We start from the raw sequence: 144179 nt of genomic DNA, 5'->3' as shown, positions 1-144179 counted from the left end.
GGGAGACCCATGCTTCCGGAACCAAAATCTTTTGGCTTGGGTGGTAAGTCTACCTGATCTTTGCCCTGGAAGGAAGTATTATCTTTATTCTAAAGGCAGCAAACAAACCTGCCCTCTGCTCCAGAAGCAGACACCTCTTTATCTTCCAAAGCTCTTCACTGTAGAAACATCCTTGAAAAGAGTAGTCCAGAGTGAAAATTGCTAGTACCTCTGCTCTCAAGACATACAGAAAGGCAAGAGCCCCAGCAAACGCTGTCTCCCAGAGGGACTCCCCGCCAAACAAGGGCTCAAGGATCCAGCCTCCTTCCAAACCCTCCTCCAGATCCTTAGAGCTTTCTCTATGTAACTGGAGGATAGTGAAAGAGAATAAAGGATCAGGAGGAGAGAGAATTTAATGGTGCAGACCTGAAGTGGTGTGGCCATATTACACTGGCCAGAACTCAGTCACTGAGCCATGACTGTCCACAGAAGGCTGGGAAGCGTGGTGTAGCTTGTGGGCAGAAGGAAGAGAAAAAAGGAATGATTTCATGAACCACTAGCCAGACGCTGCCATTCTCTTTTTTTTTCTTGAAGTATACTTGATTCGGAGAAGGCAATGGCAACCCACTCCAGTACTCTTGCCTGGAAAACCCCATGGATGGAGGAGCCTGGTAGGCTTCAGTCCATGGGGTTGCGAACACTCAGACACGACTGAGCGACTTCACTTTTACTTTTCACTTTCATGCATTGGAGAAGGAAATGGCAACCCACTCCAGTGTTCTTGCCTGGAGAATCCCAGGGATGGCAGAGCCTGGTGGGCTGCCATCTATGGGGTCACACAGAGTCGGACACGACTGAAGTGACTTAGCATACTTGATTCACAATGTTGTGTTAGTTTCAGATATATAGCAAAGTGATTCAGCTAGATAGATAGACAGACTTTTTCAGATTCTTTTTCCTTATGCTGCTGCTGCTGCTAAGTCACTTCAGTCGCAAAGAGTCGCACACGACTGAGCGACTGATCTGATCTGATATATATATATATACTACATCTTCCTCATCTATCCCTCTGTTAGTAGACATTTAGGTTGCTTTCATGTCTTGTCTGCCATTGTGCTTTAATCCTAAGCTAAACTTTACAAAGATGTTTCAAGATTTCCAGGAATCTCCTAGGAAGCAGAGGTAAAGATAATGGGGAATGGGATCAAGAAACAGAAATAAAGGGAGGACCACTTCTTTGAACATATAGTGAGGTATCTGTTTAACAAGAGTACAGAGACTTCCCTGGTAGTCCAGTGGTTAAGGCTTCCACCTTCCTATGCAGGGGGTTCAGGTTCAATCCCTGGTCAAGGAGCTAAGTAAGATCCCACATGCTTTGCAATCAAACATCCAAAATATAAGACAGAAACATCCAAAATATATACGGTAACAAATGCAATAAAGACTTTTAAAATGGTCCACATCAAAAAACCCTTAAAAAAAAACAAAACCACAAGATTTGAAAAATGAGAGGCACAATTTTAGAGACTATACTTAGTATATTTAAGAGACTATTTGAGACTATATTTCCCTGGGATGACTCCTCACCCCAGTGTGAGGAGTTCTTTGGATATGGGACTTTGGGTATTTGAAGCCAACTGAAGCAGCCAATCCAACCAGTCCATCCTAAAGGAGATCAGTCTGGTGTGTTCATTGGAAGGACTGATGCTGAAGCTGAGACTCCAATACTTTGGCCACCTCATGTGAAGAGTTGACTCATTGGAAAAGACCCTGATGCTGGGAGGGATTGGGGGCAGGAGGAGAAGGGGACGATAGAGGATGAGATGGCTGGATGGCATCACCGACTCGATGGACGTGGGTTTGAGTGAATTCCGGGAGTTGGTGATGGACAGGGAGGCCTGGCGTGCTGTGATTCATGGGGTCGCAAAGAGTCGGACACGACTGAACGACTGAACTGACTGACTGACTGCCTGAAGCAGCCAACATCTTGGCTCTGTAGCCTCCAGAAGTGATTTTGCCTTTCTGAGCCCCACACTCTTCACGTAGGAAGTGAGACATAACCTTGTCAGCTACCTTACAGACACTGTGCTGAGGGGCCCAGGGAGATGATGGGTGGGGAAGTCTTCTATAAAGGATCTCATGCATGTGAGCCAATTTTGAAATATTGTTTTTCTAGTTTTCAGAAGTTCTAGTTTTCAGAAACTAGAAGGTTGGGGTGGAGCAAAGGGAATTGGATCTAAGCAGGGGGAAAGCTCGGAGACCTCATCATTGAACTGGTTTAACCTATAAAAGAGGAATCATGAGACTCAAGGACAGTAGACCTGAGAAGACTCATCCAAGGCCCCCCAGGAAGTCTGTGGCAGATTCGGAACCCAGGCAGTGAACACGTGCCTTTCCGCTGCCTCTCGTGGAGTCTCTGCCTTCCAATACCTGTATCTAGCAGGACCCTTGTGAAGTCTACTACATCCCACACAGATGAGTGTTCCTGAAAGCCATTTTTGCTGTAGATGGGGAGAGCCATCATAGATGCTCAAATCCTTATTCCCCTGCTCCTCTGCCCTTCTGGTTGCCTGCTGCTGCTGCTGCTGCTAAGTCGCTTCAGTCGTGTCTGACTCTGTGTGATCCCATAGATGGCAGCCCACCAGGCTCCTCTGTCCTTGGGATTCTCCAGACAAGAACACTGGAGTGGGTTGGCATTTTTTTCTCCAATGCATACAAGTGAAAATTGAAAGTGAAGTCACTCAGTCGTGTCCAACTCTTGGCGACCCCGTGGACTTCAGCCTACCAGGCTCCTCCATCCATGGGATTTTCTGGTTGCCTACTGCTACATAAATGGAGTGATCACAAAAGGAAATTTTTTTCACTGCCATGAGTATTTATTTCCTTCAGTAAACTCTGGCATTGTATTATGAGAGCCCTAAAATATTGATATTCCCCATGATTTGGAGTCAATAGGGAATAAAGTACTTTGCACAAATCCTGGCTTATAACTCTGAGATTTAAAAATGAACTTCAGCATTTCTGTTCAAATTTCAAATAAAAACATTGAATTCAGTCTGAGTCTGCCCAATTTTCTAACCTTCATTGGAATATAAATATGATTTGCTTTCTTCTTAAGTCCAGAAATGTGTTTGACTAAGTCTCCTAACTGTTTTTGTTTGCAAGAAGCTAATTTAGCATGACAGCTTGTGTAGGATTAGGCAGGGAATCTGCTCAGATGGACTGCCCCCGTCTTTATCTGCAATGAAATGTTCACACGCTTCATCGTGAATGCACCATCATGTATTAACAACCAAAATAGAATTCTTTTTTTTTCCACCCCAAACCTGGTTCTCTTCCCAGGTTCCCTGTCATAGTAATGCCAGTACCATCACTTAGATGCCCAGAAACACAAGAATATTCTAAACTCTTCCCTATTCCTCTCTGCCATAGTTAATCTGGTACACGCCTCATCATTTCTGCCTCGTTGTGTATGTCTCCTAAATCAGTTGACATGCCTCAAGCCCTTTTATGTGCTTAGTTCAAGTCTTACCCTCTTTCCCCCAGACTATTACACCAGAGCCCTGACTGGGTCCTCTGACCCCCTCCCTCCTCTGATTTCTATACCACCTAAGCTAGCAGTCAAACGTCCTTCTGATGGTCTGCATTTTTCTTTGTTTTACTCTTCTCTCCTTCCTCCCTGATTCTTTCTGAGCATTATCCACCTCAGCACTCAGCTTAATCTATCTCGTGTGTGTGTGTGTGTGTGTGTGTGTGTGTGTGTCTGTGTTAATCACTCAGTTGTGTATGATTGCGACCCCATGGACTGTTGCCCACCAGGCTCCTCTGTCCATGGAATTCTTCACGCAAGAACACTGGAGTGAGTTACCATTCCCTTCTCCAGGGGATCGTCCCAACCTAAGGATCGAACCTGGGTCTCCTGCATTGCAGGCAGATTCTTTACCATCTGAACCATCAGGAAAGCCCAAGGTATCTCATATGTGACATTGATTCCTATCAGTTAAGAAAGGTTGCTTTGTATAAAATGCATTTTAATTTAAATAAATAGTATCATGTTATTAAGTTCATTTGGTTTCCCTTCTCTCTCTGTTGTGTTGCATGGAGACCTTTCCAAGCAGCTATAAATATACCCAGTTTGAGGTTTCAGGCTTCTGCAGACTATCCCAGCGGGCATCTGTTATATTTCACTTGTTCTTGCCCCAGTGCATCTGTTATATTTCACTTGTTCTTGCCCCAGTGGTGTTCACTCAAGTTGCCTTCCATCCTCTCTTCCTCTTCCATTCAGAGCCTAGCAATGACTGTCCTAGGACATGCTCCTTTGCAGACCTCAGAAGGGATTTATCTGTGCTGTAAACCTAAGAATGTGCTAAAGGGAATGTACGGAATATGCAGGCTTCATTTTGCTAAGTGCTTCAGAGCACTTTCCAGAAGGACTCTGCCAATCGATGTTCCTGTTTCTAAGCCAGGGAGTTCTGGTCTCCCCACATGCCCATCAGCATGTAGAATTATTTGCTTATTAATGTTTGCAAAGTCATACATGTAAACTGGTGATCACAGTTGTTCTCACTTTCACTTTCCCCCTTTTCTAGTGACTTTGAGCCCTTCTTCATGTACTAATTAGCCATATGAATTTCCTCTTCTGTCCCTCTCTTTTGCCCAATGTCCTATTGAATCCTGCCTTAAAAAAATTGATTTATAAGAGTTCTTACATACCATTGGCTTCCTTGGTGGCTCAGCTGGTAAAGAATCTGCCTGCAATGAGGGAGATCTGGGTTCGATCCCTGGGTTGGGAAGATCCCCTGGAGAAGGGAAAGGCTACCCACTCCAATACTCTGGCCTGGAGAATTCCATGGACTATCCATGGGGTTGCAAAGAGTTGGACACGACTAAGCAACTTTCACTCACTTTTATATACCATTAACTTGTTGATATGACATACTACAAAGACCACCACTGAGTCTGTCATTTGTCTGCTAACTTTTCTGGTGCAATTCCTCACTGAGGGAGAATCCTCCACTTTAATGTCAGATTCATCCAGGTTTGCTCTATGGCTTGTCAGGAATGCCCCCTTTCCTCCCAGTTTACTCCTGGTCCCAAGCAGGTGATGACTGCTGAGACAATCTCATGCCTTCAGGGTTATCTTCCCTTCATGGATACACGTGACTGAGTCACAGGAGGGCACCTGGCTTTGCTGAGCCAGTGATCTCATTATTAAGGAAAGTGAAATGGGGACTCAGAGCAAATCAATCAATCTCTTCCCAAGTGTGGCTATCAAATGTGAGAACTGTTGATGACTATTTTCTGCTGTGATAAAGCTTCAGGATGACCCCAAAATACAACAGATGTGTGGAGAGAAGCAGAAGCAGGACTCAACGGGAGGATGTTGCAACACAGATGTCCTCCCCACTCTCTTGCTCCTGAGGTCCAGCCGCCTAAGATGACCTAGGGATCTTCCTTCTTATATTTCCCAATCACCTTACAAAAACCAGTGTTTGGGCATTCAAACACCATTTTTTTTTATATTGATCACATTCTTTCGCCACATCTGCTACTACTTGCTAATACTTTTCTCTCAATTGACTAGATACTTTTTTCTTAACACTTTTGATTTGAAGAGGAAATTTCATGCGAAGGCTATAAATAAAAAGTTTACAGAATTTGTCTACCCAGAAGTAATAATGGAAGTGAATATAATAGAAATTAAAGGATGTAAATGCTAACTTGGTACCATCACACGCTGAAGAAATGCATTCAGACAGAGTGGACCCAACCTGAGACTTTCTTCTCAATGTAATCAGGATCCACAGAGGTTTAGAGAAAACGTAACCCTTTCTTGGAGTCATTCAGTGTGACTGCATACCTTCTCTCCAGTTTCCTAAAAGCGTCTTCCTGCCTTAGTGGTTCTGAAACGTGGACACCAAAGGGGAAGGGGAGTGGGATAAACTGGGAGGTTGAGATTGACATATATATATATATACGCTACACTGTGTATGAAATGGATGACTAATGAGAACCTACTGCGTAGCACAGGGAACTCTACTCAAAGTTCTGTGGTGGCATAAATGGGAAGGAAATCCAAAAAAGAGGGGAATATGTATAAGTATAGCTGATTCACTTTGCTGTACACCACATCATAAAGAAACTATACTTTAATAAAAAATTTTTTAATCTAAAAAAAAAAAAAAAAGCTAGTTTTCAAATAAATCCCTTCTCTCTCCCTCTGATAGATTTGTTCTCCTTTATCTACATCTATTAACAGCAAGGAGATCCAACCAGTCCATTCTAAAGGAGATCAGCCCTGGGTGTTCTTTGGAAGGAATGATGCTAAAGCTGAAACTCCAGTACTTTGGCCACCTCATGTGAAGAGTTGACTCATTGGAAAAGACCCTGATGCTGGGAGGGATTGGGGGCAGGAGGAGAAGGGGATGACAGAGGATGAGATGGTTGGATGGCATCACCGACTCGATGGATGTTGAGTTTGAGTGAACTCCAGGAGTTGGTGATGGACAGGGAGGCCTGGCGTGCTGCGATTTATGGGGTCACAAAGAGTCGGATACGACTGAGCGACTGAACTGAACTGAACAGACTGATTAATAGTTTTCTGATCATGGCAACCAAACACATAACAACAAAATGACGTACTTGCAATTAAGGGGCCCAGCGGTTCTAATTAACCATTAAGAACCAGGCTTGCGAGAAGATGGTGTGCGTCACCTCCATGAACAAGTAGTCCAGGACTTGGTTACAGGAACCCCTCCTAGAAGCAAGAGTCTGGGAAATGTAGTCCAAAGCTCAACAGCTAATTCCTTGCAACAACTCTATACCACAGAAGGAATGCATAGGTCTTTTGTGGACGGTATCTGCCACACACTGTCACAGCTAGCACAGGGCCGAACAAGTTATGGGAACTCAGTTGAGGGAGGGAAGAATGGTAGAAAAAAGGGACAGAAGAAGACAATTTGCCCTAGTTCTTTTCCTTTAGGTGGAAAAAAATTCTACTCATCCGTAAGTCTCATCATTTTAAATGAGCATGAACTACTTTTTCTACAGATGTATGAATAGTTAGGATAAAGCAGTGAAAACCTTATTGTTTTATTAAGCAGATTTATTTTCACTCCCAGAATCTTTTGGGGAGTATATCATGCATAGATTTATTCCTGAAAGGTCACTTGTAAAATACTTTTCTATAAATTAAATCTTATCTTCCCTTGACCTTCACAGCGCTATCAGAGTTGTTCTCCGGGAACATATTTCTAAGCCATATCCTCTTTACGAATCCAGTGAAACATGTAATGTCACAATCTTGAGCGTGTGTGTGTAAGATGGTCCTCGAAGCAAGTCACAAAGGGAAATGACCCGGGACTAAGAATTGCTTAGATACGGTATTCGTTTCCTAAGGATGCAGTGACTAAGCACCACAAGCTGGGGTCTTAAACAACAGAAACCGATTATCTCATGGCGTCTTCTGAGATGGGGAAGGTGCTGTTGGTCCCACATGTCGACTATGAGGAGGAACCTACCCTGTGCTTCCCTCCTGGTGCCCAGTGATTTGCTGGGCACCTTTGCATTCTTTGACTTGTGGGTGTGCCACCCTGCTCTCTGCTTCCAGGTTCCCAGGGTATTCTCACTGGGGCATGTCTGTCTCTGTGTCCAGATTTCCCCTTCTCGTCAGGACACCAACCATATTGGATTATATGACCTTAACTTGATCATCTGGAAAGAACCTATTTTCTTTTTTTTACCCTACAAATTATTTTTATAACTATATTTTGTTATTGATAACACTATTGATATTGCTCTTTCAGAATACCATCTATGTGGTATGGCTTCCTTTTTAGAAGAGTTTTAGGTTCACAGGAAAATTGACCGGCAGGCACAGAGATTTCTCACGTAGCCCTGGCGCCCACATATGCATCTCCTCTCTCACTGTCGACATCCCCCACCAGAGTGGCCCATTCCTTACAACTGGTGAACCTGCTGACGTGTGTCATTTCACCCAAAGTCTATAGCTGACTGAGGGTCCACTTTGGTTGCTGTACTTTCTATGGGATTGGGCAGATGTAAAATTACATATATCAACCAGTACAGTGTCATACAAAGTAGCTTCACTTTCCTAAAGCTCCTCTATCTTCTACCTATTCGTTGCCTCTCCTCCCTAAGCCCTGGCTGATATTTTGACCGTCTCCTTAGTTTTACCTTTTTCAGAATCATATCGTTAAAATCACATAGTTGCAACACCTTGGAAAAACTCTTTTTTCCAAAGAAGATCGTATTCTGAGGTCCTGGGGTGTCAGACTTGAACACATGAATTTGTCAAAGACATAATTCAACCCATAACAGTCATTGTCTCAAAATCAAAATGTCCAAAGGAGAAATAGCAGGCACCGTGTTGGAACAAGGCGCACTGCCCGGAAGCCAGTCCGCCTCTGTGATGCCTCCTGATCCGCAGCGAGAGGACAGAACACACCTCTGATTTCTCCAGGGTTCTTTACCAGGACTGAAAACAGGAACTGACCTCTAAATAATGGATTGTGGGCTCGTCAAGAGAATTAGACGGTGGGCGCTAGAGGCGGACGGCCTGGGCCCTGATCCAGGTTTACACTTAACCAACTAAACAAATTTATCACGAGCCTTTGTTTTCTCCTCTATAATCTAGGCTGATGCAGAGCTCATAAGATCATCGTAATGACTCAGTGAGCAAAACACCTGATAAGTAGCATCGAGCTAAGGCGTACAGAGCGATGCTTAGGACAAGCTTACCCTAAAAGAGTTTTATGGTGAACAGCCATGTGCCCACCACCTAGATGAGATTAGTGCTTTGCTACATCCCCCTAACAAACCTCTCCATCTCTCCACCTCCTCTAGCCCTCCATTACTGCATCTCATATTTGATATATTTCAAAGTAAGTTGCCAACATCAATACTCTGCCTCCTTAACATTTCAGCACTCATTCAGCATTCAATATATTTTCTGAGATAAAATTTAGCATAGTGAAATGCACAAATCTTAAAAGTGCCTTGTGTTTTGACAAGTGATACCCCTATGAAATGCAAGCAATTATCAAGACACAGAACATCCATCGACTCCAGAACTTTCCTTCTTGCCCCTTCTGAATCAATCTCTACACCCACCTACTCTGCAGAAGCAGCCGTTGTCTTGATTTCTATCATTAGAGACTAGTTTTGATTGTTTCAAAACTTTATATCCAGAATCAGACAGTAGGTTCTCTTTGCGGCAAGCTTCTTTCACTCACAACATGTTTTCGAGCTACCCCTGTGTTATCATGTCTCAGTGGGCTGTTCCTTTTGTCTCTTGAGTCATCTTCCATTACACAGATAGATCACAGCTTGTTTAGCTATCCTCCTACAAAGGGACACCTGAGCTGTTTTCTGTGTTTTGGTTGTTCTAAAAAACAGTGTTATGGATATTATTACATAAGTCTTTGTATCCGATGTGCTTTCATATTTCTTGGGAATTTAACTGTGGGTCAGAGAGTAGGGATATGCCTAATTTTATTTAAAAAAAAAAAACCTCCAGAGTGTTTTACAGTGTAGCTAAATCATGCTATGCTCCCAAAAACTTCCTAAGATTTTGAAAAAGGAAGATCACCCAGGTGGCCTCTCAGGAAGGTGAACTGGAGGAAGGAGGGCCCAGACCAGGCAGATGATGGACAGAGAGGCCTTTGCAACCTTCTGGAGCAGGGGACAGGAGCTGCGTAAGGGCCTCTTGAGTCCCCAAGACCTCTCTCTTCTGTTTAAAAGGTTCGTAATGCAGCAGAATTTTGATCCTGTGTGTGTGCTCAGAATAATCCCACACTACTACCCGGACACCAGATGGGGCTGAGAGAAAGAAGTCTCCATTCTGAATTTAGACAGTAATTCTTGGGAGAAAAGAGACTTATACATGTGGACTACTTTTGTTAGAGCATATTTTTTTTTATTAACTCTAAAGAGGTTTGACCTATTTCATACCAAAAGGGGACAGTCTGGGCCTGAAATGAGGATATTTCTGTGCTGTTTCTCATTTGTTCTCCAACTGGAAGCCGGTGCAGTGAATGGTCTCCCTGGCAGCGTCCCCCGACAGGGTTGTGGGTGCTGCCCAGGGAGCTAGGCTTAGCTTGTGTTGGAGTCTCCAGCTCTCTTAACCAAGCTATGAACCTCTTAGAATTTTTTTTTTTTTTCTTTTGGCCACACCTGTGTGGCATGCGGGATCTTAGTTCTCTGACCAGGGATCAAACTCATGTCTCCTTCAGTGTAAGGCTGGAGTCTTAACCACTGGATCACTAGGGAAGTCCCACTTAGCAAACTTTTTTTATATTTATTACTTTATTTATTTGTTTCTTAGGCTGTGCTGGGTCTTAGTTGTGGCATGGTTTTGGTGGTTTTGTTGCTAAGTTATGTCCGATTCTTGTTACACCATGGACTGTAGCCCACCAGGCTCCTTAGTCTGTGGAATTTCCCAGGCAAGAATTCCTGGAGTGGGTTGCCACGCCCTCCTCCAGGGGATCTTCCCGACCTGGAGATTGACAGCCTCCTGCATTGCAGGCAGATTCTTTACCTCTGAGCCACCAGGGATAGATTGTCGCAGCATGTGGGATCTCTAGTTGCCACATGTAGGATCTAATTCCCTGGCAGGGATCAAAACCAGGCCCTGTATTGGTAGCATGGAGTCCTAAACTCTGGACCAGCTGGGAAGTCTCCTGTAGCAAATTTTAATCAACCCCTTTTCCTCCTATACTATGTGGCAATCTTCAAACCAAGGTGGGGAGCAGATCCCAGAGAGAATGCAAAGACTCAGGTACGTTTTGGGGACTCAGTTTCCAGATCTTCAGCCTTCAAGAGCCCTGTTTGTAAAATGCACCCTCAGGTCACTTCCAGGATCTGCCTGTTCTTTCCCTCCTTCTCTTTCACAATCATGCCTCTTGCAGTTCACAAAAGAAAGCTTGCTTTTCCTCCAGGGTATTATTGCTACAAAAGTCAAACACCCCAGGACCAAAGAAAGGGTAAGAGTCCAGATGACCAGCTCCCAGCTGAGGGAGTCCCTGAGCAGTGAGGAGTCCCTCCCTGCAGTGAGGAGCTCCAAAGCAGACACCTTGCAGGAGCCCTCTAACTTGATTCAAATATCTGTCTGTCTAACTTATAGTTTTTGTTTTTCAATTGTTTTTGAAATATAGTTGATTTACAATGTTGTGTTAGCTTCAGATATACAGGAAGTGATTCAAGTTTATATCTTTAAAAGAATATATATATGATGTGTGTATGTATATATGTATGTATATACTTCTTAAGATTCTTTTCCATTATAGGTTATTACAAGATATTGAGTCTAGTTCTCTGTGCTATACAGTAGGTCCTTGTTGGTTATCTATTTTATATACTAATTTAGAATTCAGAACTACAGTAGTTACCTCATGGTCAAGTTTATTTGAAGTAAGTAATGAAGCTAGATGTTTTCTTTCGAACACTTTGAGTTGGGTGATGGTTTTAGTAAACGACTTTGCAATTTAGGTTGCCATTTTTCAAAGTTGAAAGCTCTAAATGTGTAGCTTCAAGATTTCAAAGAAAATTGATTTTAATAAAATACTTATACAATGAATAGTAAGCTATATATTTTACAACCATTTAAACTTGTCACTTAAAAGAATTTACATTATCAACCTAAAAAAAAAAAAAAACGTGCAAAGAGAAATAAAGTTTTAAAATTATTATTGTTTTAGGGGGATTTGAAGTAAAATTTTTTCAAGACCCCTGCCTTGGGACGTCACCCTTCATCCAAACTGGCTTCTCAAGGTGCTTCTTCCAAATAAATGCTATTTGTGTTCTTTTCAGGAGGAAGTCTGGAGAATTGAATTCTCCCCATCTCATGGCATTAGAGGAAGGAAATGATAAAGCTGTCCCTTTACTGAGGGGAAAGGAAATCCATTTGCAAAGGATTTGATTAGCCACAATAAAGTTGCCTGATGGGCCTGATGAAAGACTGCACATGTCAGAGACTAACAGAATCACACGGTGCTCTTTTCAGCCCATTCATATTCCACAGGCCTCCACTGAAAGAGGCTCTCTTTCCAGAATTGCAGGAAGGGGCTGCAGGCTAAAGTCCAACCAAATGTACTGCTTGTTGCTTCCCACCAATGCTGAGTCTAAATCCCACTTGCCACCTCCACTTGGAGGACAGTGCTCCCTCCAGTGAAGAGCTTTTCCCACCAACAGTGGCCCCTTGCTTGTTTAGGAAACGTGGAAAGAGGATGGATCTGGCTGCAGGGCGGGCTCGAGCCCAGCTCCATGTTCCATGTGTGCTGTTGAGAAAAAGGTCAAAGAACAACTAATTAAAAGCACCACTTCTCACGCTGGAGAAAATACAATAATGCCTTTAAAGGATTTTCCTGTTTTCTTTCTGAACACGATTACATGCCAAGCACCTTGGCTGATCTCAAGTCCAAATGGCTGATGCTATTTTATCTAACTCATGATTACAAAAGTGTTGGAGAGCTAACAGCAAATATGCGAGGGAGAGAGTTTGTTTTCCAGCTCATCTAGTCTAAATGAAGTTTCTCTTATTTTTTTTTCCCTCTGTAGGCAAGCTCATGGTTGGGCTGCAGTGGGGGGATGTGTAACAGTTGTTGTTGTTGTTTTTAAACTCTCTTTTTAAAGAACACGACCTGTTGTTGTTTTTTTAATATATATTTATTATTTGCATATTTATTTGGCTGCACGAGGTCTTCATTATGGCACTTGAGATCTTTAGTTGTTGCATGCAAAATCCTAGTTGCAGCATGTGGGATCTAGTTCCTTGACCAGGAATCAAACCCAGGCCCTTGCACTGGGAGTGCAGAGTTTAAGCCCTGGACCACCAGAGAAGTCCCGTGACAATTGTTATTATCTGTGGAGTGTGCTTCCCTCAGCACACTGTGGAACCCCCAGCATCAGAGTCTGTGGCAAACTCCCTTCCCAAAGCCCCCTTTAAACTGTTTGTAACCCTGCCTCCTGTCTTACAAGGGTCAATCTGGGAGCTCTATAAGGGCAGAGACAGGTCCTCCCATCTGAAAGTCCCAAGCAGCTGATCCAGGCCATGTGGGCACTGCCTGCATGACTCCAGGATACTTGAAGGGATGAAAGAGCATGGCTTTGGAGCTGTATGTGTTTGGTATCTGTTACTGTTTCTGTAAAGGGGCTCCCCAGGTGGTGCTAGTGGTAAAAAACCGGTCTGCCAATGCAGGAGATGTAAGAGACTTGGGAAGATCCCTGGAGGAGGGCATGACAACTCACTCCAGTATCCTTGTCTGGAGAATCCTATGGACAGTGGAGCCTGGTGGGCTACAGTCCACAGGTCACAAAGAGTTGGACACGGCTGAAATAACTTAGCATGCACACACACACACACACACTGTCTCCTTGAAGGTGAAGTCTGCATTTTAGATGTCACTGGTTACTCAGTTCCTAGCAGAGACTCAGCACACAGGAGGTGATCAGTGAACACTGAATGGGATGGATCACTCAACTTTTTATTCATTTCTTGTAATGATGCTTATTCTGGCCTCTGTATCCTGACACCAAATTAAATCTCAGAGAAAGAGTTTTGGGTGAAGTAGAAAGAATAGCTTTATTGCTTTGTCAGCAAAGGGGGCCACAGTGGGCTAAAATTCTCAAAATTTACAACCTGGAGAAGGTAGTAAAGAGTTTTAGAGTAATAGTTCAAAGAGGCTCTGATCAGCTCATGGACATTCCTCTGACTGGTTGGTGGTGGGATAAGTTGGAATTAGCATCATCAATCTTCTGGTTCCAACCAGTCTGAGGTTTGCATGCTTGTGGACAGCATACAGCTAATTTCTTTCACCTAGTGGGGACTTCATTATCTGCAAAACAGCTCAAAGATGTTGTTATGATCGTCCCTCGATCACCCCTCGATGGGGGAACTAGGACCCTACCCGAAGGCTGCATTGTTGCTTCTAGATTGTCCTTTATTGTCTCTGCATCCCCTCCCTTCTTTGATTAGCAGCTGTTTGAACATGCCCTTTGGAACTCAGGGAAGGTCATGGAGGCTGAATGAAGCCTATTTCCTGTAATCAAAAAATGGGGGTAGAGATTGGTTCAAGATGGCAGAGTAAAAGGATGTGTACTCATCTCCTTCTTAAAAGCACCAAAATTGCAACTAGCTGTTGAACAATCATTGACAGGAGGACACTGAAACTCACCAAAAAAAAGATACCCCATGTCCAAAGCAAAGGAGAAGCCACAATGAGATGGTCGGAGGAACATCAGTTCAGTTGCTCAGTCATATCCAACTCTTTGTGACCCCATGGACTGCAGCACGTGAGGCCTCCCTGTCCATCAACAACTCGCGAAGTTTACTCAAACTCATGTCCATTGAGTTGGGGGTGTCATTCAACCATCTCATCCTCTATTGTCCCTTTCTCCTCCCACCTTCAGTCTTTCCCAGCATCAGGGTCTTTTCAAATGAGTCAGGAGGAACATAATCGTGATAAAAGCAAATCCCATACTTGCCAGGTGGGTGACTCACAAACTGGAGAACAATAATACTGAAGAAATTCTCTCACTATTGTTAAGTTTCTGAGCCCCACATCAGGCTTCCCAGACTGAGGATCAGCAAATGGACTAAGAACCCCAGGGAATGTGAATTTGAAGGACAGCAGGATTGGACTGTAGGACTTCCACAGGACTGGGGGAAACAGAGACTCTACTCTTGGAGAACACAAACAAAATCTTGCATGTACCAGGACCCAGGGGATAGGAGCAGTGGCCCCACAGGAGACTGAACCAGACCCACCTGCTAGTGTTGGAAGGTCTCCTGTGAAGGTGTGGGTCACCAGTGGCTCACCATGGGATGGGGGCGCCAGCATCTTGCAAGTCACCATTAATCCTACCATAACACCTGTAGACTCCAGGGCTGGGTTGCCTCAGGCCAAACAACTAACAGGGAGGGAGTACAGCTCTACCTATCAGCAATAATCAGATTAAAGTCTTACTGAGCATGGCCCTGCCCACAGAGCAAGACTCAGTTTTTCCCACTGCCAGTCTATCCTACCAGAAAGCTTATACAAGCCTCTTAGACCCATCTACCATAGGGCACACAGAAGCAGCAAAAGAACCACACTTCTGCAGCTGACCACATCACAGAAAGTTCATCAAAATGAAAAGGCAGAGGATTATGTCCCAGATGAAGGGACAAGATAAAACCCCAGAAAAACAACTAGATGAAATGGAGATAGGCAATCTTCTAAAAAAATAATTCATAATAATGATAAAAAAGCTGATTCAGAATCTTGGAAAAAGAAGAGAGAAGATGCAAGAAAAGTTTTCCAAAGACCCTGAAGAACTAAAGAACAAACAGAGATGAGCAATACACTAGAAGAAACAGATAGCAGAATAACTGTGGCCAAAGAATGGAGAAGTGACCTGGAGGACAGAATGATGGAAATCACTGCTGCAGAACAGAATACAGAAAAAAATAAAGTGAAGACAGTCTAAGAAACCTCTGGGACATCATTAAATGCACCAACATTCACATTATAGGGATCCCAGAAGGGAAAGGGAGAGAGAAATATTTGAAGAGATAATATCTTAAAACTTCCATAACATGTGAAAGGAAGTAGTCAATCAACTCCAAGAAGCACAGAGAGTCCCAGGCAGGATAAACCCAAGGAGGAACACACCAAGATACATAGTAATCAAATTGATAAAAATTAAAGACAAAGATAAAATATTAAGAGCAACAAGGGAAAAATGACAACATACAAGGGAATTCACATAAAGTTATCAGATGACTTCTCAACAGAAACTCTACAAGCCGGTAGGGAATGGCATTATATATTTAAAGTGATGAAAGGGAAGAACCTACAACCAAGAACAGACTATCTAGCAAGACTTTCATTCAGATTTGATGTAGAAATCAAAAGTTTTACAGACAAGCAAAAGTAAAGATAATTTAGCATCACTAAGCCAGCTTTACAACAAATGCTAAAGGAACTTCTCTAGGCAGGAAACACAAGGAAAAGACCTACAAAAAATTAACCCCAAACAATTAAGAAAATGGTAATAGGATCATCAGTTCAGTTCAGTCGCTCAGTTGTGTCCGACTCTTTGTGACCCCATGAATTGCAGCACGCCAGGCCTCCCTGTCCATCACCAACTCCTGGAGTTCACTCAGACTCACGTGCATCGAGTCAGTGATGCCATCCAGACTTCTCATCCTCTGTCGTCCCCTTCTCCTCCTGCCCCCAATCCCTCCCAGCATCAGAGTCTTTTCCAATGAGTCAACTCTTTGCATGAGGTGGCCAAAGTACTGGAGTTTCAGCCTCAGCATCATTCCTTCCAAATAACACCCAGGGCTGATCTCCTTTAGGATGGACTGGTTGGATCTCCTAGCAATCCAAGGGACTTTCAAGAGTCTTCTCCAACACCACAGTTCAAAAGCATCAATTCTTCAGCACTCAGCTTTCTTCACAGTCCAACTCTTACATCCATACATGACTACTGGTAAAACCATAGCCTTGACTAGATGGACCTTTGTTGGCAAAGTAATGTCTCTGCTTTTCAATATGCTATCTAGGTTGGTCATAATTTTCCTTCCAAGGAGTAAGTGTCTTTTAATTTCATGGCTGCAGTCACCATCTGCAGTGATTTTGGAGCCCCCCAAATTAAAGTCTGACATTGTTTCCACTGTTTCCCCATCTATTTGCCATGAAGTGATGGGACCAGATGCCATGATCTTCGTTTTCTGAATGTTGAGCTTTAAGCCAACTTTTTCACTCTCCTCTTGCACTTTCATCAAGAGGCTCTTTAGTTCCTCTTCACTTTCTGCCATAAGGGTGGTGTCATCTGCATATCTGAGGTTATTGATATTTCTCCCAGCAATCTTGATTCCAGATTGTGTTTCTTCCAGCCCAGCGTTTCTCATGATGTACTCTGCATAGAAGTTAAATAAGCAGGGTGACAATATACAGCCTTGACGTACTCCTTTTCCTATTTGGAACCAGTCTGTTGTTCCATGTCCAATTCTAATTGTTGCTTCCTGACCTGCATACAGGTTTCTCAAGAGGCAGGTCAGGTGGTCTGCTATTCCCATCTCTTTCAGAATTTTCCACAGTTTATTGTGAATAGGATCATATATATCAATAATTACCTTAAATGTTAATGGATTAAATGCACCAACAGAAAGACATAGACTGGCTGGATGAATGAAAGCACGTCTATGCATGCATTTCCACTCACCACATCACTCTACCTGACCCCTCAAATGTATGTAATTATTTTGTATTGTTAGGTTCATCATGTTTCCATTATGGCTTACAATTGTAATTATCTTTTATTTTTTTGGTCTGACTATTGATTGTGAAAACTGATAAACATCTTTTACTATTGTGATTATGTAACTTTTATTCATTTTAATACCATTGTATCATGATTGGTCAAAAGAAAATAATAGAATTCATTTAATAGAAAAAAAATGTAATCACTCTTTAAAATCTAGATGCAATTAGAATTAGCTTGGCATTTTTTGAAAAATAAAAATGCCCAGGTATTGTTTTTTCCCCTCCAAAGCTCCAGATATGATTCTAATGAAGAGTCATGTTTCAAAATAAATGGACTACCTGATTAGCTTTTACTTTTATCTAGTTTGTTTCACTTTTTCTATTTCATATTCAGTGCTCCCATTTCATTTAGTTTATGGTTTCCAATTTCTCCATTGGTTTTTTGTTGTTGTTGTTATTGTTATTAATCAAGTATAGTAGAAAATCTTTATACACAAAGTGTGTATAATATATATTTTAGAAAACATGAATTTTTGCTTGGCTAAAAAATTTATGACATTTTGGTTCCACTTGTTTTACTTCATATGAAAAGAATGCTAGATTTCTAATTTATATTCACTCAAAACCTTAATATAGTTTTATTTATTCTGGCATCTAGTATTACTGCTAAAAGTCTAAAAAGCTTATAATTTTAGTAATTAAAAAAAATTTGAATGAGGCTTGAAACTTCTAATCCAACTCTGAGACTATAAAGAAATACTATGTTGTAAAAAAAAAAACAAAACAGGTAATTAACATGCAATACAGTATTATTAACTCAAGTAAAAATTTTACTGAAATTTCACAAAATTTTATACTAGTGTCAATTATCTGTTTTCGTAACTTATTCAAGATTCCATATTGTATTAAGCTGCACTGAGCAGCTTCAACTACCTACAACAAATTCTGGTGAATTCTCTTTTCATATTTATTCTATTACAAGCATTTTCTATTTCCTTGTTATGGCTTCTTAGATACATCCATCATTTAAAAGTAGACATTTAATTTCCAAATATATGGGTTTTTTTAAGTATCTTTGATATTAATTTCTCATTTAAATGATTTATTCTCTGCAACTTCTCTCTGTGTTTTTTCAGTCCTTTAACTTTATTGAGGCTTTCAATGCTTAAGTCAAAGATCTTTCTTGGTAAATGTCACACTGCACTTGAAAATTTGTGGGCTATTTTCAAATATCTTTTGATATGGATTTATGACATAATTCCACAGTGATAAGAGAACAGACTCGGTATCATTTCAATACTTTTAGACTGAGATTTTTGCACCTTGTTTTATGCCCCTGGATATGTTCAAGTGTCTCCTGGTCTATAGTCTATGGGAACCTGAGTAGAATTTGTATCCTATACTGGAAATTGTATAAATCTTAATTATGTTGAACTGGTTCCTAGTGCTTTTCAGGTCTATTATATCCTTCTACTTTTCTGTCTATTCATTCTACTAATTTTTGAGAGTTTGACATTCAAATTAAAACTAAAAATCTTAATTTATCTACTTAAAAATTGTAATATATAGTTGAACTGTATGTAATTTTGTTCTGTATTTTCCAAGTTCTGTATTTCCACATGTAAATGTGTTATCATATTTTTATAATTTAAAAAATAAAAAAGAAAGAAGAAAAAATAGAATATGACACAAATAAAAAACAGAAATGGGGATCACCCAGAAAGACTTTTGTTCCCCAGAGCCCCCGAGTTCTGCTTATTTTCAGTAACAACTACACAGTGACTCTTGTTACATGCAGTTCAGGGAAAGAGCACAGCTCTGAGGTCTGTATTAGTCGGCCAGGACAACAGACTGAGTGGCTTAAAACAACAGAAATATGCAGTCCTCGTGGTTCTGAAGGTTGGAAGTCCGAGATCAAGGATGGGTTGACGGGGTCTGGGCCGCGGGGGAGAACCTGCCGCTTCCCCGCTCTGCATCCTGGACATGTGCAGGCAGTCTCTGTGTCTCAGTTTCTAGCTGCATGGCTCCCATCCTCTGCCTTCACAAGGTGCTCACCTCGTGCGTGTGTTTCTGTGTCTGAACTCCTCCTTTTTGGACACTATTCACATGGGATTAGGGGCCACCTTGCTTGAACTTGGTTATCTTGCTAATGACCGTTTTCCCAAATAAGATCACAATCTGAGATGCTAAGGGGCTCTAGCATATAATACATCATTTTTTTTGGTGGGGACACATTTCAATCCACAGCAGAGTCAACCAGACACGGGTAAGTTTTCTGCAGTGGGATCCTGTGCTCTAGGGTCTTAAGAGGATACACGTGTGTGTTTTACTGCAATTTAATGTAAAGCACTGTTCTTTTCCTACTGCCAGAGTACCTTAGAATTCCCCAAACACCTGGATTCTTTCTCAAATGAACTTTCTAGCCATGCTGTGCAGTAGCGATCAGCAGCACAACTTCAAAATTGAAGAAAGTGAGGCTCAGAGAGGTGAAGTGACCTGCCCAGAGCTGGTGGGCAGAGAGCAATGAGACTGGGATTCAAATCCAGGTCTGTTTGACTCCCAGCCCAGGACTCTGGATGCCACAATGAAAGCTCCTTCATTTTCCCTTTCAAGAGCTCACTGGTCTGACTTGTGTTGTTTTTTCTTTGTTAATTAGTGGGAAAATTTGCATGGAGGGGAATAAATTGCTGGCATAGAGAAATACATCCTCCTAATCAAGTGTGTTTGTTTAAAGCTGCGGGAAAAAGAGCTGGCCTGTGGAGATGCGGTGGATGCTGAAATCATGCAGGAGGGCAGGACCAGAGGCCTCCAAACCAGATGGCGGATGGCTGCAAGGAGGATGGAGGGTGGCAAGGGCGGGCACAAACAGAGTCCCGGCCAGGGTGCTGAGGCTGGGCACCCGCACAGCAGGGAGCGTGCAAACCCAGCACTGACCCTTCTGAGCCTGTTTCTTCACCTATGAAATGAAAGAAGACGAAGAATACCGACCACATATTCTACTGAATGTATAAAAAGATTACAAAGTAAGGAATGCAATAGAGGAATAGTCAAGGAGCTCTGAACGCCCAGAGGAGGGGCTCATCCAGCCACAGCAAGTCTGTACCACGAGGCTGATGAGACTGACCTGAAAACAGGAAGAGATGAAGATGATGAGAAGGGCAGAGAGGGTATGTACCTCCCTCCATAAGTGCAGGGGGCAAGGTCTTTCTTTTCTCCCAAAACTCAGTGAACGCCTACCTTGAGCCCTCATCCTGTTGGGCCAGCAGGAGCTGGTGCCTCAGCCCTGTGAGAAGTCTGGTCCTGTGACCTGAGGCGTCTCTTGGAGATGCAATGTGCCTGTTTCGGCCACCTGTTCAGTCTACTCCGGAGCCGCAGATGGACCCCGACAGTCTCCTGGGTGACTGACCACTCTCCCAGACATGCAGTTCCCCTTCCTCTCCTGGGCCTTGGCGCCCTTGCGGGAGGGGCCCCCTGGTGAGCAGTGTGCAGGCCCCTCCTCCGTCTGAAATCCCCAACCTCTCTGCTTCATCCCCTGCTGCCTTCAGGAAGAGAATCTTTCCTGGAATGAGATAGATTTTCTGTATATTTCTTCAAGACACTTGATGTGTACCTAGGAACGGTCTCCCCTCCGTGGTATGGATTTTGGAAACAAGTGCAAGAAGGTCAGGAAAGCGCTTTCTGTTTTCCTTGCTGCCTCATCTTTCTTCCACGAAAGGAGCACAAAGACAATTATCAATCTCAGTCGGGCGTGGTGAGGAGGATGGAGGAAGGCGAAAAAGTGAAACAGTCTCCATCATAGTGCCCCAGCTCACAGGGCATATGAGACAGTGTGTGTGCTGTGAAGCACCAGTTCAGTGAGACGGAGAGTGCATGGTGGGGGCGGGGGCATGGTCCATGGAAGACATGAGGGGGTGGGAGCAGCCGGGGGTCAGACTGTGATGGGCTTTTGATGTCAAGGTCAGGGACCTACACTCAGATTCTGGCAAAGGAAGGGGCCGACTCGAGCCACTTTGAAAATGGAATGGTCAGAACTTAGCAGCCAATCCAATGTTCATTGATGTAAAGGGGAACATCAAAAGCGGCACCTGGGTCTAGAAAGCAGAGCAGCAGGTGGAGTCATCACCCCACTTAAAGGACATGGGACATAAAGCATCTTTGGGGGAAATATGATGAAGGCTCTAAAGGACATTTTGACCTTGAAGTGTCTACAAGGATATTCAGTTATCAAGGACCAGAAAGAAAGAATATACATGGAGTGAGTCTCAATAGAGAGATCTAGACTAGAAACAGACATTTAAAAGTTATTGGCATAGAGCTGATTTTTTTCACCCATCCATTCAGCCATCCATCCAGGATACCACCGACAAGTAATTTGATGACAAAAATAGATTGTAGTCATTCTGTGACACAGGGATGCGCAGAACTAGTGTGTGTGGGAAGGTAGGGACTGCTGTGGAGAATCCTATCCAGTTTGGAGAGATCACAGAACAATCGGCACCTGAACTGAGCCCTGAGGTGTGGACTGGAAAGAGCTTGATGGATGAGAGGGCTTGGGGCCTGGGGGGCTTCTTTGAGAGAGTTCACCTGAGGACAGAGCTGGAGTCACAAGCCTGACCCCAAAGGAGTGCCTGGCCTTTGTCACAACCAATCCTAAATACGGCGTGGTACCCAAATGGAAAATAGATTTCCTGTGTGTACTGGTCATGGTAATTCTTTTTACTGTAACAAATAGACCCCCAAATCTTGGAAGTTCTCTTTCATTCATATAAGAGCCCAGTGTAGGCAGACGGCTGTCCACCTGGGGACTCAGGGATCCGGGCTCCTCCCACCTTGCATCTCCATCATCCCCCCAGGAGTCCTCAGCTTCACCACATCACAGAGCAGGGAGGAGAGGGAAGGAAGAGAGATTAGAGAAGCTGCGTCACCTGCCTGCAAGTACCATCCTAGAAGGAACACACATCACTTCCACCTTCCACTCACGTTCGAATGCTGAAAATTAGTCTAATCAGGCTTGGAAATGAGGGGCTGGGAAAGAGAGTCCCTTACCAATCGAGGCCATCCTGGTGACAACTCCAGGCTATGGAAGGAAGTCACGGGGTTTTCAGTAGAACCAGTGATCCCTGTCACTCTCAGCTTCAAAATGAGAGAGAGGGGGACGTGGGGAACTGTTGTAAGGAAAGATAATATGGCTGCGGCAGGGCTCAGTAAGAAAGTTGATGTGACAGAGTCATTGTCTGCTGCGGGTGCAGATAAGAACAGTTATGGTGTGTGGCCAGTTACTTCCAACCCCAGCGTCATAGCTCTTCCTCAAATTTGCCCTTTAGTGCAGTTGCATGGATTCATGTTGGGGTCCCAGGTAGAGTGTGAAGGAGGTAAAGGCGCTGTCAGTAGAAGAACGAGTCCTTTGGTTAAACTCTGGAGGGCACAGGAAGCGCAAGCCATCCTAGGTGGGCCCCGAGAGCAGAGTGAAATGCGAAGGGAAGAGGACGACTTTCCTCACACCACCAGAGCCTGGGGAACCGTCAACTGCACGGCCCTAGCACATCAGTGGCCTCGTCCCTCAGTTTTAAAAGCTGGGGACATCCATGGAGCTCAGTGGAGAACAGAGTCAGTAGGTTCACACCTGTTCTCCAGCACATGTGGGAGTCCCCCTGGGCTGGGGAGAGTGGTCTTCACAAGGGGGCAGAAGGTCCCATAAGCAGTTGGGAGCAAGTGTCTATGACATTTAAGGTGCTATTGTTTTTTTGGTTTTTTTTTTAATTTAATTTTATTTTTTAACTTTACAATATTGTATTGGTTTTGCCATGTATCGAAATGAATCCATCACAGGTAAGGGTGCTATTGTTATTAAAACCTTGTCACTACTCTGAATGTAGGTGGTGAGACCTGAGAAACTCAGCTTAAATATAACACAATACACTGTGCTAAGTCGCTTCATTCATGTCCGACTCTGTGCAACCCCATGGACTGTAGCCCGCCAGGCTCCTCTGTCCATGGAGTTCTCCAGGCAAGAATGCTGGAGTGGGTTGCCATTTCCTGCTCCAACACAATACACTGATTCCATCCAAAATGTTAGCCTAACAAAGTAAGTGGCTTTATATACGTCTTTTGGAGAAGGAAATGGCAACCCACTCCAGTATTCTTGCCTGGAGAACTCCATGGACAGAGGAGCCTGGCGGTATACTGTCCATGGGGTCACACAGAGTCAGACACAACTGAGCAGCTAACACATATACATCTTTACAATGAAACACAAAGCAAGATGATATATCCTAAAATACCAAGTTAATTACTCAAAACATCTCTCTAGTGATGTCAGAAATTCTAAATGTCAAAAAAAGTCACATATCTGAAACGACTTTGTATGTATATAAGAGATGAAAGAGTGAGTAAATATGTTGTAAATAATAGAGTCATCTTTCTCACTATCAGAGAAAGAAGCTACAATCAAGCAAAGAGAGGATGGTACAATACACCCTTTGGTTTTGCATTGAAATCAGAGGTATCAAAATAAATGTATATTTGATTTTGATAGAGATAGAGAGATAGATAGATGATAGATAATAGAAGGTAGATAGATAGAGATATGGGGGAGAGAGAGAGAGGTGTCTGTGCATACATGGACTGCTATACATCCATCATATCCCAACTGTCCATGAAGAGGACAGTGAGAAGCAAGGAGACTTCTCTAGCAAATGAGGGTGGGTGGGAGGTAACTGACTTTTGCTATGGACACTTCACAGCCACTGCCTTGTTTTAAGCCACAGCAACCCTATGAGGGGGAGGGGTTGTTGATAAGTAATTCCAATTTACAAGTGAGGAACCTGAGTCTGAGAGAGACTTACTCAAGATACAGCAGCCACAATTTGTTGAGTGCCTGCTATAGGTAGAACTTTACATATTTCATTGCATTTTTTGCAAAATGAGGCAGATAAAAATTATTATCCCCGTTTTAGAGATGGGAAGCTGCAGCTTAGAGCGAGAAGAAGGGAACCAACAAATGCCACGGAGCCAAGAGGAGCAGAATTTGAATGCCATGCTCCTTCTGAGCTCCTCTGAGCTGTCTTGCCCTCTGCCGCACACCCCACCCCACACCGGACCCAAACCCAGCACAGCACTCACGAGGGCCCTCAAACTGAAGCATAAATTACAGCACCAGTCCACACCTCCAGACACCACTCCCTTGAAGGAGACAGAGAGGCAGAGAAAAGACAAGGACAGATCCAGATGAGAAGGGGCAGGTGTCCGAGAGGGGTGTGGCCATCTCTCCAGGCAACTTGGACTCGTGATCTCTGGGGCTGGGTTCTCTGAAACACATCATTTCTGACAAAAGAGCAGAGTCAGATGAACACCCCGCCGTGCCAGACTGCTTCTCATGGCCTTGATGTTGCCATGGAAACCAACCCTTTTCCCTCAGTGGTTCAGGCGTGTTGTTTTTCTAAAGAGACTGTGTTGTGTGCTTGTTGAGTTAGGGACTGAGGATTTCTTTCTCTTCCTCCACAAGAGACCCCCTGGGATTAGAGCACATTGTAGGGGTGGAGATGGGGGAATAAAGTGATTGACAGCAGTTCCAACAAGTGGTCTTTCAATTTGCCAGAAAAATGTACCTTTCCCTCATATCTTCAGACCTGATTGATGGCTGGGATTACCCCAGGCGCCATCCCTGCCTCTCCCCGAAGTGCAGCAACTGTACCATCATTTCTCTCCCTCCCGTCCCCCATCCTGAACCACGAGCCCCAGGGCAGTGGCAGCAGCTTCCTGTGCCTGTTTAACCTTGGGGTCTGGCACTGGCAGCGGGGAGAACTCCCAGCCCTGGGCTGTCTCCCCTTAGCACATTGGCAACGCAGTTCCCAGAGCCTGGGGGGATGACTCTGGGGTGTCTTCTCTGCACCTTCTGATTTCTCCCTGTCAAAATGCAATGGATCAAGGCTGAGGTCGAAGTCGAGCTCCTCCAAGAGCCCCACTGCCACGCTCTCCCTCCTGAGAATGTCCGCCCCAGTTCCCCTTCCTGTGCCCATGTGGAATGTGTGTCTGCCCTTCCCACAGACTGTGAGTGTCTTGAGAGGGGTCCCCACTGCTAGTGAGCAGATTCAAAAGTGCAGAAGCCACAAACAGAGCTTGTTCTATGAACCAAAGAGCTATCTTTACCATTTTCTGGCTTAACCCTTTGTCAGCCAGCAGAGCCCTGCAAGATCCCATTCTCCAAAACCCAGAGGAGCTTCCCCCAACCAAACCCCACTTGATTAAACTCTCCTAGAACTAATCTCCCACTCTTTGGGTATTTGTGGGAGGAGTTAAGCATCCTCCTTTTTTTTTCTGATGAGGAAATTCTGACTCTGCCAGGAATTGCACATAGCCCCAGGGCCTCTCTTCAAACCAGAAATTTCTGCCATGTCTCCAGTCCCTGACATGTGCCCTTCCTTCAGTCACACACTCACAGAGCCTGCTCGTTCCAGAGAAAAGATAGCTTTGGTTTATTTTTTTGAGGCAATGGAGTGGCAAATCCATTTATGACAGAATGTTTGAACATGTGTTCATTTAGTCTTTAGCTGACTCTGTGTAATTGAGAAAAATAGTGGGTGTTTACACACTGGCCGTATGGATGAGGCTGCCTCTGCAAGAGGGAGGCCAGCAAAACAGCCCTGCCTGCCCAGATCCCTGGGCCCTGAAACCGCAGTCTAAAGGCTTTGTGGGTGCAGGCGGGGTTGTCTAAGGCCTGCTCGTGCTCAGCAGCCTGTGCAGCCCCGAAGGGCAGGGCTCAGGTGGCCCCTCCTCCTTCCCGCCAGCCACGCGTGCACGGCCACCACCCCGGTGCAGCACTGAGCCTGGAGCCTCAGCCTCCAGCTCTGTCCCCAGTTAATCCTGCCCTCTCCCCCAGTGGCCTGCATCCGAGTCTGAGAGGAGTTCTGAACACACACTAGAAACTCCCAAAGTGCAGAGAGGAGCTGGTAGAATGGCACCATTGTTGGGACACTGGTATTCAACGTGTGGGTTGGAATTGGCTGCCTCCTAACGGCAGGCCTCCTTTGTAGATGAGGCACTGCTCTGAGCTTCTATTCCTTCATCTCAAAGTGGGGGTGATGATCATATGAAGACAGTGATGTTGAGGATGGGGGTACCCAACTCATGAGACTGGAGGAAGAGTTACAGGAACCAGGACGCCCAGAGCACTTAACACTTGGCCTGGAGCAGTAGTTTAGTGTCAGTCGCTCAGTCGTGTCCCACTCTTTGTGACCCACCGGACTGTAGCCCACCAGGCTCCTCTGTCCATGGATTCTCCAGGCAAGAATGGAGTGGGTTGCCACGTCCTTCTCCAAGGGATCTTCCCGACCCAGGGACTGAACCCAGGTATCGAACCCATTTCTCCTGCATCGCAGGCAGATTCTTTACCATTTGAACTGCGGGGAAGCTCTAATGGTATGTGGCATGTAGCAAGGGGCTGTTAAATGTTTACTATCCTTAACACTCACTGCTGATGCTGATTCGGGTAAAGGATAAGCTAGTTCACTTTTATAAATGTGACTTGACTTTCTGAGGCATGAACCTTGACAGTGTTGCTCTGGGTCTTATAAAAGCAGTCGAAGGGGATAAAGTAGTCACACACACACCTGAGTTTGAATCTCAGCTCATCTGCTAGAGTCCCAGGCATCTCTCCATCCTCCTGAGCCTCAGTGTCTTAATCTGTCAAATGGGTACCAATAATTTCTACCTGCCTAGGTTATAATAAGCTTTAAGTGGGCTCATTATGAAAAGGGTCCACTCATCATCCATCAGCTTCCTCCTCAAACTGTTGGCAAATGGCCAGATGGCACTCTCAGACTCTTCTCATGCCAATGTCTATTTCCACATCTGACTCTGCCTTCAGACTTCAGGGGGTGAATACGTGTCATGTGGGGCTGGGTGCCCCATACCCAGCACAGCCTGGCCCTCTGCAGGTGCTCATCAGATGCTCACAGGATGAAGGATGTTGTGCTGCAAGACAACAGCCAGCTGCATCTGTTGGTCCTTGCCTCTGACCTCAGCATCATCACTGGCAGAGGATAGAGGTCCCTCAGTTCCACCCCCAGCCTAACAGGACACCGTGCCCGCTGCATCTTTCCCACCAGGTTCACTGAGCAGAAGATGAAGAAAAATGCAAAGGAAGGTCAAGACTCTCAGACACATCTATCTTTATTTGTTTCCTGTCAGAAAAGTTCAAGAATTACACCAAAAAATACTTCAGCCTCTGCTACCTACTGACAAAAATACACCACAAAATTATAAAGCGCTCAGCAGTTTCGCTAGGGACAATTTGTTATTCCACTTTAGATGACAAATGAATTTACAGGTGACTCGAGGTGACTGGAGGGTGGGGGCGGGGAGAGGAAAAGTCAAATGATAGCTTTTAGCAGAATAGTTTGAGCTATGCTAGTCTCGTTACCCAGCTGTTGTGCAGGATGATTTCAGCATCATAGCAAGCCACTAAAAAAATGCCCTTTAAACGGCCTGTTCAAGCTTCATGGGAAAACAGAATCACATCTCAAATAGCCAACTCTCCCAGCCAGTTCTGGCTCTGCTGGGCCCAGAGCCAACACCACACAGAGGGGTCTCCCCAAAACATTAGTGGGAGAGCTGTGTGGGACTGCCTGATGTGGGTGCAAGGCAATAGGTAGCCTGGGCAATGCCAGCTGTCGCCTCCTGATCAGAAGCTTCTAGAAGCAGATGGGAAAGTTTGGACTATGCCCCTGTCAACACAGTGAAGTGTGCACAAGACGGCCATGGTTCTCAGTTTCCCTTAGACAAAACGACTTAGCATTGCTGAGACCCAGTCGAAAGCCTCCCTGGCTGTCACCTGGTCACGACCCTTCCTGTTCTTCCTGGTCATTACCACTTTGGGAAACAACAAACCAACAAAAATGTTAAACTTGGGTGCTGTGCTTACAGCTCGGTCAAATGCCACCTGCCTGTCCATCCTCTGCTTTCTTCATCCTGCAGTCCCTCCTTCCTCCTCTTTCTACCCCTGCCATGCAGTCCCTCCTTCCTCCTCTTTCTACCCCTGCCATCTCCTAGACGTGGGCAGCACCCAGGTGTAGGGCTAGAAACTCAAGAGAAAGGCAAAGAAAGCCTGCCTGCTGTTGAGTGTTCACTTCTATCCTCTGCATCTCCAAACCATGCAGCCCAAGCCCCGCTCTGATGCCCATACAGACAAGTTTATCCTCACTCTGCAAAACACACATGGTTGAGGCTTCTCTCTTTGGGTTGTGCATGTCCCAGCCTTACAAATGCCAAACTCAGTCTTCTTTCTAACTTGACAGTTCCTAACTTTCAGTGTTCCTCCTCTGCAGACCAGAGGCCAAGCGAGCAGACTGCCTGCCTCACTCGCATTCTGCACCTTCCAAAGCCTACCCTGAAGCAACCATCTCCCCCAGTCTGAGCAGCCCGGAACGTCTGTGCTCTTCAACACCCTTCACCACACGCCAGATGCAGCCAGTCTACGACTTCCATGTTTGTTTTCTTTCTCTCCTTTCCTGTTTTTAAATTTTCCTAACAAATAATAAGCAGTGGCTTTGAAAATATCTTACATGGGAACAGTCAACACGAAACATGCCTTTGTACATGGGCCTGACTCAGGGACGAATCAACGATACCAAAGGACGAAAAGAAATACTGATTCAGACAACTCCAGCGCACGAGATTTTCGGTGAGCTCCCCCCACCCACCCCGGCCCCACCCCCGCCCCCTTTTCCCAGGAGTACAGTGTTGTCTTGTAACTGGAGCTCGGCTTAGCCAGCGGGGTTCTCCTCCCCACTCCCCATGCTGGCTGGCAGGGGCGGCCTCTAGTGGCCCTGGGTCTTGGGCGGCTTGGGCTCGTGGATGACGGCAGCCGCCGACAGCCACGGCCCGATGGCCCGGGCGGTGCTCTGCTTGGCCACGCTGTAGTGGCTGATGACTGTGTAGAAGCGGCTTCTGGAGCTGGGGTCCTGGGATGAGTAGTAAGCATCCAGGGAGGCCGGGATACAGCGCTTGTGCTGGGGAAGAGAGAGACAGTCAGGAAGAGCTCAGCAAACGCTTCCCACCTGCCCTGCAACGAGGCCATCCCATCTGGGGGCCCCGGCCATCCCCGGCTCACAGCCAGCCGGCAGGGGATGGCATCTGGCCCGGGCCTGGTACTCGTCAGACCTTCCTTCATGTCATCACCATCACCATCATCAAAGCTGCCACCTACAAGAAGACAGAAGAAACTAACCTGATGTTAGAATCGTTTCCAGAGGCGGAGAAGGGGTGAGAGAAATGGGTCAAGGAAATCAAAAGGTACGAGCTTCCAGTTATAAAATGAGTATGTCCTGGGGGTGTAACATACAGCATAGGGACACAGTTAATAATACTGTAGTGGATATTTTAAAGTTGCTAGGAGAGTCGGTCTTAAAAAGTCTTTATTGCAAGAAAAAAATTTGTGACTATGCAGAGTGATGGATGTTGACTTACAGTGGTGATTATTCTGCAGTATTTACAAATATTTAATCACTATGTTGAACTCTTGAAACTAATACAATGTTATATGTCAATTAAACCTCAATAAAAGGAGAAGAAATAAAGGAAGGGAAGGAGGGAGAGAGAAAGAAAGGAAGGAAGAAGAAGGAGGGAAGGAGGGAGGAAATTGATGCCAATACTAATTCAAGGTCAACACCCTCTGCTTACTAACTGCAGGGTCGCAGTGGACACTGTTGATAGGTCTTTGCCTGGCTGATTCACCCATCCCCTAACTGCTTCACTGGACCACTGCCTGTAGCCAGTTGCTGCCCATTTCTTTTCTTTGATTGGCTATTTATTACTGTGTCTTCTTATATCAAAGCCTTGGTTCCTAACAACATATAATTATATATTTGCATTATCCTACAATATCAATCAAATGGTCCCAAAATAACAGCAATATGATGAGTAACAGACTACTGAACGGACTATATCATTTCTCTGCAGCTCTCTGTGTCCTTAGAATATATTCCACTGAGGGCATAGAGTCAATATAGTGTATTAAACAGTCATTTGGAGCAATTACTTTCTTGGCAAGTTTAGTCCTCAACTTGATATACAGCTGGATTTTAACTTGGTTTTAATTTTAGGAAAAATTTTTTTTTAATTTAGTTTTTCCAAACATGTCAAACATTGACAGGCACCCAGGACAAATGCTTATCAAGACAAAGGCAGAGAAGCCTCGCTTCTCATCGTTCCTTCTGTTCCCTCCCTGCCCACCTGACTCAATGTATTTCTGTTATTGTTGTTGTTTTAATTTATCCTTCCAGAATTTCTCTCTGAAAATATAAGCAAACATCATTCACACTCCCTTTTCTCACTCAAAACCAGCACCTTCTGTTCTTCACTCTTATCCCAGAGGGTGTTCTCTCTCCATGTCTGGAGACCCCCTCACTCACTGTCACAGGTTGTTCGGGGTTTCATATGCAGACACACCCTAGTTTATTCCACTGTCTCCTACTGACATCCCAACACTGATAGTGGTTGCTAGTCTTTCCGAACCCCAGGTTCTAACGTCCAAGGAGGTCATCTTAGGAAGTCATGTGGCAGAACCAAAAGACATGTGTTTTTAAGGCAGAACAGTCCCTGTTTGATTCCCTCACTTTGGAACGTAACAGCAGTGATGTCTTAGAAAACTCTAAAGACAGAATGCTCTTAATCTCCGTTTCCTCAGATGCAAAATGGGGGCAATGAAACCTCCTTTTCAGAATGGGTGGACAGCTCAACTGAGATACTACTTATGAAAATAGCCTAGGAAGGAAGGTGACATCTAATTGGTACTCAGTAAGTGGTAACTTATCAACATTCATTTCAACTCTGAACTAGATTCTAGCTTTATTACCTCTAATAGTTATTGCCAGCCCATTCTCTAGCAGGCCCTTTGCTGTCTTGATTTTACTTAAATTCTTTCCAAGATCCCGTGGGCAGACATCATTGGTGCCCACTGCAGGCGAGACACCCGAGGCTCAGAGGGGTGGGGGAGGGCTGGAGGTCATGCAGCTAGTTCAGTCTTTCAAGGGAAGGCATGCAATCAGAGTGGGGAGGAGGCGGCCCAGCTGCAAGATGGGGAGGCCACCTCAGAAGTTCTGTTCCCTGTCTTCACATCTCTGCAGGGACAAGGAATCAGCCATTAAACCAGGATCACCCCAAGGTGCAGTGTTCTGGAGATGGAACGAGGAGCTCTCCCCAACTTCTGACTCGTAGTCCGAAGCCAGCCTGCCTCCCTTCCCCACACTCTGGAGGGCACCCTCCATTGCCTACTGGCGCCCAAGTGCTTCCTGGAAGCCTGAAAACTCCCTGCCACACGTAGGACTTTTTTATTGTTATTTTATAATTTCACATCAAAATGTATTGTAAATATACAGTATTTTAGAGAGTGAAAATAATTTTAGATTGCCACCATGGATTGTGCTTTGGTGTTACTTCTATATTTCTTTGTACTTTTTTTTTTAAACATATTTCAATTCCTTTATTGAATGCATAAAGTTTTCTTTTTTCTTGAGGTATACTTGATTTATAATACTTTGTAAGTTTCAGGTGTATAACAACAGGAGTCACAATTTCTAAAGCTTATACTCCATTCATAGTAGTTATAAAATATTGTCTCTACTCCCTGTGCTGTACAATGTATCATTATAGCTTATTATTTCATATACAGTAGTTCAAACGTCTTAATCCTCTACCTCTATCTTGCCTTTCTCCACTTCCCTCTCCACACTGGTAACTGAAGTTTGTTCTCTATGTCTGTGAGTCTGTTTCTTTTATGTCGTATTTACTAGGCTGTGGTATTTCTTAGATTCCACATATAAGTGATATCATACAGTATCTGTATTTCTCTGTCTGACTTATTTCACTTAGTATAATGCCCTTCAAGTTCATCCATGCTGCTGTAAGTGGCACATTTTCATTCTTCTTTATGGTTGAGTAGTATTCCATTGTGTGTATAACAGGTATAAAACATGTGTGTATACACATCACACGCATGTGACATCTTTATTCATTCAGCATTGATGGACACTTAGGTTGCTTTTATGTCTTGATATAAATAGTGCACTGTTATCAACATTGGAGTGCATATATCTTCAAATTAGTGTTTCCATTTTCTTCAGACACATATTACATTTTAAACAATTTGCAGAGAGGTGACCATACCCAGAATTTCGATGCCAATGAAAAGAGGTTGACCCTCTAACTGAAGTTGATGGTCACCGGGAGCCATTCCCCTGCCAGAAGCCCCTTACCTTGTAGACAAATCCCTCTGGGCAGCTATGGTCGTAAGTGAAGGCTTTGTAAACCACCAGGAACACGATGCAGGCGAGGAAAGCTAGGGCCAGGCTGACGAGGATGGTGACCTGGAGAAACACAGGACAGAAGGCTCCAGCCTCAGCTTGCCTGCTTTCTGTCCACACATGGAGCCTTCAAAACCTGGAGCTGGTAGGAGGCCTGGTATGTTAGAAAAGGTAGGGGGTGACCAGGGACCCCAAGAACCAGCTCAGTCTCAGCTCCGTCACCAACCTGCAGTCTTTGAGCCTTGGTGTCCGTCTTCCAATATTCTTGGAGGCTCCGTCCTGGCCCCATGTGTGAGGTCCACGCCCCTCCCCATGTACTCTCCCTGTTGATTTTGTATAGGGGTTGATCATCAAGCGATCACTTCTAGCAGTTCTGCCTTTGATCACCACCTCCCTGCCACTACTGAGTTCCAGTCTCAGATATCAAAGCTTGTTCTACCTCCACTTGGATGCCCAATACTCACCTGAATTGCATTCTCAAACCCCTGCTCCCCTCCCATCCAGCTCCACCCAACTTTCCCCATCTCAGAAAATGTCAACGCTACCTTTGCAGTCACTCTGGCCAAAGAATTTGAAGTTCTCTCTGACTCTCTCTTCCTCACGCTCTACATCCCAGCCACCAGCAGAAGCTATCGTTTCTGCCTCCCAACACATGCCTCATGGAATCGCTTCTTACGCTCTCAGGCAGCTCCACCGGGGCCAGAGCCATCATCACCCCTCACCCGCGGGACTGCAACTGCCTTCTAACTAGTGGCCTCCTCGGCCCCCACGTGCATTCACACAGTAACCTGAGAACCCCACTCAAAATCCAAGTCAAGGCACATCCCCTTTCTGCTCAGAAGCATCTAATGGTCTCCAAAATTGCTCACAATGAAAGCCCAGCTCTTGATCATTATCAACAAGCTTTAAAAAAATACACCACCAAACAAACTGAAGGCACCGTCAGGCTTTACTAGAAAGGATGGAGTGGCTGATTCCAGAGGCACCTTCAGGTCTGCACTGGCCCCATGTCGCCACCTGTGTACAAAGTGGGGGGGCCACCGCCCCGATGCTGCGCTCTGGGTGCTATACACAGAGCCGGCACCTGTGGACAAAGTCGGGGGGCAACCGCCCTGAAGCTGGGCTCTGGGCATTATACACAGAATTTTTTTCTACATTACTTTCAAAGCTGGTAGCCTTTTGAGTCAGTTGACCTAGAAATATGGCAGAATTCCTGTCATAGAGAGAAGGCTTATTTTGATTTGGAAGAAAAATAAAATCATCTTGGGGTGGCAGGTGTGGGGAGGTCCCTATCCCTTCTCCTTCCCACCTCAGGCCATGGTTTATAAGGACAAGAGGAGATGGGATTCTGCATTGCTCCCAAAGGAGTTGTATGTTAGCAGCCATAAATCCTGAAAGGAAGGAATCTGAAGTGGAAAAGAGGAAGATGGATGTGGGATGCAGTCATCTGAATCCTATGGGCAGACACTGTCCATGAAATTCCTCTGCATGTGGGTATGAAGTTTCAGATTAGTGGACTATTGTGATATAAGAAACATATCTATTTGGTCTTGTTCCCAGTTCCTGGCACGGAGTTAAAACCCATATAATTTCCTAGGTGATAAGAGTAGGGTAGCAGCATCTTTTGTTCTAATATTTAGTTTTTGTGCCCAGTTCCTGAAATAATTCCAATTCATAAAAGTGAAAGGAGCAACTTTTATTATTCATAACAACCCCTTTCAACTATACCTGAGTTAACGCTATGTTATGTTATGAGGTGACTTTTGGAAGGCCCCTAAGGCTGGGGAAGGAACCACTGACAGGAGGCTTGTAACTTAACTGCCTCCCTCACCTCAGAGGCAAGAAAGAGGGGCTGGAGATCAAAGTAACCACCTTAATAAATCATGAAGGCTCCAGAACCCTAACTGAAGGGCTCAAAAACCTTCCAGTCTGGTGAACAAGAACACATCATGCCTCTGAGGGGGGTGCACCCCAAACTCCACTGGGACAGGAACTCCTTGCTCAGGAGCCTTCCAGCCCTTGCTCCATGTGTCTCCTGGGCTGGCTGTTCATGTGTATCATTTAATATCCCTCACAATAAATCAGTAACAGTAAGTAAAGTGCTCTCCTGGGGTCTGTGAACCATTCTAGCAAATCATTGAGCCTGAGGAGGAAGTGGTGGAGAGGCCCTGTTTATAGCCTGAGATTTGCGAGTGGCATCTGAGTGGATGCAGGCTTGTGGGACTGAGCCGTTGACCTGTGGGGTATGTGCTAATGTAGGGCAGTTAATGTCAGAGTTGAGTGAAGTTGTAGGGAATTCAGTCAGCCTCCACCAAGAATTGGAGAATCGCATGGTGTGGGAAAAACCACACATTTGGTGTCAGAATCAAGGGTACAGAGAAAAAGTATTTTTCCCTTTTATATGGTGACAGGTGAAATTCATTTCTAATGACTGTCCACACGATGTGCTGTCCGCCCTCTCCACTGACATCCCAAGCTCTCTGCTGCAGCCTGTTGCTCACTCATCAGCCTCCTGGCCAGGACCGGGGTACAGTGGGCAGACTGGAGTCCCCCAGCAAGTTGTGGAAAGAGAGAGAGATCAGAGGCCAGAACATGGAGCAAGAGGTGCCTCAAAGACGCATATCCCCCTTGCTATGCTAAGCTGCTTCAGTCGTGTCTGACTCTGTGCAACCCATAGACGGCAGCCCACCAGGGTCCTCCGTCCACAGGATTCTCCAGGCAAGAATACTGGAGTGGGTTGCCATTTCCTTCTGCAGATTCCCAATAACCAGTGCATAAAAGGTAATTAAATGGATACCATAATTCACCATCGGCCAGACCAAAAAATTAAAGGAAAAAGTTTTAATCTTATATCTGATTAAAGATCAGTTCAGTTCAGTTCAATCGCTCAGTCGTGTCCGACTCTTTGCGACCCCATGAATTGTAGCACGCCAGGCCTCCCTGTCCATCACCAACTCCCGGAGTCCACCGAAACCAATGTGCATCGAGTTAGTGATGCCATCCAGCAATCTCATCCTCTGTCGTCCCCTTCTCCTCCTGCCCCCATCCCTCCCAGCATCAGGGTCTTTTCCAATGAGTCAACTCTTCTCATGAGGTGGCCAAAGTGTTGGAGTTTCAGCTTCAGCATCGGTCCTTCCAATGAAAACCCAGGACTGGTCTCCTTTAGGACGGACTGGTTGGATCTCCTTGCAGTCCAAGGGACTCTCAAGAGTCTTCTCCAACACCACAGTTCAAAAGCATCAATTCTTCAGCGCTCAGCTTTTTTCACAGTCCAACTCTCTCATCCACACATGACTACTGGAAAAACCAAAGCTTTGACTAGACGGACCTTTGTTGGCAAAGTAATGTCTGTGCTCTTGAATATGCTATCTAGGTTGGTCATAACTTTCTTCCAAGGACTAAGCCTCTTTTAATTTCGTGGCTGCAATCACCATCTGCAGTGATTCTGGAGCCCCAAAAAATAAAGTCAGCCACTCTTTCCACTGTTTCCCCATCTATTTCCCATGAGTGATGGGACCGGATGCCATGATCTTCGTTTTCTGAATGTTGAGCTTTAAGCCAACTTTTTCACTCTCCTCTTGCACTTTCATCAGGAGGCTCTTTAGCTCCACTTCACTTTGTGCCATAAGGGTGGTGTCATCTGCATAGCTGAGGTTATGGATATTTCTCCCGACAATCTTGATTCCAGCTTGTGCTTCTTCCAGCCCACTGTTTCTCATGATGTACTCTGCATAGAAGTTAAATAAGCAGGCTGACAGTATAGAGCCTTGACGTACTCCTTTTCCTATTTGGAACCAGTCTGTTGTTCCATGTCCAGTTCTAACTGTTGCTTCCTGACCTGCATATAGGTTTCTCAAGAGGCAGGTCAGGTGGTCTGGTATTCCCATCTCTTTCAGAATTTTCCACAGTTTATTGTGATCCACACAGTCAAAGGCTTTGCATAGTCAGTGAAGCAGAAATAGATGTTTTTCTGGAACTCTTGATTTTTCTATGATCGAGCTGATGTTGGCAATTTGATGTCTGATTCCTCTGCCTTTTCTAAAACCAGCTTGAACATCTGGAAGTTCATGGTTCACGTATTGCTGAAGCCTGGCTTGGAGAATTTTGAGCATTACTTTACTAGCATGTGAGATGAGTGCAACTGTGTGGTAGTTTGAGCATTTTTTGGCATTGCCTTTCTTTGGGATTGGAATGAAAACTGACATTTTCCAATCCTGTGGCTGCTGCTGAGTTTTCCACATTTGCTGGCATATCGAGTGCAGCACTTTCACAGCATCATCTTTCAGGATTTGAAAGAGCTCAACTGGAATTCCATCACCTCCACCAGCTTTGTTCCTAGTGATGCTTTCTAAGGCCCATCTGACTTCACATTCCAGGATGTCTGGCTCTAGGTGAGTGATAACACCATCGTGATTATCTGGGTTGTGAAGCTCTTTTTTGTACAGGTCTTCTGTGTATTCTTGCCACCTCTTCTTAATATCTTCGCTTCTGTTAGGTCCATACCACTTCTGTCCTTTATCAAGCCCATCTTTGCATGAAATGTTCCCTTGGTATCTCTAATTTTCTTGAAGAGATCTCTAGTCTTTACCATTCTGGTGTTTTCTTCTATTTCTTTGCAGTGATCGCTGAGGAAGACTTTCTTATCTCTTCTTGCTATTCTTTGGAACTCTGCATTCAGATGCTTATCTTTCCTTTTCTCCTTTGCTTTTCACTTCTCTTCTTTTCACAGCTATTTGTAAGGCCTCCCCTGACAGCCATTTTGCATTTCTTTTCCAAGGGGATGGTCTTGATCCCTGTCTCCTGTACAATGTCACGAACCTCCGTCCATAGTTCATCAGGTACTCTGTCTATCATATCTAGTTCCTTAAATCTATTTCTCACTTTCACTGGATAATCATAAGGGATTTGATTTAGGTCATACCTGAATGGTCTAGTGGTTTTCCCTACTTTCTTCAATTTAAGTCTGAATTTGGCAATAAGGAGTTCATGATCTGAGCCACAGTCAGCTCCTGGTCTTGTTTTTGTTGACTGTATAGAGCTTCTCTATCTTTGGCTGCAAAGAATATAATCAATCTGATTTCGGTGTTGACCATCTGGTGATGTCCATGTGTAGAGTCTTCTCTTGTATTGTTGGAAGAGGGTGTTTGCTATGACCAGTGTGTTCTCTTGGCAAAACTCTATTAGCCTTTGCCCTGCTTCATTCCATATTCCAAGGACAAATTTGCCTGTTACTCCAAGTGTTTCTTGACTTCCTACTTTTGTATTCCAGTCCCCTATAATGAAAAGGACATCTTTTTTGGGTGTTAGTTCTAAAAAGTCTTGTGGGTCTTCATAGAACCGTTCAACTTCAGCTTCTTCAGCATTACTAGTTGGGGCATAGGGTTGGATCACCTTGATATTGAATGGTTTGCATTGGAAACGAACAGAGATCACTCTGTCATTTTTGAGATTGAGATATCCCCCTTAGGTCCCTCAAAGATAGTATTTGACTCGCACAGAGTCAGACACGACTGAAGCGACTTAGCAGCAGCAGTAGCAGTACAGGGACAGGAGCACCCAAGACCACTGCCCAACGCTGAGGACCTAGGAATACTCAGTGAGCAGACGTTTGGAATAAAGAATTTTAAGTGCTCAGTCTTCCCAGTAACCAACAGGTAGAAATAGCCTGAATGTCTATCAACCGATAAATGGATAAACAAACTGTGGTCCATCTGTACAACAAAATATTATTCAGCTATAAAAAGGAACGAAGTTCTCATACAAGTGTGGGTGGGCTTTGAAAACATGCTAAATGAAAGGCCACATACTTTATGGTTCCAATTATATAAAATATCCAGATAAATAACTCCATAGAGACAGAGTGCAGACTGCTGGTTGCCAGGGGGCATGGGAGATGACTGCTAACGGGGACAGCGTCTCCTTTTGGGGTACTAAAGCATTTCAGAACTAGATGGAGGTGATGTTGCCCAACGCTGTGAATGTACTCAGTGCCACTGGAGTTTTTACTCTAATGCTCTTAACTTTACGTCATGTGAATTTTACCTCAGCTTTTTGCTTTCTTTGGCTGCTCCGGGTCTTACTTGCAGCACATGGGATCTTCAGTCTTTGTCGTGGCATGTGGGGTCTTGTTTCCTGACCAGGAATCAAACTCAGGCACCCTGTACTGGGAGTGTGGAATCTTAGCCACTGAGCCACCAGGGAATTTGTCCTACCTCAACTTTAAAATACATGCCCCGAGCTCTGGCTGATTCTGTCAAAGGGACCTTAAGCTCCTGCAAGCACCCCATCACCTGAACTCCCCCAAGACTGGGACAGACATGCTCAGAGGCAACTCCACGGACGTGCAGACCTTGAACTTGCAAAGAAAAAGTTTAGAGCTTTTGCCCACCCTGCCACCACCACCAGCCTGATGCAGGGTCTGGGAGAACACGCGGACAGCCCCCCATCCTAATGGCCACATGCAGCTCCAGCCTCTGCCTGAGCAGAGAGCTGGGCCTCTCTGTGACTCAGGAGCAGGGCAAGACTCCAGCTCAGGCGTCTCTGGCGGGTCTGGTCCCCGGCAGCCCGGTGAAGCTGCTGGGACCTGGAGCAGGGCCCTGTAGGCTGGCTGTGGGACAGGTTCCCTTACAGTGGGTTTCTTTTTGTGTTTGGGTTGGTGGGGGGGTGCTCTTTCATTCCTAACAGCCCTGAGCTAGCAGCCCCCCCCTAGCAGGGGCAGTGTCTGATTCACCACAGCACTCAGGCTTGACTGGCAGAGCACAGCACATGTTTCTGGAAAAGGAAAAGAGAGGGAGGGAAAAATGGAGAGAGGGAGGATCCTAAAGAATTCAGGGCTGATGCCTGGACGGCCACCAACCGGTGCATTCTGATTTATCAGGTCAGGGACAGTGGGCCCAAGACGCTCTCCAGGTGACTTTAGTGTACAACCAGACACGAGAACCACTACTCCAGGATGACTAGGTCTGAGGCTTCTGGAGCTTAGAATCACCTGGGTAGTGCTTTAAACAATCCTGATCTTCCGGCTCCATCCAGCCCAACTACATCAGAGTCCCATGGTGTTTGCCATGTGCAGGCAAGTGTCGAGAAGAGTCAGCACAGAGAGAGACGGAGGCGTGTATGTGCGACCACAGGAGTCAAGGGTCTGATGCTGACTGGGACGCCAGGAGCACAGCCCACCCCGGGGATTCTACCAAGCAAGGCTAACTTCTGCCATGCATTCCACAGCCCATAATGAGGGGGATGGGAGGCCATTTTAGGCAAAGATAAGTCTGCCTCCCCACACTGAACCTTGGTAACTTCTGAAACAACTCGAGGTCAGTCATCCCTTAGGGGCCTGTGGAGGTCAGAGAGGTCAGGGCTGTGAGCTGGGCACCAGTCTTCGCTCAAGGCCTCACAGGCCACAGGGCGAGGGAGAGGTGGGTCCGAGGACACAGGCACTTGGAACACAAGGGTGGCACCATGGTGGGGTGCAGCCCGGGGGGCGGCTGGACCTAACCAACCTGGGGGTGGGGGATCAAGGAAAGCCTCCTGGGGGAGGCGACTCCGGAAATGACTTCAGGGAAGAAGCCAGGACAGGGGAGGAAGAAGGGTCTGAGCAGAAGAAGCCACATCTGCCATAGAGCAGACTGGAGCTGTTCTAGAAACATCATATGGCTTGTCATGGCTGGTCCAGAGGATGCAGTGAGGGAGAGATGGGCCTGGGGCAGTGGGCGGGTAGGAGAGAATAGGTAAAGAAGGACCAGGCTAAAACTTAGGCTTTAGCTCCAGGCTGACAGAGAGCCCCGTAAGGTTTTAAGCAGGAAAGTGACAGGATCAGAAGGATGGTAAAGGAGGGAAGTGAACACAGAGGCATATATAATTTGGGAGGGGCAAGGCTGGAGGCAGGGAGGCTGGTGGGAAGGCTGATGTACCAGGGCATGACCTAAATGCTGAGACCAGACCTGGGGTTGTGAGGGTGGAAGGGGTCGCCAGCTTGAAGAGGCCTGGGAGGTGAGGAGAGTGATGTGAAGAGGAAGGAGGAGGGGGCTGACTCTGCGGAGGACGTTTGAGCTGCGTCTGGATTCTTATCCTTAATGACCGAGTCAGTGTTGGCTACTGTGTGGGGGGATGGGAACACCACTGAGGTTTCTGACTGTTGTCGGGCTGAGATTTTTCCTGAAGGCGGGTCTCCATAGAGCACCCTGCAGGCAGCTACAACTTTCCCTTTCAGAGGGATTAACCTCACGGAAGGGGGAGGTCCCAGTGCCTCCTCCCGGCAGCAAAGCTCCCGATGCGGGGGTGGGGGGACTGTGGGAGCGAGAGGACCTGGGAGAGAACCACCTCCCCACCCCCACCCCACGGCTTCCCCACAGAGAGCCTCTGAACATGAAAGCCGGCCATACTTCAGCGTCTATTGGCTCAGTTTATATAACTTCGTTGCTTGCAGATGGTGGAAAGCCCTTGGCTTTACCTCCCGAATGCAACAGCCCAGGATTAGAAATAAACAAGTTCCTGGCGCTGGATTTGAGAGTTTCCTTGAGATGTGATCCTCCCTGCTCCCCATCTCCCTGCTCATCCATTCATTCCCTCAGCACATGGGGAGTGCAGAGAAGAGGGTCAGATGCTGAATAAGCAATCACCTGATAAAAAATGACAAAACCAGACCTGAGCAGGATCTGGACAGCGAACAGGAGAGGAGCCTGGATACGGTGGGCAGGGGCGGGAGGGGGAGCCCCACACAAGAAGACCCTGGGCCAGAGCCGCCTCAACCGAAGCTCCGCCTCAAAGCCTAAACAGAAGAGGAGCTCAGAGCTTGGGAGGAACAGCTGCCTGAGGTGGGGAGAGAGCATTGAGGGGAGTCCAGGGCTATGGAGACCACGGTCACCTCCTCCGACCCAGCAGAGGAGCTTCCTTCTGCTTCCATCCGGTGCTTTCCTGGACAGGCCCCGCTCAGCCTGGCCCCCCCTGCCAGCCTCTAGCCTCCTTCTGCTGGAAGTGCCTCGGGCAGCCCCCAATCTCATCCTTTTCCCCTGTGCCCAGCACCATGACTCCATGAGGAGACCGGCATTTGCTGAAGAGAAATGCTGAACTGAATTAAGACCTGGAGTGCACACACACACACACACACACTCACACATACACACATGCACACCCCTCTCCCAAGACACACACCCAAAGATATGCAACCTGCCACAAAGCACACTGTATTCCCGTGGGATGCGATGGAGCCTGAAACATCTGTTCTTCTCCGGTCACTAGTCTCAACTCCTTCCACCACACACACACAGGCTCAAACTAAAGAACCTTAACCTTGGAAAGAATCAAGGTGTGGGGTAGCTTCAACTAAGACCTGCCCAAGATTCTTCTCCAACTTTTAAGCATAGGTTAAGGAGAGAACCACTTCAGTATTCTTGCCTTGAGAACCCCATGAACAGTATGAAAAAGCAAAAAGAGAGAACAGTGAGGGTTGAACTCCCCAGGTCAGTAGGTGCCCAATATGCTACTGCAGATCAGTGGAGAAATAACTCCAGAAAGAACGAAGAGAAGGAGCCAAAGCAAAAACAACACCCAGTTGTGGATGTGACTGGTGATGGAAGCAAGGTCCAATGCTATAAAGAGCAATATTGCATAGGAATCTGGAATGTTACATCCATGAATCAAGGCAAATTGGAAGTGGTCAAAAGGAGATGGCAAGAGTGAACATTGACATTCCAGGAATCAGCAAACTAAGATGGACTAGAATGGGTAAATTTAACTGAATTTAACTCATCTGAATTTAACTCAGATGACCATTATATCTACTATTGTGGGCAGGAATCCATTAGAAGAAATGGAATAACCATCATAGTCAACAAAAGAGTCTGAAATGCAGTACTTGGATACAATCTCAAAAACGAAAGAATGATCTCTGTTCGTTTCCAAGGCACACCATTCAATATCATGGTAATCCAAGTCTATGCCCTGACCAGTAATGCTGAAGAAGCTGAAGTTGAATGGTGCTATGAAGACCTACAAGACCTTCTAGAACTAACACCCAAAAAAGATGTCCTATTCAGGTCCCTAGGGGACTGGAATGCAAAAGTAGGAAGTCAAGAAACACCTGGGGTTGTGGCAAATTTGGCCTTGGAGTACAGAATGAAGCAGGGCAAAGGCTAATAGAGTTTTGCCAAGAGAACGCACTGGTCATAGCAAACACCCTCTTCCAACAACACAAGAGAAAACTTTACACATGGACATCACCAGATGGTCAACCCTGAAATCAGATTGATTATATTCTTTGCAGCCAAAGATGGAGAAGGTCTACACAGTCAACAAAAACAAGAAGCTGACTGTGGCTCAGATCATGAACTCCTTAGAAAAAAATTAGACTTAAATTGAAGAAAGTAGGGAAAACCACTACACCATTCAGTTATGACCTAAATTAAATCCCTTACAATTATACAGTGGGAGTGAGAAATAGATTTAAGTGACTAGATATAATAGACAGAGTGCCTAAAGAACTATGGACGGAGATTCATGACATTGTACAGGAGACAGGGATCAAGACCATCCCCAGGAAAATGAAATGCTAAAAAGCAAAATGGCTGTCTAAGGAGGCCTTATAAATAGCTGTGAAAGGAAGAGAAGTGAAAAGCAAAGGAGAAAAGGAAAGATATAAGCATCTGAATGCAGAGTTCCAAAGAATAGCAAGGAGAGAGAAGAAAGCCTTCCTCAGTGATCAGTGCAAAGAAAAAGAGGAAAACAATAAAATGCGAAAGACTAGAGATCTATTCAAGAAAATTAGAGATACCAAAGTAACATTTCATGCAAAGATGGGTTCAATAAAGGACAGAAATGGTATGGACCTAACAGAAGCAGAAGATATTAAGAAGAGGTAGCAAGAATACACAGAAGTATATAAAAAAGATCTTCATGACCCAGATAATCACAATGGTAGGATCACTGACCTAGAGCCAGACATCCTGGAATGTGAAGTCAAGTGGGCCTTAGGAAGCATCACTATGAACAAAGCTAGTGGAGGTGATGGAATTCCAGTTGAGCTGTTTCAAATCCTGACAGATGATGCTGTGAAAGTGCTGCACTCAGTCTGCCAGCAAATTTGGAAAACTCAGTAGTGGCCACAGGACTGGAAAAGGTCAGTTTTCATTCCAATCCCAGGAAAAGGCAATGCCAGGGAATGCTCAAACTACTGCACTATTGCACTCATCTCACACACTAGTAAAGGATGCTCAAAATTCTTCAACCCAGGCTTCAACAATACTTGAACCATGAATATCCAGATGTTCAAACTGGTTTTAGAAAAGGCAGAGGAACAAGAAATCAAATTGCCAATATCTGTTGGATCATTGAATAAGCAAGAGAGTTCCAGAAAAACATCTGTTTCTGTTTTATTGACTATGCCAAAGCCTTTGACTGTGTGGATCACAATAAACTGTGGAAAATTCTGAAAGAGATGGGAATACCAGACCACCTGACCTGCCTCTTGAGAAATTTGTATGCAAGTCAGGAAGCAACAGTTAGAACTGGACATGAAACAACAGACTGGTTCCAAATAGGAAAAGGAATACGTCAAGGCTGTATATTGTCACCCTGCTTATTTAATTTATATGCAGAGTTTATCATGAGAAACACTGGGCTGAATGAAGCACAAGCTGGACTCAAGGCTGCTTGGAGAAATATCCATAACCTCAGATATGCAGATGACACCACACTTATGGCAGGAAGTGAAGAAGAACTTTTATCAAGAAGCCTCTTGATGAAAGTGCAAGAGGAGAGTGAAAAAGGTGGCTTAAAGCTCAACATTCAGAAAACGAAGATCATGGCATCTGGTCCCATCACTTCATGGGAAATAGATGGGGAAACAATGGAAACACTGTCAGACTTTATGTTTTTGGGCTCCAAAATCACTGCAGATGGTGACTGCAGCCATGAAATTAAAAGATGCTTACTCCTTGGAAGGAAAGTTGTGACTAACCTAGAAAGCACATTAAAAAGCAGAGACATTACTTTGCCAACAAAAGTCCATCTCGTCGAGGCTATGGTTTTTTCCAGTAGTCATGTATGGATGTGAGAGATGGACTATAAAGAAAGCTGAGTGCCAAAGAATTGATGCTTTTGAACTGTGGTGTTGAAGAAGACTCTTGAGAGTCCCTTGGACTGCAGGAGATCCAACCAGTCCATCTTAAAGGAAATCAGTCCTGAATATTCATTGGAAGAACTGATGCTAAAGCTGAAACTCTAATACTTAAGCCACCTGATGCGAAGAACTGACTCATTTGATAAGACTCTGATGCTGGGAAAGACTGAAGGCAGGAGGAAAAGGGGACAACAGAAGATGAGATAGTTGGATGGCATCACCGTCTCAATGGACATGAGTTTGAGTGAACTCCAGGAGTTGGTGATGGACAGGGAGGCCTGTTGTGCTGCATTCCATGGGGTCACAAAGAGTCAGACACAACTGAGCAACTGTTAAGTGAACCAACTGAACTAAGGAGAGAAGAGAAGAAGGGAATGGCAACCCACTCTACTAGTCTTGCCTGGAGAATTTCATGGACAGAGAAGCCTGGTGTGCCGTCCATAGGGTCGCAAAAAGTCGGACACAACTGAGCTACTTTCACTTAAGGAGAGAAGAGTGGAAGAACTTAAACAGAGCATGCATCCAGGTGCTCTGGCAAAGGTGTGCTGACACCTCAGTCATCATGCCCATTCTCAGTGCGTCACACTCCAAAGAATGATAACAGTAGCAGTAGTGGTATTCATAGTAACAATAGGTGCTAAGAGTTACTGGGAAATTCAGTCAGTTAAGTTCAGTTGCTCAGTCGTGTCTTACTCTTTGCGACCTCGTGGACTGCAGCACACCAGGCTTCCCTGTCCGTCACCAACTCCTAGAGCTTATCAAACTCATGTCCACTGAATCAGTGATGTCATCCAACCATCTCATCCTCTGTCATCCTCTTCTCCTCCAGCCTTCAATCTTCCCCAGCCTTAGGGTCTTTTCCAATGAGTCAGTTCTTCGCATCAGGTGTCCTAAGTATTAGAAAAATACTGGGAACTTACTGTATATTAATATCACCACCATCATATGAAGCAAATAGAATTTTTAACCCCATTTTGCTGATGGAGAAACTGAGGCTCTAAGAGGCAAGGTGATTTGCTCAAGGTTCCACATTTAGTAAAAGATAAGTCTGGCCAATGTCCTCAAGGACACCTTGAGCTCACCATGCCAAAACCAGCCTGGTATCTTTGCCTCACCCATGATGGGAAGTCACTCTGCCCACCTGCCTCTGGAACCTGCCTTCCTGCAGCCAATCCCGCCATCACTCACTTGTTTCCTTGAACCCCACCTCAGTCGGCCACCAGTTCCCAGAGCTTCTGCCTCCAGCATGGTGCGTTTTTCTCTCTCCACCATCTTCATCATAACTTCCCTGGGTGGGACCACCATCCATGCAGTGGCTTCCTCAATGCTTCCCTGACCTCCAGCCTCCTGGCTTCCAGACCACCCTAGACTTTCTAATGAACCAACCTCGGCATGCAGCTTTCCTAGTGAATGAGCTGTCACAACTACAGGGTCAAGTCTGAACTCCTTACGCAGCAGACAAGACACTTCCTGGTGGAACCTCAGTGTGCCCCTCTGCCCTAACCCCTCTACTGCCTGATGGCACCCGCGTTTCCCCACCTCCAAACTCTTGAGCCTACTGGTCCCTCTGCCCTGAATGTCAGCCTCCCCTCCCGAGTGCATCAAGCCCCTGTTCATTCTAGACCTAGGTCAAGTTCCTCCTCTTCCCCAAAGTCTTTAGGTGATATTTAGCCACTTCCCCGTCTGCTCACAGCTCCTGAGACACTTCTCCCAGAGCACTCTAATTAACCACCACGTGTATGCCTCCCCTCCCTAGAGACAAAGTACAGTAATACTTCACATTTCCATTTACTAAGCACTGATGATGTCCAGGCACTCTTCTCATCACTGTATATGAATTTGTTCTTACAACAGCCCCATAAGATAGTACCATTTCATTTCTTTTGACTAAAGCACAGAGAGGTTATGTCGTTTTCACAAGGTAACACAGATAATTAAGTAATACAGTTAGGACTCTATGAAGTGTTTTTAGCCTATGATATATTCCTCATAAAGCATTTATTCACTAAACATTAACTGAGCACCTACAATGTGCCAGAGAATCCCACACACTGAGAGTAGAGTGCTGAGGAAGGGAGGTCCCTGCTCTCCTGAAGTTTATCTTTAATCTATTTCAACAAGTGTCCACTTCTGTAAAGCAGAATAGTAATGGAATCTGCCCCTCAGAGTTCTGAGGATTAAATCAGATGGTGCATGGGAAGCCCTGTAGTGTGTTGAATGATGACCTCTTAAAAGATAGGTCCACATATTAATCACCAGAATCTACAAATATCATCTTACTTAGAAAAGAGGTCTGTATGCTGCTGCTGCTGCTGCACTTGGAAAAGAGGTCTGTATAGATGTAGTTAAACTAAGGATCATGAGATGAAATCATCCAGGGCTGTCCAGGTGGGTCCTAAATCCAAGGACAGGTGCCCTTATGTGAGACACACAGGGAGATAAACACAAGGAGGAGAGAAGGGCATGGAACTAGAGAGGCTGAGATTGAAACGATGCAGCCACAAGCCAAGGGACACCTGGAGCCACCAGAAGCCAGAAAAGGCAAGGACAGATCCTTCTCTAGAGGCTTCAGAGAGAGCGTGGCCCTGCCAACACCTTGATTTTGAACTTCTGATCTCCAGAAATGCAAAAGAATAAATTTCTGTTGCATTCATCCAGTGTGTGGCAATTGGTTGTGGCAGCTCCAGGAAACTAACCCACTGCCTTCCCACACTGCCTGGCATATGGGCTACAGATGTGTGTGCTCCCCTTTCTTGCCATGTCATCTGCCATGCTCTTCAGCATGCACTTCAAGGGCTCCAATCACTCAGGAAGACTGCCATTTCTCAACACGGATTTCTCTTGTATACATGTCCAGCCCTTTTTTCCTTGGAGAACTCCTATTCATGCTTCAAAACCCAACTCACAACATCTCACCTCCTCTAGGAAGCCTTCCCTTGCTAACTTGTTTTCTCACCACACTTTGCTTTCCCTTCACCACATAGCACTCAGCCACTGCATCACGACTATCCGGACCGTACCTTGTTGGCCTCTGTGGTCCAGCTCACGACTTGGCACAGATCAGATTTCCCATCCCACATTCTGATGCCACACGTCTTTCTTCATTTTTGGCACAAAGCGCTTCCTTGAGTGAATTTTAGGGCCCCATTTAACTGTTCCACACCTGACAGAGTAACCGGATAAAATCACTGCATTGAGCCATCTGAGGCAGTCTGTCTGATGCTGGGAAATGATTAGCCTTTCCCATGAAGCAACCTCCTTGTCTGCCTGCTATGCCCTGAGAAGATGAGAAACTTCTCTCTGATGGCTGGGAGAACTAGAGTTTTCGTTCTAGGCAATGTCCATGCAGTTTTCTGCAGTAGCTGTGGCCCCATCCCAAGAAGGTTCCCATTCTGCTTCAGATTCTGATGAGCTGTGTGACCTTCCACAAGGTGCTTCTTCTCTCTGAACTCCTACTTCCTCTTCTGTTGAATGGAAACGAAAATTCCACCCCACAAGATTGGTGTGATGATTGTATGAGATGATGCCTGTAAATTACCTGGTCTTGTCCTGGTCCCTGGCCTTAACCGATAATAGCAGTCGCTTATTGACTGTTCAGTGAGGTGCCGGGTACTGTGCCAAGAGCTTCTTATATAATATCTCCTTTAATCCTCATGATAGCCCCATATGCCTCATTATTACATCCATTTTACAGCTCTGCACACTGAGGCACAAAGGCATAAAGTAACTTGTCTGAGCTCAGGTGGTTATTGCAGTAACAGAGCCTGATTGGAATTCTGGAATATCAGCTTCTGAAGCCCTCAACCCTAAATGCTACCTTAACAGCCCTTTGGATAAATATTTCTCCGCCCTGCAGTTGCATTTGCTTGGAACAGTGCAATGAAGCAAGATGATGTGTACAGTAAACTTATTCCAGGAAGATAACGTCACAGCAGACATGAAACCCCAGGAGTGAGGAAGAGAAAAGAGAAAAACACTGTCTGTTAAGCCAGGGCGCTGATCTAGGACACTCATTATGCAGTGAAACATAAACTTCATTAGCATTCATGTACTGCACCATCTCGGCACCATGATACCCAATAAACCATCCTTCTTTATGAAGAATGCAAACCCTGGAAACCTCAAAACAATAGAATCACTCACATCGGAGAAATAAGACTTTGTAGGGAGATAAAAACAGAGCTGCCCGACAGATATTTGTCTTCCGTATGTGACAGCTGGAACCTCTAGAGACAGAATTAGGCCTCCCGACGCCATGCTCCTGGCTCGGCCCCAAAGCTCCTGACAAAAGGGCTTGAGTAGAAAGTGCAAGAGGATCGCCGAATCCATAAATTCTGCCCAAATGACACCCTCTCCTACCCCTCTCCCTAGTACCAAGCAGCAAATGGAGTAGAGTCTCCAGGGGGGGTCTAGTCTTCAAGTCCAGCTCCGACTCTTATTTGCTGTGGCCCTGGGCAAGGTGATTGCTTTTTCAAATCTTCAAAAGTCCTTTCCACCAGCTGTTGTGAGATAGAATTTGATCGTGTCTGAAGCCCTAAAGCATAGGCCTAGCCCAAGGTAATGACCTCAGTTAGCATCCAGAGGGAACGCACACACATCACTTTGTGTTCTGCAAATCTGTGGGAAAGGTATGAATAATGTACCCATTTTACAGATTATCTATCAGAGGTAGATGGAATGACTTTACCTACATGATGGGAGACAGGATTTGAACTCAGGTCTGTCTAACTCAGAAGTCAGCTACCTAACCATATGTATTCTGCCAATAAATCACAATAACTGTGTTAGAGTTTATTTTTACTAAAAATGTATTGTGTTATAAGAACAAAATGGGAAATCAAGAGGAGAAACACCTGTTATGACGTTGCCACCATCTCAAGTCCGTTTTTACATGCTTGCTATATGTTTCTATCCATATAGAAAGTCCTGATCCCCCTGCTCCTTCTCATTTTACCCATTTGTGGTCGATCCAACTTTTTCTGATCACGTAGAACTTCATCACAAGCCCAGTCCAGGCCATCCCAGAACAAGACAGGTCTCAACTTCATCATCTACAAAATTACTCCAAATCATTACACTAATCTGCACAAAACTGTCATGAGGTGCAACAAAGATGAGTGATGCAAACGGCGAGTCACTCATGTAAAGGCAAAAAAGATAAACTCATGCTTCTTATTGCCACCAATGCTGTTGTTACAGTTGCGCGTTACTAGAGTTAAGTTTAATTCAGTTACTTCCTCAGCACAAGGACCGCTGGGTGTTACGCTGCATTACCATCACCTGTGGCCTGTCCTCCCAGACTGACCAGCAGCCCCTCAAGAGCGGAGCAGTGCTCTGTCTTTCAGCGTCTGGGGCCCTGAAAGTAGAGCGTGTTAGTCCTGGGCCATGCACTCACAGATCTGGGTTCCTCTGGTCTGTGCAACACTCACGAATCAGCATTCCAACCTAAGTCAGGAGGTTTGGATGCGAGTGACCTGGAGCCTACAGTTAGATCCAGACATGGGCCAACATGCTTCGCCTGGCTTCTGAAGAGAAGGTGACAAGGACCGTACGTCCTTGAGAGTCAGATATTCAGCACAAAGAGGGTCTCAGTCGGTCCCTCCCAGTGTCCCATTAAGTGGGTACTGCCCACATTCTTGCTTCTCAGATGAGGAAACTGAGGACCGCAAAGGCTGTATAGTTGTCAGGATTTTCCAGGCCATCAGTCATAGAGCAAGACCCAGAAGCCAGGTCTGTGTGGATCTAAAACACGTTTTCATCCCTTGGCACTGCATTTAATCCTCTGGTCCTGCTTACCTATCCTACACCACCAACCGCTGTGACCCTAGGAGCCCTCTCTCACGCACACAGAAATGCACAGATACACAGATACACACACAGGCAAATACAGACACACAGAGACACATGTAGACACAGAGACCCATAGACACACAGACATAAATATACACACACACACAGACTCATGCATACAAATATACAGATATACACAGTAACACAGACACTACAAATACACCCAGATTCACACAGGCAGAGGCACACACAAACACATGCACACACACACACACACACACACGAACACCCAGAGACAGAGAAACACAGCCGCACAGACACATGCAGACGCACACAGTATAGGCCTGGTCCCTTAAATCCCAGACTCTCTGCTGCTGGACGCCTTTCCACTGTCTTCCCCTGGAGGGTGTCTCCCCGACACCCCAGGAAGCTGCCCCAGACCTCTCCCTCAGGAGGGTGGTCTCTCTGGGTTCCCCCAAACTCCACCCTGGCCACTGTCACGTGCTACTCTGTGTCATCAAGACTTCTAAACCCATCAGCCTGCTCCACCACACCATGAGCCTCTGGGGGGCAAGGACTGTACCTCACCAACCTCCAGCCCAGCTCTCAGCCGGGGCTCAGCACCACGAGTACACAAATGAGCTTCAGAGATCTCATATCCCTTTGCTTCAGCCAGCCCAGAGCTAGGCCCAGCACGGGGCAGGTGGTCCCTCCTCCAGGGTACCAGCCACACACGTCTTGGCCACAATCAGAGGTGCGCCACTGCCTCACTGCCTCCAGCCGAGCCTTGTCCAGACGCAGCCTGCATCTTCATCTCCATGGAGATGCCAGCCCTGCAGCCCAAATAGCCTGTTCTGTTAAGCTACTTTCTTTCCTCAATCCTCTTTCTTGGCAGAAGAACTGATAAAAAAAAAAAATCAGGTCAGCAAAATTGGTTTGGAAAATTAGAAATCATCTTCTCCAAGTTCCCATGTGTGGCGCCGCTTGGATGCCAGCGGGGGGTTCTGAGCCAGATAAGCTGTTCCACGTCTTCCTGTAATTCCTGCAAGGCTGAGCGCCGATGCCTGCCAGTAACACAACAGCACACGCAGAGGGATCGCCTCTGTACAGAAGGTGGCCACGTTTGGGGGAGGCAGCATTTCTGCCTCTATTCAATTCGCTATTTTTGTCCACGAGAAGGAAGGAATCTCTACCCAATCTTCCACCTCCTCACTCCTCCCACCCTACATATATACATGCATACACACACACACACACACACAGGCACACACTCCCTACCTAGGAGGAGTCTTGGAGGAGTTTTCACAGAACACAGTTAACATATCAGGCCTGAGACTACTTCCCTTGGCAAGGTCCACTTACTAGCTGGCATCCAGGAATTTGGTAACAGGAGGGTTCCCATGATGCTTGCCTGGTGGCTCAGATGGTAAAGAAACTGCCTGTCATGCAGGACACCCAATTTTGATCCCTGGGTCAGGAGGATCCCCTGGAGAAGAGAATGGCAACCCACTCCAGTATTCTTGCCTGGAGAATCCCAGGGACAGAGGAGCCTGGCGGGCTACAGTCCGTGGGGTCGCAAAGAGGCGGACAGACTGAGCAACTAACATTTCCCATGAGTCCCAGAGCTAGTAAGAAGGACTCGCTGTGCCTATACTATTCAAACAACATGGTTTACGCTGAACACCTGCATTCTTTTTGGAGTCCAGAATTAGGTACATGCAAGTCTGCTGATGTGACCCAGCTCCCAGCAGAAGCCCTGGGCACTGATATCTAGCTAGTTCCCTGGTCTACCACTCTCCATGAGTATGCTCACAACCCCTTGCTGGGGCGCGTGAGCATGTCCCGTGTGACTCCCGGAGGAGAGGCCTCTGCCAGCTCCCGCCTGCTTTCCTCTGGCGCGATCCCTGCACCTTTTCCCTTTGCTGCCTGTGGTTTGTATCCTTTCACTGCAATAAATCATAGCTGTACTACAGCTACACCCCGAGTCCTGTGAGTTCTTCCAGTGAACCATCCTCCTCAGTTACCTCTGATACAGCTCCCTTGCTGTCCCCTTTTTGGTTTCCACTGGATCTTATTTTTCAGAGCCTGGCAGCAAAGGTTACACTTTACTACAGACACTCTGCCTTAAAAGCAGCGCCAGGTTCCAGCTGTAAACCTTTCCCTTCCTGCCCCCAGCACCCAGACCCCGTGCCTCCTTGCCACATGGGTCCGGATGGAGGGAAAGTTCCCACTCTTCCTATGTGGAAGGAGCCTGTGCCATCTCTTTTCCATCCATCCTTCCCCATACTTGCAGCATCTTGACCAAGGTTATCACTGGGTGAGACCGATTCACTAAGAATTAGGAACAAACACTCTCCTCCTGCCTTCTGCCTCAGTTTTCCCTCCAGGGATGGTGAGTATCCATCAGCATGAGATCCCTCCCTGGGGTGAGGGTGGGAAAAACAGGCTGAGAAGCTAGAAAACCGCCTGGGCTTCCCATCCAGAGCCTCAGGTCCAGCCATGCTCATGGGAGAAGCTGCCTCCTGGATTACCGGATGCCTGGCAGGTGAATAGGGTAGTTCTTCATCTGCCGTTTGGGGTCCATCCTTATGTTCAGATCTCCTTGGCAGTAGCCTCAGAAGGAAATAGTGGAAGGATACTGGCACTGAAAACTCTTTCCAGCCCTCGTCAGTCTACAGCTGTGGGTGTGTAGGCTGACCCCTTCAGCCAGCTGACTTGGTCAAGGGTTCACCATTCTCACATTTTAGTCTCTCCTAGAAGCTGAATCTACCCTCCAAGTACAAACGTTCCCAGGTCAGCGAAGTATGTTTCAGTGTGGCCTTAGATGGAAAATTTTCCATCATCCTGTTCTGTCTCAATAAAGAGAGAAAAATGGGGTGGTGGCCAGAGCCCTGAATTGGAAGCCAGAAGCGCCCAGGTTTGTATTCTAATCCCACCACCTCCTGGTTCCCTTTTTATATTTCCTGGGTTTCAGCTTTCTCATCTGGAAACTGGGATCCTAATAACTACCTTGGAGTATCAGTGTAAAGATGATATGAGATCACTCAGTGAAGACACTGCAGACAACACCTGTCAGAGAGTCAGTGCCCAGAGATGTGTCCTGAGGATCCAGAAAGAAGGGACACATCTCAGGATATAAAACCATGTGCCTTCTGACTGTCCCATTGGTCCACGATTTCAGTGATTTTTTTTTTTTTTTTCATACCAAACAGACACATCCACTCAATCAGTGCTAAGGAATTCATTCTCCTGTTTTGGACTCATCAGACTGATGCACATAGCAATGAATGGGAAATAACCAGAAGGACCAAAGCAAAGACCTACAGCGTTTTTTGTTGGATGTTTGAACTAATCAGAAGAAAAGAAACTGTTTCCTTTGGTGGGAGGGGGGGAGGTTGTGAAATATTGGGACAAGACTGAAGACAGCCATCAGTGCTAGCCAGAGCCAGGCCAGAGCCAGTGCAGACTCTGAGAACACACACGTTCTCCACTGGCAGCTCTTCCTGCTACTACCCAGGTGACTTCAGACAAGTTCTGTGACGTCTCTAAGGCTCAGTTTCTTCATCTATGAAATGGAAGTTACAACGATCCCTAGTTCCCAGAGGCGAGGGTTCAGGATGGGGAACACATGTATACCTGTGGCGGATTCATTTTGATATTTGGCAAAACTAATACAATTATGTAAAGTTTAAAAAAAAAAAAAAAAAAAAGACAACATGAGGTCATACAGATCACCTGCATGGCTTTGGTCTGAAGCAGTGTTCAGTAAGTGGCTTCTAAGTGAATGTATCAGAATGCTTTCTATTGAAATGTTCTCTCTCAGGTAGGAATGCCAGCCCTAAGATGGCAAGATCGGCCCGGAGGGTGAACATCTGTTCTGTTTACTGCTCGTATTCTGTTTAAGTCCTCAGTCGGGGTCAGTTCCTAGAGAAGGAGTTGGTTTTGCTTATGAACTGTGCTCCCATGAGCAAGATGGTTTCATTGGAAAGGCATAAGATAAACATTAAGGATTAATGAACATGGTATATATGTGTATATATATATGTATAATTTATTTCTTATTAATAATTTTTAAAACCTAGAAGATAGGTCTTTTAATTTTTTCCTGTTTTATAAATGAAGAACCAAAGACCCAAGGAAGTGAAGTCACTTGCCTAAGTAAATTCAAATAGTGAATGAAGTAGATTTTGAACTCAGGTATCAGCCCCAAGGCTGTGTGTGCTACTCACTCCCTCCACTTCCCCTGGAATGGATGCTACCAGATTAGCTGTTTGGAATACAAGTTTCTCTCTATCCCAAACCAAAAAGATTATGTATCATACTGGTTAGTCAGTTCCCCATGAAAGCCCTCCAATATCCATTAAAGAAGCCTATTATCTAGGGCCCCAGTGAATCCCGTTGAGTAAATTGCCTTCTGAAAGGAAAGGGAAAATGAAACATCTGTGGCCTCAAACTTTATACGAGCAATAATTCAAGGGTCTCTTTCAGAACCCAGAGAGGACAACTCCCCATGGAGGCAGGGGCAGTACAGAAGCGTGAACCTGGCCAAAGCCAGAAATTCATTAATATCAGCAGAACCCTTGAAAGAGAGAAAGCACAATTTAAATTGGAACACTCCAAAGCAATAACTCATTTTCCAATTTAATTTGCTATTGGCACAATCATTAGAAAGAAGAAATGGGGGCCTGGGGCCCAGTTTACGTAGGAGATAAATCTCTGACCTCCTGAAGCATTTTTTCATTTTGAAAGTGCAGACCCTTGTTCAACTTGGATCAGAGGATATCTGTGAGAGTAAACTTCTTACAGGTTGGAGAAACTGAGGGCTTACTTCACAAGGTTGTGTCTTTATCAGTTGATTAACAAAGGCAAATGTAGAATATAGATCTTAACCAGTATGCACGTGTGCATGCTCAGTCACTTCAGTTGTGTCCAACTCTTTGTGACCGTGTGGACTGTAGCCCGCCAGGCTCCTCTGTCCAAGGGATTCTCCAGGCAAGAATAGTGGAGTAGGTTGCCATGCCCGCCTCCAGGGAATCTTCCCAATCCAGAGATCGAACCCATGTCTCTTTTGTCTTCTGCATCTTCTTTACCACTAGCACCACCTCGGAAGCCCCTTAACCAGTGTACCTAGATTGAAACAACCTAACAAAGGGAGGAGTCGATGTTTCCTGGTCACCTACTCTGTGCAAGCCAGGTAACTGAGGGAAGAGGGCCAGGTGTGGGGAGTGGAGGGAAGAGGAGGGAACGTGCCACATCCACATGGGGCAGCTGCCCAGTCCCTGACAATTGTCAAGGATGGGAATGAGGCCCTCATATGATTGGTGTTCTGCGCTTTCCAGGAAATACGAAGATTTTGTCCATAAGCAAAATGTCCCGATCTTCAAACTAGGGGCAGCTGATACACTATGCTTTCTTTCATTATTTATTCTAAACCTTTCAATGACTCTGTAAAGTCAGTCTTTTAAAACCTATTTTACAGGAAATATGGTTCCAAAAAGTGGTTGGTCCAGGGTCAAACAGCCAGCAATGGTTGAAACCAGCACATGCTCCCAATTTGTTCTGAAAGGGAGGTGCCCAGGTCTAAGGGGATGAGCTGGGGAGTGTGACTGGTCTGGGGCTGAGTGGAAAGTCAGTGCAAAGTGGAAAGTCAGTGCACCAAGAATATCTGTGACACTGTGTCAGGCCAGGTGGGGATTAGAGGGGTCTGGAGTGCATTCTAGAAAACAGCTGAAAGTACTATCTACCATGGCGGAAGGATTGGGGGTCATGGAGAAGGAGGACCTGATGTTTACCGAGCAGCTACTAGACGCCAGACCCCAGGCTCTACATGCATCGCTTTACTGAATCTCCACACAAGGCTGTATACTGTCACCCTGCTTATTTCACTTCTATGCAGAGTCCATCATAAGAAATGCTGGACTGGATGAAGCACAAGCTGGAATCAAGATTGCCAGGAGAAATATCAATAACCTCAGATATGCAGATGACACCACCCTTATGGCAGAAAGCGAAGAAGAACTAAGGAGCCTCTTGATAAAAGTGAAAGGGGAGAGTGAAAAAGTTGGCTTAAAACTCAACTTTCAAAAAATGAAGATCAAGGCATCTGGTCCCATCACTTCATGGAAAATAGATGGGGAAACAATGGCAGACTTTATCTTTTTGGGTTCCAAAATCACTGCAGATGGTGACTGTAGCCATGAAATTAAAAGACGCTTGCTCTCTGGAAGAAAAGTTATGACCAACCTAGACAGCATATTAAAAAGCTGAGACATTACTTTGCCAGTAAAGGTCTGTCTAGCCAAAGCTATGGTTTTTCCAGTAGTCATGTATGGATGTGAGAAGTGGACCACAAAGAAAGCTGAGCACCAAAGAATTGATGCTTTTGAACTATGGTGTTGGAGAAGACTCTTGAGAGTCCTTTGGACTGCAAGGAGATCCAACCAGTCCATTCTAAAGGAGATCAGTCCTGAATATTCATTGGAAGGACTGATGCTGAAGCTGAAACTCCAATACTCTGGCCACCTGATGTGAAAAACTGACTCATTTGAAAAGACCCTGATGCTGGGAAAGACTGAAAGCAGGAGTAGAAGGGGACGACAGAGGATGAGGTGGTTGGATGGCATCACTGACTTGATGGACATGAATTTGAGTACACTCTGGGAGTTGGTGATGGACAGGGAAGCCTGGAGTGTTGCAGTCCATGGGGTTACAAAGAGTCAAACACTACTAAGTGACTGAACTGAACTGAACACAACTCTTTGAAGGTGTTATTATTGCTGTCTTCCTGAGGGCACTTCCCAGGGCCACACAGCCAGCCCAAGGTGAACCTCTTCATTCTAACATTTACTCAAAACACCTGGGCTTTAGGCAAGGCGAGGCCTGGAGCTTCCACTGCCATGTGGTCAACCACCAGCATTTTGTGAGTAACAGTCCAGGACAGAAGGCCTCACAAATCTTACCAGGGTTATTTTGCACGTAGTGAAACTCAGTAAATTAAGATGTCATACAAGCTTTGCTATTTCCACGGCGAGGGACTGTAGCTACAAATCTGTCCCAACGTTCAGGCAAATGGGCTCTGAGCAGATAGGTCATGAAGTTTGTTTACTGCTGCTGTGATTATGATTTTTATTTACTGTTAAGAAAATGAAAGGCACCCAAGGGTCCAGGGTCCAAGGGGGTGACAGTCCGCTTGTGGCTCTGCAGAGACTGGGATACAGACATCCTACAGGGAAGCAATTTCAGGTGGTGTGAGAGCGAGCCAGGCCCTAGCACCACACTGACCTGGATCCAATCTCTGCTCCACCACTTACTGGCTGTGTGACCTCAGGCAGGTGATGCCACCTCTCTGAGCCTCAGTCTCCTTATCTGCAAAAATGGGATTCATCATAATGCTCACTACCAGGCACATTGGTAGGACTCCCAAGGACACTGGGTATAAAGCTCCCAGCAAAGCTGGATATCATCACTGGATATCATTCATAACTGAAGTACATTCCATATGCAGTTGCCCATAAAGCCACCTGCTTGACATCCTGTCACTAAAATAGCAGGATGCCTGGACCTCTTAATTTCATCAAAATCATCTGTTGAGTCACAGCTTCAATTAACCTTCCCATGGTTTCACTGGGAAACCATGTTTCAGGCCCTTGCCTTTCGTCCCTTCTCCCTGGCTCCACATGATGGACGTTACGTCTCTTATAAACCATTCTGACTCTACACAGATGAGTAAATCACCCGTAGAGTCACACGCTCAACCAGACTGCAACAATGCAAAGCTGTCCACAGAGCATTACGGAGGCAAAGGCTTGGAAACTAAGGAAATCGCCTTCCCTCAACGAGTTCCCTACAGTAGCTGCAATCTGGGTCCCCGGATGGTGAGCGTATTCAACTGTGACCTCAGGCCGCGTCTTCCCAGCACCCCTGGAGGGGTGAGCTGGGCTTGGTGACCCAGAGCAAAGGGTCAGTGTGCTTCACATATGTGAAGCTGCTCTTTGCAGGGTTGCTGGAAAGCATGGGGCTGGGAGGTGAAGTTCAGGTCGGGGCTGCTTCCTGGGTACAGAAATAAAGCAAGACAGGATATACCGAGAGGGCAGGATGCTCTGAGCTACAGGCTCCGTGGTGGGAAACTGCCAGCCGGCTGAGAAAGCTTGTGTGGGACTTGAATTTTGACTGAGCTGTTTGCTCCTTGGGGGCTCCAGCCCTTGAGGATTCATCTTGGTAGCCCCTGCGTTTGACTGCAGTGGGTGCAAGATAAATCAGTGCTTAGTAAATAAACGCCCTTAACTAGTTTCATTCATCTTATTTTCATTACACTCCTTTTTCCAGAAATAATTTAAGGCAGCTTACAGGCTACATGATTAGTAATTACTAACATTTGCTAAGTGCTCCCAATATGCTAGGTTCTGCCCTAAACATTTTATATGATTTCCTCATTATGTCTTTACAGCAATCTTTTATGATAGGTATTATTATTATTGTCCCCATTTTACAGATAAGGAAATTTTACAAATAAGGAAAACAGAAACACAGTAAATGGAACATCAGGAACAGACCCTGATGCTGAGAAAGATTGAGGGCAAGAGGAGAAGAGGGCGGCAGAGGATGAGATGGCTGGATACCATCACTGACTCAATGGACCTGAGTTTAAGCCAGCTCTGGGAGATGGTGAAGGACAGGGAAGCCTGGTGTGCTGCAATCCATGGGGTCACAAAGAGTCAGACGTGACTTAGTGACTGAACAACAACAACAAAATGGAAAAAGATGAGTGTTCATCAGAAGCAGGTGTTGCAATAGTGCCTGTACTTGCTGCAGGGGGGCAGTACATTGGTGAAAGGTATTTCAGAAGCCTAGCCAAAGACAGGAACTGGATTCACTGTAACATTCAGGAGTCCAGAAGATAGAAACAAACTGATTGCTCAGAATATGCACAAATTGCTCCTATCTAATATGTGGTGTTGGAGAAGACTCTTGAGAGTCCCTTGGACTGCAAGGAGATCCAACCAGTCCATCCTAAAGGAGATCAGTTCTGGGTGTTCTTTGGAAGGACTGATGAAGCTGAAACTCCAATACTTTGGCCACCTGATGCGAAGAGCCGACTCATTTGAAAAGACCCTGATGCTGGGAAAGATTGAGGGTGGGAGGAAAAGGGGACGACAGAGGATGAGATGGTTGGATGGCATCACCGACTTGATGCACATGGGTTTGGGTGGACTCTAGGAGTTGGTGATGGACAGGGAGGCCTGGCATGCTGCAGTCCATGGGATCACAAAGAGTCGGACACGACTGAGCGACTGAACTGAACTGAACTGAATATGTGTGGCCATGGGTAAGTCACAAGTCACTTCTTTTTCATCCTCTGGCTTCTTGGTTTTTTTTTTTTTTTTCCTGTTCAAAGAGAGTGATTACAATAATGTCCCCATCACAGAGCAGTTACAAAGGTCAAAGGAGATGATAAATGCAGCAAGCCCAGTGCCTGGAACCCAAAATCTGTTCCATCAACTCAGCCTGTCATATTTCTGGCCTTCTCTCTCCTTCCACTTATTGAAGGAGGCCTCTTGGAGCGTGGGTGTTTAACTGTAAAATCATTGGCAAGACTGCCCAGCCAGTTCATTATTGCCTAAGGAGAAGAAAGGAGCTGTGCAAGGCTTTTCAAGCATCCCTGCTCCTAAATTTCACGAGCAGTAGGCAGGTAAATGGTTCAGTGAGTTCCAGTCTGGGCCCTGCTTAAATCCACGTTAAAATGGAAGGTGCCTCTTACTCCCCATTATAGCGCTGTGCCCTGGGATGCTCAGGAAAGTCACGCTTTCCATAGTCTCCTGCAGCCAAGAAATGCAATTGATTTTCCTGGCCTCGTTTTCATATTTTAAAGAACTGTGTCCCCAGGGCTCCTCAGAGAACTGAAATGGGGAAAATCTCATCCATATTTTACCATGTAACCCAAAGACTAATCATGTACCTGACAACAGATCCTGGTGGTACACCTGGTCCAGAGCAGGGCCAGGACCAGACACATGGGATGCAGGATGACATGCGTGTGGCCTCTGTGCTCACGGGAGACTTCAGAAGGCAAGGCAAGAAGCACTGTGACGGAGAAAGCACTGTGACGGAGAAAGCACTGGAAAAGGGGTTCCTAAGCCAGCCTGGGAGGAGATGGAGAAAGGGTAATTCAGGCAGAGAGGACAGTCTGTGCAAAGATATGGAGGTGTGGGTGGTACATGAAAGATGAAGCTTAGAAGGTAAACAGAGGCAAGCTCAAGAAGGAGCATGGCTGTCAGACTAAAGGGTTTATTGTGAGCATTGGCAAGCTAACAGCTATTTGATATCTGGTATTCACTGATATGGCTTCATTGTTTTAAAATGAAATTGGATGGGTGGAGATTTAATTGGAGGAGATAAAACTGGGAGGTAGGAGAACCAGGCAAAGGCTCTAAAAATAGTCCAGACCTAAACAAGTATTCCATGAGTGTCTTCTTCACAGCCCAGTACTGAGTTACTTTGGGAAAAACCAAAAATAAAGAGGGAGAGATAAACTGACTGGGTGCCAAATGTATTTCCATGCTTTACAGATCTTGTCACATTTAAGTATCACAGAACAAGATTAGTACCTCTGTCTTACAGATTAAAAAGCCTAAAGTTCAGGAAGGTAAACAGAAGTGGTTCATAGGGGGAAAGCCTGTGATAAGGTAGGTCTAACAGGCTCCACCCCCTGCTGACCAGTGTGGCTCTACCCTGGAGACCAGTATCAGAAATGGGGCAGGCTCAAACACAGAAAGTGTGTGTTAGTCGGTCAGTCGTGTCTGACTCTCTGCAACCCCATGAACTGTAGCCTGCCAGGCTCCTCTGTCCATGGGATTTCCCAGGCAAGAATACTGGAGTGGGTTGCCATTTCCTTCTCCAGGAATAGAACCTAGGTCTCCTGCATTGTAGGCAGATTCTTTACCGTCTGAGGTATCAGCCTGCTGCTGCTGCTAAGTCGCTTCAGTTGTGTCTGACTCTGTGAGACCCCATAGATGGCAGCCCACCTGGCTCCTCTGTCCCTGGGATTCTCCAGGCAAGAATACTGGAGTGGGTTGCCATTTCCTTCTCCAATGCATGCATACATGCTAAGTCACTTCAGTCATGTCCGACTCTGTGCAACCCCATGGACAGCAGCCCACCAGGCTCCTCTGTCCATGGGATTCTCTAGGCAAGAGTACTGGAGTGGGTTGCCATTGCCTTCTCCAAGCTACCAGGGAATTCCCTCAAATACAGAAAGGAAAGACAGTTTGTTGCATCTCTGTGTGCAGCTTGGAATGAGAAGTTGTAGTCTCGATCCAAAGATGACTAATGTGTGCCTAAAGGGTGATCTATAAACACAGAGCCCCGAGCTCTATTAATATTCAATGATAAATGATGTTGCTTTCAAATCAAATTCATACAAATGGAGGTTTCAGCTGTGTGCCAGCATCCCAGGAACATTAGGTTGGGGGCCATGCCTGGTACATCCATGAATCACCTATACACCTTCTTCAAGGCTGGAGACATGGTGGCTACTGTCTAAATACATATTGACTGAATGGGGCCACTACAAGAAAAATTACTAAAGGGAGCTACAATTAGGAGAATGTCAATGAGTGCACTTCGTATGTCACCTTTTAAAGCTTCAGAGAGATATCTGGGTACAAACGGAATTTGTTTATTATTAATAACTCTCCACTTGTTTACTGAAAATGACCCACGCCCTCCCAATAACACTAAGCCAAATGACTTTATGGGTTAAACTTTGTTTTATAAAGGGCTCAACGAATCATTATTTCTCGGCCTTTCCAATATTCTAGAGTGTGGAGAAAGGAAAAGGCATGTACATTCTCTTTACAAAACCAGTATAACTCTAATAACCTTACCTGACAAAAATGGCACATACACGAAAAGAAGCTCAACAAAACTTTTCATTATGATTAAAGTGACAGTGTTAAATAAGATATTAGCAAACAGAATGCAGTGATACACAACGACCAAATAGGAAATGTAAGAGTGAATTAATATTTAAAAGTCTATCAGTATAATTTACCAGGTTGAAGAAAATGAACCATATGATCATCTCCATAAATGCAGAAAGAGCTTTTGAGGGGGAAAAAAATCATCAAAATTTACATGGTGAGATGCTAGAAACAGTAGATCTAAAGTACTGACCCGTGCAAAAATGATATTAGGAGCCTAATAATTTCAAGGAGGAAATAACATAAGAAAACTAAATATACCAAAAGGGAAGCAATATTAGTATTATGGACAGAAGATATAATTATATATGTAGAAAAGACAAAGAATTGAATTTTTAGATAAACTATTAGAAATAATAAGAGAAATTGGTAACTGTGTGGTGGCAAATAAAAGTACAAAATTCAAAGTATCTTTATTAAGTATAAGTAATAACTTAATAAAAATTAAGTTAGCAAATATAATGGCAGAAAAGGGCCTTTTAGGATACCAACAAAAATTAGGTAAAATACTTTGGAATAAATTTAATAAGAACTGTAAAGATGATTTTAAAGTTTAACTGAGAACCTCAAAAGGAGATTTTAACAAATGCAAAATTAAATCTTATTTGATATCTCTTATGCATAGAGTCTACAAAATTGTACAAAACAGAATTAGAATTATAGATGTAGAAAATAATCATGGTTACCAGGGGTGAAAGTGAGGGGAGAGATAAATTGGGAATTTGGGATTGACATATATGTACTACTATATGTAGATAACTAATAAGGACCTACTATATAGCATGGGGGTACTTTTGCCTAGAAAATCCCATGGACGGAGGAGCCCAGTAGGCTGCAGTCCATGGGGTTGCTAGAGTCAGACACGACTGAGCGACTTCACCTTCACTTTTCACTTTCATGCACTGGAGAAGGAAATGGCAACCCACTCCAGTGTTCTTGCCTGGAGAATCCCAGGGAAGGGGGAGCCTGATGGGCTGCCATCTATGGGGTCGCACAGAGTCAGACACAGCTGAAGCGACTTAGCAGCAGCAGCAGCATATAGCATGGGGAGCTCTACTCCATACTCTGTAATGACCTATATGGAAACAGAATCTTAAAAAGAGTGGGTATATGTATATGTATAACTCATATATATATGAGTTGTACCACAGAAAGCAACACAACATTGTAAATCAACTATAGTCCAATACAAATTTTTTAAAAATAAATAGACTAAATAAAGATGTAGTCCTCTTCAAGTTAATCTTTGAATTCATGCAACCCAAATTTGAAAGTTAACAAGAGTTTTTGGACCTAAAGATACATTAATATGTATCTGGAAAAGTAAGTGTGCAAGAATGGATTGAGAGTTCTTGAAAAGTAGAAGAATACAGATTTTTAATACACAGATTTTTAAGAAGTATTATAAAACTATTAATTGAAACAGTTTGGCATTGTCTCGGTTATTGATAGCAAATAATTGTCAGATACATGGAAGAAAAGTGCAGAGAAGTAAACTCAAATGCATAGGAAATATCTAAAAAATGTGGCATGTCAAGTCAGAGGAAGGACGAAGGAGTAATCATAGATCAACCGTCAAACTGCCGTTCAAAAAGAAGTAAAACTGGACTCCCAGTCTACTGTTTACAAATTCCAGATGAATCCAAACATTAACACAAAATCACAAAAGTGGCAGAAGAAAACATGAGTTTACGGTGAGAGAAGGCTTTCATTTTTATAGTGTCAAATGTACCCATAATCGGGAGTCTGTGATTAATTTGAATTAAAGCAAAAGTAAGAAATACTGCAGGCTGAAGAAAGAAGTTTTACCATAAACAAAACAAAAAGGCAAAGGACAACTGAGAAAATACTAAATAAGTGAGAATGACTAAGTTCTCAGCTTCTGGAAGAGGCCATGCAAATCACTAGGAAGGAAGAGCAAATGGTCTGACCAAGCAGGGTGTGTTCCAGGAAGGATGCGTTAAACAGTCAATTGGTATGCGGGAAGAGGCACGCCCTCACCAGCAATGAAAGACATACAGACCGAAGCAAAGGTGAAGAGCCTTTTTCTACCCATCAGACTGATGAAACTTTCTTTAAAATTTAATTTAATTTTTTAATTTTCAAAGTACAGTCGATTTACAATGTTGTGCCAATCTCTGTTGTACAGCAAAGTGACTCCATTATACACATATAGACATTCTTTTCATATTCTTTTCCATTACTGTTTATCCCAAGTAAATATATCCAATCTTCCAGTGAAACTGTTAAACTTAATTAAAACAGATGCTGGCAACATGGGGGAAAACACATTTGTAGGCACAAAGGAGGATGTATAGATTCTTGGGAACTTTTTGGAAGGTAATTTGGTAAAATTTATTAAAATTGAAGACTCTCATTAACTCTGGAAACTTTGACAATACAGATTCTCATACCTTACAAATATACTTGTAGAAATATATGAAGGGTGTGTGTGTGTGTGTGTGTAAAAACACATATACTAGGAAACGTACTGAAGCAGAGCTCTATGCAGCAAAAGACTGAAAGCTGAAACAATAGGGGACTGATGGAGAAAGACTGCAAAAATCCTCAGTCTACAGTCATTAACAAGAATAAAAAAGGAGCCCAATGTGCTGATGTGGAAAGATATCTGAGATACATTATTAAGAGAGAAAAAAAAAAGCAAGGTACAGAAGAATGTATATATAATGGTCTCATTTGAGAAAAAGAATATCAAATGTGCATATGCATATATATGTATATGCTGATGTGTAAAAAATGCCTCTGGATAGAAACATAAGGCGATGTTCCTGGGCTAGTCAACAGAGCTTTCTGCAACATGATGATGCCCTGTAAATCTGTCCAGAATGGTAGCTGCCAGGCTCACGTGATTATCGAGCACTTGAAATGTGGCTTGCGTGACTCAGAAATTCAATTTTGAATTCTAGTTTATTTTGATTAATTTAAATATATATAGCCACACGTGGCTAGAAGCTTCCAATCTGGATAGCACAGACATTGACAATGGATAGTTTGGATGAAAAGGATTGTGGAGAGAAGGGGAGACATTTTTTCAGTTTTTGTCTTTCTATAATGTTGGAATTTTGTGCATGTACTATATGTATTACTTTTTTATAGTTTAAAGCAGATTTTAGTTATCGTCACCTTCTTATCTGTGTAAAGTTTTCTCTACCCAGCAATCTAAGTGCTCTTCAATGGGCATTTCCTACACAAAATCTCCAAAACTTTTGCTTTATTTATTTCTCTCAGTTTTATTGAGATATAATTGACATATAGCGTTGAATACGTTTCAGGTGTACAGCATAATCATTTGACTTACATACCTTATGAAATGACTGCTACAATAAATTTAGTGAACACCCATCATCCCATATGAATACAAAATAAAAGAAAAAGTTTCTCCTTGCGATGAATACTCTTAGGATTTACTCTCTTACCAACTTTCATATGTAACATACCGCAACATTAATTATATTTATCATGTTGTACATTACACCCCTAGTATTTATCTTTTTATAAATGGAAGGTTGTACTGTTGAGTACCTTCATCCAATTCTTACGCATATTTTAAAAGTTACTGACCCCTAAGGTCCCAGGGTCGATAGTCAGAGGAGAGGATTCAGAAGTGAACCAAGGGTGGTGCCTGTCCTCAAGAGCCCAGGCTTTCATAGGGCCGGAGAAAACACATGCAAGAAAACCACTGCAAGGAGGAGGTTGAGCTGACAAACTCCCCAGTGAGTGAGGTCCCAGGGGAGAAAGGGGCAGGACCACAGCTGACAGTGGGGGTGCGACTAGGGGCTGTGAGAACAGCCTTCACCCGGAAGGGGATGCGTGAGCCAGCCTGCGCGATGAAAAGGTGCATGCTAGGCCACAGCAGAGAAAAAAGCATTCAGGGCAGAAGAAACAGCTGTTTGGAGGAGTGGACGCAGGATAGGACAGACTGCGTCCAGCATTCCATGAGTAATTTAGGTTGGTGTGAGGGGTGTGCAGTGAGAAAGGAGAGGAGGCTGAAGAGATGAGAAAGAGGTTCTGAGGACCAGGGACAGTAGACTTAGGAGTTTAGATTTCACCCTGAGGGCCAGGGGAAGCCCCAGAAGAGCTTTAAGCAGCAGGGAAAGGTGGTCACAAAATGACTCTCAGAAGAGACAAACACTGGCTAGAGCTTGGAATGTCAAAATCAAAGACAAGCTGGAAAATGAGGGATGCAGTTGAAATATATACATGACTTATTTTTGTCCTACCTATAAAGATAATAAAGGTATTTATGGATTTAAAATTGCATCGTGTACATTTTACTTTGCCCATGAACAATCACCTTTGATCCATTAAGAGTTATGCAGTACCAAGGGAAAAGAAAATTCAAAAGAATTCATTTTGCCCACTTTCTGTGACTATCTCGTATTTTATCAAGTCCCTTAGGACCTTGAGAGGTCTTGTTTTTACCTTTACTAATTTTTCTAGGGCTTCAAATCTCCAGGAGACAGCTAGGATAAGAAACTGAATATTCAACAAATCTAATATGTCATGGTAGGGTGACAGGGGCGTAATTCCCATTTTCAGACCAATAAATATAGTGATAAATCCTGGGCCAAGTTTTCCTCAGCCTCAGCACTATTGATATTTTAGGTAGGGTAATGCTTCATTGTGGGGAGCTGTCCTGTTCGTCATAGGATATTTAACAGCATCTCTGGCCTTACTTAACCCACTGGATTGGAGACCAGTAGCACAGATACATTCAAACACACATACAGACTGGTGACGACCAAAAATGTCTCCTGGGGAACAAAGTCACCCCTGATGGAAAGCGCTGCCTTAGAACATCTCAGACAGAAGCGCCCTTGGGGACCCTCCCACTCAACTCCCTCATTCCACAGATGAGCAAACTGAAGCTCAGAGACTAAGACTAGAAACCAGGTTTCCTTACTCAGGTTAGAATATTTTTTAGAGATCAGATATCTTTTTTCTTAGCCTCAGAGAAATGCAATTGTTTTTAAAGTGTTGGAGGAATTCTAAATATCAGTTTCACATGGATGGGCCTAAAGATTATCATACTAAGTGAAGTCAGACACAGAAAGACAAATATATGATATCACTTATATATGGAATCTTAAAAACACACACACACACACAACAGAAATAACTTATTTACAAAGCAGACTCACAGACTCAGAGAAGGAACTTAATGGTTACCAGTAGGGAGGGAGTGGGGCTAGGGCTAGACTGGAGGTGAGGGATTGACATGTACACACTGCTGTATTTAAAATAAGGTAACTGACAAGGATCTACAATAATAGGTCCTTGCTTGTTGTCCATTTCTTTTTTTTTTTTTTTTTCTTTTATAACTGAGATTTTATTGGTTGTTTTGAGGATCACTACACAGACATTTCAATTTGTACACAATTCTTCACATATGTACCAGAAATCTAAAATATCATGTAGTTGTGATTCATAACAGTTATTCCAGTGACTTCCAGCTTAAAATTTGGAGCAAACTTTCCTTAACAGGATATCAAGTACCAATATCTTCAAATATTGATATGTTGTTACATCATAAGTCCCACTGATTCACAATTTAATATCATATACACTACATACCCAAACTGTCAATCGTTCACAGCACATTAACCAAGTTACTAGGAAAACTGGACTACCACGACCAAAGATGTTATAGTATAGTGCACAAAATTCTGACCAGGAGAGCCAAGATCAAAAAGTGGTTTGCTGTAGGAAATAATTCTACCAAAACGATATGGGAAGAGAAGTAATTTCAAGTGCTCAAGACATTAAATGCACAACTGACTCCAAACTGCCATTTAGTATGCTTTTGTGTTACAGGATATAAAAGCTACCCCCCATCTACGGAATGTTAAGCTGACACCCAAGACAATCAAAGCCTCCCGTATCCAATATCCCACTATTTTCTGGTTGTACCAAAAAATAAACAACCAGCAAATGATTTCACCTCTTAAAAAAAAGCATTTACACTTAAAAAATGGGATGAGGTGGGATTCCCTCCTTTTTAAAAATGTTTCTAGAGCTACTAAAAAACTTGCATTTACAAAATAGTTGATAAAAATATTCCTCTGGATTGTACAAGAAGGGAAACAGGGACCACTGACAGGACTCGGTATGTGGTTATTAATCAGACTTGGCTTCTTTCTCTTCTGCTTCATCAGAGGCTGGGCTCTCCTCGTTTTTATTCTCTCCGTTTTCTGCAGGTAAGTCTTCTTTAGTCTCCTGGTTGGCCACTTCCGCCTGTTTTCCCTTTGCTCTTTTTCCTTTTGTTTGCACTTTTTTGTCTGAAGATTTATCCTTTCCCGCCGCCTTTTTTGGCTTCGTTTCCACTTTTGCAGGAGCCGGTTTAGCTGACAACCTCGCCGACCTCCTCTTGGGCTCCTCCTTCGCCGCCCCCTCGGCGGAGCTGACCTTCCTCTTGGGCATCGTGGCGACGGGTCGGGCGAGAGCCGGGTGCCTGAGGGCCGCGGCGCGCCGAGAGCCTTCGCGAAGCTGAGTAGCCTGACCGCTGCCGCTCCTCCCGCCCGAGCTCTGTCCATTTCGAATACAGCACTGTGTACATGACCTTCCCAAACTCCCTAACTACCCCTTCCCCCCAGCAACCGTAAGCTCATTCTCTAAGTCTGGGAGTTTCTTTCTGTTTTTGTAAGTAAGTTCATTTCTGTCATTTCTTTTCAGATAAAAGAATTTGAAAAGGAATAGATACATCACTTTGCTGTACACCTGAAACTAAAACAATACTGTTAATCAACTATGCTCCAAAGTAAAAGATAAGAAAAAAATAAAGCAAATTTAGTTTCATCTAGCTGAATCTTCATTTGTTTTTCCTCTCTCCTCTCTTTTCAACTCTCTCTCCTTGATATAAATTATTCAGCCTAGAATTTCTATTTACTTGTTTTCCTAGATACAAATGCTAACAAAATTAATAATAATAAAAAAGATTATGAAAACATCCATACTTCTCTAATTCAATATTTTTCTTTTTTCATTTGTTAGCAGTGAAGAGGTGAAGGGGAAGATGTCCAATATATATATTCGAGTGTCTGTGTCCAGGCACTTTGCCTGGCACACCCTAAACACGGTTATTACAACAACCCTCAGAAGTGGGCATTGGCAAGCTTACTCATATTCCTAAAGAGGAAACTGAGGCTCAGGGAAGTAAGGTGACATGCTCACACAGCTAGTGAGTTCTCAAACTGGCATTTGAACTCAAGTCTGTCAGACTGTATAGTGAAACTGAGCTCAGGTTGTAGAGACTTAGAATGGGTTCACGATTACTGCCCAAGAGAGAGCTGAATCCCTTCAGAGAAACAAACTCCCCCGCAATTGCTCGGATCACAGAGCTGAGGAGCTTGCCAGCATCTCCAGGAGGAAGCCAGGCCTCTGAGGCAGTTGCTATGACGACTAGTTTTCTTATAATTATAGAACATGGTGGTGACACGACAAAGCTGCACAATCACTTTGTTAGGACCTGTCTTCCTCTGACAGTTCCAGGAGCTTAAATATCATAATTTTTTTAAGTCCCATTTAAAATAATCATGCATTGCAGCAGCAGAGGCCCAGGGAGTGAGAAAGTCGAGGAGATTAACCCTCCTACTATGTGAGAGGACCAGGAGGCAAGCCACACAGCAAGCCATGAGGAAAACAGCATTTCTCCCTTGGGAAGTGTTTGCTTCTCTTTTTCCTTTTGGATCAATGCTTTTAGGATTTGGCCAAACAGCGTATTTAAAGAGAAGAAAAAAAGAGAGCCAAAGAAAAATTGGCCTAATGCTTGGCAAATAACAGGGATAGGCAGCAAAATTTTAGCATTCTAGTAAACTGCTTTTCAGTTTAGTTTAATTTAGCCAATTCCCCATATGTGTAGGGTTTCCTGATTTGGAAGCTGATACAGACAAAAGGGCACACACACAAACATATATGCACATCACAGACAAACATACCCCTCTGAGCCAGAAAGCCTGACTGTACCTTATTAGCTGTGTGATGTTGAGCGTCTTAACTAACCTATCTGATCCTCAGTTTCCTTACCTGTACGTCAGAAACAATGCCTACTTCATGAGTTAAAGATAAAATGGAAAATGACCAGCAAACTACACAGCACATAATAAGAGCTCAATGAAATCAATTAAGTAAAAATAATAAATTTTTAAATCTTGTTTCACTTTCCATGAACATCTATCTTCCTTTTATTATCCCAGCAGGGGACGTGAGAAAACTTTATGAAGCCCTTCACTACTTTCAGCAATCCAACCAGGTATCACGGGAACTCTAGGTGAAGTCAATGTGCCATCTCAGGGGAGTGATGGGTGCAGGAAAGGCTGGGAGTCTGGGACTCCAGATGAGAAAGTGACTTGGGGAATCAAGGGTAAGTTTCAGAAGGAGGTGAGACCTGGTCTGAGTCACAAGGCAGAAAATGTAGGCAGTCGAGCCAGAGGAAACCGCATGGGCAAAGACCAGGAGAGGTGAAAGGAGAGGTGGTTTTGTAGAACTGAGAGAGGCCTGAAGCACTGAGAACAGGGAATGGCAGAGGGACGAGCAGCAGGGGCCACCTCTGGGGAGCCTGCAGTGCCAGCTAAAAGCTCACACTGTTGACCACAGGATGTGGGGGCCGCCGGGGATTTCTCAAGCAAGATCTGACGGTTGTCCTAACCACACAAAGGTGGAAAGGCAAAGGTGGGATGGAACTGGAAGGCCAAAAGCTGGCCTGGTGGAAAGGGTGGGAGAGGAGAAAGAGCTGAGCCACGGTGTTGAGACAGAGGGCCTAGTGAGATGCAGCCGGCTGTGGCTCCCCACTGAGGCCCGCCCTAGGTGGGAGCATTCCATCCACTGCGTGACCAACTTCCCAGAAATGAAACAGGAGGAGATTCACATTTCTAAAGCTTCTGTGGGGCTTATGTTGTCTCATTTTGTCCTCAGGCCAGGCCTATGGTGCAGACAGCATTGTCTTATTTTACAGCTTGGGAAATGCAGGTTCAGAGACATGAAATGACTCGCTGTCATTCGTATAAACCCACAGTGCCAAACCTCCAACCCACGGAATTCCCCTTTTCTGTACTGCTCTTCCCACAAGCGTGCTGGTTAACTGCCCTGGGCTCGGAAAGGAGGGTGATGCATGATTTAGTGTTTGCTCATTGCCATGGTATAAATATTCCCCCAAAGCTTGGTTACATACTTCTAACAGTTTAACAACTGGTGTGCAGACTTTAAATCGGCCAACTCCCTCAGGAGTCCCACAGGAAATAAGAATATTCACTAAATTCTAGGAGTCTTCTATACCAAACTTACTAACAAGTAATTTGCTTTATTAAAGCATTTATGTGCCAGTGTTTGAATCAATGAGAATGACAACCTGGCAATAACAGCAGCCCAGGCATGAGGCTCTGGAGTGGAGCTGTCACCGAGTCATCCAGGGCTTGCACGAGCCTCACACCCTGCGCACATTCCGCCTGAGACAGCACCACAGACGTTTTCTCTCCCAGGGAAATGTTTTGTTAAAAAAAAAAAAATAAGCCACATTCGCTTTTCAATTCTCAGTAATATATGTTTCTCAAGGTTACTCCAATAGTACAATTTCATGAGGCCAGGAGAAAGCACCCAGCCATAAACATAGGCTTGCATCTTTGTTCTGATTTTCAATAAAGCCCTAGCCAGAAGTGCAATAATAAACATCAAATACTCTTGCAGCCTTTTTTTTCCCACCAAGCACTCACATGCAAATTCTCTTCATGCCAGATAATGACTCTGCTCCTAACCCAGCAGGCAGTGTTTTTAATAACTTACCTAAAGTGTTTCTCAAAATTAAAAAAAATAAGAGAGCAATAAAAACCAAGACAACAGATAATAAAGTAAAATCGCTTATCTCCATTTGCTGCTGTCAGCAAATATTAGAATCCCGTCAATGGAAGGCAGCCCCTGGGATTTTGATAAAAAACTGGAAGAAGCAAATGGCAAAGCTATAAAAGAGGTCTCACCTCCCGGGGAATGTGACATCAGGAAGAGGACATCTATGAGAATGTGTCATCAGCAAGAAGCTTAGAAGCAAAGATATGGCCCCAATTTTAAATAAATATATTGAAAATGAGTCAGCCAGAGCTCTGGTGTTTATCAGCATGGAGTTCTTCCATCAACCATGGGGATATTTTGTTTGTTTATTCATTTACCTGCTCATTTATTAAAGATATCATTTGGTGCCTAGGGTGGCCAAGCATTCACTAGGCTTTTGGGGTGCAAAGATGAAGATAGTGGGAGACACAGCAGGTAAAGCTGATGCCAACACTGTGTCTCTGGAAGGTTATACAGCAGGTGTGGGAATCCCGAGGGGGAGGGACAGACTGCACATGGGTGGGCAGGCAAGCCTTCACAGGCAGGGCCATTTGAGTTGGGTGCTGAGGGGTGAGAAGGGAGTTTGCCCAATGGTGGAGGCAGGTAAGGCAGTTTGGTTGGAAGAGACAGCATGAACAAAGACGGGGAGGCATACGACGTACGTTACGAGGAAAGGACCAGGACTTAGGGCAGGTGAGGGCACCTGTGGGAGGAGGCAAATGAGCAGGGCACCTGTGGAAGCCGTGGGGTGGTTAGAAGGGCAGCAAATGCATCATGCATGTATGCACCCATACATGCATTAGGAAGAGTCTTCCTTTGGGGAGCGAGGAGAATGGGCAGGAGGGGGCTGAGAAAGGAGGCAGAGGGAGCTGGAAGGAGGCTGGGCCAGCAGATGATGAGTGGGACAGAGACCAGAGCAGAAAGCGTGGTGACCAGAGACTTGCAGGCGGGAGAGGGGTCTGGACTCTGCTGACTGTTAGACATGGCCACCCTCCTGGGGAGACTGGTTCTGGCATTCCACCGTGTAGTATTGGGGGGAAGGTGAGAAGAGTTGTGGCCTGAGACAGAGTGCCAACATCCCCAACCTTTGGCCAGAAGCGGAAGAGAAGAAGGAAAGAGGTGACTGGCAGCTCGGTGGGCTCAGCAGCAGCCCCTGGCTGTGATTCTCTGGTAGCCGGGCCCCCCTTCCCCTGGCAGCAGCTTCCCTCACCCCTTACACTCAGCCAAGGCCCCTGCTTCAGGCCTGTAAGTACAGCCTGGCTCCACAGCCTCCTGGGCATGGAACTCGGGAAAATGCCCAGCCTCTGTGAGCCTGTTTGCCTCACTTGCAACCAGGGTGACAATCTCACCAGCGGGCTATCTTACATAGTGCCAACCACAGGTCAGGCCGAAAGCAGAGCACAAGCCTCAGACGCTGAGTGGACCGACAAATGGATGGAACGCTAAGTCAGTATCCTGTAATATGAGTCCCGAGGCTTCAGCTGGGTATCTGTTTCTTTTTGTTTTATTGGTGTGCTGTCGCCGCTTGTTTTTAGCAACAGGCCACAGACACCAACCCTTTAAAAACTGCTAGCTTCTCACTTCTAATTCTCCCCACCACTTTTATGCTAATGTGCCCATCTGCCTGACAGGAATGATGAGGCCTGGCCCCTTTGCACTGATGCGTCCCTTGCATTCCGCATTCTCCCCACTGACTGTGCTTTGGGTCTGGTCTACAGGCACCCTCAGGATCTTTCCCCACATACCTGGACACCCTCCAGTCTGAGGGTGCCCAGGTCATAGCCACCAGGGGCAGGTTTTCTGTATCCTGACTCAGGATGTATTATCAGGGATGGACGCTGAGGCAGTCCCAAGACTGGGTGGGGCTCAAGCTGTAACACACCGGACACTCACTCTATACTATACCCCCTTCCGAGAACTGAGAACACACGAGTGGGCCACTGCCACCCTACCCTCCAGGGACCAGAGGCTGAAGGTACCAGAATAGCGCAGCACAGTAGTACGCATGACCCCCTTATGACCTGCAGAGCTCAGACCAGTCATCAGACTCGGAAGATCAGGGGAGGCATCTCAGAGGAGGTGCCCCTACAAGGACACAGACAAGAAGTTGGTTGGCATCTTCTTGTCTAAACCACACGTTTGCAAGCTCCTCCAGAGCAAGGCTTCGGTCTTGCCCGTCTGCGGGTCTCCCAGCAACACATCTAGTGCAGCCCAGTGCAAATTTGATACAGACAAAAACAAAAGGGGAGAAAGGGCAGAAAGGGAGGAAGTCAGGCAAGCCACAGCTGGGCAGGGTGTCATCGAGGTATAGCAGAGAAAATGGGTTATGGAGCCATAGTTCTGGGTACTTATTTGTCCTTAAATGTCCTTGCTGCATGGCCTTGCCAGACACTTCACTTCTTTGAGCATCAGTTTCCTCAACCATAAAATGGAGGTAATAATAAGAGTGGTGATAATATAATAATAAAAGTGGTACTGATAATAATACGAGTAGTAGTACATAAGGTTGTCGTCAACCTGAAAAGTGGATATAAAGGCATTTTTAACAAGTACTAGGATTATTCATGTTATAACTGATGTGTTGAGAAGTAGCTTACCAAAAAATACTGCCTGCATTCCCCAAGAGGCAAAGAGATGACTCCCGAGGTCACTGTAGAGAGCCAGAGGCAGCCCATGGGTTCTGACATTGAATTGGCTACTCTTAGAACAGTTCCTCCCAGAGAAGGCAATGGCAACCCACTCCAGTACTCTTGCCTGGCAAATCCCATGGACAGAGGAGCCTGGTAGGCCGCAGTCCATGGGGTCGCTGGGAGTCGGAAACGACTGAGCGACTTCACTTTCACTTTGCACTTTCGTGCATTGGAGGAGGAAATGGCAACCCACTCCAGTGTTCTTGCCTGGAGAATCCCAGGGACGGGGGAGCCTGGTGGGCTGCCGTCTCTGGTGTCGCACAGAGTCAGACACGACTGAAGCGACTTAGCAGCAGCAGCAGCAGCAGCAGCAGAACAGTTCCTCCAGGTTTATCCAGTCACTTTCCCAGGAGGAAAAGCCAGGAAAGGGAGGACCAGGTCTGTCTCAACCAATTGTCAAAATCCAGCTAATTAGGCAGAAAACTTAAGAACCCAGGATGAAGGAAAGGGATCAGAACAGGAAGAGAATAAAATGATCATTCACTGAGAACTCGAGTGCTCCAAGAACTTACAGTTCGGGCTATCTCAAGACTGTGTCTCAGTTAATGGATGAGGAATCAAGAGCTCAGAGAGGTGAAGAGAATTCCCAAGGTCATGAAGCTAAGAGATGACAGGGACATGACCTGAGTTGCCGGTGAATCTGGTCCCAAAGTACAGGTGTTCCCTAGAATACCTCTCCTCACGTTAGCACAGCTTCCAAATGCAAGACTCAAGTTTCTTCTCTCAGGTGAGCCTGGGGACAGACAGCTCCTTTCCCAGCAAAATCAGCTTCAGAAGAAACTCCAGCTCTCCGGACTAAGAAAGAAGGCGGGGCTTCTCTCTACATGCTCCCATCTTCTCAAAGAAGCCTGATGAACATTCTCGAAAGTCTGTGACCCTTGGCAATGACTGTAAGAGCCTTCATGTTTAAAAAAAAAAAAAATTCCAGGCGATTCTTTCAATCTCTCTCCATTCATCTCTCCCTCCCTGCTCTCTCCTCTCATTCTCTCTCAAGGTACAATTGTTATGAGCTGATCACCCCAGGTCAGATTTGAGCTGTGAAGTCACAAGCTGTTCCACTTCCTCGAAGGTACTGGGACTAAGGGTCAGATGCATCTTTGTCATCCCCATGGTTACTTCTGCCGTGGGTGATATCCTGGAGGGGGAGCCTGGCCATTGTTTATCAGCCTTATACTCTCTGAAATGAACTGGGATTTTCTGACTTCAAGCTCCAGTTCCCTAGCCTCAATTTCCATCCTGAGCTCCAGACCAGTTACATCCAAGGGTGGCCAGACTGCCTCCTCCCCCACTCACCTCTCCCATGGTACCCCCACACCCTCCACTCAATGTGCTCCCCACTGTCCAGTCCCCCATCTCCCATCCAGTCAGCCAAGCCAAGCACCCAGAAGCTCCTGATGGAGCCTCTGATTCTCCAACCAGGAACAAGTCCTGCAAGTTCACCTCCGTAACAGCCCACCTGGATGCCTGAGTGCCCCTGCAGCTGACGCTCAGACCCTCAGACTCCTCTCAGTCACCACCAGCCTCCTCCTTAGACTGCAGCATCAACCATCACCCCAGTAGAAACATCCTCCATGTGGCCCAGGGGAAGCTCTCGTTAAGGAAGTGAAAAGCTGGTCAAATGGATGCTTGCAGCTTTACAAAAGCAAACAAATTTGCTCCATTCCTTCCATTTTGTTCCAAGTGGCAGGGCCCTCCACCCACACCACTGCTGACAAAGGTCTGACCCCAAATCCCAGCACCCCTTTTTTTCCCACCCCAGGACCAAATGAGTCCAGTTGTGGGGGGCTGGGGGGCGGGCTTCCACAGGCCCTGATCCCTGATGAACTACTCATTTTTTCTTGGCTGACTCACTTCTGTTCTAACCCAGAGTTACCTATGGCAGGCCGCGTGGATGAACAGACAGTCCCGGCCACTTGCTAGTGGGGGAGCAGGTTGCAATGCTGCTCTGAGCTAAAGTTCCTCTTGAAAAAAAAAAAAAGGGGACTATATCAGCCTCTCAGGGACCCATGGGCCTCATGATATGATATGATGTTTACCATATGATAAAACAGCCACATCACCGGAAGCTGCCAACAAAGAGGAAACAAAAATGAAACAACGTGATCCCAGCGCCGCTGCTGATGACACAGCCACAGACGACATTCTGAGACATTTCTTTCCTCTGTATACTTGTGGTCTTTTCATAGTTCCAATCATAGAAAACATACAATTTTAATCTCTGCTTTTTTCACTCAACCTCCTCTATAATAAGTATCTGCCCAAATTATCACATGCCTTCATAACCATCATTTTAAATGATTGCTAAATAAGGATTAATTTCATCAAAAACTGTAACACTCTATTTGGTAAAACGAGCAAAATTTTTAAATGTGTCTAATTTTTTATTGTACCAAGTCATGCTCTTGTAGAATTGGGAAAGTAAAAGAAAGAAGAAAATATCTCACGAGCCCGTAATTCAGAGTAAACTACTCACCCCGCAAAAGTGGTTCTTAAAAAATTGTTGAACTACTCCGTCCTATGCATGTGGTCTTACATATGGAATCATGAGAAAGTTGCTGAAAACCTAGCATTGTTTCCAATGCTTTGAGTTTACCAATAACACTGCAATAAACATTTGTGCTCATGAATCTGGACATATTTCTGATGATCTCTGCTGCTAGGAGGACAGGTCAGCTTCACTCCCTGGCCTGGTCCCCACACACTGTGTACCAAGACACTCCCACCCTCCCCTCATGGCTACCTGCTGGCTCTTGCAGGTAGGTACCTGCACGCAGTTCAGGCCAGGTCAAAGTTCACTGGGCCCATGCTGTGTGCCAGATACTAAAGCCACAGTCAGAAATAAAAGCAATCCTTGCCCTCTAAGAGGGGGTCAACATCTAGCGAAGTCCCACATGCTGGGGGATGTACACAGAGGTGCCGTGCTCCCTCCCAGGCTCACACACCCAGCTGCTCTAATGTAGATCGAACAGGGAAAAACACAGGGACAGAAGCAGACCAGCATATGCAGCCGCATACATACTCCAATCCCCAGACAAGCAACCAAGGACTGGTTTCACGTCCAAAGCCCCTGAGCCACAGTTGACACGAAATAGCTGCTATTAGTCATATACTTCTTCTGCTTTGCGTGTATTCTGTACGTCATCCTCACAGTGACCTTCTGGTATTTCCCTTTGATAAGTGAGGTTTACTGACTTGTGTGTGCTTCCCAAGTGGCTCAGTGGTAAAGATTATTCACCTGCCAATGCAGGAGATGCAGGAGACGTGGATTTGATCCCTGGGTCAGGAAGATCCCCTGGAGAAGGAAATGGCTGCCCACTCCAGTATTCCTGCCTGGGAAACTCCATGGACAGAGGAACCTGGTAGGCTACAGTCTATGGGGCTGCAAAGAGTCGGGCATGACTTAGCAACTAACAACAACTGACTTGCTTGTGGCCACATGGCTGGTATGAGGCAGAAACAAGAGCTCAAACCCTGCCAGACTGCTCCAGCATCCTTCTACAGAACCACTTTTTCTACTGCCTCCATGGCAGATTTTGCCTCCAAAATATCTCTTAGGTCTCTAATCCACTCACCACCCTTCTCAAAGCCACTACTGGTGTTTGAACGTGGACAAATGCAGTAGCCCAGCAGTCTCTGCATGTTCCCTCTTGCCCACTACACTCTGTTAGTCATGTAAAAGCCAGTCTGCTTTTTCCAAAAACCAGCTGTAATCATGTCCTTCCTTTACCTGAAGTTCTTCTAGGGTGTCTTCATAAAAACCCAAATTCCTCCATACAGCATATGAGACCTAGGATTGTCTGCCCTCTGCCTATTTCTCCTGCCTCCTCCCCACACCTCTCCTAGAGCCCAGATTCGCTGCCCTTATGCCTATTCAGTGTTGGGTCCAACTCCCCTCCAGCCTCAGGGCCCTAAGTCCTAAGTGACTTCCCCACGGTACTTTCCTGAGGTTCCTCCACACATCTTTGCAGAGCAGGTTTCATGGCTCCTTCGTGCAATTCATCACAGTGATATATACTCCTCAGTTCTCCTAGTGACCCCTCTACCAAGAAATAGAAATTCAATCATCTAGTTTTTACCACTAAGTCAACTTTTCTCTACCTTTGTTGTTTTCGTATTTGTTGCAATCAGCCACTGTCTACAATTTGCATTTCTTTACACATTTCCATCACATTTCCTGGAGACTGTGATGGAAAGGCAGAGAGATGGGGACCAGATGTAAAAGAAGAAATGAGACACATTTAACAATTATCAAATTGTCTGAACATTTCGGGGCCAGAGAAAGGCTAATTCATCCTCAAGAGGCAGAGTTTTGTTATTTGACTAGACTCAGTGACTCATATGCAGTCTTTCTGTTACACCATCAAGACACTGACCGTAAATTCGGCAATTTTCGGCACCCGGAACTTCCCTTTGTTCTTCTGTTCAGGCTGATATTCTGTTCTTGTCTTCACAATCACCTAAAATGATCAACCAGTGTTAGCACACATAAATACTTGGGAGAGTTGTCTCTTCCTTTTTTTTTAGTAACTAGAATTAACTATATATTGCATAAAGATCAGAAAACACACACTTCCTCAAACACACACAAGAAAATTAAAAATTAAAATTACCCATAATATTTTCCCATTCCAACAGAGACAACCATAGGTGACAATTCTGGTGACACCTTTTCAGACGTTTTTACACGCACATATACGTGGGCTGCTGTCTCTGGGGTCGCACAGAGTCAGACACGACTGAAGCGACTTCGCAGCAGCAGCAGCAGATGTATTATATTGCATTTATGTATTAGCTATTTATACAAATATATTTTTGTGAAATGGACTGGCACTTCATTTTATCACACAACACTACACTAACATTTTTTTCCATGTAGACAAATATATGATTTCAGTTTGCCTTTTGATGTCCTTTAATATTTCATTGTATGTGTTACTACAATTACTCTAAGCAGTATTGACCGTTGAACATGTAGGGTGTTTCCACGGTTTGGATTATCTAAGTAAGTTATGATGAACATCTTGTAGCTAAACTTTTGCACATATACTTAATTCCAATTTAATTTGGAGACTTCCACAAAGCAAAATATAAAGGTCTATTGAATCTATTGTATCATCCTATTTTTCTGAAGTCTGAATATTTTGCAGAGGCGGCTAATATCTTTTCAAGATAAGCTGTCAACCTGCCAAGACATTTATGGAACTTCATCCCACTGTGTAGGCAAAGTGGAAGAAAAAAAGAAACTTGACAGATAATCAATAACTATTGCTGAGTGCCACAGTGTCATGGGGGGCACAGGAGCTGTCTGAGCCTTGGGGTCTCACCTGTAAAGTAAGGACAATGATCATAATAATAACCCCTATTTAACAAGATTGTTTTGAGGGTTAAATTAGATGATCATGGGCAAAATTTTTGGAATAATTTATTATGTGCCAGGGCTAGATCAAGCTCTCCATATACTTTATCCACAAACCACTACTATTTCCATTCTCCTGAAAGGGAAACTGAAGCAGAGAGCTGCCAAGTCACATATCCAAGGTAACACAGCTCAAAGGAAGCAATCTTCTAACTATGATCAGTCTTCTCATTAGAGCTTAAATTAACTGAATTTTCACTGAAAACTTTCACCCTGAGTTTTCCGAGAAATGACAGTCAAGTGTATGGACTCCTGCAAGAATTCTATGAAGAATGCTCTTTAAGGTCTCTGAGGCATACTGTGGACAAAATACAGCTCACAAAGGAAGGGGCAGGGGAGGAACTTCCATGATTGAACATCTCCTGTATGGCACTTAGATATGTTGGTTAGGAGGATCTGGGTCCCAACCCATGCAAAACACCGCTCCCTCCCTGACACACAGAATTCATCTGCAGATGTAAATTCTGTTGCTGTGGCCCACCCTCTTTCAATTCTGCTCCTCCAAACAATAAAAAGTGATCCCTGGCTTCCTTAAACTAAGAAATGATACAGTCAAATAAGGGTGAGGGATTTGGGGGGAGAATGGGGTTAGGGAATGTTCAATTTTTTTCCATCTCCTGCTCTAAAGAAGAAGAAAACAGAAGCCTCCTTGCCACAAGTAAAAAAAAATATCCCTCATGCTTTGCAAATGTACTGTACAGCAGACACTGAGCACTTGACAGGCACTACCTCATTTAATTCTGTGTTGTGGGGCAGATACTGACATTGTCAGTATTGTAGGGAGGTGAAAGATTGCACAATGTGCTTGAATCCCAACTCTAGCGCTGAGCCTTCTGTGTCTTGGTTTTCTCATCCATTAAATGGGAAATAACCATAAGTTTTTAGGAGGCTTATGTGAGTCAATATAAGTCAAGCACTCACATCGTTTATTCAATAATAAATGCTTTTTTAAACACTGCCTTTGAGTGCTGCCAAATGTTTTTCCAATAGATATCTGAAGCAGATGTAGCTTGGGCCTGGCTTGCACATGTCAACCTGTAGGTCCTTCCTATCCAGCCCTTACAGAACAACACAAGGAGTTCTCAAGAATGATGCTCTTCAAGCATGGTCTAAAAAAGGGGGCTTTCAAGGATGAATACCGTTTTCCTGAGTGGACAAGCCAAGACATTTTATGCAAAGTGAACCACACGGTTTAGGAAACAAAAGTGTGAAACAGCATGTAGCCTACGTGTTTGGATGCTTTGGTGTCACATGAACTTCAATGTATAAGTAAGAATTGAGAGCTAATATAACTACAAGAGCAAATGCAAAAGCACAGCTCATAGGCAGTGCTGTGTGCTTAGTTGCTCAGTCGTGTCCGACTCTTTGCAACCCCATGGGCTGTAGCCCACCAGGCTCCTCTGTCCATGGGGAGTCTCCAGGCAAGAATACTGGAGGGGGTCACCATGCCCTCCTCCAGAGCATCTTCCCATCCCAGGGATTGAACCTAGGTCTCCCACATGCAGGCAGATTCTTTACCGTCTGAGCTACCAGGGAAGCCCAAGAATACTGGAATGGGTAGCCTTTCCCTTCTCAAGTGACTAAGCACAGCACATCACATCCCTTTTCCTGGGGATCTTCCTGATCCAGGAATCAAACTGGGGTCTCCTGCATTGCAGGCAGATTCTTTACCAGCTAAGCTACCAGGGAAACCCTCTAGAGATGGCTGTGTGGCCTCCATAGGCTAGCTGTTTCTATTAGAAACTCACAATATTCTGGGAAGGGCCAAATGAAATATGCTGGTGTTTTGTGAACTTAAAAGATACTCTATAAATTGTAATCATTAAAAATTGTTGGGATAGTACTAGAAAAACTGGCAGGTTATGAAATGTATAGAATATTTAGATGTCTGACCATTTTAAAAAATATTTACAAACTGGGAATTATAGTTTCTTCTCCCAATTCTTCATGTTATATGTGTGTATATGCCTAATGTGTGCATGTATATATAAACATATTATAATACAACTCAGTGTCTATTTCTAAGCTTAGTAAATTTCCTGGTCAATGTGCTATGTAACCCATAAAACTTGGGGCAATAATTGCCTTTGCCTTTTATGCTAGACAGCATTCTAAGATAGTCCCCAAATTTCCCAGCCTATCCCCACCCCCATATAATCTCCTTCCTCAACAGTGTGGACAGGACCCATGAATATTATGGCACAGTCACTCCCATGAGTATGTTATGCCATCTAAAACTCCATCAGAGCAGACTGGAGAGAGATGCTCCTTCTGGCCTTCAAGTAAGTCAACATGTTGGAGAGGGCTATGTAGCCAATGCCTGAGGGTGGACTCTAGGAGCTGAAAATGACCCGGGCCGATAGTAAGGTCATGCAAGAAAATGGCACTTCAGTCCTACAACCACAAGTAACTGAATTCTGCCAATAACTGGCATGAGCTTGGAATAGGGCCCCAAGCATCAGGTAAAATGCAGCCCAGCTGAAACCTTGACTTCAGAACTGTGAGACCCTCCTGAGCAGACAACCCACCTAAATTGTGACTGGACTTCTGACCTATAAAAACCTGTGAGGTTTCTGACCTGTGAGGTGTTAAATTTGTATTGTTTTGAAGTACTAAAGCTTTGGTAACTGGTTACATAAAAACAGAAAAACCAAAATTCCTCCCCACATTATCAAGTCCATCTCAACAATCTCTTAACTAGACTTATTCATTTCTAGATCCTTAGCCATCAGACTCATCTCAAGCATCACACATCAAATGTCAAGAAGTATTTGCCACTTAGTCTTCTCCTCTGCCCTTCTATTTTATAGACATCTTTCTCAAAACTTCTCAAAGAGTTCTAGACCATATATATCATTCCATTTAATTTAAAAGACCTCACGCAGCAGTCAATATGTTGAGACAGGAACAAAGCTAAACAAATATTACTGCTGAAATAAGACAATGAATAACCATTACAGGCATATCATTCTGCTATAAATGCCATAATAAATATTTTGTGGTTGTTTCTCTAGTATCCATTCCCTTCTTCAATCAAAAGCCCCTAGTCCTCCTTTTAAGAGCCCTGTCCTATGTAACAGCCACGTGGTTTGGTGGAATTGTTGCCTTCCTTGAGGGCAGGGATGGTCCCTAATTAAGTTAGGCCAATCAGAACATACTGTTCTATTGATCACAAAATTTGATTGACTCAGAGATGCACATGTTACCCAATTTGGATCAAAGTATATGAGACGGTTGGGAACACGGAGCCAATGGAGTCTATTCAATGGGGTTCCAGACCGGGCAATGGAGCAGGTAAATGAGCTCAACAAGAAGGGCAACGAGGCCCTGAGAGCTGGCAACACTGACGATGCGCTACAGTGCTACTCTGAAGCCATTAAGTTAGACCCCCAGAACCATGTGCTCCACAGCAATCGCTCAGCAACCTATGCCAAGAAAGGAGACTACCAGAAGGCTTATGAGGACAGCTGCAAAACCACTGACCTAAAGCCTGACTGGGGCAAGGGCTATTCACGAAAAGCAGCAGCTCTTGAATTCTTAAACCGATTTGAAGAAGCCAAGCAAACCTATGAGGAGGGTTTAAAACATGAAGCAAACAATCCTCAGTTCAAAGAAAGTTTACAGAATATGGAGGCCCGGTTGGCAGAAAGGAAATTCATGAACCATTTCAACATGCCTAATCTATACCAGAAGTTGGAGAGTGGTCCCAGGACCAAGACTCTGCTTGCAGATCCTACCTACCGGGAACTGATCGAGCAGCTGCAGAACAAGCCCTCCAACCTGGGCACGAAACTGCAAGATCCCTAGATCATGACTACTCTTAGCATCCTGCTCGGAGTTAATCTGGGCAGTATGGATGAAGAGGAGGAAGTTGCAACACCTCTGCCACCACCTCCCCCCAAAAAGGAGACAAAACCAGAGCCAATGGAAGAAGATCTTCCAGAGAATAAGAAGCAGACGCTGAAAGAAAAAGAGCTGGGGAATGAAGCCTATAAGAAGAAGGTCTTTGACACAGCCTTGAAGCGCTACGACAGAGCCAAGGACCTGGATCCCACCAACATGACTCACATAACCCACCAAGCAGCCATGTACTTCGAGAAGGGTGACTATGGTCAATGCTGGGAGCTTAGTGAGGAGGCCATTGAAGTGGGGCGACAAAACCGAGAAGACTACCGACAGATTGCCAAAGCTTATGCACTAATTGGCAACTCTTATTTCAAAGAAGAAAAGTACAAGGATGCCATCCATTTCTATAACAAGTCTCTGGCAGAGCACCGAACCCCAGATGTGGTCAAGAAATGCCAAAAGGCAGAGAAAATCTTGAAGGAGCAAGAGCGGCTGGCCTACATAAATCCTGACCTGGCCTTGGAGGAGAAGAACAAAGGCAATGAGTGTTTTCAGAAAGGGGACTACTCCCAGGCCATGAAGCACTACAGAGAAGCCATCAAACGGAACCCCAAAGATGCCAAACTGTACAGCAACCGAGCTGCCTGCTACATCAAGCTCCTGGAGTTCCAGCTGGCGCTTAAGGACTGTGAGGAGTGGAGCCAACCTTTATCAAGGGTTATACCCGGAAAGCCACCACCCTGGAGGTGATGAAGGACTACACGAAAGCCATGGCTGTCTACCAGAAAGCACTCGACCTGGACTCCAACTGTAAGGAGGCCACAGATGGTTACCAGCGCTGCATGATGGCCCAGTACAACCAACACGACAGCCCTGAAGATGTGAAGCGGTGGGCCATGGCCAACCCGGAGGTGTAGCAAATAATGAGTGACCCAGAAATGTGGCTCATCCTGGAACAGATGCAGAAGGACCCGCAGGCACTCAGCGAACACTTAAAGAATCCTGGGATAGCACAGAAAATCCAGAAGCTGATGGATGTGAGTCTAATAGCCATCCGGTGATGACTTGCTCATCATCCCCTTCCCTTCGCCCTCATGTGGAAAGAGGAGCTGGGACCGCGCCAGGCAGCACGGAGCAGAAGGAAGAGAAGGGGAGACAAGCGAACAGCATATCTATATGTTTATACAGACCTACATGGAAGATTCAGAGACTTACACTCGTGTATTCGTGCAGCTGCTGCCTCTGGGCCCTCCCAGCACACACATGGCCCTTCCCCTGCCCCCCAGTCGCTGTCTCAGCTGCTCTCCCGTAGTTGGTTATTTTTTATTTGGGGCAGTGGGCTTGTATGGGGAGGGGAGGGTGTTCTTCCCAACCTCAGGTCCCAACTGTCTTCATTCACATTGTTAACTCCACGTCCTCTTCTCCAATAAAACAAGCCAGTCAGGTGTCGTTACATAAAAAAAATGGATATGAGGCAATACTGACTGGAAACTTGGGGGAAGATGCCTCCTTGCTCTTTACGAGTGCTCCTTAAAGAGCACGGTCTTCCTCTGGACTGTATAGTGAGGACCTCATTCTGAAACTGTTGATGCATTTGTTGCTACTATGAGGAGGAGCCAGGATGAGGTCAAAGGCAGCATATAAAAGAGGACAGAGTCAAGAGGAACCCGGAGAAATGGATGTGAGCCCTGATGACACCCTGCCCTCTGGATCATACCTTGCCTGAAACCAGACCCACACTGAACCCTGCAGTCATGGGGCAGGGGTGGAGGAGTCAAATCTTACTCTTTGGGCCTTAATCCAATTTATGCTGGGTTTTCTGATATTTGATGTGAAAAGCTTTCTATCTGATACAAGTGTGTTCCAAGAAAAATGAACTGAAAAGCTATTAGAATTTAGTAAGATAGCCATGTACTAAAATCATAACAAAAGCAATAGATTCTTGGCACCAGCAAAAAAAAAAAAAATCACCTCAGAATATGATGGATCCACCCAAAGATACATACAAAAATGTTCACAACCACTTTTTTTCATGATAGCCCAAACTGAGAACAACTCAAATGTCTATTAACAGGAGAATGGATAAATTGTGGTTTACTCATAAGATGGAATGTTAAACAGCAATGCTATACACATGGGTGAATCTCACAGGCATTACATTGAACTGAAGGAATCTGATGCAAAACATTTTTTTATATCCTGCGTGATTTCATTTATATCAAGTTCAACATAAATGAAATAATTTTTATATGATCTTCTACTGCTTCTAAGTCGCTTCAGTCGTGTCCGACTCTATGCGACCCCATAGACGGCAGCCCACCAGGCTCCCCTGTCCCTGGGATTCTTCAGGCAAGAACACTGGAGTGGGTTGCCATTTCCTTCTCCAATGCATGAAAGTGAAACGTGAAAGTGAAATCAGTCAGTCGTGCCCGACTCTTAGCAATCCCATGGACTGCAGCCTACCAGGCTCCTCTGTCCATGAGACTTTCCAGGCAAGAGTACTGGAGTGGGTGCCACTGCCTTCTCCATTATATGATCAAAACAGATATATATATACTATATATGTATACTATATATAGTATATACATATATAATACTATATGTATATATAGTATCCCAACTACCATTTACAGTAATAGGAGGGATACTGAGTTTAGTAGAGTCAGGGTCATAGCCCTCCACGTCCTGCTTTGCCCTGAACACCTAAGCGATGTTGCTTATGCTCTGAATGAGTTTCTAATGAAAACACTTCTTTTGACTTCAGAATACTTCCCAAACTGCCAGGTTCAAACTAGGCCAACAGACAAGGGGGCCCCTGACCCCATGCCCATCCTCAGTCATCTGCTCCTGCCTTTAGCTAAGCCATACTTTCTCCAAAAGCAGCCCAGCTAATATTTTACCTTTGCCCCAAGGAAATATTAGCTTATTAGAACCCCTTCTCCACATCAAAAGCAGGTCTTTGCCTGTTTGCCTGGAACAAATGGGCAGTCCTCTGGACTGGTCTTTTTCAACCTCTCAGTTATATTTGACAGGCTTGCTCACTCACTCCTCCATAAAGGTCCTCCTCCCAGGACCATGGTCCTCTTCCTGCTCACTGACCATCCCTCCTCAGTTTCCTCCTCAAGTCTCACCCACTCTGCTTAACCTCTCAGCATTAGAATCTCTCAGGGTTAGGTCATGGGATACTTCTTTCCTACAAATTCCTTCTGAAGGTTCTTACTCCTATCACTTCAAGCTCCATCTTTATTCTCCTAAGTCTCAGATTTACACCTCCAGTTCAGACCCTATTCAGCATTCAGATTACCCTGCTGGATGTTTGCCCTTGGACAGACACACCTGAATTTATCGCGTCCACAGCAAAGCTCTTGGGTTCCCTGACTCACCTTCCCCAGCCATCTTGCCCTTGACATTCTCTTCCTTGTGTAATCCCTAGCTAAGAAAAATAGCAGCATGATAAGCCATGGTTATGTCAAGTCATACACAGGAGTCCCTCATGATCCCTCCCTTCCCTTCAGTCTCCAGATCCATCCCACCACCACTAGTCTCCGCTTCCTCAAAACTTTCTCTCAAATAAACCCATTTGTCCAGTTATACTTCCCTAGTCCAGAGCACCATCCTCTCTCCACGAACATTTGCTCCGACCATCTTCCTTGCTTCCATCCTTGCCTCCCAAAATCCAAATAAAAAGAGCTTTCTAGACTAAGAGAGCATCAGCCAGCAAACATTCAGAAGACATCCAGGAGGCTGGACCTGGGAGGACCACAAAGACGTAGTTTTTTTTTAATATAAATTTATTTAATTGGAGGTTAATTACTTTACAGTATTGTATTGGTTTTGCCATACATCAACATGAATCTGCCACGGGTGTACACATGTTCCCCATCCTGAACCCCCCTCCCACCTCCCTCCCCATACCATCCCTCTGGGTCATCCCAGTGCACCAGCTCCAAGCATCCAGTATCATGCATTGAACCTGGACTGGCGATTTGTTTCATATATGATATTATACATGTTTCAATGCCATTCTCCCAAATCAGTGGACTGGGAACAGAGCGGGTGAAGTGAGGGGTAAGCCGAGGCTCTGCATGCCTTGCCTCACATATTAAAGATGAACTCGAGAGCAGTGAGGAGCTAAGGAAGGTTTATAAACCAGAGAATGGCTTTCCAGGCAGGCATTACAATTAGAGGAGAAGCCTCTGGCACAATGGAGATACACTGGAGAGATGCAGAGAGCAAGAAAAAACAGCCCTACAGTTACTGGAACCAACCAGCTATTGGGCATGTGATGAAGCATGGTGTGCTGTTCCCATGGACTGCCGCCAGAACAGATCCTTTCTATAAAAGGAGACATAGTAACAGTGACTTTTTTTAGTACTATGAAGGAGAAAGCATAAGAAATGTTAGCCAATCATTATTAATTGTACCTTGGAGGAATCAGCTTGCTTATGCAAAGAAAGAGAGAAGAGAGAAAACAAATTTGGTAAAAAGGTTCTATTTTCTGCAGTTGAAAAAAAAATGGAGCAAAATGGAGCTCTGAGCTGCTTGATTAATAACTGAAATGTAATGAAAAAGTGGGGAGGAGGGAGGAAAAATTCTTTCTACTTGTTTTTATTAAAAGTAGGGTTTTATAGATACTTGGAAGAATGAAACTCCTGGTTTTCAAATATCGTTTTGAATTTAGGCAAAGAAATAAATTTGTTTTCTTCTCATATCAATACATCAGCCCCTATTGTTCTGTTGGCAGTTGATATGAAAAACATAATTTAACATAATTGGCATTGTGAAAATGGGATACATTATTCATCCCAAAAGGACCCCTTGTCTGGATATATTCCCCCTTCGCTGGCAAGGCCAGATAATACATGGTGGTTCAGATGGCGCAAAGTACAGATCATAAAAATTTAAAATACTACTTCCCAGGATTATCAATAGTGAAGAGGTTCCCACATGAAGAGGCCCCAGGATTGGCAGGAACAATAAATAAAAGTGCAGAAGTGCTGACAAGGAGCATAATTGTATTTTTACGAGCTGGACTGGCACAGGCCAGAAATAGATCTAAGCTGTACTTTCAGCTCATTCTTGCAGCAAAGAGAGAAGTTAGAGCAGGACAATGAACCTGCCTCTGAGCACTTCCTGTGTGCCAGACACAGTGCTACTCATGTGTACTCATAAAGTCTCACACACCCACTCCCCCGCTTATAGATTCTCTCTGACCTTCACGTCTCTCCTTTAAGATCATTATTATGCCCATCTTTCAGATGAGGAAATTTAGCCTCAGAGACTTCAGTCACTTGCCTGTGATCAAATGACAGGTAAGTGGTTGAGCTGGTATTCAAACTGAAGAACATGATGCTCTTTTCTATAATTTTTAAGGTACCTGCTATGTGCCTGGCACTGTACCAAAAGCTTTACATCCTGTATCTCAGACAATCCTTTCAATCACTTTGAGGAAGGAGAGAGTACCCCCATTTTACAAGAGCCAGAGTCTCGGGGAGCAGAAATGACGGCACAACCTCACGTAACCACTAATGGGCTGACTCAAGGCTTGAGCCTGGGCTTCTGGCTCAAATCAATTGCCACTAGTAAGGCCATCATTCAAAAATCATAGCACTCAAACTCTGATCCTGTGGCACCTGATGCTCTATAAATGCTATTGAATGAATGCCCTAATGAGTGAATCCTGCACCTAAAGAGACAAGGTGAAGCTACCCCAATGGGGCCTGGGTACAGAGCTGGGAACCTTCTCCCATTTACCACCTCACTCCTCAACTCACACTCCATCTCTTTGGGTCTGAGTCTCTCCCTGGGCCCTTGAAGTTTGGTACTAGGCCCAGAACACAAGTAAGATATCAGTGTTCAAAGAACATTAGTGGTAGTATTGTCCAATCCCACCGATCCACAGATGGGAACATGGGAGCCCAGAAAGGGGGAGGGATTTGCTTGAGGTCACACAGCAAAGACTGCAGTATGGACCTGCTGCCTCCCAGTCCAGGGCTCTGTCTGTGGGCTCAAATCTCTTTTCCTTGCTGGGCCTTTGACTTCTCAGGGTAGAATTGAATATTGGCCTGGAAGGCCACATATGGATGGGCTAGCCCAGTAAGTCTATGACTCTTCAACTGTGACAAGGCATATAGCTGGGGAAGATGAGGGACTCTTCATTGGTCCTACAGGGACTGCCAACTCCTGCTCTGAGCAGAGGCTAGTTGCCTGGGCTGGAGTCTCTACAGCCATCCAGACCCATCCTCTACAGGGCAGAAGCTCAGCCCCCCTCACTGTTCAACCTTTCTTGCACCCCTGGGCACTCCAGGAAAAATGATCCTGACTATGGGACTGAATTGATGATGATTGTAACACCAATTGTAACAACAACCTTGCATTAAGCACCTACCCTGTGCCAGGTATTGTGATAGACATTTGACATGCATTTTCTCATTTGACCCTTTAAACACTTCTTAAAGGAAGATACTATGGTCCTCAATTTAACAAGAAAACAGAGGGGCAGAGTTAATTAGTAAACTTGCCCAGGGTCACACAGCAAGTAGGTGGTAGAATTAGGATTCGAATTCCAACTGCATTGTTACAATGCATGTGTCTCTGTTTAGGCCACCCTTTGCTTGCAGGGGCACTGGCTCACTAGCTCGCTGTCTCTCTGTGCATGAACATAAGCAAGTAAGGCACTTCAGCTCTCCGAGATTGCTTCACCATCTGTGAAATGGAAGTGATTTATTAAAAAATACATAAAATTTGATATATCCTCATGGTAAATAAAATAAGTATGAAACTTGTAGAATTATATATATATATACATACATACAGTCTTCAAATGGGCCCCAACCACCCCATCCATAGTCCCTAACCATTCGATGGTTTTTTGTGTGTCTTTTCAAGACTGTTTTATGAGTTATAAGAATGAAACATACACCCGTATTTCCACAAATGGGGCTCCATGACACATTCTTCAAAGTTGTTTTAAAGGAACAATGTGTCTGTTGCTTTTTCCACATTAGCACAAACACAAGCAAATCTGTCTCATCCTTATAACAATTGCTTACTTTTCCACATCCATGCACTATGGTTTATTTAACCACTTCAATCTCATAGAACATTTGTTTAACCACTCCAATCTCCACATACATATATGGCTTTGCAGATTTGAAAAATATATCCATAGGATAAATTTCTGCTGCCAGTAGCAACATACCAATCAAATGGGATATACAGTTCTAATTTATAAGCAATGTCCAAATACCCTCTAAAAACCACTGCATCAAATTATATAACCAACCGGAGTGCAACAAGAAGATCTGCTTTCCCCTAGCGTTAGCAACACCAGGCATTATCACTTTATTTATTTATTTTTTTTGCCAATCAGATATGTAAAATGTTATGTTCCATTTAAAATTATTATGTTTTAAATTATAGAGAATTTTCAACCTGCTTATTGGTCACTTTCTGTCTGTTTGTTGGAATCACCTAGTCAGAGCCTTTGCCCCAATTTGGGGTGATGCACAGTCTGCCTCTTGTGAGCCCCTGAAGAGCAGAACAAGGGGGCTCTATCAGCTTGGAATCTGCAGGGATGTGCATTTTCTGCTTCCCAGGGAAAGGCTGCTGGTTCTCTGATCCTGTGTATCAGGGAGAAAAATAAATCCTCTGGTGAAGCCACTACAAAGACCAAGAAGGCATGCAGGACTCAGTGACAGGAGCAGTGTCTCCTTTGCTCCTTTCTTTCCAGATCTGCCCCATCGAACCCTGAACCTCCACCATTGAAACCCCATCCTTCTCAGCAAGTTTTACTTTTATAGTCATCCTCCAGAAATGTCACTTTGGGGAGACACAGTCTGAATATCCAAGGAGAGGAAGGAAACTGTCAATGAGCCCCATGTTTGAGTCATTAGACAATTTTGACTTGTTTCCTCACAGTAACCCTGTTAGGTAGCGATTATGCTCATTTCACAGAAAGAAACAAAAGGGCCCAGAGACACCAAGCAACATGCCTAAAGCCACACAGTACATGAATAGTTTAGCTGAGGTTTGCATAAAGTCTCTAGGACAACAGAGCACACGTGGTCTACCACACAAAATGTGAAACGTGCCAAACATTAATAACTGATCTTTTAAGGCCTGCATTCCTTTCCTCCCACAGGCAGGTGAGCCAGCCTCCTGTGGGACGTGTAAAGATTAGTAATCAGGAGAAAGGAAAGGAACAAACTGCCTAGAGCCTCACAGCTGGCTTTGCTGAATACATGATTCATCTGGGCCTTTGCCAAGGAGCATTGTGCCTACCTGGCTTGCTTTCAGGGGAATAACCATCCTTTAGCTGGCATTTCCCAGACTCCTGGGTGCAGATCTTGGTTGCACCGTTTTCTTTTGGTGTGTCCTAGGATAGTATTTTACTTCTCTGAGCCTGTTTTCATATGGACATAGTGGTCATGACCTCATAGAGGAATTGTGCAGTTATCTGGGTTATCGTGGTCACTTAAATAAACCAAAGGCACATTCTGGAGTTTGGTATCTACAGACTGATGTCCCAACTTCTCAAGAGCTTGCTCCCATGGCCTGGAGGGAGCTACCAAACTGCATAGATTTAAATGGATTAGCTAAGCCTACCTTTACACTAGGCAAGGGGCCAGGGGTCTCATTCAGCCATCATTTCCGATTTCCCACCATATGCCAGAACCAAGGCTGCAAAGATGAGACAGAGCCAGGACCCTCAGGCCTAGTGGGAAAAGCTCCTCAGGGCTGACCCAGCACTGCCATAATCAATCCGTCCATCTCCCCATTTCTGTGCCGATCACAAACACAGCAGAGACTTTCTAGTTGATGTCCTGCCCGCCACTCTTCTCTTCCCCGACTCATGGAAGGGAGGGTGCAGCTAGAAACCCAGTAGCCTCTATTTGGGGGAAATTTCTCTGGTGCTGCCTCGTTTGGAAGATGGATTGGAAGAAAGGGGGAAGAAGAGACCAGGCCGTTGGGTAGCCCACAGCAGCCAGAGTAATCTTCCTAAAATAGAAATCTGATTCTGTTACTCGACTTCTTTAAACGCCTTCCGAAAACGTACCACGTGAACTGGCGGCCACTCCACCTCGCGTGCCAGGCCGACCCCGCTCACGCACCCAGCAGCTCGACCTCCTGACTGTCCTCCTCCTCCTCTCGGCACCTCGCGTGCCACGTCGACCCCACTCACGCACGCAGGCAACTCGACCTCCTGACTGTCCTTCTCCTCTCGGGGCTTGTCCATATGCTTACCCCTCTGCCTCTACCCCCCTCACCGCCCCCCCCACCCCACCACCCTCCAGCTCTCAGCCAGGGATGCTTCTTCAGAAGGACCTTCCCTGACCACTGTTCCACCATAATTAAGCCCTCTTAAGTCTTAGCCTTTACAATCTAGCACCTTACTCTTTCCTTGATAGCCCTTCTTGCAAGTTGCATCTCTGAACTTCTATTTGTGTGCTGGCCTGTTTGAAGACCCTCTTTCCCACTGGGACTAGAAGCTCCATGAAAGTATTGACCATACCTGACTTTTCCTGGCTGTGTATGTATAGCCTAACGTAGCGCCCAGCACATAGAAGGTGCCCCATAGAAATGCTGGATGAGTGAATGAAAGAATGAGTGAGTTCCTCCCAGCATAGTAAGTGTAACCTTAGCTATAATTATGAGTGGCCTGGGAGGGTGTCCAGGAGAGCTGCCATCTGAACTGGGTTTCAAGCTACCATGAGCACTGGCTTATCAGACAGGAAAAGGGACAAGCAGGGCATTCTGGGCAGAAGGAATGGCATGGGCAAGGAGGAGGGAGCAAGAAACACCCTGGAGAGTATGGAAAATTCCAGGGCTGGTTTTTCAACCTCAGCACTGTAGACATTTTGGGCAGGACAGTTCTTCAGGGGTGGCATTTTGTGCATTGTAGGGCATTTACCAGCATTCCTGGCCCAAAGCACCCCACCCCTTATTGTCACAACCAAAAAGTGTCTCCAGACACAGCCAAATGTCCCTCTAGCAGGGAGGGGAGTCACCCCCTGGTTGAGATCAATGGCTCAAGGTAGCTCTGCCATGCTGGTGTTTAAGGGACAAAGTGAGAAGTGGTAGGAATGGAAGCCAGTGGGGCAGGTGATGGAGGACCTGGAGTGTCAAGGTCAGGATTTGAGGACTGTACCCTGCAGGGAGGACTGTATCCTGCTGGGAGGACTGTACCCTGTGGGGAGGACTGTATCCTGTGGGGAGCACTAGAAATGCTTTCCAAGGGAGAAGGACTGATCACAGCTCTGGGGGCACTACCACAGGTGTGGTGTGGAGGACTGATCAGAGTGATAGAAGAGGTGGGGAAACAGGCATGAGGCCTCCTCTCCTAAGGTAGGCACAGCTTCTCCAGCACTGGGGAGGGAGGGAGCACTGGAGGCTGTGATGCTCTCTTTCTAGGATGGCCCCAGGCGTCACCTGCAGGCCCAAGAGAGCACAACAAGGAGCCTCGGCCAGGGATGAAGGGATGTAGAGTGTGAGGAAGCACTGCCTGGGGTGGGAAGTTTCTCGTTATTGAAGGCAGCAAGGTGCAGAAGGGGAAACCGAGGTATCAGGGGCACTGGGCTTCCAAACTCAGCTCTTCCACTCTCTCTGTGAAGCTTGGGCAAGTCTATTGATCCAAGCCTCAGTTTCTCCACCAGTGAAATGGGTGCACTAACACCCACCCCATAGGGTTGCTGGGAAGATTAACTGAAACCATAGCTGTGGATGCCCTGCATGGCCCATTTCTGGCCCAGAGCAAAGGCTTCAGACATACTCCTCCTCTCCACTTAGCCTCCAAAACCTTTCCCCCAGAAGCTCACATCCCATACTAAGAGTACTCAGTGGACAAGTCTAGAAATAATTGTCAGTATTACATGCCAAAGCACACTCTGTATTTTACATTTTCAGGAAGAAAACTCGTGATATTGGGGTCTAATATACACCTTTCTGATAACTTTTTAGCTTTAAACCCTCACCATCTGGCTGGACCCAATGAGAGAGCTGACAAATGTGTCAGAGCTCGCTTCACCTTCTCTAAAGCCCTGTAAGGTTGAGTGTTCCCTCTACCCACGAGGAGGCTGAGGCTGAGCCAGCTGGCCCCCTATTCCTGCTGAGGTGGAAGTTTCTAGAACAGCACTGCCTGGGCTCTGGATCCTCCAGGAGGCTTACCAACTCTCGGATTTGGGAAGTGACTTTACCACCATGCCTGAGTTTCATCATCTTTAAAAACTGGATTAAAGAAGCAACTCCTTTATTAGATCCTATTAACTACTGAAAGGATGAAAGAAAATTCTGTGTTTGTGTGTACGTGTGTACTTCTGACTTAAAATCTAGCAAAAGTAGCAAATGAAAATGATAATTATTATCTCTTATGGCTAGTTTTGTGCCAGGCACTGTATACATATGGTCAAATATAACACTGCTCCGACTATTAACGAAGTAGGTGTGATCCTCCTCACTTCACAGAGGACACTGAGGTCCACCTGGTATGAAGGCTCTGTTAAGGACACCTGCCAAAGTCTGTGAGGTGCCCCTGGGGATGTGTCCACTCAAGGATTTTCACCCTTCAGGATGCACTGATTTCCCTTTCCATGCCTGCAAGTCCACAGTGTACTTATCTTCAGGCTTTGGGACAGTTTTTTGGCACATCTGGACTGGCTTAGTTGTTATCAGGCACATTTCCTGTCTCAAGGAGAGAAAGCAGTCCTTGGAGGTGGGAAATGGGGTGAGGAGGAAGGGGTGACAGAGACCATGATGTCTCTGGATGGCCCGCAGGTGTGTGTAGAGTTAAGGGGAGAGGTAACCTCACCAGTCCCTTTTCCTTGCATGCCTCTCAGGGACGTAAAGATTCTTGAGACTACAGGGGAAAGATTCTTCCTAAAACTTTGCAAAACTTTGAGTGAATATCCCCTCTGCTTGTCCTCAGTTTCCACTAAATCTGTGATCAAATTCCAGCATTGCCACTTACTCCTCTGTGAGTTTGGATAAATCACCAAATTTCTCTGATCCTCCTCCACCTTTTGCCTGCAAACCGTGGATGGATGTATAACCCCCCAGTAATGTGCATCTAGCACAGTGGTTCTCAACTTTGGCGGCACACAGGAGTCTACCTGGGAAGGTTTAATTAATAGTGATGCTTGGGTCTCACCCCCCAGAGATTCTGATACAATTGTTCTGGGGTGTGGCCTAGGTATCAAGATTTTCCAAGGTTCCCCAGTTAACTCTAATATACAGTCACAAACTGAGAACCTCTGCTATACAGGTAACCAATACCCAATTCATATTACTCCTTCACAGTAACAGTGTTAACTGCCTGTTAGCAAATTTTATTTTCAAAGGGCCTTATCAGTTTCTCAGGATGGCTCAGTGATTCTTTATTTCTGGAACCCCTATGCATATTTTCATATTGACAACCTCTGCACTTTCAAAACAGATGACTCAACCCTCAGCCAATCAGCCAGGCCCTTTATCTAGCTTTGACTTCTCTTCTGTTCATTGGATACAGCCAATTGGTTAAGACACACAATGCCCTCCTGGAGATGCCAATGAGAAAATCAAACAAATGGAATGATCCATTGTTCACTCTTCAGCTAGGGAACTTCATCATTTGCCTCCTAATCTATCTCTTATGGCATGCAAAAGCTCACATTATAAAACCCCAAGTTCTCTCAGAGGGATCTTAATATCACTTCTCCCACCTGTGCTCATAGGATAACTCCCCCACTTTTGTATAAATGCTCACCTCCATTCTTCATGGACTACTCCCATGTCAGGAGATGTGCCATCAGCCAGTCACTCATTTCCAGCCACGCCTCCCCAAAAAACACTCTATTCCAGTCATGCTATTTTCCAAAAGCTCTCCATGCTTTGCACATTTGTGCCCTTTGCCTTAGATGCCTTTCCCTCCAATGGCCTACCTGGGAGGATTTTACTCACCTTTAAAAACCAATTTCAAATGTTCCCCTCTGCAGCTGACCTAACCTGTCCTCCCAGTTCCCTCTCTGCCACAACAGAATTTAGCTGTTTCCACCCCAGTGATCTCACAATCTTTGTAACGCTCAGGCATTGCATTTACCATGATGCTTTATATTAAGTCTTATATTGATGAGGGATTTTGTAATGTGTGTTTTTATAACCAACTTCCAGGGTAGGAACATGGCTTTAGCAGATGCAAACTAAATGCTTATTGGACTGAATCCAATTCTCTGTCCTCCGATTTGTAGCACTCAATTTTTAAAAGACCTTCCTCAAATAATCAAGACCATTTTCTTTTTCTTCAAATCTAGAAGCTTATTAGTATTCATCCACTGTGATAAAACTTTTTAAAAGAAAGATTAATGTTTTTGCCTACATATGTGAACAAAAACATGAATAAGCACTTACCATAAATCTGAAACAACACAAGAGGTGTCATGTCTCTAGAAGGAATAACTACATTTTACAAGAAACGGAACGTATTTGGCTGGTAAGGGAATGAAAGGGTTTGAGGGAGGTGGGATTTTCTTGCTGCTTTATTTCCTGAGATGGGGGAGCACAGGGGCTGCTGATGAGGACCGGGGCACCTGCTTTACCTTTTCCGGAGCAGGCAGCTGTAAGTGATTAACCTCCAGGGGCGTGATGAGAGGGACGGTCTGGAAGCCGTCCTCAACCGACGGTGGTTTGGCTCCCTTCTCGCTGGGGTTACTGTTCAGCTTCACCATTCTGACGCCTTTCTTCCCAGACCTAAGACAAGCAGTAGAATTCTAGTTACAGTGGGGAGAGAGGCAGGAAAGAGAGGGCTGATGACAGAGAAGACAGCACTGCCCTCAACAGCTCCACTCTGGCGGCTTCAGTGTAGACATCAGTCATCGGTCTTCCGCTAGATTTCCTGACATGATCCCTATTATCCAGGAAAACTTCTTTAATCATCAAGAAATGCCACCTGCCTATGGCACTCACCAGCTTTCAAATTTGAGGAAACTCAAGGAAAATCCCAGTCTTATACACAAAATATACAACCTTAAAAATATAGCCAAGACACCAGAGCTAACATAATCACATAATCTCAGTGGAAAGCTAATTCTTAGTGAAAAAAATAAATCCTATTATTCTGGGTCATCCTGCAGTATGATAAATTTCACCTTACCATCTTGATAGCTATTTTATTATATTGTGTTTTCCCCCCATTAATCTCCCTAAAATACAATAAACACATTTAATGCCTCTGTGTAGTATACCCTTTTACACAATATGTAGGTTGTACAGGAGATACAATTTCTTAAAACAAAAAAGGACTGTCTTGAACCTGATCCTGTTATTCAGCCATGGAATGCCTCCATTTCCTCAATAGCAAAGGGCCATTTTTTTTTTTGTTTGTTTCCACGGAAAGTTAGCAACCCCCGAATTGCAAGATTGCCAACTAAATAAACAAATCACATTTATTTCTTTCCAGCTCCCTTGGAAGTCAAACGGTGTTCTCTCCCCACCCCCAGAAGCCCAGCACAACTGAATTTTTCTTGTCAATCCTGCTGATTGGAACGTTACTAGACAAAATAGGGTTGTTGTCGGGGTGAAAGGGATGGGCAAGGGTTGGAGGATACTGGGGAGTGGTTATAGCAAAAACAAATGCCTACTTACTGTGCAGCACTCTGGGGGTCAGAGCAGATTCAAACCAGTTTGAAGAGGAGGAGGGCGGCCAGGAGTCCTGCCTCCTCAGCCGGAGCTTGTGGTGCTGAAAGGACAGCGCCTTGCGTGCGTCTGGATGGGGAGCTTCTGAGAGCGAGGCGCCAGCGAGCGGGCTCCTGGCAGCTGTCTGCCGCTTGCTCGCTCGCTCGCTCGCGCCCCCTCCCACCGGGAAACGGGCTCCCACACCATCTGTCATCTGGCACCACCTGCTGTTTCTCATGCATGGCCACAACCACAGCATGGGACAAAATGGTTTCAAGAAAGTGGGAGGGATTCTGGCCATTTAAAAAAAAAAAGAAAGAAAGAAATTAATAGGCACTGTATTATTATACAAGCAACCCTTAAGCCTTTAGAAAAACTGGAGGAGGCTGCATATTCATTAGGTAAAGGGACCACTCCGAAGATTTTCCAGGACAATATTATGAAACACAAAATTGTTCAGGACTTAACACCGTGCTCTGACCTGTGTATGGAAAGAAGAACTAATATTTATTATCTACCATGCCTTGGGCCCTTTTCCGGGTTATTTCAGACTATTTCTTTCATTTGCAAATTGTGATTTCTAATAGTGCCTACATGATGGGGTTAGAGTGAAGTGTGAATGTGATAACTTGCAGAAAGCGTTTAGCTCAGAGCAAGGTGTATGACTAGCAGTGCATAAACATAAGCACCTTTTCTCACAATGCTGTGACCATGCAGGTCAGCTAAGGTCACAGAGCTAGCAGAGCACCAGGTATCTGAACCCTGATCCACTGTTGTCAAAATTTGTATGCAGTCCACGTTACAGAGATTCTAGGTTGGTGTCTGGAATCAGAGAGGGCAAAGTGCTGGAGTCAGTACTATGCAGTTCCGGCTGTGGGGACATTTTGAATTCCCTCTCCAAGCCTTCTTTATCTCTGATATGGGTATAATAACATCTCCCTTGCCAAGCGGTTGTGAATATGAGAAGATATTGCACTCAAGGAAGCCCCTTTCAGCTCAGGGACAGGGTTCTGAATGGTTGAACTGTTTCATCCCTGGAGATTGCTCTTACATGCCCTTTCAATCCTCTGAGGTCAAGACTGTTTCCACTAGTTCCTCCCAGACGTATCCACATCACCACTGGCCATTCATTCCCAGCTGCAATGCTGTTTATGATGTACTTCATAAGGTCTCGGTATAAGTAATAGCATCCTCTTTCACTGTCAAAAGTATCCCAGCTTGCACGATAAATTATTTGGTCACCTTGGCTGGTGTTCACATATGGAGCATAGCATACACTCTCCTAGTTAAAATGCCAGGAGAAGACACATATATTACCTGTACTGTTTAGGAATGAAGTGGGTGTGTGTATATGTGTGTGTGTGAGTGTGTGTTTGTGTATAGAAAAAGAGATGTTTATGAGACAATAGAGGCTATATTGCATTAGAGCTGAGTAGGACACTTCTATTAATAGAAGAATGCATACATATAAGAGGGAGGTATTCCAATAAATGTGAGCCCTCCCTTCCCTGCTTTTCCAAAGACCTGGGTGATTTTCAGGTGCAGGCACTAAGGGCAACCTAATGGAAGCAACTGTGAACACTTGTACTTGATCCTGTTACTGCTGCCTCCAAAGGAAAAGGGAAGTCCCCTTAACACAGCTTACGACAGAGTCACAAGCAGAAAACCACAGGACCTGAGAGTTTAGTAAGGTCCAGGATAAGGGCCTGCCTCGTGTAAAATCCAGGATTCTTGATATTTGAGGCCAGGAGAGAGGGTGCAGAAAGAAATGAGGGTCTGGAGTGATGTAGAGAAGCCCTTTGTTGGAGAATGATATGAGGGATATTTAATATAATGGACAATTATTCTCTTGTAGAGCCCTGGAAAAGATGTTTGACAATTGACAACAAAAATAATGACATTCTGTCATGAGGTTCTCCAAGTATGTATATGTAGATGTAGTATATAAGACAGTAAGTGAAGGGTAAAGGGGCCAATCTGATGGTATTATTTCTGTATTCCACTTGAAGTGGTAAAGTATTGATTCCAATTAAACTATAAAAATTTAATTATGCTTATTGTAACCCCTAGCATAACCAAAACATACCAAAAGGTGAAGTCCAAAATGTGACATATAAGTTTAAATGAAATACAAAAAAAAAAAAAAAAAAGTTCAAGTAGCCCAAAAAAAGGCAGGAAATTGAACACAGAGGTACTGGGTCAGGCTTTCGGCTTTCAGCTCAGAGGAGGTCACAGTGCAACTTTCTTCTCTCCTCCCACATCTGGGTTTATCTGACACCAGGTGCCTCTGTCATGCTGCCCAAGTTTGACCCCAATGAGATCAAAGTCATGAAACTTAGGTTCAACAGTGAAGAAGTCAGTACCACATCTTCCCGGACCCCCAAGATCATCCTTCTGGGTCTGTCTCAAAAAACAATGTTAGTGATGACATCACTTAGACAACTGGTTACTGAAGGGTCGAAGGATTACAGAGAAACTGACCTGACTCAAAAGAGACAGGTGAGATTAAATCTCAGCTCTGTCACTTGCTATATTTCTGATTTTAGGTAAAAGTTACCTAACCTCTCTATGCCTCAATGTCCTCATTGTAAATTGAGGGTACTAGCAATAATTCACAGGGTCATTATAAGGATTGGATAAGTATAATGACCCTGTGAATTATTGCTATATATATACATATATATTGCTATATATATACATATGTATGTATATATATGAAGAAAGCCTTCCTTGGTAGCTCAGATGGTAAAGCATCTGCCTACAATGTGGGAGACCCGGGTTCGATCCCTGGGTCGGGAAGATCCCCTGGAGAAGGAAATAGTAACCCACTCCAGTATTCATGCCTAGAGAATTCCATACACCAAGGAGCCTGCAGGGCTACAGTCTTTGGGGTCGCAAAAAGTCGGACACGACTGAGCGACTTCATTTTCACTTTCACTTTATATATATGGGCTTCCCTGGTGGCCCAGATGGTAAAGAATCTGCCTGCAATGCGGGAGGCCTGGGTTTGATCCCTGGGTTGGGAAAATCCCCTGGAGGAGGGCATGGCAACCCACTCCAGCATGCTTCCCTGGAGAATCGCCATGGACAGAGGAGCCTGGTGGGCTACAGTCCATGGGGTTGCGAAGAGTCAGACACGACTGAGCAACTAAACACACACACACACACACTGCACTGAACAATACCTATAAGTGAAAAACAAGTATTTATTATTATTATTCAATTATTAGATAATCATTTTCTATAATTAGCTTTCAGGGCTTTTTTAGTTTTATAACCTATCAATTTATTTTTAAAAATTATTTTCTTATTCTTTACTTCCTTATTTTTGTCCCATTTTTCTGTTTTGAGCTTCCCCAGATATCTAGTTTTGATTTGCTTTCTGTTTTATAATGAATGAAATTAATGCTACTACTTTAATGTATCTCTGATTAGTGATGCTTTTTATTATCCTCCTTCAAATAGTGTATAACTGAGTATTTGCTTCTTTGACTCAAGTCATTCAGTAATAGAGTTTTGTTTCATAAAATGAAAAAAAAATTTTTTTTAAATGCTTGACTTTCATGGTTGCTAATTTATATCTCTTGAGACTAGTTTCTAGTTTCATTGCATGTAGTCCAAGACTGTTTTCTGTATATTTTCTGCTTTGGGGAGTGTATTAAATTTTCTTTGTAGCCTAAAATATGAACTATTTCAGCTAAAATCCTCTGAGCATAAGGAAAGAAATAATATTCTATATGTGTGGACTGTGTGGAAAGTCACTCAGTCGTGTCCAACTCTGCGACCCCATGGACTGTAGCCTATCAGGCTACTCCGTCCATGGGATTTTCCAGGCAGGAGTGCTGGAGTGGACTGCCATTTCCTTCTTCAGGGGATCTTCCCAACCCAGGAATTGGACCTGGGTCTCCCACATTTCAGGCAGACGCTTTACTGTTTGAGCCACCAGGGAAGCTTTTATATTCTATATAAATACAGATTATTATACATAACTATTAAGTCAAGTCTCTTCCTTAAGTTATTCAAATCTTCTATACTCTCATTGGTTTTTTACTTATTTATCTATCAAGAAATGAGAGAGGGGTGTTTCTATTTTCCATTACTGTTGTGATATTTCTCCTTGATGCCACATCTTATGGGTTTTGCTTATAGATGTAAAATAACCTATTAATCATAATTAATGTTTCATGATTTGAATTCTTGTCTGTATAAAATGTAATTGCAAACATTGTAAATACAAACCCTAGTTTGTATTTTACTCTTTCAAACACAGGAAAACAATAGAATGGGAAAGACTAGAGATCTCTTCGAGATAATTAGAGATACCAAAGGAACATTTCATGCAAAGATGGGCACAATAAAGGAAAGAGATGGTATGGACCTAACAGAAGCAGAAGATATTAAGAATAGGTGGCAATAATACACAGAAAAGCTGTATAAAAACAATCCTAATGACCCAGATAACCACAATGGTGTGGTCACTCACCTAGAGCCAGACATCCTGAAGTGTAACATTAACGGGGCCTTAAGAAATATCACTACAAACAGCTAGTGGAGGTGATGGAATTCCAGTTGAGCTATTTCAAATCCTAAAAGACAATGCTGTTAAACTGCTGCACTCAATATGCCAGCAAATTTCGAGAACTCAGCAGTGGTCACAGGACTAGAAAAGGTCAGTTTTCATTCCAATCCCAAAGAAGGACAATGCCGGAAAATGCTCAAATTTTCATACAACTGCACTCATTTCACATATAGCAAGATAATGCTCAAAATCCTTCAAGCTTGGCTTCAGCAGTACATGAACTGTGAACTTCCAGATGTACAAGCTGGATTTGGAAAAGGCAGGTCAAATTGCCAACATCTGCTGGATCATAGAAAAAGCAACGGAATTAAAAAAAAAAAAATCTGCTTCATTGACTATGCTAAAGAATTTGACTGTGTAAATCACAAGAAACTGTGGAAAATTCTTAAAGAGATGGGAATACCAGACCACCTTACCTTCTTCCTGAGAAATGTATGCAGAACTAGAAGCAACAGAACCAGACACAAAACAACAAACTGGTTCAAAATTGGGAAAGGAGTACATCGAGGCTGTATATTGTCACCCTGCTTATTTAACTTCTATGCAGAGCTCATCATGTGAAATGCCAGGCTGGATGAAGCACAAGCTGGAATCAAGATGGCTGGGAGGAATATCAATAACCTCAGATATGCAGATGACACCACCCTAATGGCAGAAACCAAAGAGGAACTAAAGAGTCTCTTGATGAAAGTGAAAGAGAAGAGTGAAAAAGTTGGCTTAAAACTCAACATTCAAAAAACAAAGATCAAGGCATTGGTTTCCATTACTTCATGGCAAATGGAAGGGGAAAAAGTGGAAACAGTGACAGATTTTATTTTCTTGGACTCCAAAATCACTGTGAATGATGATTGCAGCCACGAAATTAAAGACACTTGCCCCTTTGAAGAAAAGCTATGATGAAACTAGACAGCATATTAAAAAGCAGAGACATCACCTTGCCGACAAAGGTCTGTCTAATCAAAGCTATGATTTTTCTTCTAGTAGTCATGTATGTATGTGAGAGTTGGACCATAAGGAAGTCTCAGGGCCAAAGAATTGATACTTCTGAAGTACAGTCCTGGAGAAGTCTCTTGAGAGTCCCTTGTACTGCAAGGAGATCAAACTAATAAATCGTAAAGAAAATCAACCCTGAATACTCATTGGAAGAACTGACACTGAAGCTGAAGCTCCAACACTTTGGCCACCTGATGCAAAGAACTGACTCACTGGAAAAGACCCTGATGCTGGAAAGATTGAGAACAAGAGGAGAAGGGGGCAACAGAGGATGAAATAGCTGGATGGCATCACTGACTCAGTGGACATGAGTTTGTGCAAACTCAGGGAAATAGTGAAGGACAGGAAAGCCTGGTGTGCTGCAGTCCATGGGGGTGCAAAGAGTTAGACCTGAGTTAGCCACTGAACAAGTATTTTATAATCGAACTTTCTTGATGAGGTCACTTTACGTAACTTTTTTAAATATGGGAATTTGACTCCTTATAATTAACACTTGGAGAAGGCAATGGCACCCCACTCCAGTACTCTTACTTGGAGAATCCCATAGACAGAGGAGCCTGGTAGGCTGCAGTCCATGGGGTCGCTAAGAGTCGGACACGACTGAGAGACTTCACTTTCACTTTTCACTTTCATGCATTGGAAAAGGAAATGGCAACCCGCTCCAGTGTTCTTGCCTGGAGAATCCCAGGGATGAGGGAGCCTGGTGGGCTGTCGTCTATGGGGTTGCACAGAGTCGGACACGACTGCAGCAACTTAGCAGCAACAATTAACACTTACCATGAATGAGCAACTTTACTTTCACTTTTCACTTTCCTGCATTGGAGAAGGAAATGGCCACCCACTCCAGTGTTCTTGCCTGGAGAATCCCAGGGACGGGGAAGCCTGGTAAGCTGCCATCTATGGGGTCGCACAGAGTCGGACATGACTGAAGTGACTTGGCAGCAGCAGCAGCATGATGTGTATTGTCCTGTACTTATTATAATTTTGATAGTTCCTTTCGAGCTCCTTCATTGTTTTCCTACAATACACTTTTGCTACAGTAACCCTACATGAACTTTTTTCCACCAGTAACTTGGAAGACACAAATAATTCTTTAAAATCATCCTTCAGTTATTTTTTAATATGTCAAAAAAAGATATGAATAGACATTCATCTCCTAGCCTTCAGAATAAAACAGATTATTTTGATACCCACTATATGTAAAATGAGATAATTAGCTCACATGTATTTCTTCTCCTTTCCTGCCTCTCATTTCTCCCATATGTATCAGATGTTAAACCCAAGTTTTTATTTTCACTAATGCATATTTTCCTGCTTTATTTCCATTTCCTGTTACACTCTTGTCAGAATTGGAAATGGAAGAAAAGTGAATACAATGTGAGCCATTTTCCAATGGGCTTGATGATGACTTATCTGAAAATAATAATTCTGCATACATAAGTTTCAAAGGATCTGTGATGCTTCTGTGATTGGTTTTCAGTATATCTTAGCACTTAAGATCCGTTTTGTTTTGTTTCCATGCATAGATACACCTCCAGTGAAGAGATGATAAAAGCACTTTAGATGTCTCATTATAAATCTCGTTGTCAATTTAAGAATGTATTCAAAGTTTAATAGTATGATAGGAACATAAGCTTTTTAGAAATCTGTCCTAAGAATCTCCCAGAGGCAAGTATAAAAGGAAGCTATTCCTATGTTATTGCTAGGGTGCTCTATATTTAAATTTCAAATAACGGCAGTTGGAAAGCTATGAAAAGCTCGAGATTCTCTTTCTTCTTAAAAAGGGAAGCAGACATTACCTACTTCTGATTTAAAGGGAAAAGGGACAATGAAGAGGCAGAAAGGCAAATGGCAGAAAGGCCAGCCCACATTTCTCCTCTGATTGGCTAGAAATAGATGAAGGAGACACTAAAGGAGGCAAGCCCTGGGGGTGAAAATTGACATCAGCTTAGTTCAGGCAGGAGGCTCACAAAGAACCTTTGCAATTAAAGTCTGGGGATCCACTTAGAAAGAAATAAGCTGATAAGAAGAAAGGCTTTTTGAGGAAGTTTTTGAATTTTGCCTGGAAATCTGTCTTTAGAAGGCATTCCATGGGACTCTTTTCCTATTAAATGATCGATCCAGTTGTGTGTCTCTTCCAACAAAAGCCTTCGCAGTCTAGGTTGTAGAATTAGTCCCAGTTGAGTAGAAAGTTTTGTTGTGGGACGGATTCCTCCAAAAGCTGATTTTCAGAGTTTTGAATGCACAAAGTTTACTCGGGAGTGCTCTCAGGAAAAAGAACAGAAGGGAAGAAAGCAGAACTGGTTAGAGGGAGAACTTGAATGGTGAAACTGTCCCGAGGAAGCCCTCAGCCAACATCAACACGCACCTATAAAGCTGGGATAAGCCCTTTGTAGTTGTGCTGAACTGAGATACAGATGAGCGCCCTTCCCCAAGAGAGCAGGGCCTGGGCAAGGCGTCACTCTTCAGCCAAGGGCAATTCCCGGAGAGGGTTAATAGCTAAGGCTGTTAGCTAGCAGATGAGGAACAAAGGCCGGACTTCCCAGCCTGAAGGGGGGACCTATCTGGGAGCGTGGCATCCACCACGGGTTCTGTCCTCGTCTGTCTTCACATCATACTTCCTCATGTAACCACCACAGCCTGAGACTTCAAACGCCGTTCATATATTTGTAAGTCTTAGATTCCAGCAGACAGATTTCTTCTGGACTCCAGACCCTATCTGCAACTATTTCCTTGGCATCTGCACTTGAATGGTACACAGCCACCTGCATCTCAACATGTCCCAAACCAAACTCCTGATCTCTCCCACAAAACTGCTCCTTCTCCTGTATTGTCTTTCAGTGAATTGCCCCACTGTCCCCATTGCTCCACCCAGAAAACCGAGAGGAGCTCCTGATGCTTTCCTCAGTCCCACATCGGTCACCACGCCCTGCTTCTTCTCCCTCCCAAGTGCTTCTCTCAGCAGTCTGCCTTCCCTTTGTCCATGACTCTCCCTATGTGCACTCTACCTCCCTACCCAACAAGCTTTCTAACAACTGTGCTTTCCTCGCCACCAACCTATTCTTTAGACGATAGTCCAAGCAACTTCTATAAAATAAAATTCTGGTAGTGTTGCTTCCTTGCTTAGACCCCTTGAGAACTTTTCTTTTAAGATAAAGACCCAAATCTCAAACTTAGACTGTAAGGCTTTCATGATTTCTCCCGACTACTCCACAAACTTCACCTGCTGTCACTCTTCCCTGGAAACTGCATTTCAGCTTTACTGACCTTCCAAATACGTACTCCTTTCCCACCCAGGTGACTTCTCACCTGATGCTTCCCCTGTGGTTTGCTCGAGGGCATGCCCTTTCCCACTCCTTTAATTAATGTGTCGTGAGTCTTCAGACTCATTTAAATATTACTCCCTCAGAGAAGTCTCCTCTGAGACACTAGACTGTATCAACTCCTCTTGAACTCAGTGCTCCTTCCTCTATGCTTAAATACCTTTTCTCAAAAATATAACATATGATTATCTACATAATTACAGTTTAGTGACAGTAGGGACTGAGCTCTTGGAACCTAAATAACAGCCACTAAGGAGTGAATGGGTGAATTTTGGTTCATCCCATATTGTGAAACAGTATGCAGTCTTTAAAAATATAATAGAATAGTGAATAACATGGGAAGTGTTTATAATGTTGAATAAAAAGAGGAATCAAAATTGTATTAGATAGTATGATTTCAACTATATGAGAACATAGAGACTGAAATAACAACTACTAAAAAGAAAAAAATTATGTAATGTAATAGAGGTGCTAATTTTTGCTACAATGACAATCATATTACAATACATAAATGTGTCAAATTAACATGTTGTACATCTTACATTTATAGTGTCATATGTCAAATATATTTAAATTAAAAAAAGACTGAAAAAAAAAGACTGAAAGGAATAAAAATGCTTATAGATTTTTTTTCTGGATGGTTTATGGGTGATTTCAATTTTAATACTTTTTGTTCATCTTACCAAAACACATTATTTTTAAATCAATCTTTAAAAAATGAATAATTTCCTGCTAGAGAAAAAAAAACTACCAAGTTCTAGAAAACATAAAGCACTTTTTCAAAACAGTGAATTTACAGAGAGACTAGTAAGCCAACATGGTGAAATCAAATAGGTGAATATTAGTTCACTTGCTGTTATGAAAGACCAATGGAAAATTTCTTTTATTCCCCTGTGATGTACCAGAGACGATTAATGGCTTATAAATATCTACTAATATTTTTTCTTCCAACTTTATATATAATTAACAAATAAACATTATTCATATGTAATCAATGTAGTATGTTAATATATGTATACATTGTGGCATGATCACCACAATCAAGCTAATTAACATATCCATCACTTCATATAGGTTCCATTTGCATGTGGGGGGAGGGATAAGGACATTTAGGATCTACTCTCTTAGCATATTCAAAAACATGATACAGTATTATTGACTGTAGTCACCAGGCTCTACATTGTATCTCCAAAATGTATTCATCCTGAATAACTGAACTTTGTACACTTTGATCAACATATGCCCATCTTCCCCTCTTCTCAGCCCCTGGCAAATACCATTCTACCCCCTATTCCTATGAGTCTGACTGTTTTGGATTCCATATATAAATGAGATCAGGCAGCATTATCTGTCTGTGCCTGGTCTAATCAGTTAGACAGTCTCCTTTTAAGGTAGATAGTGCAGTGAACATGAGAGTGCAGATGTTACTTCGAGATAGTGACTTCATTTCCCTTGGGTATATGCCCAGAAGTGGGACTGCTGGTCATATGGTAATTCTATTTTTTATTTTATTAGGAACCTCCATACTGTTTTCCATAGTGGATGAACATTTCCATCAACAGTGCACAAGGGTTCCCTTGTCTCCACACACTTACCAATATTTGTTATTTTTTACCTTTTTGATAACAGCTGTCCTAGCAGTGTGAGCTGGTATTTCACTGTGGCTTTGATTTACATTTCCCTGATGATTAGTGATGTTTAGCAATTTTTCATGTACCTGTCATTCCTGAAGTGCAAGAAGAATGTGAGTGACCTGTCCCAAAAGGTGGACTATGTATCTATCTACACCAAGGAGGGAGAGCTTATATTTGCAAATTCCAATGAAAAGTTCCTCTTTGTAGAGAAATTTCACTTGCTTGACTTTTTACGTCCATATTAAAGAATGGAAAAAAAAAAAAAACTGTCTCTGTATCATATAAGAAAGGCCTGCCTCCTTCTAATCCATTCTCAAAGCAGTTGCCAAAGCAGTTCTGTTAAATGTTAGTCCATTCTTGGCAGTTCTCTGCTCAAAACTTTTTAATAGTTTTCCATCTATGGGAAGTACTCAAAACAGCATACTTCACTTCTCTACCCTCTCCCCTCATCTTCTACCACACCTTTCTTACTCCACCAGGACTCTTCTGCCGGGGACCAGCCCCGGCTGATCCAGGGTATTCGAAGGAGAGACGGCGTAGGCAAGGATCAGGAAACAATTGCTTAATTAAATGTTAATTAAGGATATAAAGAGTAATAGAATGAGGATAGCTCAGTGAGGAAATTTCAGTGAAGAAAAGAGGCTGAAATAAGTATAGCTCAGTAGGAAAATTCAGTGAAGAAAAGAGGCTGAATAACTCAGCCAGAAGGTAAGAGAAAGTACGACATGGTGAGACCAAGTTTCGGTGAACAAGGCCCGCACTTTATTTTCCAAAGTAGTTTTTATACCTTAAGTTATGCATAGAGGATAATGGGGGAAGGGGTAGAGTCCTGCAGCAAGCCAGGCTTTCTTCCTGCAAACCTATCATATGCAAAAGCTTAGGTGATTTGCATCATCTTCTGGCCCGGAGGCCTGTTAACATTTTAAGACCCTTTCTTCAGAAAACTTATTTTTCTCTAAAGGTGATAAGTCAAGCGCCACCCTCCAAAAGCATTAGATAAAGTTGCATTCCTATAGGGCAAAGGTGTGGTGGGCTATAACAAGAAAAAGAATTAACTCAAGGGTCCCAGGTTACAAACATTAAAGCTACTACTTACACCAATTATATTAATCAATACACTGCCAGGGACACAGCAGGTAAGGGATATGGAAACTTAGCAGCAAACATTGGCCCAACAAGTGAAAATCCCTTCACCAATACAATTTCTAATCAATCTTTTAACTGCTCAAAGGAATCTGTATTTAGACAGTTTAGAACATCTCCTGCCTCTCACAGTTGGGAGGCTCTGAACAATCACATGTGGCCAGAAAAACCTATTCAGGTAGGCTGGAGGATTTCCAAAGGAGTTTGTAGGTTGAAACACTGTCACACCCAGGAATTATTAACTGGAGCTGTAAGCTAACTCTTTTTTCAGAGAGAGGTAGTGGGGGACAGCCGCCCGTAAAGTCAGAGGTGTAGGTGAAAGCACAAAGCAGAAAGTAGGCAGACTCTGGTTTTGGGGGTAGATGGGGGACTCCTGAGGCTCGATCCCGCCTTTGCGTATGCCGAGCCTCCTTCCTCATGACCTTTGTCATGGGCGGAGTTCCTCACTGGCTCCTGGCAGTGATAGAATTCCAGTTGAGCTATTCCAGATCCTGAAAAATGATGCTGTGGAAAGTGCTGCACTCAATATGCAATATGCAATATGCACTCAATATGCAATATGCCAGATCCCGTCACTCTTCCTTTTTTTTTCCTGATCTCCAGCCTCAGGTCCTTGACCTCTACCCAAACATTCTATGCTGCTTCTGCATGTCTGACTTCCTTACTTTAGGTTTTTATCTAAATGTAACCATCTACATGATTTCTTCTCCTCATCTCCCTAATTAACAGGGCATCCCTTGACATACCCTCATCTCCTTTATTTTTCTCCAAAGCATTTTTTTCTTACACTGTACATCTTAATTATTTTATGTCTTTCCCTGCAGATATTGATTTTTGCATATTTTTTCACTTCTGTTTCCCCAGGTCTAGAACAGAATCAGCAGTGTGATATGGATTCAGCAAATATTTCATAAATAAATGAATTAGTGAAGAATGAATGCCTCACTGCAACGAGACTCATATAAGTTAGGGTTAGATGTCACCACTCCTCCACAAGCTCTACCCTCAGTTCAGTTCAGTCACTCAGTCATGTCCGACTCTTTGCAATCCCATGAACTGCAGCACGCCAGGCCTCCCTGTCCATCACCAACTCCCAGAGTTTACTCAAACTCACGTCCATCAAGTCGGTGATGCCTTCCAGCCAACTCATCCTCTGTCGTCCCTTCTCCTCCTGCCCCCAATCCCTCCCAGCATCAGAGTCTTTTCCAATAAGTCAACTCTTCACATGAGGTGGCCAAAGTACTGGAGTTTCAACTTCAGCATCAGTCTTCCAATGAACACCCAGGACTGATCTCCTTTAGAATGGACTGGTTGGATCTCCTTGCAGTCCAAGGGACTTTCAAGAGTCTTCTCCAACACCACAGTTCAAAAGCATCAATTCTTCGGTGCTTAGCTTTCTTCGCAGTTCAACTCTCATATCCATACATGACCACTGGAAAAACCAGAGCCTTGACTAGATGGACCTTTGTTGGCAAAGTAATGTCTCTGCTTTTGAATACGCTATCTAGGTTGGTCATAACTTTCTTTCCAAGGAGTAAGCGTCTTTTAATTTCATGGCTGCAATCACCATCTGCAGTGATTTTGGAGCCCCAAAAAATGAAGTCTGACACTTATTCCACTGTTTCCCCATCTACTTCCCATGAACTGATGGGACCAGATGCCATGATCTTAGTTTTCTGAATGTTGAGTTTTAAGCGAACATTTTCACTCTCTTTCACTTTCATCAAGAGGCTCTTTAGCTCCTCCTCACTTTCTGCCATAAGGGTGGTGTCATCTGCATATCTGAGGGTATTGATATTTCACCCAGAAGTCTTGATTCCAGCTTGTGCTTCTTCCAGTCCAGCGTTTCTTATGATGTACTCTGCATATAAGTTAAATAAGCAGGGTGACAATATACAGCCTTGACAGACTCCTTTTCCTATTTGGAACCAGTCTGTTGTTCCATGTCCAGTTCTAACTGTTGCTTCCTGACCTGCATATAGATTTCTCAAGAGGCAGGTCAGGTGGTCTGGTATTCCCATCTCTTTCAGAATTTTCCACAGTTTGTTGTGATCCACACAGTCAAAGGCTTTGGCATAGTCAATAAAGCAGAAGTATATGTTTTTCTGGAATTCTCTTGCTTTTTCAATGATCTAATGGATGTGGGCAATTTGATCTCTGGTTCCTCTGTCTTTTCTAAATTCAGCTTGAATCTGGAAGTTCACGGTTCACATACTGTTTAAGCCTGGCTTGGAGAATTTTGTGCATTACTTTGCTAGTGTGTGAGATGACTGCAATTGTGCAGTAGTGTGAGCATTCTTTGGCATTGCCTTTCTTTGGGATTGGAATGAAAACTGGCCTTTTCCAGTCCTGTGGCCACTGCTGAGTTTTCCAAATTTGCTGGCATATTGAATGCAGCACTTGCACAGCCTCATCTTTCAGGAGTTGAAATAGCTCCACTGGAATTCCATCACCTCCACTAGCTTTGTTCGTAGTGATGCTTTCTAAGGCCCACTTGACCTCAAATTCCAGGATGTCTGGCTCTAGGTCAGTGATCACAGCATCATGATTATCTGGGTCGTGAAAATCTTTTTTTGTACAGTTCTTCTGTGTATTCTTGCCACCTCTTCTTAATATCTTCTGCTTCTGTTAGGTCCATACTACTTCTGTCCTTTATCGAGCCCATCTTTGGTTCCCTTGGTATCTCTAATTTTAATATTCCCTTGGTATCTCTAATTTTCTTGAAGAGATCTCTAGTCTTTCTCGTTCTGTTGTTTTCCTCTGTTTCTTTGCTTTGATCACTGAGGAAGGCTTTCTTATCTCTCCTTGCTGTTCTTTGGAACTCTGCATTCAGATGCTTATATCTTTCCTTTTCTCCTTTGCTTTTCACTTCTCTTCTTTTCACAGCTATTCGTAAGGCCTCCCCAGACAGCCATTTTTATTTTTTGCCTTTCTTTTCCATGGGGATGGTCTTGATCCCTGTCTCCTGTACAATGTCACGAACCTCCATCCATAGTTCATCAAGCAATCTATCAGATCTAGTCCCTTAAATCTATTTCTCACTTCCACTGTATAATCATAAGGGATTTGATTTAGGTCATACCTGAATGGTCTAGTGGTTTTCCCTACTTTCTTCAATTTAAGTCTGAATTTGGCAATAAGGAGTTCATGATCTGAGCAACAGTCAGCTCCTGGTCTTGTTTTTGTTGACTGTGTAGAGCTTCTCCATCTTTGGCTGAAAAGAATATAATCAATCTGATTTTGGTGTTGACCATCTGGTGAGGTCCATGTGTAGAGTCTTCTCTTAAGTTGTTGGAAGAGGGTGTTTGCTATGACCAGTGCGTTCTCTTGGCAAAACTCTATTAGCCTTTGCCCCACTTCATTCCATATTCCAAGGCCAAATTTGCCTGTTACTCAAGGTGTTTCTTGACTTCCTACTTTTGCATTCCAGTCCCTATAATGAAAAGGACATCTTTTTGGGGTGTTAGTTCTAAAACGTCTCATAGGTCTTCATAGAACCGTTCAACTTCGGCTTCTTCAGCATTACTGGTTGGGGCATAGACTTGGATTACTGTGATATTGAATGGTTTGCCTTCAAAACGAACAGAGATTGTTCTGTCCAAGGAGTGGTGGCTGCGCGAGTCGAGAGGAGCTACTCCACGTTCAAGGTCAGAAGGAGCAGCCATGAGAAGATACCCCTCGTCTAAGGTAAGGAGCAGTGGCTGCACTTTGCTGAAGCAGCAGTGAAGAGATACCCCATGTCCAAGGTAAGAGAAACCCAAGTAAGACGGTAGGTGTTGTGAGAGGGCATCAGAGGGCAGACAGACTGAAACCATAATCACAGAAAATTAGTCAATCTGATCACACTGGGACCACAGCCTTGTCTAACTCAATGAAACTAAGCCACGCCGTGTGGGGCCACCCAAGATGGACAGGTCATGGTGGAGAGGTCTGACAGAATGTGGTCCACTGGAGAAGGGAATGGTAAACCACTTCAGTATTCTTGCCTTGAGAACCCCATGAACAGTATGAAAAGGCAAAATGATAGGATACTGAAAGAGGAACTCCCCAGGTCTGTAGATACCCAATATGCTATTGCAGATCAGTGAAGAAATAACTCCAGAAAGAATCAAGGGATGGAGCCAAAGCAAAAACAATACCCAGCTGTGGATGTGACTGGTGATAGAAGCAAGGTCCGACGCTATAAAGAGCAGTATTGCACAGGAACCTGGAATGTTAGGTCCATGAATCAAGACAAATTGGAAGTGGTCAAACAGGAGATGGCAAGAGTAAAAATCGACATTCTAGGAATCAGTGAACTAAGATGTACCGGAATGTGTGAATTTAACTCAGATGACCATTTATCTACTATTGTGGGCAGGAATACCTTAGAAGAAATGGAGTAGCCATGATGGTCAACAAAAGAGTCCAAAATGCAGTACATAGAAGTTCTACCCTTCAGTTCAATTCAGTTCAGTTCAGTTGCTCAGTCGTGTCCAACTCTTTGCAACTCCATGAATCACAGCACGCCAGGCCTCCCTGTCCATCACCAACTCCCAGAGTTCACTCAGACCCATGTCCATCGAGTCAGTGATGCCATCCAGCCATCTCATCCTCTGTCGTCCCCTTCTCCTCCTGCCCCCAATCCCTCCCAGCATCAGAGTCTTTTCCAATGAGTCAACTCTTTGCATGAGGTGGCCAAAGTACTGGAGTTTCAGCTTTAGCATCATTCCTTCCAAAGAAATCCCAGGGCTGATCTCCTTTAGAATGGACTGGTTGGATATCCTTGCAGTCCAAGGGACTCTCAAGAGTCTTCTCCAACACCACAGTTCAAAAGCATCAGTTCTTCGGCGCTCAGCCTTCTTCACAGTCCAACTCTCACATCCATACATGACCACAGGAAAAACCATAGCCTTGACTAGACAGACCTTTGTTGGCAAAGTAATGTCTCTGCTTTTCAATATGCTATCTAGGTTGGTCATAACTTTCCTTCCAAGAGTAAGCATCTTTTAATTTCATGGCTGCAACCACCATCTGCAGTGATTTTGGAGCCCAAATAAATAAAGTCTGACACTGTTTCCACTGTTTCCCCATCTATTTCCCATGAAGTGATGGGACCAGATGCCATGATCTTCGTTTTCTGAATGTTGAGCTTTAAGCCAACTTTTTCACTCTCCACTTTCACTTTCTTCAAGAGGCTTTTTAGTTCCTCTTCACTTTCTGCTATAAGGGTGGTGTCATCTGCATATCTGAGGTTATTGATATTTCTCCCAGCAGTCTTGATTCCAGCTTGTGCTTCTTCCAGTCCAGCATTCTCATGATGTATTCTGCATATAAGTTAAATAAGCAGGGTGACAATATACAGCCTTGACGGACTCCTTTTCCTATTTGGAACCAGTCTGTTGTTCCATGTCCAGTTCTAACTGTTGCTTCCTGACCTGCATACAGATTTCTCAAGAGGCAGGTCAGGTGGTCTGGTATTCCCATCTCTTTCAGAATTTTCCACAGTTTATTGTGATCCACACAGTCAAAGGCTTTGCATAGTCAATAAAGCAGAAATGGATGATTTTCTGGAACTCTCTTGCTTTTTCCATGATCCAGCAGATGTTGGCAATTTGATCTCTGGTTCCTCTGCCTTTTCTAAAACCAGCTTGAACATCAGGAAGTTCATGGCTCACGTATTGCTGAAGCCTGGCTTGGAGAATTTTGAGCATTACTTTACTAGCATGTGAGATGAGTGCAATTGTGCAGTAATTTGAGCATTGTTTGGCATTGCCTTTCTTTGGGATTGGAATGAAAACTGACCTTTTCCAGTCATGTGGCCACTGCTGAGTTTTCCAAATGTGCTGGCATATTGAGTGCAGCACTTTCACAGCATCATCTTTCAGGAGTTGAAACAGCTCCACTGAAATTCCATCACCTCCACTAGCTTTGTTCGTAGTGATGCTTTCTAAGGCCCACTTGACTTCACATTCCAGGATGTCTGGCTCTAGGTCAGTGATCACACCATCGTGATTATCTAGCTCTACCCTAGACCATTATATATTGATAATTGAAGACTCCCACCTTCAGGCGGGAGTGGGTAGTACATGTTTGGGAACAATTTGGTATGACTTGTGTTGAGATAAAATCCATGGACGGAGGAGCCTGGTAGGCTGCAGTCCATGGGGTCGCTGGGAGTCGGAAACGACTGAGTGACTTCACTTTCACTTTTTACTTTCATGCATTGGAGAAGGAAATGGCAACCCACTCCAATGTTCTTGCTTGGAGAATCCCAGGGACGGGAGAGCCTGGTGGGCTGCCGTCTCTGGGGTCACACAGAGTTGGACATGACTGAAGCAACTTAGCAGCAGCAGCACTGTTGAGATAATTAAGTTTTCAACTGGTCTCTGTCTCTTGATATCCAGAAGACTGCATTTTTTTTTTTTTTTAAAGAAATTAAAAGATCAGGGTCAGAGAGAACATTTCCTCTCTGGCATATACTTGACTTTTAGAAAGCTCAGAATAAAACAAATGAACCTCAATGACAGTCAACAGTATGTATAATATTTAAAAAGTAATATTAATGGAATGTTAAAAGTCTAAAAAGATTATATGCAACATAATGTCCTCTTTAGAAAATTCAACACCTAGATTTATAATGCAAGTTTTAAAAAGATATATAATTGCAATAAAACAATAAAAATCCATAAAAAGCAAAACTGCATGGATTCAGTATGATACTTATCTTGAGTAGAAGAGGTAATAAAAATGGGTTGCGAGGTACTGGGCAAAATGATTAGTGTAAGTTATTTTCAAGGTAATATTTTGATGGTAGGCTCACAGTTACTTAATGTATTATTAAAATATTTTATATAAACAACATAATACACAGTTAATTTTAAAATATAGCTATATATACAATTATATGAATATACAAATTATATATAAATTAAATATTTTATATTAAATATAATAAAATTAAATATAATTTAAATTAAATTATAAATTTAATATAATTATATTTAAATATAATTTAATATAATAAAAATAAATATAATTTTATATTTTTATAAATTAAAATGTAATTTTATCATAGTTAAATACAACTGTTAAAAATAACTAAATAAAAATGGGCCATGCACTGATCATTAGAATGTCATGAACCAAGGATTAGTGATGAGTCCAATCTATATTTTTGAGATCCATAAATCTGACAGGGAAGAGATAAAATGTTTATAGCGACACCATAACATGAAATTAATTAAAATCGACTGGGGAGTCAATGGACCAAATTTCTGAATTCAACTTAGTATGTACCCGACTGGAAAGATCATCACTTCCACTCTAACAGAAAGAAAGGTACATATCTGCAAAATCACAGTTTTTCTTTAATTCATCAGATTTCTGAGGTAGCCATACAACCTACTTACTTGAAATCTGAGGGAAAACAGGCATCTCCAAGCAGAGACAAGATGCCAGCATTTTCTTACCTGGGGTAAATGCCAGACATTGTACAAGTTGGCAAGAATAATTCAGCTTAAAAGTGAAATGGAAGCTAAAAGCTGAATGTGAGCCAGTGTCAAAGTACAGAATCACCAGAAACCACATACAGGAGAATTTTCACCTACTCAAAGGTCTTCTATTCACATAGTCACCTATTCATATATCTTACCAGGTGCTCACAAGAAAGACTTTAGTCAGAACAGAGATCACAGACTTAGCAACTAAGCAACAACAACGCAGTATAGAACTTGGACAGGAAAATAGCAGCAGGGCAAGAAAGGCACTCAGTTCTGTTCAGACCCCTTTTTCCTGTCTCCCCTCCAAGCAAAATCATTCAGCACTGGTGGATCCAAAAACTAGGAGACACACAAGGAAGCAAGGGGAAAATTCAACACACAAAGAAATCAAAAGAAAAAGATCCATATGTGATACTGATGTTGGAATTAACAGACAGAATTTAAAATAAGTCTGATAAACAGGATAAAGTCTCTAGTGGAAAAGATAAGGAATGGCAATGCCAGACAAGGAATTTCATCAGAATAATAAAAACTGTAAGAAGGAATCAAGTGGAAGTACTAGGAATTTTTAAAAATGCTAGAATTAAACATGTTTAATGCCAGTAACAGAGATGAAGAAGGCCTTCTGAAGCCTCATCAGCAGACTTGACACAAATGATGGAAAGAATCAATGAACATGAAGATAAAGCAATAGAAATTACACAAACGGAAAAACAAAGATACAGAAGAATGAAAAAATAAAACAAGAACATCCACAAGCTGTGGGACAATATCACATCTCTAATATATGTGTGATTTGGATACCAAAAGAAGAAAGAAAGAACAGAACTGAAGAAATATTGAAGAGATAATGGCCAGGACTGTCCCTTAAACAGAAGGAAACTCTTGATGGCAGCCAGAGACAAAAGAAACTTCATACACAAAGGAACAAACACAGAAATAACAGCAGACTTCTCATCGGAAACTATGCAAGCTAGAAGACAATGGAGTGCCATCTATAAAACGCTTAAAAAAGAAAGTTGGCCCAGAGTTCTATACAGGGAAAATAGTCTCAAAAAATGAAAATAATAAATTATTTTTTTCAGAAAAAACAAAAATAAGAGTAATCATTACCATCAGACATGTAAGAAATGTTAAAGGAAGTTCTTCAATCAGGATGAAAATGGAAAGAAACTTACGTTTCTTCTTGATAAAGAAGATCAGTAGAAATGCAATAATGACTGTAAGGCATATAATTCACATTTTTATTATTTTTAATTGCTCTAAAAGATTATTTGAAGGTAGGATGAATAATTTAATATGTATATTGAAAACCCTAACATCATGTCAGTCGTCGGTCGTGTCCAACTCTGTGCAACCCCATAGACGGCAGCCCACCAGGCTCCCCCGTCCCTGGGATTCTCTAGGCAAGAACACTGGAGTGGGTCGCCATTTCCTTCTCCAATGCATGAAAGTGAAAAGTGAAAACCCTAAAGAGATGACTAAATTTTTCTTAGGAGTTAATAAATAAAAAGCTGTGATAGGTACACTTCTAAGATCTCCACTCTGGTGTTCACCTCCTCAGGTAATTGCTTCCTCCTGAATACAGGAGAAACAGTGACTTGCTTCAAACTAATGTAACTTTATAAAAGTGATGAAATATCACTTCTGGCTATAAAAGACTATGATTTCCACATTGCTAGCAATACTTTCACTATTTTGAAGAGGCCCACATGACAAGGAATTGAGGGTGGGAGGAGAAGGGGGCAACAGAGGATAAGATGGTTGGATGGCATCATTGACTCAATGGACATAGTTTGAGCAAACTCCAGGACATAGTGAAGGACAGGGAAGGCTGGTGTGCTGTAGTCCATGTGGTTACAAAGAGTTGGACATGACTGAGTGACTGAACAACAATAAGCTAGTAACTAAAAAGGAACCAAATGCTGCCAATAACCAATGAGTGAACTTGGAAGTAGATCTTTCTCCAGTTGAGCCTTCAGATAAGACCACAGATGTTGAGCTGATACTTAGAGGCCTTGAAAGAGACCATGAAACAGAGTATTCGGTTCAGCTGTGTCTGTATTCCTGACTTATAGAAATTGTGAGATAATAAATGTGTGTGTTTTTAAGCCACTAATTTGGGGATAATTTGCTGTGAAGCAATAGACAACTAATACATAAGCCAATAGTTGAAATAAAATGGAATAATAAAAAAATACCCAATCTAAAAGAAAACAGAGAATCAAAAGAGACAGAATCACAAAAAATAGCTTAGGTGGTAAACTTTAATCCAATAACATCAATAATTGTACTTATTCTAAATGGCCTAAACATACCAATTAAAAGCCAAAATTTAAAAACAATTATAGGCTTTCTACCCAAAATATACTTTAAATATAACATGGACACATTAAAAGTAATAGCATGGAAAAAGATATATCATTCAGTGACAATCAAAAGAAGACTGATGTGGCTATGTTAATATCAAACTACAGTTCAGAAGAAGAAACATTACCAGGAATAGAGGTATTACCTAATAATACAGTTATCAATTGACCTTTATCATAGGTCATTACAGTTCTAAATATGTATTCACCTTATATTATATGAGAATAGCATTACTGTGATACCAAAACCAGACAAAACATTGCAATAAGAGAAAATTATAGATCAACACCCATCATGAATATAAAGGCAAAAACCCTCAATAACAGCAAGTCAATTCTAATAATATACAGAAAAGGATATCACATCATACCCAAGCAGAGTTTATCTCAGAAATGCAAGGCTTGCTCAACATTTGAAAATAAATCAATAGAATTCACCTTATTATAGTTACATGTACTTCTCTCAAGCTCCCAACTCTCCCTTAATCCCTGGAAACCACTCATCTATTGTTCATTTCTATAATTTTCCTATTTCAAGAATGCTATATAAATAGAATACACAAGAGATGGGAATACCAGACCATCTGACCTGCCTCTTGAGAAATCTGTATGCAGGTCAGGAAGCAACAGTTAGAACTGGACATGGAAAAACAGACTGGTTCCAAATAGGAAAAGGAGTTCGTCAAGGCTGTATATTGTCACCCTGTTTATTTAACTTATATACAGAGTACATCATGAGAAATGCTGGACTGGAAGAAACACAAGCTGGAATCAAGATTGCCGGGAGAAATATCAATAACTTCAGATATGCAGATGACACCACCCTTATGGCAGAAAATGAAGAGGAACTCAAAAGCCTCTTGATGAAAGTGAAAGTGGAGAGTGAAAAACTTGGCTTAAAGCTCAACATTCAGAAAATGAAGATCATGGCATTTGGTCCTACCACTTCATGGGAAATAGATGGGGAAACAGTGGAAACAGTGTCAGACTTCATTTTTCTGGGCTCCAAAATCACTACAGATGGTGACTGCAGCCATGAAATTAAAAGACGCTTAATCCTTGGAAGGAAAGTTATGACCAACCTAGATAGCATATTCAAATGCAGAGACATTACTTTGCCAACAAAGGTTCATCTAGTCAAGGCTATGGTTTTTCCTGTGGTCATGTATGGATGTGAGAGTTGGACTGTGAAGAAGGCTGAGCGCCGAAGAACTGATGCTTTTGAACTGTGGTGTTGGAGAAGACTCTTGAGAGTCCCTTGGACTGCAAGGAGATCCAACCAGGCCATTCTGAAGGAGACCAGACTTGGGATTTCTTTGGAAGGAATGATGCTAAAGCTGAAACTCCAGTACTTTGGCCACCTCATGCAAAGAGTTGACTCATTGGAAAAGACTCTGATGCTGGGAGGGATTGGGGGCAGGAGGAGAAGGGGACGACAGAGGATGAGATGGCTGGATGGCATCACTGACTCAATGGACGTGAATCTGAGTGAACTCCGGGAGTTGGTGAGGGACAGGGAGGCCTGGCGTGCTGCGATTCATGGAGTCGCAAAGAGTCGGACACGACTGAGTGACTGATCTGATCTGATATAACCTTTTGGGACTTTTTTTTCACTCAGCATAATTCTCTGGAGATTCATCAGATTGTATATATCAATAGTTTGTTTCTTTGTATTGCTGAGTAGTATTCCACAGTTTGTCTAGTTATTCATCTGCTGAAGGCTATCTGGATTATTTTCAGTTTGGGGCTATTACAAACAAAGCTGCTTTGATTATTCATGTACAGTTTTTTTTTTCTAATTTGATGAACTCAAACTTACCTGCTTTGAATTCTTTGCTTAATCCTCTGTCATGAAGACCTTCTATATTTTCTTCTAAACATTTTATGGTTTTACATTTTACATTTAGATCCATGATCCATTTTGAGTTAATCCTTTTTTTTTTTTTTATATGTAATGACTGTAGTAATCAGTTTATTACACAGATTAATCATTCTTGAACATACAAGCTCCAGAGGAGCAACTGGGTCTTTAAATATACACAAGTATTTCCATCAAATGAATTGTCACCCTTACATCCAGATAGACCTAAGCAGTTAAAAACATAAGAAAAGTTAATCCTTTTTTCTTATTGCTTCATTATTTTATTCACTGGATCATTTTACCTGGAGTATCTTTGCACCTTAACATGTAATTAACATTTGAAAATAAGCCAATTATACTCTTATTTTTTATTCAAAATCATAGACCATTGTTACAATTTGATGACACTGTCCCAAATGAGATGGTCAGAGCCTTGCCTGCAGCCCAGGAATCCATATATTCTCACCACGAGTCACTTCTGTAATAAATGAATGAGTGGCTGTGCTGTTTTCAACTCTGCTCTTTTCCCTTTCCAGGACCTTTCATGGCCACTCTGGAACATGACTGCCATGCTACCACCACATATACTGGCTTGCAATCATGATCAAACCAATGCATCCAAAAACCAGGGCTCAGACTTTCCCTGCTCTTTCAGCTGGTTGTACTGTACGAGACTGCCCATGTGCCCATGAGGTGCAAGAGGGGGAGTGGAGCTAGTGCAAGTGATGCAGCTGACCTACTTGCTCATGTGCCCTGTGTTCTCCGGTCCTGCTTGGTCTTCCTTCCCAGATGCGGTATTTCCATCTTATGATAGTCTGCTGCAGGTATTCTGATTTTTTTGACGAGATAGGTTCAACCGAATTCTTTTCATAAAGTGAAGTTTCAGATTCAGTCTTTGGTGCTTCATTACCATGCAGTCTGTCTCTTCCAGAACCCAAAACATGTTGGAGCTATTTCTCAAAAGGTGTTTTGTTTCATGCTGTAGACATAAATGTATAACTCTATTATAGTTTATAATTCTATGATGGCGTGTGTAAGCTTTTCATAAGCTTCACAGTACCTCTTTTCCCACTGAAAGTATCTCCAACACCATAGGGCCTTCCAAAGCTTAGGACCCAAGCAACACGACTGCTTACACCACAGCCTGGACCTACTGCAGAGCTCTTTCCCGCACTGGGTCACGAGGTCCCACTCAAAGTTGGCAACCCTTCTATGTCACCTATACATGGACCAGGTCAACATTCCTTGGTGAAAAATGTATTTCCTCTAGAATCAAAGAAGCCTACCATGCATGTGCTTCAATTTCTGTGGCAAAGGATTCAGTACACGTTTTTTTTTTTCCCCTTTGTTAGGGATATCTTGGCATATTTCTGACCATTGGACCCTAAAAACATCAGTGACGTTTTCTTCATTGGAATCCTAAAATCTTCACTAAAAATTCAAGAAAGTTTTTGAAACTTTGCAGTTTATTTTACACACTCTGGAGCACATGTGCATTGTCAAGGCTTTCAGAGTACTAGCCCCCGCTAGTTTGACTTGCCTGATCAGCATTATTAATGTTAATGGATCACTGTGAGGTTTTGTGGGATGACCAAGCAGTCTGGATCTCTTTGTACTATAATATAATGAAAGGCAGGAAAGTTAACATAGCCCTAAGGCAAAACTAAATGAATATTGTCTGCCCTGCATGAATGCAACTGTCTCTGACCCTTTCTGATTGGGATGGAAAAAAATTCATTTGATGCATCAATAGCTATATATCATGTTCCTGCTCCATTGGAGAAGGCAATGGCAACCCACTCCAGTACTCTTGCCTGGAAAATCACATGGACAGAGGAGCCTGGTAGGCTACAGTCCATGGGGTCACCAAGAGTCGGACACGACTGAGCGACTTCACTTTCACCTTTCACTTTCATGCACTGGAGAAGGAAATGGCAACCCACTCCAGTGTTCTTGCCTGGAGAATCCCAGGGATGGGGGAACCTGGTGGACTGCTGTCTATGGGGTCGCACAGAGTCGGACACGACTGACGTGACACAGCAGCAGCAGCAGCAGCTCCACCATGATACTTTTCTAGCACAGCAGCTGAAAACTGGGCTACTATTTGGTTAAGTCTGAGGTAGTTTACAATCATTCTCCAGGATCCATCTAGTTTCTTCATGGATAAGACTGGTAAATTTAAAAGAGGCATGATAGGAATCACCATCCTCAAATCCTTTAGATCTTTAATGGTGGCACTAATCTCCGCCACTCTCCCTTCATCCCATAGAATATAATCTTGCTTTTCAAATTTAATATCTTGGCTGAGGAAAGGGGGAAGTTTCAGACATATCCACTTGTCCTTCCCCACTATGAGACCCTTACCACAAAGGACAAGTATCCGGTATGGAGATTACACCAACTACCAGGTATATCAACTGTATACCTGAGGACTATGGAAACGACCATTGAGTAGTTTTCCCGACCTTAACCAGGATTCCATTTATCACCTGGTCCTGAGATGCCCCCACTCTCTGGAGTGCTTTGAAGATGTTTTGAAGCTCCAGATATTCAAGTAAACTCAAAACATATGTCCAAGAATCCTGAGTATTCTTCTTTCCCCATTTATCACAAAAAAGTTCCCCCATGTATATGAATTCTTTATTAAGTATGGTCTTATGTTTCAGCCCCTTTGATCAAGCACCTTCAAAATCCAATCCCTGGGGTATGCTCCTTTCTCATGACACTGCATGCTAGCTAAGTCCTAGAGCTCCTATGTGTAATCTCTTTCCTGCCTTATCTGGCCTAGCTCTTTTCCAGGTGGCCTAGTAGCTGGGAGAGGAGGTGAGGGCAACTCCTGAGGAGGACACTCACTGCCTTGAAGAGGAGGGGCTTCTGCAACACCCTGAAGCACAGGGAAAGGGTAGACTACGAACTCCAAGGGAAGGGAGTCCGCAGAGCCAACACCTTCTGGGAAATCCATCTCGACAGTGCAGTTATACATTCCAGGGCCTCAGATTTCTCCAGCCTGGGCCCTGACTTTGTCACAGATCTGGGAACACCATCCAGACAGTGCCATTACATATTCCAGGGCCTCAGATTTCTCCAGCCTGGGCCCTGACTTTGTCACAGCAGACCTGTCTTGACTGATTATTTATTCATCTCTGGAGCTCTGCAATTTTAGCTCTAAGATCCTGTTTGCCACTTAACAAAGTCTGCTCTTCCACTGCAACAGATAAAGACTTTTCAATAAACTACCAGAGAGATGCACTGGTCCTTACATTTATTCTTTAACTGTTTGTTAATGGACAAAGAGTTTCTTACTATCCTGTCTGTAGGGTGTTAACACAGCATAGCAGTAAACAGACAACTGAGCTATATTTGAGGCATTATTCACACTGTATCTTTCAAATGCTTGGATCAACACACCTGTCAAGACATTTACTTCACTGTGAAGTTTTTCCAAGAGACCTCGGGTGAGATCTTTAAGAATAGGACCGCCACCATGTGCCAGAGACGATCCATATTGCAATACCATTCAAGAAGGAGTGTTGTTGCCATCTTGATGCTAAGTACACCATCCCAGTGCCTCATCTTACTGCCTACTTTATCAGACCACCCCTGACATCACCACTTCTCAAAAACAGAAGCCAAGATGAAATTAGATGTGCAAGTACTTACTGAAGAAATGCCTGTGAGGGAAAACAGAGAGTCAGGGGAGGCTAGGAGAGCCATCCCACCTTGACGAAGGACTGATCTCTGCAGGAGAAAGGGGTAAGGAAAGAGAGTTGGGTAGGAAAAGTCTTAGATTCTCTTTCTCTGCTGTGGTTCTAAGAGAGTTTTAGCAAGGCAAATGAGGAGTCTTTAAGGCCCATTTTAAAGAAATGTGCCTGCCTTAATATCCCCGCCATGCTTAATGACTGGCTACAGCAAATAATTGGGAAACAAGAGCCTCATGCAAATGCAGTACTCGATTTGCAATGCAGTTCAGGTAGGCCATCAATTATGTCCCCCATGGTAGAAAATCTGAGCATATTTACATAGATGCCATAGATATATGGGCCCTGACTTAGGAACGTGGGATGCTACTTCAGTGGCACACCACTGCCCTTCAAGCATTCTGTAATAAGAGTCGGACATAACTGAGAGACTTCACTTTCACTTTTCACTTTCATGCACTGGAGAAGGAAATGGAAACCCACCCCAGTGTTCTTGCCTGGAGAATTCCAGGGATGGGGGAGCCTGGTGGGCTGCCGTCTCTGGGGTCACACAGAGTCGGACATGACTGAAGTGACTTAGCAGCAGCAGCAGCAGTGTGCTTCCACCTCTATCTCCACAGGCTTGGCTCCCAAACTCAAAACTAGTCTATCATCACTGTGCATGCTTAGTCGCTCAGTTGTATCCAACTCTTTGCGACCCCATGGACTTTAGCCCACCAGGCTCCTCTATCCATGTGATTTTCCAGGTGAGAACACTCGAGTGGGTTGCCATTTCCTCTTCCAGGGGATCGTCCCAGTCCAGGGATCAAACCTGTACCTCCTGTGTGTCCTGCACTGCGGGCAGATTCTTTACCCACTGAGCCATGAGGGAAGCCCTTCTTCCATGGGTTGAGAACAGTGAGACAAACTAAGCTTGTATCCAGCACTAGACTCGTGTGATCTTCCCAACCCAGGGATCAAACCCAGGTCTCCCACACTGCAGATGGATTCTTTACCAGCTGAGCCACAAGGGAAGCCCAAGAATACTGGGGTGGGTAGCCTATCCCTTCTCCAGCAGATCTTCCTGACCCAGGAATCGAACTGGGGTTTCCTGCATTGCAGGCAAATTTTTTACCAACTGACCTATCAGGGAAGCCATATCAAATAAGTACTGACACACTTGATAAATTAAAACAGACTGCTATGTCAAGTAGTATAACTTACATAAATATAAACCTACATTGGAGCGAATCTAACATCCTCATTTACATTCATCATAAAACTTTATGCAACATAAATTGCAGTGTAAACAAGTAAATGTCTCATTTTACAATGATTTAAATTGTATTAACCAAAATTTGAAGCTTTACCCAAGAATTTAGCAGCCAGAACATTTGCCCAGTACACTCCAAAGAAGTTGCACGACCCTCCCTGCTAGGGGACCTTTGGATACTGCATGGCAGGCAGGGCCCATTTATTCAGGCAATGTGTCCTTCAATTAGAAGCAGGTGGATTTGGTAAAGACGCAACAACCCTTTAAGACTAGGCTGTTCTAGTCTCATGAAGTAGTTAACTTATAACACCATGAATTATTTTACAACCCTTACATCTTGAACCACTTCATGAGAATTCTGTATTATTACCACTCTATAATGCCATTGTAAGAGAAATGAGGAAGCTCACCCTCTCAGTACACTCAAAAAAATGCACATTACTGTTATGATCCTGGATTAAAAAAGGGGATCTTTACCTCAGGGGTAAAGCAACAGTTAGAACTGTACATGGAACAACATACTGGTTCCAAATAGGGAAAGGAGTACGTCAAGGCTGTATACTGTCACCCTGCTTATTTAACTTATATGCAGAGTACATCATGAGAAATGCCAGGCTGGATGAAGCACAAGCTGGAATCAAGATGGCTAGGAGAAAGAAATATCAATAACCTCAGATATGTACATGACACCATCCTTATGGCAGAAAGTGAAGAAGAACTAAAGAGCCTCTTGATGAAAGTGAAAGAGAAGAGTGAAAAAGTTGGCTTAAAGTTCAACATTCAGAAATCTAAGATCATGGCATCCAGTCCCATCACTTCATGGCAAATAGATGGGGAAACAGTGGAAACAGAGACAGACTTTATTTTTGGGGGCTCCAAAATCACTGCAGATGGTGACTGCAGCCATGAAATTAAAAGACACTTGGTCATTGGAAGAAAAGTTATGACCAACCTAGACAGCGTATTCAAAAGCAGAGCCATTACTTTGCCAACAAAGGTCCATCTAGTCAAGGCTATGGTTTTCCCAGTGGTCACATACGAATGTGAGAGTTGGACTATAACGATGAGCGCCAAAGAATCGATGCTTTTGAACTGTGGTGTTGGAGAAGACTCTTGAGAGTCTCCTGGACTTCAAGGAGATCAAGCCAGTCCATCCTAAAGGAAATCAGCCCTGAATAGTCATTGGAAGGACTGACGGTGAAGCTGAATCTCCAATATTTTGGCCACCTGATGGGAAGAACTGACTCACTGGAAAAGACCCTGATGCTGGGAAAGATCAAAGGCGGGAGGAGAAGGTGATGACAGAGGATGAGATGGTTGGATGGCATCAGCGACTCGATGGACATGAGATTGAGCAAGCTCTGGGAGTTGGTGACGGACAGGGAACCCTGGTGTGCTATAGTCCATGGGGTTGCAAAGAGTCAGAAACGACTGAGTGACTGAACTGAACTGAATTTACTCAGGGAAAGAAGCAAGGAGTGCACATGGAGCTTGATGATGAGAAAACATCTTTTTGTCTCCTCCCCCCTACATTTTTAGCTCCGGTCTTTGATACAATTTAGGGAGAGAGACTACATCAGCAAAAAGCAGAACTGCTGTAGGCACTAGAAGATTACTACTAACATTGAATAGAAAAACAGGGACTTCACTGAAAAACACTTCTAAATTATTTTCAAAGTTCTAAATCTCTCATTTATCCACTTAAAAATGTATCTAATTAGGAGCCTAGAAAGGAGAAGAATGTCTTTGATCTCCATCCAACATTTCTCCAAAATACTCCACATTATAATATAGAATTTGCATAAATTTACTAATTTTCCCTCAGATAAAAAGATGGCTTAAATAACTATTAAACACCTCAAACAATTTCTATGTAAATGGTAGGTTTTTATCATAATTGAAAAATTTAGAAAAATTGAGGAAGCCAAAAATAATTTAAGTGAATCCAAATTTAACTTAATTAAATCGATATGAAGAAAAATAAAACAGCGGCTGCAGATTCATTATTAAAAGGGAAAGTTGGCAATTTTAAATGCATGCAATTATACTGAAATGCTAATTTAAATTTTATGTAAAATATTAATTTTAATGAGTATGGAATAAGTATTAATTCTCAAAATAATACCTGTATGCATATAACAACATTTAAAATTTTTATTAATTTTCAAAGAAACACTAATTGATAAAAAGCGTAGTTTCTTCTGCTCAACTGTTAAAGTTCTAATTCCAACAAACCATATAATTATGACAAGTTAAAATTCTATCTTTAAACTCTTCATAATCTTCTTTGGTAAACAGATCCAGAAATAGGTTAAACCTAAATAAAAGATGACAAAATTGAATTCTTGTTAATATAAAATGTCGTAATTAGTAGTTACTGAAAAATTGTAACGTTTCTAATACAGCAAAGCAACAGTTAGCCACTCCCTGCACTTATTGTTTTGATAGCTTTTACCTTCTCTATGTGGGCTAATTTGCTCAGCAGTGTCCAACTCTCTGCGACCCCATGGACTGCAGTCTTCCAGGCTCCTTTCTGTCCATGGGGCTAACCCAGCAGGAATACTGGAGTGGGTATTCTCACCAAGGGATCTTCCCGACCTAGGGATCAAACCCAGGTCTCCTGCATTGCAGGCAGATTCTTTACCATCTGAGCCACCAGGGAAGCCCCCTTTTCTAGTTGACCATAAAAAGCTTCTGATGGGCTCAACTCATATTTTCTTCTCCTCCCCAGTTCCTGTCAATACCCTTGGTGACTTCAACAGTCCCAATTATAAGAACTGTGCCACAAAACACTATACCACAGGCCTTTATCACCAGGCCACTCCAGCCACTCACAAGCAAAGTCATTGCAAGGATGGCCACTGTCAACACTTGGAATTTTTGCTTTACTTCTAAGTGTTGGAACTCTGAACAGCATTTCATACCCCTATACTGTCACTGAACAAGGTCAATGCCCTCCTTGCAACTCAGCCCCTTTGAGATCAGTCCCTCGATCTCCTGCAAGCTTCATTTGTGTCCCCTCTCTCGATCATTTCTCTCATCACTCCTAATTATGCCCCTAGGATCCCTCTTCGAGAGCCTGAGACTTCCTCTTCATCCTAGGCACTGCCCGACACTGTGTTCTCAGTCCTCTCCTCTCCCTCCACCCCCACACTGAGGTTTCATGTGCACCTACTGCCAGAACCGCATACACTTATTGCAGTATAGGTATCACACGGGCTCCGACACTTCCAAATGCTTACAGTTTTCACCTGAGTACCTACTGCTTGAAATCCTACATGCCAAAATAAAACTAAGTAGGTTCATAAAACCAACTCTTTCAATTTATTTCTTACCTACTCATTGTCAAACCTTAGTATCATCTATATATTTCCCTACATCTAGTCATCTGTGTCCTCTCCACTTTTCAAGTGCATTTTAATTTTCCCTTGGTCTGCTATTACAATCCCTAGATTTTCTTTTTCACCTTCTGTCTTGCCTCCATTCCACGTTTTCACAAAATGACATCAGATTCTTTTTAAAATGCACACCTGATTAACCCACTGCTTTGAAATGTCCTATACTGACAATGTACAAGATATCTGCATAATTTCTTATTATCTTTCCATAAAACACTTACTAATTATAAAAGGAAGAACAGTAACTGTGTATAGTAGAGTTCTGGACATCTTAACCAACAGATCAAAGTTAACATCCTCAACAAGAGATAAATGAAGACCTCATCACTCCTGATGTGAAGTTCTGAGAAGAAAGTAACATTATTTATATAATGTACCAACCAAAAATGCAAAATGTGAATCAAATCAGGAGAATTATCAGCAAGTCCAGATGGATAGACTGAAAAATAATTGGCCTACACTCTTCAAAACTGTCAATATCATACAAGACAAAGAAAGACTGAAGAGTTGTTACAGATTAAAGAATACTAATCTGCCTGCAGTTCAGGAGACCTGGGTTTGATTCCTGGGTTGAGAAGATCCCCTGGAGAAGGGAATGGCTACGCACTCCAAGAAACTTATGGACAGAGCAGTCTAATGGGCTATAGTCCATGGGGTTGCAAAGAGTTGGACACAACTGAGTGACTAATACATTACATTAAAGAGACATTACAATTAATATGATACATGACCTTTGATTCAGATCTTCTGTAACAAAAAAATCCCATTAAGGACATTAATGGCACAAGAAAAAATTGGAATACAGACTATAGATTTTATAAAAATTTTATATCAGTGTTAAATGCTCTGAATTTGATATTTCTAGTGTGGTTGTAAAAATAAAGATATCCTGGCTCTTAGGATATACACACTAAAGTATTAAGGGGCAAGGCTTTACACACATACACAGAGAAAGAGGAATGGGGAGCAGGATAATGACAAAGCACATGTGGCAAGATGTAAAAACTGGTGAACCCAAGCAAAGTGTATTCTGAAGGTCTTTGCATTCTTCTTGCAATTTGTATATACATTTGAAAATCTTTTAGAATTCATTAAGAAAACATTCCATGTTTCTTCATTGCCTACTGAATTAAGTACAGATCCTTGGCCAAGTATCCAGGTGAGTCCATTTGAAACAAAGTTTCAGTATACTGTATACCCTTCTTTACTATGACTACTTTCAATAAGTTTAATAAAACTGTACATTTATAAACACTTTCTTGGACTCCATGAATTTGCTGATGTCCATATACTCCCTTCCCCCACATTCTCACTTATAAAAGTCTAATTTCTCTTCACCAAAGCCCATCTTACTTACTTTTTCTACTACTTCCCAAACCCTACCAAACTGGGTGTAACCTATCCCTAAGAATTAAGAGTCCAGACGATAAGTAAACCAGGGCACAACTGGGAAAAAAAAAAAAAAAACACTAAGGGGGATGACATGATCAGTTTAAGCCATGTAGCATTTAAAGTAAATGTAGAACAACCTAAATAAATTCAGAGGTACTTGACCAGTGGTCAGAAGTGAAATAGATATTTAAGGGTCATACACCCAGAAAGAGTAATTGAGCCACAAAACAGGTGAGTTATCTCAGAATATGTATGTAAAGAGAGAATGTGCGTGCTTAGTCACTTCAGTCATGTTCAGCTCTGTGCAACCCCAGATGGATAGACTGAAAAATAATTGGCCTGCACTCTTCAAAATTGTCAATATCATAAAAGACAAAGAAAGACTGAAGAGCTGTTACAGATTAAAGAATACTAATCTGCCTGCAGTACCAGAGACCTGGGTTCCATTCCTGGGACTGTAGACCGCCAGGCTCCTCTCTCCATGGGATTCTCCAGGCAAGAACACTGGAGTGGGTTTCTGTGCCGTTCTCCAGGAGATCTTCCTGACCCGGGACTGAGCCTGTGTCTCTTATGCCTCCCGCACTGGCAAGCAGGTTCTTTACCGCTGCCTAGTGCCACCCGAGAAGCCCATGAAGAGAGAAGAGGACCAACAGTTACTCCAAGGGCAGCATTCGTTATTAGATGGAAGCAAAAAGGACAAGTAAAAGATACACAGAAAATATAGTCAGAAAGGTAGAAAGAGAACCATGACACGGTCTTTAATGTCATAAGTAAGAAAAAAATTTTGAAGGAATAGTAGTAAGATAACATTAAATGTGACAGCATGTTCAAAAATAAAAGAGAACTAAGCAGATACATGAACAAAAATAAAAAACAAAAAAAGTTGGACCATGGTGAGAGCAGTTTCAATAGCACTGTGAATATGAGGCCTGAATGAAGCTTATTAAATTTCAATCAACATTTAATGAATGCCTTCTAGGTGTCAAACACTGGGTTTAAAAAAGAAAACAGGTTGGAATTAGGCAACTAAAGGTTGGAGATGGTAGAATGTAAAAGGCGAAGGGAAAAGTCTATACCTTTTAATTTTTATCTAAGTGTATTCTTACCAGAAGATGACAAGAAGATTCATTTTGTATCTTTTGAATCTAGGAACAAGATAAAGTATAAAGAAAATTCAAGTTGGTCTCTGGCACTGGTTTTTCCTTAATAAACATATATTAAGGAATAAGAATTATAATACATTTAAAAATATAATTATTAGCTTCTATAATCTTATTTAAAATTGTAATAAAATAATGAATTATAAAGATACTTTTCATTTATAACATGCAGCTTCTGGAAAACACAGCATATCAATTTAAGTTGCTAAATAATCTTTACAAGATCATTAAATCATCTGATGTTTAGTTGAGGGCCTATTGTTGTTTAGACCCTCAGTCATGTCTGACTCCTTTGTGACCCCATGGACTGTAGCCCACTGATCATGGGATTATCCAGACAAGAAATACTGGAGTGGGTTGCCATTTCCTTCTCCAGGAGATCTTCCCAACCTAGGGATCAAACCCACGTCTCCTGCTTGGCAGGTGGATTCTTTACCACTGAGCCACCTGGGCTCAGAAGGCCTACTGCTGAGGCACAAAAGAATTTAACAAGTTCAAGGTAATGGCCAGAGCAAAATTAGATGTAATCTAGTGTATTTATTAGAGTAACTGGATCTGGATTAACAGAACAATGTCGATATTTTTGCACATTTCTCTGCCTATACAAGCATCCTTGTCACCTAAGAAACCATTGACAGCTTTTTCCTAATTCCCTCTCCTGCCTCATTCTCTTTCTTAACTGGATAAGCAAAGCAAAGCAGAGTATCAGTAATGTGAACATTAGTATAAATACCATTATTGCAAACAATTCATGCTATTATGAATGCAATATTATAAGAACAGTAATGAGTCTCCAGTGTTATATTGCTTACAACATTCTGTTTTAATTATTATCTTATGAAAATACTTTTCACAAAATCAAATTCTGCAGATTTACAGACTGTCAAAATAAAAGTTGTCACTGAGTAACTATACTAAAAACCTACAGAAACATTCAGCATGGTAATATATGTATTAGGACATGCATGTGAAGGAAAGAAAATCACTTATGATTAAGCAATTCATGTGGCATTGTTACATAAATTGTATCCAGCTTAACTGTTTGAGAATCCAGAACTTCCAATTACTTTAATAAACATACTAGATTACATCTAATTTTGCTCTGACCACAACATCAACTGATGTAGTTTTAAATATGGTTTAAATTATGAATTGTTTTCCAGGAATGAAATAATGACATCAAGGCTATAACTCAAGGGAAGAGTTTGCTAAATGCATTAAATTGGACTGCAGCATCATGAAAACGAAGTGACTGTATGAAGTAACACAGAATGTACACTATAATATAGTTAAAATGCTTTTCTCCATCTATATGGATGAGTTTTGTGACCCGGCTTTCCTGGAGGCTCAGACAGTAAAGAATCCATCTGCAATGCAGGATACCTGGGTTTGATCTCTGAGTTGGGAAGATCCCCTGGAAAAGGGAAGATCCCCTGGAGAAGGGAAGATCACCTGGAGGAGGAAATGGATACCCACTCCAGTATTCTGACCTGGAGAATTCCATGGACAGAGGAGCCTGGCAGGCTACAGTCCATGGAGTATCGAAGAGTTGGACAAGACTGAACAACTTTCACTCACTTACTCGCTCATTCAAATTCAGATTTAACAAAAAGATTTCAGATTTAAGAGACAAACATGTTTCCTTGGCTCAGGAAGCTCAGTCAACATTCACTTTCTGCACTCCTCCACACATAGCTACACCTGCGGTCTATTCTACACTCAGTGCTTTACAATGCTCTGTACTTTTAATTATGATGAACAGTGATACAATGGTAGCCTCGAATCTACAGTGCTATGCACTGAATGTGACAATGAGGAAAACTACTGGTCTAATGTGATCCAAGAGAAATAAAGTATTAGAGAAGCCAGCTCTCTTTAATACAATGAAAATTGTGTTTACTTACTTTCTCTAGACAACTGTTGGCATTTCAGCCTAAGTCTATATTTCTCATTTTCTTCAAGCATTTTTGAAATGATTTTGTACACTCCATTCCATACTAAAACCTTCAAAAGATAAGCACAGTTAAGGAACACTAAGCAGAGAATGTGGACTACAGTGTGATGCAGACAACTAGAAGTAAGTCAACCGTGATGACTGAAAGTCACTCAGTCGTGTCCGACTCTTTGCAACCCCATGGACTATACAGTCCATGGAATTCTCTAGGCCAGAATACTGGAGTGGGTAGCCTTTCCCTTCTCCAGGGGATCTTCCCAACACAGGGATCGAACCCAGGTCTCCCGCATTGCAGGTGGATGCTTTATCAGCTGAGCCACAAGGGAAGCCCCAAGTCAACTGTGGTGCATGTCAATTTGATATCATTACAAAGCACTCAGAGATCTAAAAATTAAACAAAATTGCTTTCCCATATTCACTGAATTCTCTGGTATCTTTTTCTAACTTCCTAGTATTTCCTCTCTGTAGTATTTAAACTAACTGTCCTGGGGACTTCCCTGGTGGTCTAATGGTTAAGACTCCACAGGAGGCGGTTTGTTCCTTGGTTGGGGAACTAAGATCATACATGCTGCATGGCATAGCCAAAAAATTAAAAATAAATAATTGGGGAAATTTATAATAAATAAATAAACTTTCCTGGATGAAGGCAAGGTCTTTCAAAGGCAATGTCCAGTAAGTCCTATGGTTTCAACATACTCAATTTTGTTTTGAAAGGTAGTAAAAATAATAATTTCTATTCCTATGTATAAACCACTGGGCCATGATATGATTTTTTAGTGTATTTTATTATTCTAGTTAATACTTAAACATTTCTCCTAGGACATACCAAAGCAAACTTACCAGAGAGCATGAATATACTAGAATAGGAAGAATGGAGACCACAGAAGCAAACAGAGAAATCTAGGCTCAAATTCCAGCTTAACCACTTAACCAGTTGCTTAATATCAGGCAAGCGTTTTAATCTCATCTAGGAGTAACTTCATACATTGGATTATTAGAAATCATGAAAAATATACATACAGCATTTACACCTAGTGTCTGGCCCACAGTAGTTATAGGTAAACATTGGCTATTGTCCAAGAGGAATTGGTTCTTGGAAGAAAAACTTCTCAGTATACTGGGAAGATTAAATGCTCATTCAAAATACACTTGCTGAAAGAGTCAGTCACTTTGAATGCTATTCTATACCATATATGGATTAGAAATAAAAAAAACTTAAAACTCAGAAATAATATAATTTATGTGTCATTATCAACTAATGATTTCTTTAAAATGAAGTGTAAAACATACGGTGGTAAACAAAGATTAGAATAACTGATCTTGAATATGTTTAAAACACTGAAGTCACCATGACATGTGGACAACTAGACAAGAAAAGGGTTCAGCATAAAGGTCCTTGCTTGTCAGATTTCCTGCTAGAAACAATGTATATCCCTTGTCCTTAAAAGAGCACTGTGACAACAACATAGATACCTTGTACTTTCCTGTGAAATCCATGTTATATTCTATAGAAGATGTATTTTCATGCTTTGAAAAAGCTCACAGTTATACTTTGGTTAAAATATATTTTATATCTTCAAACACAGGAAGGGATATTCTTCATGGTTAATAAACATTTTCAAACCCAGTTTCATTTCTGATCATTAATTCTAGTTTTCTCATTTCATTAAACTTAATTTTTCAAAAGATGGAACTATTTTCAATGTCTTGAGTTTCTTCACACATTTGTATTTAAACAGGTTAATCTAAAATTCAAAATATCACTCATTCCCCTGTGCAAAAATATACCTTTTTGTTCTTCTTCTTCATTATTTTGGAAGTTTCACTCAAAGGTATGGGGAAGTCAAACTCTTTAGCTAAATTCTTCTGGGTTAAACCTAATTTTTAAAAAAACAGAGAGAGAGAAACAAGGTAAAATATCAAGTCAGCACATACTTTACAGAATTCACTATCCCGATAATTAACAACTATAAATGTCTCAAGCTTTCTTTGGGGATTTTTACACTTGTTGATATATTTCAGATGACTAGATAATAGCAGTTTACCAATTAACTAATACTATACTGGAAAAAAATAAAACAAGAAAACTAAGGGTAAACTATCTAATGGTGCCTAGATCTCCTTCCCTTTCCAACTTGAAAGGTGAGCCCCAGAAGGGTTAGCAACAGAGTAAACAAATACCAGAAAACCACACCTTGCCCTAGGCATGCTCTCTCTCTCTCACACACACACACACACCAGTGAGGCAAATATCTACCTGCTTTCAAAACTCAGCTCATAGGTTTCTACAGCCTCTCCCCTCAAACACCCACAGCCCTTGCTTCCAGAAACACTTTGCTCAAGGTACTCAGCACAGTAGCATATATGTATAGTTTCCTTCACCATGCTGTGACCTTCTGGTGGGGCAGTGTCCCTGTGTGTAGCATTCATCTATCTATGCTACCAGACACATAGTAGGTTCTAATAAAGGTCTGTCAGAGTGATAAGCTTCCGGACTCTACTCAATAAACCATACTGCCTTCCCAAATATTAACCGTGAGAAGAAAGCCTAAGGGTTTGCGTATCCAAAGACAAAATCAAAGCACAAGGAGCACGTGTTCCCTGAAAGTGCTTATGTTTGTTCTTTTGCCTGCAACACCCTGTATGTACCCCAACATTTCCCCGCTGTATTCCTGCCAGGCCACCGCTCTCTACTTGGCCTTCTTCGACTCATCCAGTATTTAGCTTTCCAGGGGCAGAGGGCCTTCTCTGATTTCACAAAGCACCCTATGCTCAGTTACCACAGGATTTATCATGCTGTTTGCTTGAGAAATGTGTTCTATTCATTAGAAGTCCAGCAGTATAGAAATTAGATACACAATCAATACTCCATTTGTTGAGTGAAACAGAGTATGTTCTAAACTGGCATGCCCCATTTGTGCGGAACAGACCACTGATCCTGAGCCAGGCACAGATACAGCACTAATGAATATGAACTCACATGAAAAGAAACTCATTCCCTTTTGAATTCTTTTCCAATCTTCTGATTATATCAAGGAGAAAGTCAGAGTTTGGAACTGGTATGTCATTTAAACTTTTCTAAGACTTGCTCATCTCTCTTTATGACTGCAGCAACTTCCAGAAGACAACCTATTTGGCTAGAATTTAATAATATTGTTTTTCCTTTATTAGATTCTTTTTAGTTAATTTCTATTTATGGAAAATGATACATGCTTTCCACTGAGGTAATGATGTAAACTGTTCTAAAAAGAAATTCAGTTGAGAGGGAAAAATGCACCTATTTAAATAAATATATTAAGTAAATTATAGTACAGATGTACAGATATAACATAGGAAAATAACAAGTTTGGGAAACTCTGCTCTTCATATACCCACATGTATCCTTCCCTCTAAGCACCTACATCCTTTGGAATACTGTACTTGTGTCATTTCCAAACATTTTGTTTGTAAGTCTTACCTAACCTAGATATATATACTCCTTGAGGTCAAGATAGGCACCCTCATATCTATCTGTATTAGTGAGAAATATAAACTATGTCAAGGAGCATAGAGAAGAGAAAAAGAAAAAAAGGCAAAATCATTTCTTCTACTTATTTTGGGCACTTTACTGAGGCTATGGCTCCCCTGTATACCTAGATTTTATGCTTCAAATTTGAAGCTTCAACTTATGCTTCAAATCTGTCTCTACTCTTTGAAAACACTCTGATCCAGTCTAAATATATTTTCCTCCTTCTCTAATCATTATCCATCACTGATCCTTATGGTACTTTGCTTACATGTTTTCCCCACCTATAATCCCCTATTATCTCAGGAACATGTGTAAATCTCACGGAGCCACATCCACCACCAAGAAGCTTTCCTTAATTCCTTCATCCCCCAATTATTCACCACCTCCACAGCATTTATTTGTACCTCCACAATAGCATTCATCACCCTCTACTATATATAAGTGAAAGTCAGTTGGGTCTGACTCTTTGAGACTCCATGGACTATAGAGTCCATGGAATTCTCCAAGCCAGAATACTGGAATGGGTAGCCTTTCCCTTTTCTAGGGGATCTTCCCAACCCAGGCATCGAACCCAGGTCTCCCCCACTGCAGGCAGATTCTTTACCAGCTGAGCTACCAGGGAAGCTCTACTATATAAAAATTATGGTTGTATCTCCCAAGTTCTGGATAATATAGAACCAGCTTGACTTATGAGTCTTGCCCGAAACATTAAGAAGAGTTACTGACTTGCCAGCCCCTGGATTTCTAAGAGGCTTCCCAAGTGGCACAGTGGTAAAAAACCCACCTGCCAGTGCAGGAGACAGGAGACACGGTTTGATTCCTGCGTCAGGAAGATCCCCTGGAGGAGGAAATGGCAACCCACTCCAGAACTCTTGCCTGGAAAATTCCATGGACAGAGGAGCCGGGCAGGCTACAGTCCATGGGGTCGCAAAGAGTGGGACATGACTGAGCACACATGCCCGGATTTCTAAACTACAATACATCTCACACACAGCTTATACTGGAGAAAGCAATTGCAACCCACTCCAGTACTCTTGCCTGGAGAATCCCATGGACAGAGGAGCCTGGTGGGCTGCTGTTCATAGGGTCGCAGAGTCGGACATGACTGAAGTGACTTAGCATGCGTGCATGCACTGGAGAAGGCAATGGCAACCCACTCCAGTACGCTTGCCTGGAGAATCCCATGGACAGAGGAGCCTGGTGGGCTGTCATCTGTGGGGTTGCACAGAGTCGGACACGACTGAAGCAACTTAGGAGCAGCAACAGCTTATAAGCTTATCTTCCAGAAGTATATGTGTGTGTGTGTTAGTTGCTCAGTCATGTCCAACTCTTTGAGACCCCATGGACTGTATCCCACCAGGCTCCTCTGACCGTGGAATTCTCCAGGCAAGAATACCAGAGAGGGTAGACATTCTCATCTCTAGGGGCTCTTCCTGACCCAGGGATCAAACTCAGGTCTCCCCCATTGCATGCAGATTCTTTACCATCTGAGCCACAGGGAAGCCTATGTGTTTCTGATAACTTGACTCCACCATTCAAAAATCTTCAGTAATCATAAAATGAGTCTCCAAGGCATTCCACAATGTGGTACAAAATTTATTTCTCACTCATTCAATAAATATTTAGTGTCCAGACCCTGGGACAATCACCCTCTCTTTCCTCAAGCTACTTCTGCTGAGTGTGCCAACATTACTGGCATGTTACTCTCTCTGCCAAACCCTGTGCTATGCATTTTGCATGCATTACTTCACTTAATCTTCACAGTAACTCATTGAGGTAGGAACTATTATCCTGATTTTATAGAAAAAGAAACTGAACATCGGAACAGTTAACTAACTTAGCTAATATTACACTGCTAGTAAATGAGAGAACCAAGATTATGGCTTTCTGACTTCAAAGTCAATGCTCTTGAAGATACCTACCAACTCACTCACAATTTCTCCATTCATATACCTTGATTTCTTCTTTGTCTCCATTTTCCTGAACTATCAAAGACCTTCCAAGATGTCTCTCTCACAGCACTGATGCCTGCTAGCTTGTATTTCCATTATTCATGTAAAAGTCCCTTGAGAGTAAAACATTTGCCTGAGTCCTCTGTGTCACTAGCACCTAACCTAGTGTCTACAATATGGCAGATGTTAAATAAATGTTACTGAATAAAGCATTTACCTTTGTTCCTTGCAGAGAGCCAGGCCTAAGTATTCAATGAAGGCACACTTAATGTTAATATTAAAGACACCCAAGAATGAGTAAGACTTAAAACACTTAAGCACTCTCTGGCTTGACTGAAATATAAGTCTACCTCCTTCCCTTGATACTACTCTTGGTTTCAAAAGCACAGCAGAGTGGTCACCAAAGTTAGTGGCTTGATCATCGCCTCAGCTGCATAGCACGGAAACTTCAGACTTGGCCTTTTCCCTCTTCCAGCCAGGCATCAATCCTGCTCACTCCCCCTCCACTGCTACTGTCTTCGTTCAGGCCTTTTATACTTCCTTTTATCACCGCCTCAAAACTGGTCTCTGGCTTCCAATCTCTCCCACTCTCACTCACTCCCAGTTATCTTTCCCCCAGCTCTGATCATGTCATTCCTGCCACAAAGGAACAGCAAAAAATTTCAAAATTTCAGAACCAAACTTCAAAACAAAACCGAATTATCGTCATCTCCTACTCCAGCAGGCAGCCAACTAGAGGAAAGCTATTCTAGCTCAGCACAAAGTTAAAAAAGCAGAGAGTTGGTTCCACAATCTGAGCTCTTTGCCATCCTGTCGTTTCTACCTAACTTATGTGGGGATCTCCAGTACTCATTCATGCATCCTTTCCCTTCTCCCATGAGCTTCTTCATGTTTTTCAATATTCTTCATTTCTAATCTACTACCTTACTGCTGGACTATTGTTTTTCTCTTTGATCTGCTGGTGCTAATGCAATACTGGATCCATTTTATTCTTTCCTCTCTTCCTGCTCTCTCCTTTTTAAAGTTGAAGTGCTCACCACTACCACCATACTCGTAATTTCTAGAATGAGTCTTTTGTCTGTTTCTATTATTCAAAGGAACTGGAAACCTAATGCTAAAATGTCTTACACTATTCCTAATTTTTTAGATCACCAGTTCAGGGGCCAAAAAATAAAACTCCAAAACAAAAAACCTGAGCACCTTTTAACAACAGGACCTTTGGAGGGATATGAAGTCTAAAATAGTGCCCCTGATGAAGAATCTCTGAAGGTTTCCCACCACAGCTGATTCTCAGGAGTCAATCAAGTTACATACAGTACAGTTTTATACTTCTAAATTATCAAAATTAATTTAGGTAAATTAAATTAGCAAAGTAAAATTAAGTCCTGAAAAAGGATAGCAAACAAATTATTCATGTATTTTTCAACTTGGGCTTTATTCTTGCCTGCCTCCAACTCTCCTCTAAACAGCATGAAATAAGTAAACCTGTTCCTACTATTTCTCTTGTTCAAAACCTTTCAGTGCAGAACTTCTGGTAGCTACAGTGAATAGCAGGGGGAGGGGAGAGAGAGACAGGGTACAGTAATAAACATGCCAAAATTTCTCCCCAAAAAACTTGACAAGGATTCTTCACAAAACCATACCCCCAGCATTACTTGAAGAGAGAGAATGCTGAAAATACAAAATTAATATAAGTAAAATGAGAAAAAGCATTAAATCACAGCACTACGATCCTATTTGCTTAAACCTCACCCTAAGCAAGGCTTTGTGGCCAACAATGAAGAGAAAGGAGGGACACTAGAAGAGGTGCCTGCAAGAGAGCTGGAGCAAACAGATGAAATGCACCCTAAATCTCAAAATACTATTACAGAAGATAACCAGGCAGATCACAGCACAGACTACAGGAAAGAATTTCAATGTGTGATTTAAAAGGCCAGACACCACATAAAGGACCAAAAGCCTGCAATTTAATGGAACTGATTTGGTTAAAGCAGCAAGCATGAATTTAAAGGAAGAAACACAACTTAAAAGGCCAGTCCTCTCTCTTGGCTTTTGGAGAAAAAGAACCAGAAGCAGAGTTCATGAACTGGGTCACAAAATAAACATCAATAACATTCATAAAGTGGAGACATTACAAACAACATTCTGATCACAATGCAATAAAACTAGAGCTTACCAGGAGAAAAGAAAGAAAGAAAAAAAGAATAAGTCCTGGAAACTTTTAAAATCAAATCTATTAAGCAACTCTAGAGTGAAAGTGGTAATACAAACTGAAATTACAAAAATGAAAATTTTTTTAAGTGACAATAAAAACATTATATATTAGAATCTATGGGATTTAAAGCAGTAATTAATTCCTGTCAAATAGGAAGTCTGGTTGTGGCTAAGTCATGTCCAGTTCTTACAGCCCCATAGACTGTAGCCTGCCGGGCTCCTCTGTCCATGGGATTCTCCAGGCAAGAATACTGGAGTGGGTTGCCATTTCCTTCTCCAAGGGATCTTCCCAACCCAGGAACTGAACCTGGGTCTCCTGCATTGCACACAGATTCTTTATCAACTGAACTATGAGGGAAGCCCATTTATTAGAATCTATGGGATTTAAAGTAGTTAGAAAGAAAACTCAGGTGCTAAATACTTTTATTGACAAAAAGGAAGGAAAAATTAAATTTTTTGCTCAAAACAAAAGCATAAGGACAAAGTAAACCAAGAGAAAGTACACATAAGGAAATAATGGAGTTTTATCTTTATTGTTTATCTTTATTATTGAGAAAGAAATTAGAAAAATAAAACACCTAATTAACAAACCAAAATCCTCTGTTTTAAAAAATTAACAAAATAAAACACTGGTGAACTTGATCAAGAAAAAAAAAAACAGATACATCAAAAATGAAAAGGGGGAACTAACCATTGAAACACAAATAATTTTTAAAAATCACAAGACGCTACTGAGCAGACCTCTATGCAAAGAAATAAAACAACGAAAGCAATAATCTCCTAGAAAAATACAGATTAGCAAAACTGGCCCAATCCAATTAGAAAATGTAAAGGGACTAATTTCCATAGAAGATACAGAGAAAATTATTAAGGAATTATCCCATAAAAACTAGACCTAGATGTTTTCACAAAAGAATTCTACCAAATCTTCAAATACCAAATATTCTCAGTGCTCTATAAACTATTCCAGAGCATTGAAAATAAAGGGAAAGTTCCTAATTCCTTTTATGAACTAAGTTTAACTATGATACCTAAACCAAATGAAATAAAGAAAGAAAAACTGTCTCAAATTCCAAAACAAAAATCCTAAACAAATTATTAGCAAACAGAATCCAACATCATATTAAGAAAAAAAATACATTATAACCAAGTGGGATTTATTTCAGGAAGACAAAGTTCGTTCAATCTTATGAAATCTATTATCACATACCATATTAATAAGTCTAAGGAAAAAATATTATCTCCAAAAATCTAAGAAAGTCTTCGACAAAATTCAACATTCATTCCTGGTAAAAACAATGAAGAAAATAAAAACTGAAGAATACATTTTAATGTTTTAAACATACAGGCCTTAGTCTTAAAGACAAGACTTCATTTAATGGGGAAAAACTAGAGGCATTTCCCC

General features: G+C 43.3%; 2 protein-coding genes, 1 long non-coding RNA gene and 2 pseudogenes across 3 annotated transcripts in view; 1 reads left to right on the top strand and 4 right to left on the bottom strand.

Moving 5' to 3' along the window:
* Window positions 1-27401: 27401 nt before the first annotated feature.
* On the bottom strand, window positions 27402-99005 carry NSG2 (neuronal vesicle trafficking associated 2). Its single transcript, XM_027520112.1, has 5 exons — window positions 98834-99005; window positions 97789-97939; window positions 79332-79415; window positions 32501-32611; window positions 27402-29257 (listed from the first exon to the last, which is right to left on the bottom strand). Exons 2-5 carry the CDS (start codon window positions 97915-97917, stop codon window positions 29066-29068), a joined length of 516 nt encoding a protein of 171 aa, XP_027375913.1. The 5' UTR covers window positions 97918-97939; window positions 98834-99005; the 3' UTR covers window positions 27402-29065.
* Window positions 67972-74327, bottom strand: LOC113878931. Its single transcript, XR_003507167.1, has 3 exons — window positions 74317-74327; window positions 72775-72777; window positions 67972-68167 (listed from the first exon to the last, which is right to left on the bottom strand). It is a non-coding gene; the product is annotated as an uncharacterized LOC113878931 (long non-coding RNA).
* On the bottom strand, window positions 68423-68975 carry LOC113878930 (annotated as a pseudogene).
* LOC113878928 lies at window positions 82447-85663 on the top strand (annotated as a pseudogene).
* Window positions 99006-129326: 30321 nt separating the features above from the next.
* The window catches only part of C20H5orf47 (chromosome 20 C5orf47 homolog), a 17206-nt gene continuing 2353 nt past the window's right edge, over window positions 129327-144179 (bottom strand). Inside the window, exons 2-5 of the mRNA XM_027520527.1 lie at window positions 136889-136977; window positions 135051-135150; window positions 133093-133131; window positions 129327-129513 (exon numbers count right to left, since the gene is read on the bottom strand). Of these exons, the coding sequence (XP_027376328.1) occupies window positions 133112-133131; window positions 135051-135150; window positions 136889-136977 (209 nt within the window). The 3' untranslated portion in view covers window positions 129327-129513; window positions 133093-133111. The remainder of the gene's footprint in view (window positions 129514-133092; window positions 133132-135050; window positions 135151-136888; window positions 136978-144179) is intronic.

The sequence above is a fragment of the Bos indicus x Bos taurus genome, chromosome 20, assembly GCF_003369695.1.
Source record: "Bos indicus x Bos taurus breed Angus x Brahman F1 hybrid chromosome 20, Bos_hybrid_MaternalHap_v2.0, whole genome shotgun sequence".
In the NCBI taxonomy this organism is placed as follows: Eukaryota; Metazoa; Chordata; class Mammalia; order Artiodactyla; family Bovidae; genus Bos; species Bos indicus x Bos taurus.
This window is presented reverse-complemented; position numbering and strand designations above follow the sequence as displayed.

Coding starts and splice junctions, on each gene's coding strand:
- NSG2 (XM_027520112.1), bottom strand. CDS start 97,917: ATGGTGAAGCTGAACAGTAACCCCAGCGAGAAGGGAGCCAAACCACCG. Junction 79,416..97,788: donor AGCTGCCTGCTCCGGAAAAG/GTAAAGCAGGTG, acceptor TGATCATTTTAG/GTGATTGTGAAGACAAGAAC. Junction 32,612..79,331: donor CGAAAATTGCCGAATTTACG/GTCAGTGTCTTG, acceptor GTGTTTCTCCAG/GTCACCATCCTCGTCAGCCT.